Source organism: Rana temporaria, chromosome 7, assembly GCF_905171775.1.
Source record: "Rana temporaria chromosome 7, aRanTem1.1, whole genome shotgun sequence".
Lineage (NCBI taxonomy): Eukaryota > Metazoa > Chordata > Amphibia > Anura > Ranidae > Rana > Rana temporaria.
This window is the reverse complement of record NC_053495.1, coordinates 20,601,110-20,724,197: the sequence shown is the minus strand read 5'-3', so window position 1 is coordinate 20,724,197 and position 123,088 is coordinate 20,601,110. Positions and strand designations below refer to the sequence as shown.

Here is a 123,088-nt window from a genome sequence, read left to right as displayed (position 1 = left end):
CAAGAGATGGTCGGAGACTGCAGACATGATACAGGAGATGGGCAGAGACTGCAGACACGATACAAGAGATGGTCAGAGACTGAGGACATGATACAAGAGATGGTCAGAGACTGAGGACATGATACAAGAGATGGTCAGAGACGGCAGACATTCTACAAGAGATAATCAGAGACTGCAGACACGATACAGGAGATGGTCAGAGACTGAGGACATGATACAGGAGATGGTCAGAGACTGCAGACATGATACAAGAGATGGTCAGAGACTGAGGACATGATACAAGAGATGGTCAGAGACTGCAGACATGATACAAGAGATGGTCAGAGACTGAGGACATGATACAAGAGATAGTCAAAGACTGAGGACATGATACAAGAGATGGTCAGAGACTGAGGACATGATACAAGAGATGGTCACAGACGGCAGACATTCTACAAGAGATAATCAGAGACTGCAGACACGATACAAGAGGTGGTCAGAGACTGCAGACACGATACAAGAGGTGGTCAGAGACTGCAAACATGACTGAGGACATACTGCAGGAGTTATTGGAGACTGGGGATGTGCTTCAGGCGCAGGGTTGCCAATCATCAGTAAAATTTATGGAGAGTTTTTTTTTACAACTATCTGTAAATATCAGGGACTGTAACTTGTCATGCTGTGTTGACTATTTAAGTGCAACCCGGGCAAATGACTTGTTATGGGTATTATCACTGTTTCCATATTGTGTTTATACCGTTTAAATATCCATTGTTTTCATTTTTAATAGCCCTGTCATTTTCAGGTTGTGAATAAAAAAATGTGTTCCGTCAGTAAATCTCCCATGTTTTGTCAGTAAAAAATGGAAGGTTGGCAACACTTGTCCTGGGTTTAGTAACTTTAACCATGTCCCGATAAGCCACACCCAGTATTTACCCCAATATAGCTACGCACAACCCCCTCCCCCCATGTCGCCGCAGCCTGCTGCACGAGCCACAAGTTTTCCCAATCCCATAGCGTCCCTCGATCTTAAATTACAGGGCGATTGGGATGTAAAGATTTGTTCCGTGCTGCCATATTCGGCGTTCCATGTGTGTGATATGCGGGGAGAAAAAAAAGTCAGGAGTTTTGTGGCAGAAGAGACATACAAAGCAGTGGCGGTGCGTCCATAGGGACACAGGAGCGCCGCCCCCTCTCGCTCGCTCACAGCCAGTAAAATATACAGATTCATACACTGTACGAATCTGTATATTTTCGCCGCTGCCGCCCACTATTCAGCTGGCCGGATGTTGAGCGCCGGTCAGCTGAATAGCGGCAGCTGACTGGCTGTGTGGAAGTGCCTATCAGGGCAAGCGGTGTACCGGCCGTACGTCCGAGGATAAGACTGACAGGCGCCTCAGCCAATCAGGTAACCTGATTGGCTGAAGCGTCATCGAGGGCGGGACGAGGGACATCGAGGGCGGTAGAAGCCATAAAGGTAAGTGCCGGGGGGGGGGGGGTACTGGGCACGGTGGCTACAAGTGGGGACACAGTGGCTACAAGTGGGGGCACAGTGGCTACAAGTGGGGGCACAGTGGCAACAATTGGTGGCACAGTGGCAACAAATGGGGGCACAGTGGCTACAATTGGGGGCACAGTGGCAACAATTGGGGGCACAGTGGCAACAATTGGGGGCACAGTGGCGACAATTGGGGGCACAGTGGCTGTGTTTGATGGCATAGTGGTGACAATTGATGGCACAGTAGCTGCGTTTGATGGTATGGCACAGTGGCTGTGTTTTGATGGCATGGCACAGTGGCTGTGTTTTGATGGCATGGCACGGTGGCTGCGTTTTGATGGCATGGCACAGTGGCTGTGTTTTGATGGCATGGCACAGTGGCTGCGTTTTGATGGCACAGTGACTGCATTTGATGGGTACAGTGCTGCAATTGTTGTTGTTTTTTTTCGTTTGCGCCCCCCCAAAAATTTTGAGCACCAGCCACCACTGATACAAAGTATCTTCTACATAAAAAAAATATATATAACAGTATATATATATATACATATTTATATATATGCTGATCTGCATGGGCTGTGTACACTGTAAAGTGCTGTCTCAGCGTGATATAAATATAGGAAATATAAATTGCTTTTACAAATAGCCCAATTTGGATTAGAACATAGAAAACTAGCAGTCTTGCCAATATTTAGGGATAAAACGTGCTCTCCACCGAATATGGGACTACAGCTGTATAAACCATAGCTGACTGTGCTCTCTACTGCCACAAGCCGAGCAGGCCTAATGCGGGACTACATCACTGTCCCCGCTATGTAAACAATAGCTGACCGCGCTTTCCAGCGCCACGCAGCGGCCGGATGTGGAATGACAGCGCTGTATTATGATGTTCGGGAGAAGAACGTTTCCTATTATAACTCCTGCAGCCGCCTCCGATCCCGCACCCCCCTCTCCCTCCTCCTATCATATCCTAATTATTTATATCACACGGGGGCTCCTTCTCTTCCCCAACCAACATGGCCGCCAAGTCGCCCCCGTGACGTCATTGCCGCCCGCGGGTGACAGGTGTCAGAGGCGTCATCAGGAAGCGTCGGAGGGGTGCTACGGATGTGCTGTCGGGCGGGTCCCGGTGCTCCGGTTTTGGGGCAGGGCCGCAGCCAGTGACCGTTATGGAGGAGCCCGGCCGGCAGAATGCGCTGAGGGAGCTTCTGGAGGAGTTCTCCCGGGCCCAGTTCCGGGCTAAGGACGCCGGAGTGAAGGTGAGGGGCTCGGTACCGGGAGAGCAGAGCGGAGGTTGTCATGGAGACGCCGGAGAGACGGGCCGTGTGTGAGGAGGAGCTCCGCAACAGCGCCCCCCTCCGCCCGCCCAGTCACATGACTGCCTATCGGCTACTGCTGAGAACTGCACTGCCTAGGGGACTACAACTCCCAGCATGGCCTCCTAACAGGTCCTGTTATTACAAGGGGACTACAACTCCCAGCATGACCTCCTGACAGGTCCTGTTATTACAGGGGGACTACAACTCCCAGCATGGCCTCCTAACAGGTCCTGTTATTACAAGGGGACTACAACTCCCAGCATGGCCTCCTAACAGGTCCTGTTATTACAGGGGGACTACAACTCCCAGCATGACCTCCTAACAGGTCCTGTTATTACAGGGGGACTACAACTCCCAGCATGGCCTCCTGACAGGTCCTGTTATTACAGGGGGACTACAACTCCCAGCATGACCTTCTGACATGTCCTATTATTACAGGGGGACTACAACTCCCAGCATGACCTTCTGACAGGTCCTGTTATTACAGGGGGACTACAACTCCCAGCATGACCTTCTGACATGTCCTGTTATTACAGGGGGACTACAACTCCCAGCATGACCTCCTGACAGGTCCTGTTATTACAGGGGGACTACAACTCCCAGCATGGCCTCCTGACATGTCCTATTATTACAGGGGGACTACAACTCCCAGTATGACCTTCTGACATGTCCTATTATTACAGGGGGACTACAACTCCCAGCATGGCCTCCTAACAGGTCCTGTTATTACAAGGGGACTACAACTCCCAGCATGACCTCCTGACAGGTCCTGTTATTACAGGGGGACTACAACTCCCAGCATGGCCTCCTAACAGGTCCTGTTATTACAAGGGGACTACAACTCCCAGCATGGCCTCCTAACAGGTCCTGTTATTACAGGGGGACTACAACTCCCAGCATGACCTCCTAACAGGTCCTGTTATTACAGGGGGACTACAACTCCCAGCATGACCTCCTGACATGTCCTATTATTACAGGGGGACTACAACTCCCAGCATGGCCTCCTGACAGGTCCTGTTATCACAGGGGGACTACAACTCCCAGCATGACCTCCTGACAGGTCCTGTTATCACAGGGGGACTACAACTCCCAGCATGACCTCCTGACAGGTCCTGTTATTACAGGGGGACTACAACTCCCAGCATGGCCTCCTGACAGGTCCTGTTATTACAAGGGGACTACAACTCCCAGCATGGCCTCCTGACACGTCCTGTTATTACAGGGGGACTACAACTCCCAGCATGGCCTCCTGACAGGTCCTGTTATTACAGGGGGACTACAACTCCCAGCATGGCCTCCTGACAGGTCCTGTTATTACAGGTGGACTACAACTCCCAGCATGACCTCCTGACAGGTCCTATTATTACAGGTGGACTACAACTCCCAGCATGACCTTCTGACAGGTCCTATTATTACAGGGGGACTACAACTCCCAGTATAACCCGACTGGTCCTATTACAGGGGGACTACAACTGCCAGCATGACCTTCTGACAGGTCCTGTTATTACAAGGGGACTACAACTCCCAACATGACCTCCTGACAGGTCCTGTTATTACAGGGGAACTACAACTTCCAGTATAATCTGACTGGCCCTATTATTACAGGGGGACTACAACTCCCAGTATAACCCGACTGGTCCTATTACAGGGGGACTACAACTCCCAGCATGACCTTCTGACAGGTCCTGTTATTACAAGGGGACTACAACTCCCAACATGACCTCCTGACAGGTCCTGTTATTACAGGGGGACTACAACTCCCAGCATGGCCTCCTGACATGTCCTATTATTACAGGGGGACTACAACTCCCAGTATAACCTGACTGGTCCTATTACAGGAGGGACTACAACTCCCAGCATGACCTCCTGACAAGTTCTGTTATTACAGGGGGATTGCAACTCCCAGTATAATCTGACTGGCCCTATTTATTACAGGGGGACTACAACTCCGAGCATGACCCCCTGACAGGTCCTTTTTATTACAGGAGGACTACAACTCCAAGCATGACCTCCTGACCGCATAGACCATAAATATTTAGAAAGGTGTGTTGGACCAAAAGGCCAAGATAATTTTAATTGTGATGAAAGTCATATAAAAAGCGCAGAAGTGTTTTGCGAGCCGAAATGGCAGAACTCCGATTGGCGGCCCTGAGGGGATATAAGAAGGGAAGTGCTGTGATTGGACGGGGAGAATACAGGAAAACAAAATGGCCTCCCTACAGGTCCTGGTATTACAGGGTATATACTGTGGGGGGGGGACGACGACGACGACTACATATCCCAGAATGATATACTGGGGGGACTACATATCCCAACATGACCTGAGAGCTCCTGGTATTACAGGGGATATACTGGGAGGACTACATATCCCAGCATGGCCTCCTGATGGATCTGTTATTACAGGGGATATACTGGGGGGGACTACATATCCCAGCATGGCCTCCTGACAGGTCCTGGTATTACAGGGGATATACTGGGGGGGGGGGGACTACATATCCCAGCATGACCTCCTGACAGGTCCTGGTATTACAGGGGATATACTGGGGGGGGGACTACATATCCCAGCATGGCCTCCTGACAGGTCCTGGTATTACAGGGGATATACTGGGGGGGGGGACTACATATCCCAGCATGACCTCCTGACAGCTCCTGGTATTACAGGGGATATACTGGGGGGGGGGGGGGGGACTACATATCCCAGCATGACCTCCTGACAGGTCCTGGTATTGCAGGGGATATACTGGGGGGGGGACTACATATCCCAGCATGACCTCCTGACAGGTCCTAGTATTACAGGGGATATACTGGGGGGGGACTACATATCCCAGCATGACCTCCTGACAGGTCCTAGTATTACAGGGGATATACTGGGGGGGGGGGGACTACATATCCCAGCATGACCTCCTGACAGGTCCTGGTATTACAGGGGATATACTGGGGGGGGGGGACTACATATCCCAGCATGGCCTCCTGACAGCTCCTGGTATTACAGGGAATATACTGGGGGGACTACATATCCCAGCATGACCTCCTGACAGGTCCTGGTATTACAGGGGATATACTGGGGGGACTACATATCCCAGCATGACCTCCTGACAGGTCCTGGTATTACTGGGGGGGGGGGGGACTACATATCCCAGCATGACCTCATGACAGGTCCTGGTATTACAGGGGATATACTGGGGGGGGGGGACTACATATCCCAGCATGACCTCCTGACAGGTCCTGGTATTACAGGGGATATACTGGGGGGGGGACTACATATCCCAGCATGGCCTCCTGACAGCTCCTGGTATTACAGGGAATATACTGGGGGGGACTACATATGCCATCATGACCTCCTGACAGGTCCTGGTATTACTGGGGGGGGGGACTACATATCCCAGCATGACCTCCTGACAGGTCCTGGTATTACTGGGGGGGGGGGGACTACATATCCCAGCATGACCTCCTGACAGGTCCTGGTATTACAGGGAATATACTGGGGGGACTACATATCCCAGCATGACCTCCTGACAGGTCCTGGTATTACAGGGGATATACTGGGGGGACTACATATGCCATCATGACCTCCTGACAGGTCCTGGTATTACTGGGGGGGGGGGGACTACATATCCCAGCATGACCTCCTGACAGGTCCTGGTATTACAGGGAATATACTGGGGGGACTACATATCCCAGCATGGCCTCCTGACAGCTCCTGGTATTACAGGGAATATACTGGGGGGACTACATATCCCAGCATGACCTCCTGACAGGTCCTGGTATTACAGGGAATATACTGGGGGGACTACATGTCCCAGCATGACCTCCTGACAGGTCCTGGTATTACAGGGAATATACTGGGGGGGACTACATATCCCAGCATGCCTCCTGACAGGTCCTGGTATTACAGGGGATATACTGGGGGGGACTACATATCCCAGCATGCCTCCTGACAGGTCCTGGTATTACAGGGGATATACTGGGGGGGGGGGAGGACTACATATCCCAGCATGACCTCCTGACAGGTCCTGGTATTACAGGGGATATACTGGGGGGGGACTACATATCCCAGCATGACCTCCTGACAGGTCCTGGTATTACAGGGGATATACTGGGGGGGGACTACATATCCCAGCATGACCTCCTGACAGGTCCTGGTATTACAGGGGATATACTGGGGGGGGGGGGACTACATATCCCAGCATGGCCTCCTGACAGGTCCTGGTATTACAGGGGATATACTGGGGGGGGGGGGACTACATATCCCAGCATGCCTCCTGACAGGTCCTGGTATTACAGGGGATATACTGGGGGGGGGGAGGACTACATATCCCATCATGACCTCCTGACAGGTCCTGGTATTACAGGGGATATACTGGGGGGGACTACATATCCCAGCATGACCTCCTGACAGGTCCTGGTATTACAGGGGATATACTGGGGGGGGGGGACTACATATCCCAGCATGGCCTCCTGACAGGTCCTGGTATTACAGGGGATATACTGGGGGGGGGGGACTACATATCCCAGCATGCCTCCTGACAGGTCCTGGTATTACAGGGGATATACTGGGGGGGGGGAGGACTACATATCCCATCATGACCTCCTGACAGGTCCTGGTATTACATGGGATATACGGGGGGGGACTACATATCCCAGCATGACCTCCTGACAGGTCCTGGTATTACAGGGGATATACTGGGGGGGGGGGACTACATATCCCAGCATGGCCTCCTGACAGGTCCTGGTATTACAGGGGATATACGGGTAAAGGGAATGTAAACTATCGGCAGAATACACTTTGAGCTGTTTGATTGGAAAGAAGTGGACGAGCGTTTCCTGGAGCTCTTTGGGCGATCGGAGAAGTGAAAGTGATTTCTTCTCCTTTCTGGTGTGTAAATGTCGCTCTTCTGAGAATTTCTTTCCTAAAATCATTCATTGCAGACAGGCCAGTCATACACGCCGTTCATGTTTTCCGTTCTTTTGGCAGAGCCGCTCTGCAGGAATCGTGTTTTCAGGATTAAAGAGGAACTCTAACCACACCCACTTCTCTTTTACCTTTCAATGGGAGTGACTAGAAAACGGGCCACGGTCCGCTCTGACTGTTTGCGTCCCTATTGGGGAAAATTTACTGTTCTCTTACACTTTTTTTAATAAAAAAAAAAATATATATTTTTTCCAAAAAAAGTGCACTTGTAAGACGCAAATACGGTGTGACAGAAAGTATTACGACCGCCATTTTATTCTCTAGGGTGTTAGAAAATAAATATATAGGGCCAGATTCAGGTAGGAGATACGACGGCGTATCTCCAGGTACGCCGTCGTATCTCTGAGTGTGAGGCGTCGTATCTTGGCGCCTGATTCAAAGAATCAGATACGCCAGAATTTCTCTAAGATACGACCGGCGTAAGTCTCCTACGGCGTCGTATCTTAACTGCATATTTACGCTGGCCGCTAGGGGCGTGTACGCTGATTTACGCCTAGAATATGTAAATCAGCTAGATACGCCTATTCACGAACGTACGCCCGGCCAACGCAGTACAGATACGCCGTTTATGTTAGGCTTTTTCCGGCGTAAAGTTACCCCTGCTATATGAGGCGCAGCCAATGTTAAGTATGGACGTCGGGCCAGCGTCGAATTTTCCGTTGTTTGCGTAAGTCGTTCACGAATAGGGCTGTGCGTCATTTACGTTCACGTCAAAAGCATTGGCTTTTTGCGGGTTAATTTGGAGCATGCGCACTGGGATACTTTCACGGACGGCGCATGCGCTGTTCGTAAAAAGCGTCATTTACGTGGGGGTCACAATAAATGAACATAAATCACGCCCACATCTTCCACATTTGAATTAGGCGGGCTTACGCCGGCCTATTTACGCTACGCCGCCGCAACTTTGCTGTGTGAATACAGCACTTGCCTGTCAAAGTTGCAGAGGCGTAGCGTAAATAGGATACGTTACGCCGCAACACAAATACGCTCTCCCTACGTGAATCTACCCCATAATGTTTGGGGTTCCAAGTAAAGCTTTATTTATTCTTTTGCTAGAAAATGATTTAATTACTTAAAAAATAAATTAAAAGCTATTACAAAAAAAAAAAGGCTATATGAAGCTATTTAAACCAACCACCCCACACTCACCATTAGGCAAAAGGCTCCAGATGACGGCTGCAAACACTTCCTTCTCTTCTCTTCTCCGTTTTGGGAAGGAGATGGGCGAGCAGTAAAACGGGCAGGAAGCCCCATTAGCATTGCCGGTTTTCTTCCTGTCATACCAACGGCCACCACAAGATGGCGCCAGATCACAGAAGGAAGCAGAAGACTGCAGAAGGCCGCAAAGCTGCAACCTCTATTACCGGTGATCTGACGATATGGTTCCGGCTATCGAGATGGTTCCTGTAAGGAATGCGCAGGCGCAATCCTTGCCAACGGAAATCACCGAACCTCCAGGGCGATGTGGAATTTGAGGTAAGAGGCCAGTCGGCCTCACGTCCTCGCTTCGCTCGGCCTCCTGGCTCTTTTTTTAACATCCTCCAATCCACGGGGATGTTAAGGAATGAGCCTGGATGCCCGCCCGAGGTTCGGGGATTTCCGTCGGCAAGGATTGCGCCTGCGCAGTCCTTACAGGAACCATCTCGATAGCCGAAACCATAAGGACTGCGCAGGCGCAATCCTTGCCGACGAAAATCACCGAACCTCCAGGGCGATGTGGAATTTAAGGTAAGTGGCCAGTCGTCCTCACGTCCTCGCTTCGCTCGGCCTCCTGGCTCTTTTTTTAACATCCTCCAATCCACGGGGATGTTAAGGAATGAGCCTGGATGCCGGCCCGCTGTTCGCAGATTTCCATCGGCAAGGATTGCGCCTGGGCAGTCCTTATAGTTCCGGCTATCGAGATGGTTCCTGTAAGGACTGCGCAGGCGCAAACCTTGCCGACGGAAATCCCTGAGAAACCATACCGACAAGTCACCGGCTGGCTCGATTCGATCGTGTGGCGGGCGCGCATTGAGACTCAGGATGCCCCAGGCGCTAATTCTAGTCTAATTGCGACTCGGGGTTTGTCGAACCCTGCTCTAAAGTATGTTTAAACCTTGTAAAACAACCCATTCAGCTTAAAAATGTGTGAATATAAAAAAAAAATCCAACATTAGTACCCTCCCCCCCCTTTTTTTTATGACTGATCCCATTCCCTCTGTTCTCAGCTGCAGAAGGAGCTCAGGGTGCTGGGGGTGAAAAAATAGCAGCACTCTGCTCTTCCCAGTGACTGACTGGGCAGGGGGTACATGTCAGGAGAAGCCTGATCTTTGGAGGAGAGCAGGCGCAGCAAGAAAACGGACAGTGGTATGTTCTGCTTAGTGTGGTCAGTTTTTAATAGGAAAGCAGAGGGACTGGAAGGAACACCAGGGATTTCAGCAATACAAAGAACAGGCTATTTTATTATACAAGTACATGGTACAGCAAGCACCTATCAGGAATATGAAATGTTGGGTTTACATATTATCCTGAGCCGGCCATTTCTTGGTGATACAGCACTGCGTTACCTTAACTGACAATTGCCCGGTCATGCAACGCTGTACCTAAATACAGTTTCATTTTTTTCCCCTACAAATGGAGATTTCTTCTGGTGGTATTTGCTCACCTCTACCCTTTTTTTCTTTTTTTTTTTTTTTTGTGATATAAACAAAAAAATGTGTAATTTACTGCTATAAAAAAATATCCAATAATAAAAAATTTAGGCCAATTGTTATTCTGCTACATATTTTTGGTTGAAAAAATTCCCAATAAGCATACATTGGTTTGCGCAAAAGTTATAGCGTCTACAAACAACGGGATGTTTTTATTTATATACTGGTAATGGTGGCGATCAGCGACTTATAGCGGGGACTGCGATATTGCGGCGGACATTCTGACCCATTTTGGGAACCAGTGACAGTAATACAGCGGTTAATGCTAAAAATATGCACTGTCACTGTACTAATGACACTGGCTGGGAAGGGGTTAACATCAGGGGCAGTCAAGGGGGTTAAATGTGTGCCTAGCCTGTGTTTTGCTAAACTGTGTGAGGGGCTTTTTACTAGGGGAAGATATGGAATCTATGCCCTGCTTTGCACACACAGGATCCACATACCCCCCCCCCCCAATCAAAACGTCAATCTGTCTTGTTTACATAGACAGATTGCAGTTCTGTGGCTGATCGGTGGGCACCAGTGGACATGGAGTCCATGATGCCGGCTGATCAGCGCCCGCTGATGCATGCCAGCGGCATGCATTCGCACCCCGTACCCAGAAGTGAAGGAAGTTTATTCTGCTTATATTATGCCTTCCCTGGTTCCTCTGCCCCACCTCTACATGCCAATGAAAATACCACTTCCAATGCCAATTTAAACAAACCCTTCCTGGTTTAGATCAGGGGTTGCCAACCAGCGGCCCGGGGGCCATATGTGGCCCGCGGAGCCCTCTGATGTGGCCCGTGACTTCCTCCTCTGGAATAGCGGGTTGGCAAGCCCAGATCGCAGGTTACCAATTTGCCATACCACAGCATCAGTGTTGTGAATGAATCTGGTGGTAGAGGAAGAAAGCGGCTGCGGACCAGAGCCCCATAAGCTGATGTTTCCTCTACAGCGCCGGCTTTGCCACAGAAGGAGTCTATGGCAAAGTTCAGCCAACCCGCAGGATACACAGGTGCGCTACGCTACACCCGCAGTGTGGGCAAACCATCAGTTGAAAGCAGTCTTAGGCCCTTTTCACATCATCGGCTCGACCAAATGGGACCCTCATTTCACCTTTACAGAGCAACAGATGTCCATTTACACTCGCCTACCTCCAATCCAAAAAACAGATGGAAATTCGTCCCCTTCCATCTGGGCAGATCGGAGTGGCCATAGAGTAGCCATGACCTGTAATCCGCCCGCTCCGCTCATTGTGGCCCACGACTGGTTACCAAGTTGCTTAAATGGCCCTCGCTATTCAAAAGGTTGGGCACCCCTGGTTTAGATGATGATGGATGTCGCCCAGCCAGGAAACGAGGCGGGCTGTATCTGACTTGCTGTGTGCATGTGTTTATTAATTTTTTATTATGTATTTTTTTTTATTTATTTTTTATGTATTAGTATTATGTAGTTTTTGTTATTATGTATGTGTTTTTTAGTTTTTGTTTTTTAGTATGTAGTATTGGGTAGTAGTAGTAGTATTTATGTATTTTTTTTCTTATTAGTATTTTTATTATTTTAGGTGGAGAGGATTGAGAGGCGATGTCTGGAGCTTTTCGGCAAAGACTATTCCTACAGCATCATCCAGAACCCCAACGGCGAGCTAAGCAGCCACTACCCCCGTCAGATTGTCTTCCTGGAGTATGAAAGCACAGAGGAGGACAAAAACATGTATGTGAGACACCTTTACATTTTCAGGGCAGAAGATTTAGTAAATGGAATGTTGGAAAAAAATTACTAAAAGTCCGCTTTTTGCAGATTGGGGGGGGGGGGGGGGGGAGTATTTTATTTTTTATTTTTTTGTAAGCATTGTATCCCCAAACAGTACATCATGGGTGCAACGTGACAAAATGTGCGAGTCGCACGGTGCTTCGTGTATGGGACACGCACAGGTCCCAGAAGACAGCGGGCGAGAAGCAGGAAATGACACCCTGGGCCGCGGTGATGCTGGGGCAGAAGTACACAAGGTACTTCAATAATGGGTAGGAAGGAGCAATAAAAAGTAAATAAAAAAATCAATAGCCAAAAACTAGTGGTGGATGGGTAGACTTTCCTTTAGGATCTAGTTTAGAAAGTGTGTGGAACTCCACTTTACGAATGTGAATAATGGCACTGTGTTTTTTTTTTTTTTTTTTAAATGGAGGTGGTCACATTCCCTCTGTTCTGCATGACCTGGGGGAGGAGAAACGTCAGTACACCGATCTTCCCTGTGAATGTTTGGCGCGGCACGCGCGGGGGGGGGGGGGGGTGTCAGGACAAGTCTGATCATTGGCGGAGAGCAGGCTGTTACGAGCGCAACTATAAAAACTGACCATGCTGTACTCTCACGCCTAGTGTCTTCAGTTTTTGATAGGAAACACCAGGGATTTCACACAAAGAGAGCAATATAGAGAGAACAGGAGACTTTCTCATACAAGTGCATGGTACAGCAGGCACATATCAGGAATATGACATGTCGGGTTTACATATTCTTTAACTGATTGTATAGTTTTTTTGTTACACTTGCCTGCTATAGTATTGCACAGAGTGGTCCCTTACCATCTGATCTGCAACCCCCCACTGGCACTGCCTTTTTTACAAGTGCTCCCTCAGCAAGCCATGCACTCTCAAACTGGGCTGTGCGCATCCATAGAGGTTTTTTCGGAGTGCGGCTGTCCATCCCGTCTTTCCTTATACCAAAAAACCTTGATGGTTGTCTTTATTTAAAAAAGGAAAAATGCACTACAAGTCACAGCACACTACATGGGAGTAAAACAGCTGACGCGTTTCGGACTATAGTGCTTAAAGCGGGTATATGCAATTAGCGGACCTCCAGATGTTGCAGAACTACAATTCCCATGAGGCATTGCAAGACTCTGACAGCCACAAGCATAACACTCAGAGGCAGAAGCATGATGGGACTTGTAGTTTTGCAACAGCTGGAGGTCCGCTAATTGCATATCCCTGGAAGGGTCACTAAAGGAATTTTTTTTTTTTTAGCTAAATAGCTTCCTTTACCTTACTGCAGTCCTCATTGTTCGTTTTTGCTCTGATGTTGCTGTAATTCCTCTCTGTTCTGGACACTTCCTGGTTGTCTGTTTCCTGATCACCACAGTACTGGGAGATTTCTCACTGTGGTGATTAATCAAGGAGGTGTGTCTAAAACCCCTCAGCACCAATCCAGTTTCGTTTTGCAAAACCTTTACTGCCCTCTATTGGCTCTCTGGCTCTGTACATCAGAGAACCAGGAAACAACAGCAAAAACTAAACTGCAGGCACATTATATGATTGGTTTTTATATATTTTTAATCATTTTTAAAAGGAATCAGTTAACTATTATGTCTCTATACCCTGTAAACAGTCATTTCAGCTAAAAAAAAACACTCCCAGATTCCAATAAAAGGGGGAAAGGGGGGTACTGAGGTATTTGACTTGCACCAGTATTTAGGGCAGGGGTCCTCAAACTACGGCCCTCCAGTTGTTCAGGAACTACAATTCCCATCATGCCTAGTCATGTCTGTGAATGTCAGAGTTTTACAATGCCTCATGGGATGTGTAGTTCCGCAACAGCTGGAGGGCCGTAGTTTGAAGATCCCTGATTTAGGGTTTCGCATGGGTGGGGGGAATACAGCATTTGACCCGGGATGGCCTTTAAAAGTGCTTTTTTTTTTTTTTTTTATGGCAAATAAGATCTAAAAAGAGATGGGAATACTAATGTGAAAGGTTAGGTGAAGAAGCCAACTATTCTGACTCACTCACACTTCTCATTAATCACACGATGGACTTTGTCCCTCCCATGATCGGCTCCCATTGGCAGCTTCCAGCAACTGCTTTAGGGGAAACTTGCCAATAGGTCAACATTGGGATTGACTTGCTCAAGGGGGTAAAGGCTGTTCCCTTGGCAAAGTGAATATTGGAACATAAGGTAAACCTACGTGTACTTTGAATACCCAATCAAGTGTTTTTTGGAAAAAATAAATCTTTTCTCTTGCACATATGTGATTGGGCATCTAAATTGAACTCGGGTTCTCTTCTTCTTTTTATATAGTCTGTCTATCCAATGCAGAGCTCCGTCCTGTCAGCAAGGATGTGGTGGATTTTATTTCCCTAAAAACAATTACACACATCCCTTTAGTAAAACCACCTCGCAGTACACACACTGGTAGGGGCCTCATTTAACCCTTTGATCGCCCTAGCTGTTTAACCCTTTCCCAGCCAGTGTCCTTAAAGCGGTGGTTCACCCACACTAACAACATTTGAGCATTACATTAGAGCGGTGGTTCACCCTAATGAAACATTTTTTTTTTTATAGCATTACATTAGGCATAGTAGCGCGAGCTGCAGTATGCCTGTATTGATTTTTTTAGCCCGGTACTCACTGTGCAATCCTATATAGAAGATTCCGTCTCCCCGCGGGGAATGGGCGTTCCTATCAAGAGGGAGGATGATTGACGGCCGGCTATGGCACGTCACGCTCCCCGAAGATAGCCGGAACGGGTCTCGGCTCTTCACGGCGCTATACGGCGCCTGCGCACAGACTATGGGCAGGCGCCGTGAAGCGCCAAGTCCTATTTCGGCTATTTCCATAGAAGCGTGACATGCCATAGCCGGCCGTCAATCATCCTCCCTCTGGATAGGAACGCCCATTCCCCGCGGGGAGACGGAATCTTCTATAGAGGATTGCACAGTGAGTACCGGGCTAAAAAAATCAATACAGGCATACTGTAGCTCGCGCTACTATGCCTAATTTAATGCTATAAAAAAAAAAATGTTTTTCATTAGGGTGAACCATCGCTTTAACACTAATCACTGTATTAAGCCTCATACACACGATCGGATTTTCCGTGGACAAAGCGTAGGACTTTTGTCCGAAGGAACGTTGGCCAGGAACTTGTATTGCATACAAACGGCAAAGAATTGTCGGCAAACAAGCACAAAACTTGTTTTTTCAGCTCTTTAGTGCCACCCTGTGGGCAACTTCTGCTAATGTTGTGTTATAGTGAGCATTGCTTCTGAGCATGCGTGTTTGTACTTTTTTTTTCCGAAGGACTTGTGTACACACAATAGGATAATCCGACAACACACATTTGTTGTCAAATTTTAAATTTTAAAGCATGCTATCCCACATTTGTTGTTGGAAAATTCGACAATTGTCCAATGGAGCGCACAAACGGTCTGATTTTTTCGTCAAAAGCCTGTCATCACACAATTCCTGTCGGAAAATGCGATCGTGTACGAGGCTTAATGCCGCGTACACACGATCCTTTTTCGGGTTGTAAAAAACGATGTTTTTCAGCCTCTAGAAAAAACTAAATTTTTTTCAACTTCATCATTAAAACGACGTTGCCTACACACGATAGTAAAAAAAAAAATGCTGGAGCAAAGCGTGGTGACGTACGACGGCGCTATAAAGGGGAAGTTCCATGCGGATGACGCCACCCTTGGGTCTGATTTCGTGTTCGTAAAAGACGATTCGCGCTTTTCTGTCTGTTACAGCGTGATGAATGTGCTTACTCCATTACGAATGGTAGTTTTACCAGAACGATCCCTCCCGTCTCCTAACTTCTGAGCATTGCGCGTTTTTTTCACATCGTTAAAGCCCACACGCGATCATTTTTTACAACCCGAAAAACAACATCGTTTAAAACGTTGTGGAAAAAATAGAGCATGTTCGTTGACCGGCTCTTCCTCACTCGCGTCTGACAGACGCGAGTAGAGGAGGGCCGATCGGCGGCTCTCCTGACGGGGGGTTCGCGCTGATTGTTTATCAGCGCAGCCCCCCCTCGGATCCCCACACTGAACCACCAGGGAGTGCCCCCCAGTGCTCAATAGAGCACAAATGGATATATATAAAATAAAAACAATAAAAAAAAAAAATATGTTTTTAATGCAATCGATGCCAATCAGTGCCCACAAATGGGCACTGACTGTGCCCAGCAATGCCATCAGTACCACCCCTCAGTGCCACCCAGTGTCCATCAGTACCACCTCTTAGTGCCCATCTATGCTGAGTGCCCGCCTATGAGTGCCCATCAGTGCCGCCTATGAGTGCCCATCAGTGCCGCATACCAGCGCCACCTCATCGGTGCCCACCAGCGCCGCCATATCAGTGCCCGTAATTGAAGAAGAAAACGTACTTATTTACAAAAAAATTAACATAAAGAAAATAAAAACGTATTTTTTTTTCAAAAATTTCGGTCTTTTTTTTTAGTTGTTGCGCAAAAAAAAAAAATCGCAGAGGTGATCAAATACCACCAAAAGAAAGCTCTATTTGTGGGAACAAAATGATAAAAATTTCATTTGGGTACAGTGTAGTACGACCGCGCAATTGTCATTCAAATTGCGACAGTGCTGAAAGCTGAAAATTGGCTTGGGCGGGAAGGTGCGCAAGTCCCTGGTATGGAAGTGGTTAAAAAAGCACAAATGATAAAACGGGTGATCAAATATCGCCAAAAGAAAGCTAGATTTAAATGTAATTTTATTTACAACATTAAATTATCGTGCAATTGTCAGTTAAAGTAACGCAGTGCCCTATAGCAAAAAATGACCTCCAAAAGATTTACCCCCCTTTCATGACCAGGCCAAGTGGTTATAGAAGTATATGCTTTTATGTCGGAGGTTTACATCCACTTCAAGCTGGTCATACATACCAGGGCCAGTTTAGACTGGAGGTGACTAACCTAGCAAGTATGTCTTTGGAGGGTGGGAGGAAACCCTACAAGCAAAGAGAACTTGCATATAGTATATTAGCCGGGATTCTAACAAGGGATCCCAGTGCTGCAAGGCAATATGAAGTTCACGTTTTACTTCCTTCTCAAGCTCAAATGCCATTAGTTGTGTTTCTGCTGGAAAAACGCTCCCAAGAAACTCTCCAAAAAAATATATATTTTTTTGTTTGTGTGTGTTGTTTTTTTTTTTTTTCTTAGGGCGCTTAAGGGGTTGTAAAGGTAAATGTTTTTTTTCACCTTAATGCATCCTATGCATTAAGGTGAAAAAACATCCGACAGGACCGCCCCCCCCCCCAAACCCCCGTTTTTACTTACCTGACCCCTCTAAAGTCCCGCGCGCGTCCACGAGATCCTCTTCGGTTCCCAGCCTGGCCGTTGATTGGCTAGGCTGGACGGATTGATAGCAGCGCAGCCATTGGCTGGCGCTGTCAATCACAGCGGATGACACGGCGTGCCGGGGGGCGGGGCCGAGTGATAGTCGGCGGCTTTGCCCGCCGCTGTATCACGGGAGCACGCTTGCAAAAGCTTTCCACCATGCAAGCTCGCTCGCATGAAGGTGGAAAGCTTTTGCGAGGAGGAGCCAAGACAGCCGCCGAGGGACCCCAGAAGACTGGATTCGGGGACACCCTGTGCAAAACAAGCTGCACAGTGGAGGTAAGTATAACATGTTTGTTATTTAAAAAAAAAAAAAAAAAACGTTGCCTTTAGTGTTCCTTTAAGCAAGGTGATTCGGAGATCATGAAAGTTTGCTGTAAACCTTGAAGTAGCTGCTTCTTAGTTTAACAACAAACACACATGACTTTTACTCTGGGGACATACAATCTAATCCCAGCAGGCCCTCTAGCAAAATGATTCTCATCATCCATCAGAAGAGCAGTGTCTGTTTAGTTTGGATCTGATCGCTTTTATGGCATCTACAAGGGTACAGTAAGGGCTTGAGCGATCCCCGCTAAGCAAGTGAAGGTTCACGGGGCGGATCATCACGTATCCATCCCGTGTGAAAGAGGCCCAAGTGTAGCAATATGGTTACATTTAATGAAGGTACAACATTTAGCAACTCACATGGTTGATGATTAAGAGGCACATCTAATTATGCGGGGATCCGGGGTAAAGTGATTCACATAGACCGTCCTCCTCACCGCCGGTGCATTGCCACGAAATGCGATTTGCCATGGAATGAGATGGTCCGCCTCCATCACATCCTATTGGCTCACTCCTGTCACGTGACATATTTAAACGTCAAGTATCGACGCCAACATAAGTCTCAGCTAGGCTATCATAGGGAGAGGATCTCCTCTCCCTGTGATAGCTGAAGCTGCACGGAGCTCGCTGTCATGCCTCCCCGCGAGCGCGATAGATCCACAGCGCTATCGGGATCCCAATGCACCTAATAGCGTAGACTCGTGCATGCGTATAGCACTTTTCACAGATTAGAAGATACTTTAGAACACCCTACGCTATTTGCGTAGTGCTGCGCCTGCGCACTACTACTTTACCTGCACCCGATGCTGTACTTTCTGTTCCCCGTTCCCTGAGCCTTAACGGGGGACGGGGAGTAGAGCTGCGGGGTGTAGTTAGCGCTGGCGGGAGGCACGCTGACTGCGCTATCGGGCATTGGGATCCCGATAGCGCTGTGGATCTATCGCGCTCGCGGGGAGGCATGACGGCGAGCTCCGTGCACCAGCTCCGTGCAGCTTCAGCTATCACAGGGAGAGGAGATCCTCTCCCTATGATAGCCTAGCTGAGACTGATGTTTGCGTCGATACTTGACGTTTAAATATGTCACGTGACAGGAGTGAGCCAATAGGATGTGATGGAGGCGGACCATCTCATTCCATGGCAAATCTCATTTCGTGGCAATGCACCGGCTCTCACCGCTAACTAACCATATTGCTACACTTGGATTGTGACTCGGTTGTGACATGACGCTACTCTTGTATCCTAACATTGCTTGTATATCAAGTCAAAATTTATTAAAAAAATAAGGTTTTACTGTAATTGCTTTTAAAACATTTAAATGAAGTATAAATGAGTTTCGCAGGATGCGTTCTGTATGGCTAATTTGTAGAATCTCTATTTCAGCTCTCATGTGCATGCTGTTATGGGTTTTGCTACTTGGATTTGTATTGTGTTTTTGATGTCTAATTCAGACTTTCAGAATTATTTTTTTCCTTTGCTCTAACTGCAGTGAATTTAAATCTGATTGGACACTATGGCCCGGATTCTCAAACGAGTTACGCCGGTGGATCTCCAGATACGCCGCCGTAACTTTGAGTCCGAGCCGTCGTATCTATGCGCATGATTCTTAGAATCAGTTACGCATAGATTTGTATTAGATCCGACCGGCGTAAGTCTCTTACGCCGTCGTATCTTAACTGCATATTTACGCTGGCCGCTAGGGGCGTGTACGCTGATTTACGCCTAGAAATATGTAAATCAGCTAGATACGCGAGTTCACGAACGTACGCCCGGCCGACGCAGTACATATACACCGTTTACGTTAGGCTTTTCCCGGCGTAAAGTTACCCCTGCTATATGAGGCGTAGATGCGGCGTACCAATGTTAAGTATGGACGTCGTTCCCGCGTCGAATTTTGGAAATTTTACGTCGTTTGCGAATAGGGCTGGGCGTCATTTACGTTCACGTCAAAAGCATTGGCTTCTTGCGGGTTAATTTGGAGCATGCGCACTGGGATACTTTCACGGACGGCGCATGCGCCGTTCGTAAAAAGCGTCATTTACGTGGGGTCACATAAAATTTACATAACACACGCCCACATCTACCACATTTGAATTAGGCGGGCTTACGCCGGCCTATTTACGCTACGCCTCCGCAACTTTCGTTTGAGAATACGGCACTTGCCTGTAAAAGTTGCGGAGGCGTAACGTAAATAGGATACGTTACGCCCGCACAAAGATACGCCATTCTACGTGAATCCGGGCCTATGAATGCTGCATATTTTGCCTTTGTCACTTGTGAAATATTTTGACGTGCAGGAAGGGGGCAGCACCTCCCTATGAAGTGGATCCATTGAAATGCTTGTGTCAGATTCTCCAAAGCTCATGTTATCCCCTGTGTGTTACATCTGGATTACTGTCTACATAGTTAATCTGCCTTGTAAATATAAAAAGTATTTTCCTATAGTACATTAGCATAATCTAGTTGGTCTGCTGAATAAAACGTGAGTGTCATTGAATCATTGTTCGATATATTCGGACAGTAGGAACGTCTATTACCAATTTCAGGCTCTGTGATCTCTCATTCCATATTACTTTATTACTTTCCCCTTCCTTGCGCCCAGCAGTTTGTGTTATCTCCCCCCACCCCCATGTTATTTGGGGCTGGTCACATGCATTGGGGCCATTTCCATTTCATTCGTTTCCTGGTGCTGATCAGTCCTGGATGATGTAGAGCAGGGGTATCAAACTCCTATTTCATGGTGGGCCACATCAGCATTATGATTGTTCTCAAAAGGGCAAGCTGTATCTGTAAGATTAGATGTCGGTGCATCCCCTCTCCTTACATTAGATGTCAGGAGCCCCCCCACCATCAGAAGTTGAGTCCCTCGCTCTCCCTTGCATCACAGTGCACCCCCCTTTCCTTATGCTGCTGCTGGGAAGAAGATGGATGCATTGCTTGAAAGCAGGGGTCTGTAGGAGGACCAGAGGAGGGCTCAAGCTCTCCTGCAGCTGCAGGAGAGGTGCGAGGGCCACATGAAATGGCCTTGAGGGCTGGATTTGGCCCGCGGGTCTACTGGTTCCGCTCTGCATTGGTACACCAGTGGGTTACGTTACCAAAGACTTTGTTTTGTAAGGAAATGTTCCCTTAGTTTAGTGAATGTGGCGAGAATCTACTTTGCAAAGCCTACCCAATCACTTGCAAGGAAATGTGTGTTTTTTTTACTTTTTTTTCTTCCAAAAATAAAATAAAAAATACACTTTAAAGCGGAGGTTCACCCTCAAAATGAACTTTTTAGCTAACCTATCTCCACCCTTAATAAAGGCTTTTAGCGTTGTCATTTTTTTAAAAATGTGTACACTTGCCTGTCTTCAGCCTCCCTTCCGGGTCTTTTTCCTTGCGGGGATTGTGCGTGTCGCTCCTTTTCCCCGACGGGGAGCTCTGCGCAATGTCTCCTGGGAGTGAGTGTTGATCCTCCCAGGAGACGATTGACGTGCGGGTAAAGCGCGTCATCGCCTTCCGAAAATATCCGACGGGGAATCGGCTCTTTACGGCGCCTGCCGTGTAGAGCTGACTGCGCAGGCGCCGTAAAGTGCCGAGTCCCATCTCGGATATTTTCGGAAGGCGTGACGCGCTTTACCCGCACGTCAATCATCTATGCCTCATCTTAGGAACGCATACTCCCCGGGGGAGCGAGAACCCGGAAGCCAGGTGAAAAGAACGATAAACGTAAGTACAGCGAAAAAACCCCCCAAAAAAACAGCATACTGTTGATGTCAGCAGTATGCTGGAAGTAACGGTATATAGATATTTTATGGTGAACCCCCGCTTTAATTAAATTCATTGCAAAGAGACATACGGTAATATATAACCAATTATTTTTGGGCAAAATCTAAAAGATGTTTCTTGATCTACCTGACCTTGTCTTGGTATTAAGAGATCCCCCAAATTTTCCACTTCTTATCAAATGATTGAACAGTACTGACTGGCATATTCAAGGCTTTGTATATCCTTTGCATCTCTGTAAAGTTTCATTACCTTGTTACGCAGGTTTTCAATATTTGCTGCCAACATTTTGCGTGTGTTTATTGTCCCTATTACAAGCAATGTAAATGGGCAAGCCTGACAAAAATCTGTGGGGCCCGTTAAGGACCCCTTTTATCGCTTCCAAAAAGCGATTCAGCGACTAATTGGCTGCTCCGATTGCTTTTGCGAGAGCAAATCGCCAGCTGGGGAAAAAACTGGGGAGATGGCTGTGTGTGTGTGTGTGTGTGTGTGTTTGTAATAGAGAAAAAAAATAATATATATATATATATTTTATACAGTAGATAGAGTAACTTGGTTTGAGAGCGTTTTGCAAGACGAGCAACATTTTTTTTATAAACTTTGACTTAATATACAAGCGATGTCTTGATATAAGAGTAGCTACTAAGTATAAAAGAGAAGAGAGGTGCCTCTAAGTGTAGCAATATGGTTACATTTAATGAAGTTACAACATTTAGTAACATATTGCTACACTTAGAGGCGCCTCTCTTCTCTTTTATACTCTGGAGCTCCTGCTAGATTTTTCTTCTACACCCCTTGTGGAGGCTTCCATTTGTGGATGGACATTTTATGGTTACACAACTTATCACATTGCTATAATCTTTTTATATGGAGTATAAACTGAAGGACTTATGAATAAATGGTTTTGGAACGAATCATTTGAGTTTCCATTATTTCTTATGGGGAAATTTGCTTTGATATAAGAGTGCTTTGGATTACAAGCATGTTTCTGGAACGAATTATGCTCGCAATCCAAGGTTTTACTGTGTGTGTGTGTGTGTTGGTCTTGGTCTTGAAGTGATATGTAGTGGTGCCTGAGAAGACTCAAGCTGCAGACCTAATAGTAGAAATGAGTGTGTGTGTGGACATGCTACTTAAAGCGGATCTCCACTCTAAAGTGGAGTCCCGCTGATCGGCACCCTCCCCCCCTCCGGTGTCACATTTGACACCTTTCAGGGGGGAGGGGGGTGCAGATACCTGTCTACAGACAGGTATCTGCACCCACTTCCGGCTCTACGATGCGGGAAAAAGACGGGTTTTTCCCTTGCTTCCCGTCCGTCCCCCGTTGTATGCTGGGAACACTCGGCTCCCAGCACACAGCGGGAGCCAATCGGCGGGCGCAGCGCGACTCGCGCATGCGCCGTAGGGAACCGGGCAGTGAAGCCGGAGCGCTTCACTTCCTGGTTCCCTCACCGTGGATGGAGGGGGGAGCAGCAGGGTGACGAGCGATCGGCTCGTCATCTGCTGCGATCACCGCTGGACTCCAGGACAGGTAAGTGTCCTTATATTAAAAGTCAGCAGCTGCAGTATTTGTAGCTGCTGGCTTTTAATATATTGTTTTAGTGGCACATCCGCTTTAAAGGGGAGTTCCACCCACAATTTCACTTTTTAAATATAAATACCCCTGTAATACACAAGCTTAATGTATTCTAGTAAAGTTAGTCTGTAAACTAAGGTCAGTTTTGTTAGGTTGTTACAGCATTTAAATAGTTTATAATCTAGAAATAGACTGTGACCATCTTAAGTGTGGGCATCATGAAGCCAGACTGCTTTGCATATCTCGCACATGCTCAGTGCACAAGCAATGTAATAGGTTTCAGTCAGGTTTGCAAGGACTACTGGGAAACATGATGCCTATCCCAGAAACCCTTGCAAATAGCCTAGGCAAATAAGGAGGAGGAAGTAATGAAGGACTACAAAATAAAGGTATTTACAAGCAACAAATTAAATAAAAATTGTCCATTCTGAACACTATGAGATTAGAGCATGCAGCACAGACAAACATAAAAAAATGGGTGGAACTCCACTTTAATATTTGGCTGGGGATGCTGCAGAAGATAATATGAAGCTGGGAACGTGAGGCTAGTAGAGATCGGTGCTATGATTATAATCCATATTCTTACTACAGACTGCTGGGGTCCAAAGGCTGCATGTGGCCCTTGGACCTCAGGTTGGCGACTACATCTTGTTGTTGGGTACTGCCAGGGACAACTCAAGGTTTGAAGGAAAGTATTGCAGGGGACACAATTTATAAAATTCAACCAGTTTCGCTTGAAGTTGGGGTAATGGGCAGTGATTTTGTAATAAAGGGCAAAAGCTTAGCAGGCAGTCAGTTTTCCACTGTTTGACTGCGACTTTGCTTGCAGCAGGCAATCGCATTCCACGTTGAATTTTTGCACTTTGTTGCCCATTAGATGAACTTATTGAATTGCTTCTAGTTGTACATTTTTGGACGATTGTCAATTGTAGATTTTGGTAGATGATTTTTTCGTATTTCTGCTGCAGGTTTGAAAGCACCATGCAAGTTGGCAAGCTGCAGGAACTCGTCAACCGCAGTAAGATGGCGAGATGCAGAGGACGCTTCGTCTGCCCGGTTATTCTCTACAAGGGGAAGGTATGAGGTTTACAACTCCTCTTCTCATCCTAAGTTGGCCACCACTCTCGAAGAGCGGAACCTTCTGCCTGAGCATTGTACAGAATTGTCATTTTAGATGTCCTTGAAATCATGGTTTAAAGCAGTGGTCATCAACCCCGTCCTCAGGGCCCACTAACAGGCCAGGTTTGCAAGATAACTGAAATACATGACAGGTGATATAATTTGCTGCTCAGTGATTGCAGTATTCTAGTCTGCATCTCCCCAAGGTAATACATAAAAGCTGGCCTGTTAGTGGGCTCTGAGGACAGGGTTGATGACCACTGGTTTAAAGTTAACTTTGTAATTAATAAATGCACATCTTATTGCAGGTAAAAAAAATGCATTTTGAATCCCGCGGGAGTGGGCGTTCCTATTCAGAGACAAAGTGATTGACGTATGACAAAATCTTCACCCCCGGCGCAAAAGGTGCGTCACCAGTTTCCGAAAAAAGCCGAACGTCGGTACGCAGGCGCCGTATAGAGCTGACTCAACGTTCGGCTTCTTTCGGAAACTGGTGACGCGCATTATTCGCCGGGGGTGAAGATTTTGTCATACGTCAATCACTTAGTCTCTGAATAGGAATCTGAATCCCGCGGGATTCACTACCTGGAAGCTTGGGAAAAATGGCTATACGGCGGTATGTAAACCGGAAAAAAAAAACGGCATACTGTACATGTCGGCAGTATGCTGTATTGAATGGTATATACTTGTTTTTAGGGTGAACCTCCACTTAAAGGGGTTGTAAAGGTACAATTATTTTTTTTTTTTCTAAATAGCTTCCTTTACCTTAGTGCAGTCCTCCTTCACTTACCTCATCCTTCCATTTTGCTTTTAAATGTCCTTATTTCTTCTGAAAAATCCTCACTTCCTGTTCTTCTGTCTGTAGCTCCACACAGTAATGCGAGGCTTTCTCCCTGGTGTGGAGTGTCATGCTCGCCCCCTCCCTTGGACTACAGGAGAGTCAGGACGCCCACTAACACACAGCTCCTTTCTCTATCTGCAACGTAGAGAGCGTCCTGACTCTCCTGTAGTGTTAGGGAGGGGACGAGCACGACACTCCACACCAGGGAGAAAGCCTTGCATTACTGTGTGGAGTTACAGACAGAAGAACAGGAAGTGAGAATTTCTCAGAAGAAATGAGGACATTTATAAGCAAAATGGAAGGATGAGGTAAGTGAAGGAGGACTGCACTAAGGTAAAGGAAGCTATTTAGGAAAAAAATGTACCTTTACAACCCCTTTAGTGGTAGAAATGGGAGCTCTGGCAGTGTCTCCAGATTAGAAGAGTTTGACTTGACCACCTTTGCCATTCATAATTATATTGTGTGTAATCCAATTGATTATCAACCGTCTTAAAAGAATGTGATTTTTACTAGAGGTTTCACTTCTTGTTGCAGCACATCTGCAGGTCCGCAACACTGGCTGGCTGGGGAGAGTTGTATGGAAGGACCGGGTATAACTACATTTTCTCAGGTAGGTTCACAGAGCTGCATGATTCTGGGGAAAAATGAGAATAATTTTTTTTTTTTCTTGGAATAAAGTTTACGATTCTCTGTAACATCTTTCACATTATAAAAAATTTGGGTTAATTTTACGGTTTAATTCTTAAAAATCATTGAAGTGTATTTTTCACCCAAAATTGCTTTTGAAAGACTGATACGCAAATACCGTGTGACAAAGTATTGCAAGGACTGGCATTTTATTCGTTAGAACCTCCAAACATTATATATATTTTTTACTAAGTAAATTTCTATCAAAAAAATACTGTTTTTTTTTTTTTACTTGTAAGTAACAAATGTCAGAAAAAGTCCTGGTCTTTAAGTGGTTAAATTGACCTCATTTACGTCCGTGGACGTATCACAGTGCGCATGCTCCAAATTACGCCGCAAAGACTTGTTGGTTTCGACGTGAGCGTAAATTACGCCCGGCCCCATTCACAGACGACTTACGCAAACGACGTAAAAATTTAAAAAATTTTACGCGGTTCCGACGTCCATGCTTAACATTGGCTGCGCCATCTTTTTGGTGGAATATCTTTAGGCCTGAAAACGCCTTACGTAAATGGCGTATCTTTACTGCGACGGGCAAGCGTACGTTCGTGAATAGGCGTATCTCGCTGATTTACGCATTCTAGGCGTAAATTAGCGTACACACCCCTAGCGGCCGGCGTAAATAGACAGCTAAGATACGACGGCGGTCGTATCTTAGCTAGATTTAAGTGTATCTCAATTTGAGAATACACTTAAATATACGACCGCGCAGATTCAGAGTTACGACGGCGTATCTATTGATACGCCGGCGTAACTCTACCTGAATCTGGCTATTAAAGAGGAAGTAAAAAAAAAAGGGAGAGAAAAAAAAAAATACACCCTGCAAGACAAAGGCATAATGAGCTAGTATGCATAGCATACTAGCTCATTATGAATTGCTTGCCTGAGATCCACTCACGATCCAGTCACGGCACAATCGTCTTTAGAAACGGCACGCTCGCACAGTGCGCCTTTGCCATAGACATCAGTGCAGTCTTTTTTGCAAATATATCCTAAACCGTGTAGGTTTGGGAGATATTTCTTGCACCTACAGGTAAGCTTTAATCTAGGCTTACTTGTAGGTAAAAGTGGTCTTTAAGGGTTTACAACCACTTTAACCCCTTCCCGACCGCCGCATGTAGATATACGTCGGCAGAATGGCACGTACAGGCACATTGGCGTACCTGTACGTCCCTGCCTAGACGTGGGTCGGGGGTCCGATCGGGACCCCCCCGCGCGACTTGCGGCGGTCGGGTCCCCTCGGGGAGCGATCCGGGACGACGGCGCGGCTATTTGTTTATAGCCGCTCCGTCGCGATCGCTCCCCGGAGCTGAAGAACGGGGAGAGCCGTATGTAAACACGGCTTCCCCGCGCTTCACTATGGCGCTGCATCGATCAAGTGATCCCTTATATAGGGAGACTCGATCGATGACGTCAGTCCTACAGCCACACCCCCCTACACTAGTAAACACACACACAGTGATCCCTAAATGTTACAGCGCCACCTGTGGTTAACTCCCAAACTGCAACTGTCATTTTCACAATAAAGAATGCAATTTAAATGCATTTTTTGCTGTGAAAATGACAAAAATCACAAAAATGTGTCAAAATTGGCCGAAGTGTCCGCCATAATGTCGCAGTCACGAAAAAAATCGCTGATCGCCGCCATTAGTAGTAAAAAAAAAAAAAATTAATAAAAATGCAATAAAACTATCCCCTATTTTGTAAACGCTATAAATTTTGCGCAAACCAATCGATAAACGCTTATTGCGATTTTTTTTTTTATACCAAAAATAGGTACAAGAATACGTATCGCCCTAAACTGATGAAAAATTTTTTTTTTATATATGTTTTTGGGGGATATTTATTCTAGCAACAAGTAAAAAATATTGCATTTTTTTCAAAATTGTCGCTCTATTTTTGTTTATAGCGCAAAAAATAAAAACCGCCGAGGTGATCAAATACCACCAAAAGAAAGCTCTATTTGTGGGAAAAAAAGGACGCCAATTTTGTTTGGGAGCCACGTCGCACGACCGCGCAATTGTCTGTTAAAGCGACGCAGTCCCAAACTGTAAAAACCCCTTGGGTCTTTAGGCAGCAATATGGTCCGGGGCTTAAGTGGTTAAGGGCCTCCCCATAGCATATGTAGTGCTACAGGGTGGCCCCCCTGTGCAGAATTGGAGAGGGAGAAGGAGAGGGAGATGCACCACTGCCTAGGGGGTGGCCTGTTTTTGCTGCAATTTACACAGCAGAAGCCAATCTGTGGGTGCTAGGCACCTGCTGATCATCGGACAGACACGGCGGAGTGTACAGAATAAAATCCACCTCCTTCCCTTAGTAAAAGCACTTCACACAAGTACACCCAAGCACAGTTAGCCCTTTGCTTGCCCTTGATGTTTACCTTCTTTCCAGCCAGTGTCATTAGTACAGTGACAGTGCATATTTTAGCACTGATCACTATTTGTGTCACTGGTTCCCACAAAGTGTCAGCTAGTTTCTGATCGACTGTTGCTGATCGCTGCCGTTACTGGTGTAGAAAAAAATTTAAATGAAAATTCCAGTGTATAGTGTCATTTGTAGACACTAACTTTTGCGCAAACCAATCAATATACGCTTGTTGGAATATTTTTTTTTTTTTTTTTTTACCAAAAACATGCAGCAGAGTACATATTTGCCTAAATTTATGAAGACACTTTTCAATTTTTTTTATTTTCTTATTTTATAACAGAAAAGTGATTTATTTTTATTTTTGCGCTACCGGCAAGGGGGGAGGGGGATCGCAGAGGTGATCAAATACCACCAAAATGCTCTATATAACTCAAAATTTTGAGTACAGCGTCGCATGACTGCACAACTGTCAGTTAAAGGTAGACACAGTGCTGTATTGCCAAAAATGGCCTGGTCATGAAAAAGGGTAAATCTTCCGGAGGTCAGGTGCTTGAAGCACTTTCCATTGTGTATTTCTGTTTTGGTAAATGCAAAAAAAGCCCAACCGATACTACCAGAAATGAAGTGAGCTTCTAACTTCCTGTAATAGGCTGACAGCAGCGCCTTTGCTGCGCTGAAATCTACGGAGTTCCTCCCTAAATGTTTCCGGTCATGTGTTGCTCTGATTTCCTCTTTGTAATCTTCTCTTTAGGGGGCTCAGATGATGCCTGTGCCGATACAGAAGTAGCCGACGACGATGCTGCGGCCAGGTATGCTGGAAAGTACCAACTTATACAGTGGAATGCCCTTAAAGCGGAACTTCAGTCATTTTTTTTCATCTTTCCAGCTATTGAATCTTCTGCCTTTTTTTTACTTTGGATAGTAAAAACATTTATTTTTTTCTGCCAATATCTTATACAGCCCACTTCCTGTTTCTGGTCTATGTGCAGCTCTCTCACTCTGTTTGCCAGGAGTGGAGAGGGGTGAGTCATAAGAGGGCCAATGAGAGCTGGAGGTGTGCCTCTGTAAATCCAGGAAGTGAACAGGCAGCAGCTTCAGCTGCCCACAGTTAAAATAATTGCAACCAGACTCGGTGGAGGGAGATTGTGCATATTTGGCAAGTACAGAATCACAGTACCGTATTTATCGGCCTATTGCGCGCCCCGGTGTATAGCGCGAACCCCCGAACTTGAAGAAAAATTCCTGGGGAAAAAAAAAAAAAAAAATACTTAGTTTGGATGCCCCTCGTCGGTGTCTTGTCCATCGGCGGCCTTGTCCGGTCCGGCGTCCTTCTGCGGCCATCGTGGTGTCCTCCCCGCTCGATCCACGCTTCCCGCGCTGTGTTTGAACCACTGCGACGGCATATACCGAGCGCAGTACACTCGGGTATAGTCGGGCAGGCTCGGCTCCTCTCATGTACAGGACGCACAGGACGTGACCGCGAGAGGAGCCGAGCCTGCCTAACTATACCCAGAGTGTACTGCGCTCAGTATATGCCGGCGCAGTGGTTCAAACACAGCGCGGGTATCGGCGAATATCGCGCACCCACGATTTTGCCCTGATTTTGGAGGGAAGCTTCAGAATGGCAAAGATGTTTTTATTACAAATTTATGTGAGCAGAGTGCAGTTCCTTATACTATATTTGTAAGACTGCAGTTCCTCTATTACATTGGTTCAAGTGATACTAAAGTCTTGTGTTTATTTTTAAAGAAGAAAAAAAAATTGTTATACTTCTGTGCAGTTGGTTTTGCACAAAGCAGCCTAGAGCCTCCTCTTCTCAGGTCCCTCACTGTCACTCCTGGCCCTTCCCTCCTGTCGAGTTCCCCCACAGCAAGCAGCTTGCTATGGGGGTAGCCAAGCCGCAGCTCTGTATGTCCATTTAGACCAGGGGTCTCAAACTGGTGGCCCTCCAGCTGTTGTAAAACTACAAGTCCCATGGGACATTGCAAGGCGGACAGTTACAAGCATGACTCCCACAGGAAGAGGCATGATGGGACTTGTAGTTTAGCAACAGCTGGAGAGCCGCCAGTTTAAGACCCCTGATTTAGACACAGAGCTGTGGTTCAGCCCCGCCGCCCCTCTCCTCATTGGCTAATTGACTTTGACAGCAGCCAATCAGAAGGGGGAGTTCTGGATGGCCAAGGCACTCTTGCACATCGCTGGATCGAGATGGGGTTCAGGTAAGTGAGGGGAGGCTGCTGCACACAGAAGGGTGTTTTTTTATCTTCATGCATAGAATGCATGAAGATAAAAAAAACCTTCTGGCTTTTTAGAACCGCTTTCATTTTGTACCATTCATTGTTTCTGGACTAATTGATCTGAAAGTTTAGAGCACACTAGTCCTTTCTGTATGAAATTTATTATACAGGATTTATATAGTGCCAACAGTTTTCGCAGCACTTTATAATCTAGGGGGATAAAGTATAATTACAATACAGTTAAATACAGAAGGAATAAGAGGGCCCGGCTCATGGAGATTACAAAGAATAAATAGCCAAATATTTTATATTCTTGAAGTATAAAAGGAAGCATCGTGCTGAAATCTAATGCACATCTTTCAGATCAAACCTTTCTTCTCATTTGCACTTACAGAAACTGGGATTCACAATTTGACAAGGTCCGGGGTCATGACATCAAACTGTTAAAATACCTCTCTGTGCGATATATCTGCGACTTGATGGTGGAGAATAAGAAAGTGAAGTTTGGATTAAAGTAAGTTTTTTTTTTTTTGTTTTTTTTACATCGTAAATTGCTAAAAGTTTCAGCAAACAATCAACCTTTTTAAAGGGGGTTCTTCTAGAAAAAAAACAAAAGTTAAGAATCCTTTCAAACTTGGACGGCAAGCCATTAGCGTTAAAGCGGCGCTCGTTTTTAACTGAACTTTTTGGCTGCTAGCAGTTCACTTCTTAAATAATAATAATAAAAAAAAAATGGTAAAGTCCCATTTTGGGGCGCTTCTGAAGCACTGCCCATTTATTGCAATGGGCAGGGCATTTTGGAAAATCAAAATACAGCGCACCCAAAGCGCCCCGCCCCCCTGGTGGTCGTGCTGCTGTGTATAGCTCCATCTTTTGAAGGATGCCACCTCCATCTGTTGCAATGATCTTTTTTACTTTAAAGATTTCATCTTCATACAAAGAAAAATTTGCAACAGTTTCAAGCATAACCATGCACCTCATCTATGTATGTATGTACTGTATGCACACACACACACGCGGGAGGTCCTCTGTTTTAGACGCAGTATAAAGTTGGGCAATCTCTCTAAGGCCCCTTTAACATTGGGACGTTTTTCATGCGGTACAGCGCTAAAAACAGCGCTGCTATACCGCATGAAAAATCATGCCCTGTACTCTTCAATGTGAAAGCCCGAAGGCTTTCACACTGAAGCGGTGCGCTAGCAGGAACGCTGCAAAAGTCCTGCTAGCCGCATTTTTACCGCGGTATAGGAGCGGTGTGTTCACCGCTCCTATACCGCGCCTTCCCATTGAAATCGATGGGAAAGCGCGGTATTACCGCTGTAATACCGCGGTAATACCGCCGCAACACGGGCGGTATTAACCCTTTTTCGGCCGCTAGCGGGGGTCAAAACCTCACCGGTAGCGCCCGAATGTCATGGTATAGCCGCGCTACAAATAGCGCGGCTATACCGTCACCGCGGCTGACGCTTCAGTGTGAAGCCAGCCTAAATGTTGTTCGAAGAGTTGCTCCCATTGCAAGCTTTACGGGTTTTTCTTTATCGTTACATCACGGGACACAGAGCGGCATTCATTACTATATGGGTTATATGGAGTACCTTCAGGTGTAGACACTGGCAATCTTCAAACAGGAAATGCCCCTCCCTATATAACCCCCTCCCATAGGAGGAGTACCTCAGTTTTTTACGCCAGTGTCTTAGGTGTTAGTCATGGTTTAGCTTGCCTCCGCATCCTTGGGATTAGGTGAGCTACCGGTTCTGTCCAAAAAAGCCTGCGCGCTAAAGTGGTCAGTAACCGGACCCCAAACCCTTGGGGTATAGCCCATAATGCTTTCTTTTTAAGAGAGCTGGACCCTGGGCCCAGAACTTAGAAAACCTTTGGGGCGCCTAATGTTTTCTGTTTGCCAGGGTGCTGTATGGGCCCAGGACAGTGGATCCTTCATGGAAGAAGAAGGTTCCCAGGGCCTGAAGGTCTAGACATCCCCACGGAGATGGGGGAAGATTGGACCTCTTGCTTGGCAAAGTCCTGCGGCATGGAGCAGGTAAGTAAGGGGAAAAAACCTGCGGGGCTTGGCTCTTAGCAAGTTTTTTCTGGGAGGTCACAGGGGACATGCCTAAAGGTTATGCATTGCATCTGGCAAACCAGTCACATATCATGAAGATAGGATGGCTCTATATGTTATATTTCCCCATAAAAAGTGACCTCCCTGGTAGTGTTGCAAAAGCTGTGAGTGGGGCCTTTTATGTACAAGTGTATGTGTGTGTCAGAGAGCTATGCTTACCTGCAAGCCTCCAGGCGATGCTCTATCCAGTCCTCTCCCTCATGCCTGCAAGGCAGGCAAAACGCTGACCTCCTCGTGTGTTCCAGGCCTGCGGCTGCAGGAACAGAGAGGCCCTTCCTCCCAACCCCCCCCCCCCCCGTCGGCGGGCGCGCGCGCGGTGCGCGTGCACGTGTTATAGACGCATTTGGCGCCGTTTTAGCTGGGGGGGAAGGGCGGGTCAGTGGTTTAAAGGAAGGGGCGGCCCTTCCTTAGAGGCCACAGCTCATTCATTTCTCTGGCTTAAAGCGGATGTGCCACGGGAACAAAATATTAAAAGTCAGCAGCTACAAATACTGCAGCTGCTGACTTTTAATATTAGGACACTTACCTGTCCTGGAGTCCAGCGCCGATCGCAGCAGAGCACGAGCGATCGCTCGTCACTCTGCTGCTCCCCCCGCCATCCACGCTGAGGGAACCAGGAAGTGAAGCGCTGCGGCTTCACTGCCCGGTTCCCTACGGCGCATGCGCGAGTCGCGCTGCGCCCGCCGATTGGCTCACACGCTGTGTGCTGGGAGCCGAGTGTTCCCAGCACACAACGGGCGACAGACGGGATGTGACGGAATGCCCGTCTTTCGCCCGTATCGTGTGGCCGGAAGTGGGTGCAAATACCTGTCTTTAGACAGGTGTCTGCACCCCCCTCCCCCCTGAAAGGTGTCAAAAGTGACACCGGAGGGGGGGAGGGTTCCGATCAGCGGGACTCCACTTTAGGGTGGAGGACCGCTTTAAGGGAGGAAGGACTGGAGTGAAGCACGGGGCGCTGAGGACACACAGTGGCCAGAAAGAATACTACAGTCTTCAGAAGATTGTGGTTTAGCCTAGGAATAGGCTGGTTTTCTTTTCCATCTCATAGTCTTTTCTTTGGCAATACTACTCAGGGGGATAGAATGTTTTTTCTTGCCTAGATTGAAAAAAAAAAAAAAAAAAAAAAAAAAAAAAAATAAAAAAAAGAAGAAAAGTTTTTCTTTGAAAAAAAAAAAGAAGGTGTCATCTAGGGTAGAGGAAACATTTTTTATTCCCCAAACAGGTGTTTGGGCATTTAACTATTATAAGTCCCAGGTACCAATAAGTAGCAGGTGTACCTCGGTATTGTACCATGGCATCAAGAGCAGAGGGTACAAAAGGTGGGGATTCCCCCGCAGAATCTGAGGTCTCGGATAGAGCTATGCCGCTGCTTTCCCCACAGGGAGCCTTTGGGCCATCGGGGTCTGGGGCTAGAGCTGACGCGAGTCAACCCAACCCTAAGGTGGTCACGGAGGAGGTGTTACTCGCCTCTTTAAATGAGATGCGGAGAAGCATGGGAGAAATGATAGCCGCAGCCATGCGGGGTAGTAAGCGGAATAGATCTCCGTCACCCGTGCGCGGACCCTCGGAAGAGGAGGTCCTTTCCTCTGGGGAATTGGACCTCTTGGACAGAGACCAGGTAGGTTCAGGGATCGAAGATCCGGATACAGAGGAGTCTGGGGCAGTCTCCCTGAGGGAGAGCTGGTGGATTCAGGGCTTGACGGACTTGGTCCATAAGGCATTCAACCTACCTGTACCAGATCTCCAGGTATCCACGGTTTCAGCTTTGGGCTCACTGAGGGCGCCTCAAAGCAGTGCTGTGTTTCCGATCCATCCTCTATTGGAGGAAGTCTTGTTCCAAGAGTGGAACAAACCAGACAAGGTTTTCTTTCCACCTAAGAAATTTTCTGTCTTATATCCTATGGAAGAAAAGTTTTCCAAGAGATGGGCTTCTCCTGCAGTAGACGCAGCCATCTCATGTGTTAACAAATCGTTAACATGTCCTGTAGAAAACGTACAGGTTTTCAAAGATCCAGTTGATAGACGCTTGGAAGCCCTACTTAAGAACTCCTTCACTTCTGCAGGGGCAGTAGTACAGCCAGCCGTGGCTGCGATTGGAGTCGCTCAAGCTTTATCGGATCAATTTAAGCAAATGCTTGAACTTATTCCTGCCGAGCAGGCAGAAGAATTTTCGGATGTCCCTAAGGCCATATGTTTTACGGTAGACGCAATCAAGGATTCTATCCAACAAGCGTCACGTTTATCATTATCCCTTATCCATATGAGAAGACTCTTATGGTTAAAAAGCTGGGAGGCTGAGCCCCCATGCAAGAAGCTCCTGGCAGGGTTTCCCTTCCATGGAGGACGGCTCTTCGGAGAGGACTTAGATAAATACATTCAGACCATTTCAAGCGGCAAGAGTACTCTCTTGCCAACTAGGAAGAGGGTTCAGGGACCTGCGTTTAAACGACAGTCCTCCCCTGGGCAGGGGCCCTCTAATGCCAAGCAGTATCGACGGCCTCCTGCAAGAACAAACTTCGGCTTCAACAGCAGATCACGAGGACAGGCTGTTAGGGGCAAGAGGCAGTGGTTTCGCAAGCCAGCAAAACCAGCCCCCAAGTCTACCTCATGAAGGGGCGCCCCCACCCACGAAGGTGGGGGGAAGGCTGCGACTCTTTTCGGAGATTTGGGAAGCCAACATTCCCGACGAGTGGGTACGGTCTTCCGTGGCCACAGGCTACAAGCTAGAGTTCCTAAGGTTTCCTCCTCCTCATTTCCAGGAGTCGAGGATTCCAAACGATCTGGAGAAAAGAGCCGCATTAAGGTCGGCTCTAGATCATCTACTTTCCCAGGAAGTAATAGTAGAGGTACCAGTCCTGGAACAGGGGCTGGGTTTCTACTCCAACCTATTCATCATCCTAAAGCCCAATGGAGATGTCAGGCCAATTTTGGACCTAAAGATGGTAAATGCATACTTAAAGGTCCGCTCATTTCGGATGGAATCCGTGCGGTCAGCAGCTGCCACACTCCAAAAGGACGACTTCATGGCGTCCATAGACATAAAGGATGCCTACCTTCATGTTCCAATTTATCAGCCACATCAAAGATATCTACGCTTTATGGTGGCTTCGCGTCATTTCCAATTCGTGGCGCTTCCCTTCGGGTTGGCTACGGCCCCCCGGGTGTTCACGAAGGTTCTAGCTCCAATCCTAGCCAAGCTAAGGATCCAAGGGGTCACGATCCTAGCATACCTGGACGACCTCCTAGTCATAGACCACTCATCTCCCGGCTTGGAACGAGCAGTGGCCCTCACGGTCCAATACCTCGAGAGGTTCGGCTGGGTCCTAAATCAAGAAAAGTCAACATTCCAGCCCACAAGGCAGTTGGAATATCTCGGCATGAGATTAGACACGGAACAACAAGGGGTGTTCCTACCTCTGAGGAAGGTCAAAGCCATCAAGGAATTAATCCTACTGGTTCTAAGCAAGAAAAAACCGACTATTCGCCTATGTATGAGATTACTAGGCAAGATGGTGGCTACTTTCGAGGCGGTGCCATACGCCCAGAGCCACACTCGCATCCTGCAGGCAGCCATCCTGTCAGCATGGAGCAGAAGGCCACAGGCCTTGGATATCCCGTTGCCTCTCTCATCAAGAGTCCGGCAAAGTCTGTGTTGGTGGTTAGAACCTCAGAATCTACTGAAGGGAAAATCTTTCAGCCCAGTGGCTTGGAAGATAGTGACCACAGACGCCAGCCTGACGGGCTGGGGAGCGATTGTGGATGGTTCCACTCGCCAAGGTATTTGGGCAAAGCCAGAGAAGCTTTTACCCATCAACATCTTGGAGCTCAGAGCTGTTCGACTAGCCCTCAGGGCTTGGACGTCGAAATTGCAGGGGCTCCCGGTGAGAATTCAATCAGACAATGCCACGGCAGTGGCATACATAAATCACCAAGGGGGGACCAGGAGTCAGGCCGCTCAGAGAGAAGTGAGCTTGATTCTCTTATGGGCAGAGGCTCATGTGCCCTGCATATCGGCAGTATTCATTCCCGGAGTGGACAACTTTCAGGCGGACTTCTTAAGCCGCCAGACTCTATGGCCGGGGGAATGGTCTCTGCATCCACAAGTCTTTCAAGCACTCTGCCAAAGATGGGGAGTGCCGGACGTGGATATCATGGCATCGAGACTCAACAAGAAGCTAGACAGGTTCATGTCCCGCTCAAGGGATCCGATGGCCTGCGGAACCGATGCTCTGGTTTGCCCTTGGCATCAGTTCAAGCTTCTTTATGCGTTTCCCCCGCTCCAGTTACTACCCCGCCTGCTGCGCAGGATCCGGGTGGAGCACATACCAGTTATCCTGGTAGCTCCAGCATGGCCCAGAAGGGCTTGGTACTCACTAATCCTAAGGATGGTAGTGGGAAACCCTTGGACTCTGCCTCTAAGGCCAGACCTGCTATCGCAAGGTCCGATCCTCCACCCTGCCTTACGGCATCTAAATTTGACGGCCTGGAAGCTGAATCCTTGATTCTCAGGGGTAGAGGTCTGTCTCAGAAGGTAATCTCTACCCTAATCAGAGCCAGGAAACCGGTCTCTAGGGTGATTTATCACAGGGTCTGGAAGGCCTATATAGGCTGGTGCGAGTCCAAGCTATGGCTTCCTCGCAAGTTCACCATAGATAGAGTTTTAAGTTTTCTCCAGCTAGGAGTGGATAAAGGATTGGCACTAAGCACAATCAAAGGACAGATTTCTGCCCTGTCAGTGTGGTTTCAGCGGCCACTGGCCACCCACTCGCTGGTTAAGACCTTCCTTCAGGGGGTCTTACGTATTAAACCTCCAGTTAAATCCCCGCTTTGTCCGTGGGATTTAAATCTTGTTCTGTCGAGTTTACAGAAACAACCGTTTGAGCCGTTGGCTGAAGTTCCTTTGGTTCTACTGACAAGGAAGTTGGTGTTTTTGGTTGCCATAGTTTCCGCAAGAAGAGTTTCGGAACTGGCAGCCTTATCCTGTAAGGAACCATATCTTATATTTCATAAGGACAAGGTCGTTCTCCGCCCTCATCCTTCCTTCTTACCGAAGGTCATATCCAGTTTTCATTTGAACCAGGATTTGGTATTACCATCCTTCTTCCCTAAACCTACTTCCAGAAAGGAAGGGTTGCTGCATACCTTGGATATTGTCAGGGCCATGAAGGCCTATCTTAAAGCTACAGAGAAGATCCGGAAAACAGATGTCCTGTTTATTCTACCGGATGGGCCCAAGAAGGGGCAGGCAGCTGCAAAGTCCACCATTTCTAGGTGGATTAAGCAATTGATCACTCAGGCCTACGGCTTGAAAGGGTTGCCTCCTCCAGTATCATTAAGGGCTCATTCTACTAGAGCCATGGGCGCCTCCTGGGCAGCGCACCACCAGATCTCTATGGCTCAAGTTTGCAAGGCGGCAACCTGGTCTTCTGTCCACACATTTACAAAATTCTACAAGTTGGACGTAAGAAGGAATACTGATACTGCCTTCGGGCAGGCAGTGCTGCAGGCTGCAGTTTGAGACCCTCGGATTCCGGGGGCTCCTCTTTTTTTGAGTTAAATTTAAAATTTAAGATTATTTTTCTCAGATAAGTTGGATTTATTATGATTTGAGTATATCTCTAAATTAAATCCTTTTGTCTTGGAGATGTTCTCCCTCCCCTCATTGTAAGCATTGCTTTGGGACATCCCATATAGTAATGAATGCCGCTCTGTGTCCCGTGATGTAACGATAAAGAAAAAGAGATTTTTAATACAGCTTACCTGTAAAATCTTTTTCTTGGAGTACATCACGGGACACAGAGCTCCCACCCCTCTTTTGAGGACCATTTTGGGAGGCATACTGCTTGCTACAAAACTGAGGTACTCCTCCTATGGGAGGGGGTTATATAGGGAGGGGCATTTCCTGTTTGAAGATTGCCAGTGTCTACACCTGAAGGTACTCCATATAACCCATATAGTAATGAATGCCGCTCTGTGTCCCGTGATGTACTCCAAGAAAAAGATTTTACAGGTAAGCTGTATTAAAAATCTCTTTTTTTTTCAGTTTTTTTGTTTGTTTGTTTTTTTTTTGTTTCAGTGACCAATTACATTTTTGGATTTTCCCTTTTTTGTTTTTTTAATCGGAACAAATGTAAAGGGAGCGTCTCAAACAGGCAACAATCCTGACATGGGTTCTAACCTTTTTAGACACTCCGTTCAAAGACAAATTTGGAAAATAAAGTCAAATTTGGCTTTAGTTCATCTGCCTTCAAATCAAAATTGTAATGATAAAATGGCCCGGGGTTACTGCTAATATCTGCCTTTTAGGTGTTTCTTGGTAAATGATGTTGTCTTGATAAATTATAGTTTGGTTGTAGGTGGTTCACCACATCTGTGGCATTTAATGCGCACCTTTCACAACCCCCTGCATATATAAATCTATGTATACATTAATAATTCAGAATTGCAGCTGTAACAACCGACCCCATCATTTCTCAGGAATAATTGTCTTGTCTCTCTAAGAAAGTCAGTGGTTTTGCTATCTGTGCCTCCTTGGCTACTTCCTGTTTGTCTGTGCTCCTTACTTGGGCCCAGTGGCAGCTGGGGTGTGTGTGTGTGTTTGTTTTTTTTTGGAAGGGGCCCCTCTACATCACGGCGTATTCTGCCGTGCATCTCCTCCCACCCCCCACCCCCTCCTAGGCATCGAATAGAATCGCCTGTCCTTTCAGACAATCGTCTGACGGGTCTCAAGACCAGCTTCCTGACTGGCTGGGAGGAGGATCAGTGTGACAATGGCGAATATTCATTTACTATTGTCTCAACTGGGTGAGCTCAGGGAGCTAATTGAGGCCGCGGCTTTGCGGCCTATGGTTCGAGGGGGCTGGAGCGAGGCGAGCGCAGATGGGCTGCGGGCCCTCCGCCTCTTGCCCCGGGGGATTGGGGAATTCCTCTGAAGGGGGGTGCCACCTACGTCACTCCCAAGGGCAGACACAGGAAAGGAGCTGGCCGTAGGCTGCAGATAACACGGCGGTCACGTGATCACACAGCGCGCGAACAGCAGGATATGGTAAGAGAGGCCAAAAAGACGAATTTAAAATATCCACTCTTATATCCACTTTTATATATGTGCCCATTATATAGTTTTTCAAATGCACTTAGGGGGCAGTGGTGGCTGGTGCTCAAATTTTGGGGGGGCACAAAACGGAAAAAAAAATGCAGCCTGACTGTGCCCATCAAATGCAGCCACCGTGCCCATCAATTGTCACCACTGTGCCATGCCATCAAAAGCAATCACTGTGCCATCAATTGTCACCACTGTACCATGCCAAATGCAGCCACTGTGCCATGCCATCAAACGCAGCCACTGTGCCATCAATTGTCACCACTGTGCCATGCCATCAAATGCAGCCACTGTGCCATCAATTGTAGTTTTGTAAAATAACTCTTTTTGTGCTTTTCTACCTTAAATTAATCTGAACATTTAATGTTACAAATTTTAATTTAATTTATATTAATTCACACATACACACCGTCCATCTACTCTTGGTCTGGCCCCCGGGTCCAATATATGAACCCATTGCGGCCCTCGAGTCAAAAAGTTTGCCCACTCTTGGCCTAGAGGCTTGATACAGATGGTTGCAGGAAAGCATAGGGGCATCAAACATGCACTGGGGGTTTAAGTAATCAGCACAGCGACAAAAAAGCTCTGCTGCTTCCCGTATGACGATATCGGTCTGTGGACAGCGAATCTAGGACTTTCTGGTTAGAACTGGGACAGGTTTTGCTCATTCGTGAGCCTTGCTCATTAAAATGGGGAAAGTCCTTCTGGTGGTTGATGTTTAGATTCCCTTGCCAGGTGTGCTGTAAGTACTGTCACTGGCCTTTAGATTTGTGCCTGACATCCGTTTACAAGCTTCTGAAATATTTCAAAATGTACTGATTGGTACATTTGACCAGCAGTTTACCTCCTTCTGACCTGCTTTTTATAGCAGTTCCTTAAACCTGTTTTGCATTTCAAAACCTCGAACGAGGCCCATATAACAGAATTTTTTTTTTTTTATTATTTAGTAATACACTAAGGGCCATATTCTCCTAGATTTCCCGCGGGCGGCGCGTAAGCCATTTACACTACGCCGCCCCAACCTACAGGAGCAAGTGCTGTATTCCCCAAACACTTGCTCCGTAGTTTGGGGCGGTGGAGTGTAAATGGCCCGGCGTAGCCACGCGTATCTCCAAGGGGGCGGCTTCTAACGAACTGCGAATGCGCCGGGCTGAAAATAGCCCAGTGCGCATGCGCATTCTCGGCGTAAAACGTCAATGACGCCGACGTGTGCGTCATTGACGTAAAGTCGTATTCAAGAACGACTTGGGGAAACGACGTAGCCGACGGAAAACACGACGCGGACCCGACGCCATACTTCACATGGCCTACGTGGGTCTTGCGTAAACTTACCCCTCATATAGCAGGGGTAAGTTTACGCTTAAGCAAACGACGTTGGCGACGGTTACGCAACGCAAATTCGTTCGGTAATCGGCGTATCGGGCTCATTTGCATAAACAAATGAGACCTGAACGTAAACGCCATCTAGCGGCGGGCGGAGTAATTACATTTAAGATCCGACAGTGTAAGTGACTTACACATGGCGGATCTTAAGTGTATCTATGCGAAAATGATTCTAAGAATCACTCGCATAGATACACGGGCCAAAAAAGAGAGATACGATGGAGTATCCTGAGATACTCCATCGTATCCTTACTCAGAATATGGCCCTAAGAATTTAACTATGTACATTTACAGTTATACCACCAATAAACTTTGAATGTTTGTGCGTTTTTTTTGTGCCTAGTGTCACGTCCTCAGAAAAAGTGGATAAAGCCCAACGGTATGCAGACTTCACGCTTCTGTCTATCCCCTATCCAGGTAAAGAATTTTTAATTTCCTAAATCTAGTTTTGTAATTTTTATATGTAGTGTGTGTGTGTGTGTGTGTGTGTGTTTTTTTTTATTCCTTCAAGCCCACTGCAAGGGTTAATTGCTTGTTCACGTTTAGGGGAACGATCAAAGATTAATACCCGATCCTCTACTCCTCCCTGTTGGACTGTTCCCGGCAAGATCTTCTCCCCTACTCTTTAGCAGCCTAGGGTGCTGATGTCTTCAAGCTCAATGCAGTGTCCATCGCTCTGCCTTGTGACGTGTTGACGTCAAGAGAGCACTCCCCCGTGCTCAAGAGGTGGACTATCTGCCCGGGAGTGGAGGATCAGGTAAAGTTTTTCTCTTCTCCTCTATACCAGGGGTTCTCCACTTCAGTCCTCAAGTACCCCCAACAGGCCATGTTTTGGGAACTTCCCTTAGATAAGATGGCTCTTATCAATGCTGTGTCATTGATATTGATTTAAAACATCTGTGCAAAGTAAAGGAAAACCTGAAAACATGGCCCATTGGGGGTACTTGAGGCCTGAGGGTGAGAACCACTGCCCTAGACAAAACAAGCAATTCACCCATGCAGTGCAGACACTGCTCCATCGCAAGGGATAATTTTACATTTTCCTCAGGTTGGTCTTTTAAAGGAGAGGTATGGCCACCCAGATGCCTGTGCCAACACCTGGTGATTTGCTGAGAGCCTGAGCCGGCAGCTTACGCCCCCTCCACAGCCCAGCGCTCCAGTGAGTGATGGAGGGGAGAGCAGAGAGCTGATGACTGACATGCTCAGAGGGGAGAGTTGAGCAATCAGTGGAGTTTGCTTAATTCTCACTGCAGAGCCGGCGGGGGACAGATGCAGCATTGGATTGATGCTGCATCTGTCTGTGAGTGTAAAATGAGTATTCTTGTGCGTGCATGCACTTTTGCATAGCTTTTTTTTTATTTTATTTGTGTTTTTTTATTCTTTTCAGGCTGTGAATTTTTTAAAGATTACAAGGATCGGGACTATGCTGCAGAAGGCCTTGTTTTTAACTGGAAGCAGGTAGGTCTGGTTTCTGCTGAATATGCCAGCTTCACCAGATTTGAAAGTTATCTCCATGGGTCACCATAGGTTTGATAATCAAGGGTTTTGATTTAATACATGGTAATAGAATAAATCTTGCTAGTCCAGCCGACACCTAATTTAAAATGTGTAATAGAAACACAAAAGGTTTGTTTTAAGCTCTCTGTTGTTGATTTATTGCCGCCTGTTTGCAGCAATTTTCATTTACATGGGCTTACTATAGTTTACACCTATATAAGGGCCATGCTTGCACTCAAAGATATACATAAGTTTTCTAGCATCCCTGTGCAGGCCTTTCTATTCATGTCATTTGGGACACAGCCGCTGCTCCAAATTTAACAGCCGTGTGGGTGCATGGCCCTGGTGCGAACAGTGTGCCAGTGCTATCAAGTTGGGATCAATGTATGCGTCTGTGTAGCTGCTGTGTCCCTATTGACATGCTTGGGACTGCCTCCACAAGGATGCAAGAGCTATGCATCCCTTTATGGGCAAACATGACCCTCACATGGGTGTATGCTGTAGTACACCAGTATGAGGCCTGAGGCCCCTTTTACACAGGCGCCTCTGTCTAACGAAGTCTGCTTGTTCAGCTGGGGATCGCTCCAGTGATCACTGCTGAACAGGTGGGTGACAGTTCTGTGTCCCCTCTGCTATGCAGAGCAGATGCGGACACAGTCTCGCTCTCCTCTATGGTGAAATCGAATCGAAATGGACCACCTGCCCGTTGTCATCTGATTCGGTGGACAAATGGAAAATAGGATCACCATCCGTCTGTTTTTTTTTTTTTTTTTTGTTTTTTGCTGGTGGGATCCGATGGCAGCAGGTGTCTGTGACATCCGCTTGCTCCTTAGAGAAGACTAGAGTTTCTGATCAGGTCTGCCTGAAAAATGACAGGTGGACCTGATTGGACAGCCTGTGTGAAAGGGCCCTACAGCTACGTTTCCTCTCCCAGAGATGTAGCTGCTGTGTATAGTAGCCCTGTCTGGCTATATGATGGCACCTGCATAATTCTGTACGGGTGTATAACCCTGTACACAGACCGTCTGCTACCAGGGGCATACGGATTTATACATGTGCAGGTTTTCTTCTGTTACTGAGGTTATACCCCTGTACAGCTAGTCATTACTATGGACTGCTGTACAAAGCAGGGAAATATGCCACAATTTACATTAAATGCAAAAAAAAAAGGGGTAAGCTGCAAGCTGTTACATTTTTGTTCATGGGTAGCAATCTGATAAGTGACATTTGTAACCGGTCTTGTTTTCCAGGATCACGTTGATGCTCCCTTGAATATTCCTCCCTGCTTAATGAGGAACTTAAATATCGATTGGAGGGAATACCAGGTAAATCAATAGTTGTTGACATTCCCAAGCGTTTTGTATTAAGTGTTGTGCAATAAAAAAAAATCAGCAGAACACACACCGCGTTCGCGCTTTGACGGGTCCTTGCACTCCCCTCTCTCCTCCCAGACTCTGTGTCTGCACTGTCGGTTGCCCTTTTATTTTCCCCGGAGGCTTGGCTGTGCTGCGTCTTGGCAGACAAAGGGATGAAGGAAGGCACAGTCGGTGGTCGATCTCCTTAAATAAAGCTTTGTGTCCGGATTGGACAGGTTTCCTCCTCTCGTGCAGCCTCTGGGATATTCCAGAATGCGGGACTCTGCATGTGACGAGCTTGGGAAAATGGGTCAGCACACTGCAGGTAGCGCTGCAGGCAGGTTAAATTAATGGGTTTTGCTGTGACAGGCCTAATTGAGGCTCATTTCACAGGTGGCTCACTCGGCCTCCTGGGAGCGTCTGTTCTTGTATTTTCATTAACCCTCTCAATCCGCATGTTCGGTGTGCTTTGCCGTACCGCCTGCCTCTTTCATGTTCTGCTGTCAGATGGCACTTGGCAATCGTTAAGACTTTATGTTTCATGTGCAAAGCAAAAAATTCCAACTTTTTTTTTTTTCTTCTTCCTTGTAGTAGAGGTTCAAAATAGAAATCGTAGATCTGAAAATGCAATTAAACTTGTTACAAGGAGGAACCAGGCTAAAAAATGGTGGCACTGGTACCCTGCTCTTTCCTGCTGACAGATTTAAAGGAGATGTCCAGCCTGAGCTCATTTGGCTGGACTTCTACTATGAGTCCAGGAGTAAAATTCGTTTTGCACTCCTGTGACCCATTTTCAGCAGGGAGCAGTCTGAAGTCTGCTCTCCGCTGACGTCACTGGAATCGGTCCAGGCATGGCGTCATCCCGGCAAAGCCTTGATCCACCAGGCGCCTGGACTGATGCCTGTCTCAGCCTCTCAGCAAGACGCTGAGAGACTGAGATGGCTTTTCCTTGCCCCTCCACAGCTCAGCGCTCCTGTGAGCATGGGGGGGGGGGGGGGTGGCAGAGCAGAGAGCTACAGTCAGCAGCTCTCTGCTCAGGGAGGTGAGAGAACCGAGCGTTCAATCGCTTGGTTCTCAGTGCAGAGGCAGCGGGGGACAGATGCAGCATTGGACCGATGCTGCATCCACCTAGGCAAGTACAAAAAGTGGGGAGAGAAAATGCCATACTGCTTTTAGGGTTTTTTGAGTTAAACAGAGTGGGGGGAGTGTTGGAACCTCCAGCAGGTTTTATTGGTGTGTTATCATTGGAGGCATTTTTCCTTGCATCCCTTATCTGGGGCAGATGAGCGGAAATGTTTGCAATGGGGATATGGCAAAAGCCCTTCTACCTATTGTTCCTTGGACACTGCTCTGTAGGTTTTATACCATGGGTCTTACAGCCACCTGCAGAAGGATTTGGACACTGAAGCACCGCTGCTGGTCAATATTGTACTCGTGGGTACCAGCACGTCTTGAGGGCATTTGAGAAATATGAAATCTACATCATGTGTACCTGGAACAGATACAGTACAGACCAAAAGTTTGGACACACCTTCTCATTCAAAGAGTTTTCTTTATTTTCATGACTATGAAAATTGTAGATTCACACTGAAGGCATCACAACTATGAATTAACACATGTGGAATTATACATAACAAAAAAGTGTGAAACAACTGAAAATATATTTCATATTCTAGGTTCTTCAAAGTAGCCACCTTTTGCTTTGATTACTGCTTTGCACACTCTTGGCATTCTCAAGAGGTAGTCCCCTGGCGCAGCACCCCATCACTCTCCTTCTTGGTCAAATAGCCCTTACACAGCCTGGAGGTGTGTTTGGGGGTCATTGTCCTGTTGAAAAATAAATTATGGTCCAACTAAACGCAAACCGGATGGAATAGCATGCCGCTGCAAGATGCTGTGGTAGCCATGCTGGTTCAGTATGCCTTCAATTTTGAATAAATCCCCAACAGTGTCACCAGCAAAGCACCCCCACACCATCACACCACCTCCTCCATGCTTCACAGTGGGAACCAGGCATGTAGAGTCCATCCGTTCACCTTTTCTGCGTCGCACAAAGACACGGGGGTTGGAACCAAAGATCTCAAGTTTGGACTCATCAGACCAAAGCACAGATTTCCACTGGTCTAATGTCCATCCCTTGTGTTCTTTAGCCCAAACAAGTCTCTTCTGCTTGTTGCCTTTCTTTAGCAGTGGTTTCCTAGCAGATATTCTACCATGAAGGCCTGATTCACACAGTCTCCTCTTACCAGTTCTAGAGATGTGTCTGCTGCAAAAGGTGGCTACTTTGAAGAACCTAGAATATGAAATATATTTTCAGTTGTTTCACACTTTTTTGTTATGTATAATTCCACATGTGTTACTTCATAGTTTTGATGCCTTCAGTGTGAATCTACAATTTTCATAGTCATGAAAATAAAGAAAACTCTTTGAATGAGAAGGTGTGTCCAAACTTTTGGTCTGTACTGTAAGTAATGCACAAATTTGGTTATCTGCCATGACACTTGTAGCAGGGCTCCTTGTTGCCCAGGTGTGTCAATGCAGGACTATAGCAGAGCTCTTGTCTGCTGACTGGAGAGATTTCTATATTTCAGATATCAAACATGATTTATCCAGCACCTACTAGACTGAGGAAATCTCAGTGGTCCAAATCCTGCCTCCTTAAGACACTAAACTGAGCTGAACATGCATTGGAGGAGGTGGGTTATAGCCTATAGTGAACTGGCCCCTTGTAACCTTTTATGTCCAAATCCTGCTGCAGGTGGCAGTATAACCCATGGTATGGAATCTACCAACCTGTGTTGAGTTTTGTTAGAACAATTTAAAGCATTGACAATTTACGTAGTGCTTTACATATTATTCACTTGTATCTGTCCCTGTCTTTAAGGGGTTTACAACCTTGGGTTCCTACCGTGCATACATACACCTACTAGGGCCAATTTAGATGGGAGCCTGTTAATGTACCAGCATGTCATTGTGTGGGAGGAAGCTGAGTACAGGAAGAAAACCCATACAAGCCCAGGGAAAACATGCAGACTCCATCCAGATAGTTTCCTGGTTAGGATTTTTTCTTTCCTGAGATGACCACAACAAAGATCCTCACTCACACGGAGGATCCAGCATTGTTGTGCAGAGATTCTGTTCTCGGCAGCCACCGCCGTGCCCTGAACCGCCATATCCCTTTTGCGATGTGATCAGGAGGCTGCTCTGGCACAACCTACTGATGACGTGTTGCTGGACCCAGTGGGGCTTCTGGTGCCTCCTGGGATATGAATGTCGCATCCCAGGAGTCGCCGAGAGCACTGACGTCATTTGTCTAGGTGGCGCAGGCCAAAACGTAATAAACACCGTAAACAAAATATATAAATATCTGTGCAGCAGAGGTTGGGCGGAATGCAGAGAAGCAAAGTAATTGGGTAAAAATCCACTTCATCTCTCCAAAAAGGGCATAGTAATACAGGGGGGACTTTCTCTCTATTGGAGAGTTTCATCCTTCTGATCTGTTCCCCTGTCATTTTGGTGCAAAAAAGTGAGGCAAAATCTCCCCCCAGTGACACCAATGGTAATTGAACCTGACCGGTGTTCTAACCTTCCTCTATCCAGAAAAAAAAGGGCTGGAGTGACCCTTTAAGGCAGGACTCCATTAAACGGCTCCTAGTTGTCTGAGAAGGGTTATGCCTTTCCAGCTTGTCTGATAAAGGGTGGTTATTGTAGTATCCTTCATGCGTAGTCCTGTGACACCCAGAACTCGGGACTCCTTCTGTCATTTAGAATTAGGACAGAGCCCAGCAGGCGGGCTGCAGGGAAGCGCTGATTTATTTGGAGAGCTCAAGCAGCAGAGAATTATTGGGTTTTCATGTATTTCAGAGTATCATTCAGGGTTGCTGTGTATAATTCATTTAAACAGCCTGATTTTATTTTTTTTATAAAAAATCAGAACATTTTAGGTGAAGGACTCTAATCGGCACATATGAGTTCTTGTGAGGATTGTGAATAATAAGTGGTGACATTTTTAATTCACAGCTGAGCTTTACATTTCCCTCTATCTTTTTAGTTATTGTGCTTTTATTATTGAAAATTATACTGTAAAGGGAACCTGCAGTTCACATCTTTGTGTTGCTATTTTACAGTCATTTTTTTTGGTGCGTTTTTGCAGCATTTTTGTACAGGCATTTTTGGTTTCAATGGTGTTTATTAAAGATTTTTCAAGTACACAAGATCATACTTTACATTCACAAAATGTGTTTAACAATATGACCGTGATCCCGCAGGAGCAGCATACCGCGGCCCAAGTGGCAAATACAGGCATTATAAGGCACAACCTTAGGGCAGGCCCAGCAATAAACAAACTTGAGCAGTTCGAATTAGTGTCCCCTGGGGTCAGTTATCACCCGTGACACCCGCCGCCCCTGCAGGGGCCCTCCCGACACTAGGGGCATCCCTCCCCCCCCACCCAAATGAGTAGGGGAGAGGAGCAAATCCCCCAGGCCGAGCAAGCCCGGAGCCCGTCAGTCTAAGCTAACAGCAAACCATTCTAACATTACCTACTAGTTGAGTAGGTAGATAAAAGAGCAGATGGACAGACAAACAATGGAAAGTCAAGAAAAAGATAAAAGAGTACCTGAGAGAAAGGGAGGGGGGAACAAGGGGGGGGGGGTCTCAGTCCTGCACCTGTAAGGCCAACTAGGACTATATTAAGGTGTGAGCCTATTGGGGTCATTGGTAAGGTACGAAATCCATGGGTCCCACACTTTATTGAATAATTCCATCTTGTCTTGAGACAACGCTGACAACCTTTCATTTAGCATCAACCAGGTAAGTTTACGCTTAAATTGGTCAAATGGGAGGGCTACGGTCTTCCAATTCCTAGCTATTGTTATTTTTGCGGCAATAAATATGAAGGAGATTAGTTGTCTAGTATGTTTCGAAATATCAGCCACTCTGCTCCCCAGTAACGCTTGTTGTTCTGTACAGGCATTTTTGAAGTTCAAAGGGTCACCAATGTAAAAGAATTAAAACTCCTGTAATCTGCCAAAAAAGAAGCTCATGTACTTTTTTTGAGCAACAGGCGCTTTAGGTGACAGAATGCTCAGATGTGAACAGGGGCCATTGAAATTAATGGGATTTGTCTTGTTGGATGTTTTTAGAGCTCGGGCTTGGAGCAGAAAAATGCCTAGATGTGAACGGAGCCTAAAATATGGCAGCCATTGCTACTTTTTTGAAAAAGGTCAAGGTTGGGCATCGTGATTTGTGTCCATTGAGCAGACATGAGGGGGGTACTGGTTTGTCTGGGGCCTTCACCTTTTCTTTGGAGGAGCTCCAGGCCCCTGCAGCAAAAATTAAGTCAGCAGCTACACTTGCCTGTCCAGGGGTCCAGTGGTGCCTTCGCTCCAGCCGAATTTTGAAATCGGCTCTTGGGTGCTGCCTCCGTGTTAAATGTGGGTGAAGAGAGAGAAAGAGACATTTTTCTCTAACACGTGTGAAGCGATATGTCAAAACTCTCCTTCTCCAGGCACTTCGTTCCCAATATACAGACTCAGGTTTCCTTCATTAGTAATGGCGGCTAAAACAAAAAGTTGTCACCACAGCTGCAAAATCAATAGCTGAATTGGGTGACCTGGACAGAAGCGGGCGATAGAGAGCAGCTCAATACATCAGGTTTTTTGCAGAATACAGCAAACAAATCTAATATTGACTGAGTATATACAGCATGTAATGCACTATTTATTGATGGTATTTTTGGGGGTTGTTTTTATGATGTGGGTTTGGTGACACTTTAAGGTACAGTCTCCAGATTAAAGAGACTATATGTATACTTGTATTTGGATGACATTATTTTGGCTGATTTCTATTGCAGAGTTGGGACTTGGTGAAGCAGACACAGAACTATCTGAGGCTTCTTCTTCATATAATTAATGGAGATGGTAAGCACCTTTACAGATGTTTGTTATAGTTTTAGTACATTTGTGTCTTGACCAAAATTTCCCCTTCCAGCACAAATTTCCAACCCCCCCCCTCAATATCCTTGTGGCGCGCCCTCACCTCACTTACCACAGTGCCCAGGGCGGCTGTCCTTTCTGCCCACTCCTTGTCCCTACCCTGGTCTTATAACGCCTGTCAGTGTCTGGTTTAAAGCTTGTAGGAGGGGTTTTCAATCTTACTGTCCTATGAGGCTGCAGGACCCATGACCCTCTGTCTGAACAGTGATGATTGGCCCTGTGTTGATCACATCGCACCCCAAGAAAAAAAAAAAACTCCTAGTAATACACACCAAGCTGAGCATGTACAGAATACCCCCAAGGCTCTGTACTATCGGCAGATAAATTGGGGAGCAGTGGAAGAAGGATTAAACTGCCTTTTTTACACAATGTAGGTGATTAGCCCTTGGGTGAGCACAACAAGCATGTCTCCTGAGGAAGCGGACAATGTTCCACGAAACTCGTAGATTACAGCTTTAGAAATGCATTAATTTAAGTGCTCTTGTATCTTGTTTATGCACCTCTGCCAGGAAGATATGTATATTGTGATATGTTTTTATTATGACATACAATGTCAAATCTGTTTTTGATTTTAAATATAATGGGAAATAACATTTGTACAGTGGTTTATTTTATACATTTTTTACAAATTTACTTTGTGTGGCACTACTCCTCTAAAGTCCCAGGGGCATTTTTTTCTTGGGACTGCCCTGGTCTGAGCATATGTGGCCTTTTATTTCCTTTTGTTGTATGATTTTTTACTGTAGTGGGTTTAGTTACACTGAGACCCCATTCACACCTGAGCGTTTTGCAGCTTGAAGCCTGAAGCTACAAAACGCTGGAGGGGAAAAAAATCTATTATTCTCTATGGAGATGGTTCACATGTCCACTACAAAACGCCTGAAGCCAGAAGTTCAAAAAGTTCTGGGACTTTTTTTAGGCAGATTTGGGCGTTTTTCTGCTTTTAACATTGGTGACCCTAGACCTGTCCAAAATTGCGGTAAAAATATCGGCAAAACGCCGCAAAATATCGCGGTAAAAACGCGGAAAACGCTACGCTCAGGTGTGAATGCAGCCTTAAGGGAAACTGGATAAGAGGATAAAGGACTATCCCCTACCACTTCCTGTGGTTTCTCAGCAGCTAATAGATTCTTCTCAATTACTGGCTTAACATTTCTGTGGAGGCAGCCATCTTGGTAGAGGCAGGTCTTTCTTTCCTCGCGTCAGGGACTCCAGCAAGGAAAATGGTGAGCAGTAGTGGCATCATGAAGTCTAGCAGTCAGAGGCAGTAGTGCCTTAGATCTCATAGTGCATATATAAAACTGAGGCTGTACCTAAGCATGCCGGGCCCAGGACAAGCACTGGATTCAAGTGTTTTTTTTTTTTTGGGGGGGGGGGGGTTACTCAGGCACATATAGTGCCTGCTAAATGTTCTCTAGTCTATAACATATGAGTTCCGGAGCGGAGTTCCACCCACTTTTTAAATGTCCTTTTATAAATGATTTTGTCAGTAAAACCTCTGATGTATTTTTATTTATTTTGTCTTAAACAAACCTTTGCCTTTTTGAGTGCTTCCATCTTGCTTGTGGGCATTTTTTTTTGGATAAGGTGCTGCTGACTACCCAGCATGAATCTCCCGATCTCACACATTAAACACAGGGCACAGTGCAGGAAATGTCTCTTGTTGCTATCACATCGGGCGACATCAGAGGAAGTGCCCGGTTATGGCAACTAGGCTAATCAGTCAAGAGGTGGCAATGCCCACTGACTCCTGGGAAATCATGAACCACATCTCCCAGGAGCCTGTGCGCCGCAGGAAATTAAGTACGTCACCGCGGAGGGAGGAAGCGGGGAGAAATAATGAGCCCTAGAAACAAGGTATGGGGGGAACGAAAAACGCCCAATACTGTTTTTATTTTTTTGGGGGGGGGGGGGGGGTTTGGTCAGTTCTGAGGCGGCTGGTGGGCAGATGAAAAGGTGGGTGGAACTCCACTTTAAGTTCTGCTCTGCTTTTTAGAAATGCAAAGATATATTTAGATCACATTATTTTGACGTTTATTTGTCTGCACCCGTGTACATTCTAACAAAAAAAATTGTATTTTGACTTTTTTAGACAGCACAAGTAAACCATGAGATGCACAAGAATCATGATGATTTTCTAATTGGGCTGCATTTCTACTAAGTTTGTGGGTTTTTTCTTTGTCTGCTTTCGGTACCGTATATAAATCTTGATGCAATTAGTTTTGTGTCCTTCACTTTCTCCATAGATAGCAGCGGGTTGTTGGTGCACTGCATCTCTGGGTGGGATCGCACGCCGCTGTTTGTTTCCCTCTTGAGGCTGTCACTGTGGGCGGTAAGTACATTTCAATGCCAGGCAGGGGATAAGGATAATTTTGTTCTAAAAAAAAAAAAAAAAAAAAGCTTTGATAGAAATGGAAAGCAGGCAGCTTCCGGAGCCTGCACATTATTGCAATGCCTTCTTGAGCACTCCAGGATCTCTAAAACCTGAGGCTCCCTGATAGACTGATCGTTCATTCTATAAAGTTCAACCCTTGGCAGATTGAAAAGAAAAAAAGCACTTTATTGCAGCACTGCAATTATAATATATCTTTAGGGGCTTATTCACACTATGTCTGAGCTGCATCTTTTTGCACACACACAGAGTGAACAGGACATTAGAAGACAATTGTTTTTTGTGTGACCTGCTCACTCCATACAAGTGTGGTGCTGCGCAGGGCAATGTAGCTCTACAAGCCCTTAATGTATTTTTTAAGTGCAAGCCGTGTATGTACCTAAATAAGACCCCCATATTAGCCTCTTGCAGTTCTTGTACCACAGGGCTGGAGTCAGGGGTCAAGTCCTGGGGGGAAAAAAGTGTGGGAACCCAAGAAATATAAAAATGATACGCTCATATGCATAATTACTAAACCGCATGGTTTTTTTTCGATCCACTGTACATTAGTAATCCTTTATGTTACTGGCCGCTTCCTGTATATGGATTCATCGGGTAGTGTGCGGGTATTCCGTCACTTCCTCGATGCCGCAATGTCTCCCGGGAGCTTTTGTCATTGTTCCCAGGAGTAAGCAAGTTCTTTCTAAATCCTGCTATAACTCGCGGCAGACCTCTGCAATGTCTCCTGGGAACAATGACAAAAGCTCCCAGTAGACATTGCGGCATCGAGGAAGTGACGGAATACCCACACACTACCCGATGAATCCATATACAGGAAGCGGCCAGTAACATAAAGGATTACTAAGGTTCGCCTGCCCCTGACAGTGACTCGAGCGGAGTATCGTCGCTTAGTGAAGGATTGGCTCGGGCGGCTCGGCTGCTCTAGTCCTGCAAAGGGAACTGCGTTCCTGCTGTGAAAAAAGTGCAGGAACTCCGTTCCTGCAGGACTTGAGCCCTGGCTGGAGTGGAGGAGGCAGTACAAAGGGTTGGTGACTGGGGGGGGGGGAAGAAAGCAGGGTCACAAAGTAATGAGCTCATCACTGTGCTGCTTCTGCCTTAAAGGTCTATTCGGACTTGAATGCACGACCTGGGCTCGATTTTTATGCAAGCACAATAAGTACTTGAACTCGACTTGATATCAGCCTCTTGCAGTCCCTGTACAGCAAAGCTTTGACTGGGAGTGGGAGAAGCAGCATTCAGTTGTGGTGCGCTGCAAGGAGCAAAAAGTGATGGGAGAGATGAGCTAATCGGTCTGCTGCTTCTTCTATTGCTGTCTAGACTAGTCACAGGCTGGGGGAGGGGAGGAGACCTGAAATGGTTACTGACCTACAGAAGAGTCAGGTCTCCTTCCGTGCCAAACAGGGCTGTGTAAATCACAGAACCAGGTGATCAGAAATACAAATCCTGAGGCAGGTAAAACCGCTCTTATATGTGTTTTCTGTATTTAGTGGTTCACCTTGAGCCTTCGAATGCAGTGGCATTTAATAACCGCTGAAAGAAGATACTGGGCCAGATTCTCGTACAGCGGCGTATCTTTGTTCCGGCGTAGCGTATCCTATTTACGTTACGCCTCCGCAACTTAGACGGGCAAGTGCAGTACTCTCAAAGCACTTGCTCCGTAAGTTGCGGCGGCGTAGCGTAAATCGCCCGGCGTAAGCCCGCCTAATTCAAATGTGGAACAGGGGGGGGCGTGTTTTATGCAAATAACTTGTGACCCGACGTGATTGACGTTTTTCACGAACGGCGCATGCGCCGTCCGTGGACATATCCCAGTGTGCATTGCTCCAAATACGCCGCAAGGACATATTGGTTTCAACGTGAACATAAATAATGTCCAGCCCCATTCACGGACGACTTACGCAAACGACGTAAAATTTTCAAATTTCGGCGCGGGAACGACGGCCATATTTAACATTGGTACGCCTCATATAGCAGGGGTAACTTTACGCCGGGAAAAGCCTAACGTAAACGGCGTATCTGAGTCGGCCGGGCGTAGACGTGTAAATCAGCGTACACGCCCCTAGCGGCCAGCGTAAATATGCAGTTACGATCCGACGGCGTAAGAGACTTGCGCCTGTCGGATCTAATAGAAATCTATGCGTAACTGATTCTAAGAATCAGGTGCAGAGATACGCCGTCGTATCTCCTTTGTGAATCTGGGCCACTGACTTGACCAAACTACTGCTGAAAACCTTCAAACTTTTTGTTTGTTCTTTCTTTCTCCACTTTGCAGACCTATTTCCTCTTCTCCTCCTCCTCCATTTTTTTTCCATCCTCTGTCTTTGTTCAAGGAAAGTGCTTGTAAAACTCCTGTCTTAATAATTCATCAAACAATGGGATCCTTTTGAAAAGTTGAGTTCAAAGAACAAGGTCCGATTTCTTATTAATGGCGGGCATGTTTTTGAAAATTAAACAAACTTTATCTCACCGGTAACCTTTTGACATTCATTCATATATTCCTATTTAGGTAAAAGTATGTGAGCGTTCTAATTGAGAATTCTGACTGAGGATTCTTTAACAATAAATATTTGACCATAATATGAAAAGCAATCCTTTACACACTACTTAAAACGATCAAATTGTTTCATTCTGCTGTCCGAAGCCTGGCATTTCTATGGAAAAAATTCTCTTTTTATTTTTTTATGCCGGCAGGTTTTGCATAATTCATGCCTTTTACGAGGTGCTCTCTCAGCTAATGGGTTAAGCTTTGCTAACCTAATTAATAAAAGAAGCAAAGAAAGCCGCAATTTCACATTGATCTATATCAAAGGCTGTGTGTTAGGGAGTGGAATAATGTAATAGTAGCGATTTATTTGAACCTAATATGGCCTTTAAGCTATCTGCTGTAGGTTTATGTTTGGGGACGGGGTAATTAACCACTCCAGCCCCTGAAGATTTGGCCCCCCTTAATGACCAGGCCATTTTTTGCGATATGGCACTGCATAGTTTTAACTGACAATTGCGTGGTCGTGTGATATTGTACAAACATTACGTCCTTTTTTTTCCCACAAACAGAGCTTTCTTTTGGTGGTATTTTATCACCTCTGCGAAATATGTGGAGATAGAGATAGAGATAGATATATATAATAAATAAATAAATAAATAAAAAAAATATATATATATATATATATATATATATATATATATATATATATATATATATATAATTTTTTGCGCTATAAACAAAAAGAGTGACAATTTTTAAAACTATTTACTTTTTTACTATAATAAATATCCCCCAAATTAAAACAAAACAAATGTCTTCCTTAGTTTAGGCTGATCTGTATTCTTCTACATATGTTTGGTAAAAAAAATCTCAAGTGTATATTGATTGGTTTGCGCAAAAGTTATAGCGTCTACAAAATAGGGGATAGATTAATGCCATTTTATTATAATATTATTATTGTCCATAGCATAGCATACTAGCTCATTACGAATTACTTCCCCCGAGATCGAAGCCCCCTCAGCGGTCCCCGTTCCCCCTCCTCCGTCGCCGCCATCTCTCCTGGAGTGACTTTGGGGTATCGCGGCTCCGGCGCTGTGATTTGTTGAAGCCGCGATGACGTCACTCTCGCGCATGCACACGGGAGCCGCCAGTCACAGAACATCCTCCTTTAGAAACAGCACGATTCCCGTTTCTAAAGTGCGCCTGCGTCATTGACATCGGCGCAAGTTTCTAGTGTAAATATCTCCTAAACCGTGTAGGTTTAGGAGATATTTCTTGCACCTACAGGTAAGCCTCAATCTAGGCTTATCTGTAGGTAAAAGTGGGCTGGTAAGGGTTATCAACCACTTTAAAATTAAAGTGATCATAAAAACTGCTGTATCTGAGCCAGTGAGGAGGGAGAGAGCCGAGAGCCTCTGCTCTTGTGCATATCGCTGGAGCTAAATAAGGCTCAGGCATGTATTTAGGGGGTTGGGGGGGGGGGGGTTGCGCACCAACTTGCCAATTGTGTAGCACAGTTTATTATAAGTGGAAAACGGTACTGCCAATGTAGGCACCATGCTGACAGATGCAAATTGCATACAGTTGCATTTGTATGTACATCTGTAAGCCCTGTGCTGACCCTCTGAGTTGTACCCATAACCTCCACTCATACAAGCTAGCCTAAAGCTGGCACAACCTCACCAAGCGGAGCTTAAAGAAAGGAATTTTGTAATGTTTCTCTTGCAGGACGGCATGGTTCATAGCTCCCTGGAGCCTGCGGAGATCCTTTACCTGACTATAGCCTATGATTGGTTCCTCTTCGGGTAAGTCTTGGCCTTGAATTTTTCATAATTGCAGTTGTGAATTAAAAAGTACAACTTACACTGGATGGCTGTTAATGGACCAGTATATCAAAAACACATTTTGTTTTTTATGTGGAAGAAAAAATAAAATTAAAATATTCACACGAACAGTTCCCATATTTGACATTTTACTTAATTTCAAAGATCATGAAAGTTTAACACCCACCTTTTTATAGAATCTTGGCGCAGTTCAGCATATGAATATTGTAACCTAGAATGTGTTCTCTGACACTTCAGCAGAGTGACCGGTTATGTTCACTGAAGTGGCTGTGTCCTACGCTGTGCGAGCATTTATTATTAATGATGGGCAAGTACTGCAATGATAATGGCCATTACCAATTGCATAACCTCCCCTCCCTGTTTTTTTTTTTTTCACTCTAATAGGCATATGTTGGTTGATCGTCTTAGCAAAGGTGAAGAGGTAAAGAAAATCACTTGTGCTCTTACTTTCCCTGTTCTAGCTTGCGCTGTGTTCTTCCTACTCTCCTCCCCCCACATGCGTATGCTATCTTCTTCGTTCCTTGCATGCTCTTCACTCTCTTCTTCCCCCTTCTCACTTCTCATTTTTTTTACTCCCCCCAATTTTCCATCCTTGCATTTATGCTCTCATCTTTTTGCATGCTCTTCTTCCTGTACTTGCATGCTTGTGTGCACTTCCTTCTTCACTCACTCTTCATTCCCTTCTTCCGCAGCACTTACTTTTTTTCTCCTTCCTTGATTGTATGCACTTCTTCCTTCCATGCTCTTCTCCCTGTACTTGCATGCACAGCTGCTCTTTTCTCTTCATTTGCACCCTTGCATGCTCGCCCTTCCTTCTTTCTCTCTTCACTCGCCTGCCCTTCCTTCCTTCCTTCATTCCTTCGCTCGCTCTTCCTTCCTTCCTTCCTTCCTTTCTTCCTTCTCTTTGCTTGCTCTTCCTTCCTTCCTTCTCTCTCTTTGCTGCTTCCTTTCTTCCTTCTCTCTTTGCTTGCTCTTCCTTCCTTCTCTTTGCTTGCTCTTCCTTCCTTCTCTTTGCTTGCTCTTCCTTCCTTCTCTTTGCTTGCTCTTCCTTCCTTCCTTCCTTCCTTCCTTCCTTCTTTGCTTGCTCTTTCTTTCTTTCTTTCTTTCTTTCTTTCTTTCTTTCTTTCTTTCTTTCTTTCTTCCTTTTCTTCCTTCCTTTCTTCCTTCTCTTTGCTCGCCCTGCCTTCTCTTCGCTCGCTCTTCCTACCTTGCTTCCTCCCTTCTCTTTGCTTTCTCTTCCTTCCTTCCTTCCTTCCTTCCTTCCTTCCTTCCTTCCTTCTCTCTTCGCTCACTCTACCTTCCTTCCTTCTTTCCTTCCTTCCTTCCCTCTCTCTCTCTCTTCGCTAGCTCTTCCTTCCTTGCTTCCTTCTCTTTGCTTGCTCCTTTCTTTCTTTCTTTCTTTCTTTCTTTCTTTCTTTCTTTCTTTCTTTCTTCCTTCCTTCCTTCCTTCCTTCCTTCCTTCCTTCCTTCCTTCCTTCCTTCTCTCTCTTCGCTCCTTCCTTCTCTCTCTTCGCTCCTTCCTTCCTTCCTTCTCTCTCTTCGCTCCTTCCTTCCTTCCTTCTCTCTCTTCGCTCCTTCCTTCCTTCCTTCTCTCTCTTCGCTCCTTCCTTCCTTCCTTCTCTCTCTTCGCTCCTTCCTTCCTTCCTTCTCTCTCTTCGCTCCTTCCTTCCTTCCTTCTCTCTCTTCGCTCCTTCCTTCCTTCTCTCTCTTGGCTCCTTCCTTCCTTCTCTCTCTTCGCTCCTTCCTTCCTTCTCTCTCTTCGCTCGCTTCTTCCTTCTCTCTCTTCGCTCGCTTCTTCCTTCTCTCTCTTCGCTCGCTTCTTCCTTCTCTTTCTTCGCTCGCTTCTTCCTTCCTTCCTTCCTTCTCTTTGCTTGCTCTTCCTTCCTTCCTTCTCGCTCCTTCCTTCCTTCTCTCTTCGCTCGCTCTTCCTTCCTCCCTTCGCTCTTTCTTCCTTCCTTCTCTCTCTTCGCTCGCTCTGGTTTCCCTTCTTCCTCAACTCCCCCCCTTTTTTCCTTCCTCTCTTGCAAGCACTTCTTCACTTGCATGTTCTTCTCCCTGTACTTTCTCCCTCCTTCTTTTTTTTTTTTTTTTTTTTCTTTCCTCGATTGCATGCTCTTCTCCCTGCGCGCGCGCGCACACACACACTCTCTCTTCTCCCTGTACTTGCACGCTTGTGTGCTCTCTTCCTTCTCGCCTTCACTCACTCTTCTTCCCCTGCACACACTCTCACTTTTTTTCCTTGCTCTGTTCCTGCCTCGATTTGCATTGTGCGCTCTTTCATCTTATCAATCTTCTCCTTCCTCGCTTGCATGAACGTCCGCCCACTCTTCTCCCTGTACTTGCACGCGCTTCCTGTGAAACTCAGTCTTGTTTGCGCATTTCAAATTTTATCTACTGAATTTTGTATTTGATGTTTAATTTTGGGGATCGGCCATAAAACCCATGTTGTAATGCCTAGGATGACAAAGTACTTAATTTCTAATACTTGGCCCTGAATCTATATGCACAATGATCACCAAAACCTTTTCACATCTCTATGGTCTGTGAATATTTTCAGGTATATGCAGTCAAATTTTCTGTTCTGCTTAGCTCTTAGTAATTGCTCCCATTTCTCTCACCCAGATCTTCTTTTTCTGCTTCAATTTTCTGAAGCACATCACTTCGGACGAGTTCTCCTCGTCGGGGAGGAAATCGCGGTAAGCTTGCGCCCAGCAAAGTATAGAAAAAGCAGCATCTGACCTCGTTAGCGGATCCGGCTTGGGGATATCGATGGAGGCCATCAAACCCCCAGTGTCCTGACCCAGTTTGTTTAATTTATTCTCTGCTGGAATAGTTCCCAGCCTGGGACCAGCCTCATATGGAGGTGTGTGTGTGCAGAGGCACCGTAAGAAGCGGTCCAATTTCCAAACTAAATGTGCAAGCTGGGCACTTGTATAACAAACACGGGGCTGGCACAGCTTTCTTTAAATAGCCCGACAGTCTAAGAATGTCTTCCCTTTTCAGGGATATGTCATCTGTTTTGAGCCGTTACATTACCTACAGCTGAGGAAAAATGGATTAACTATTGTTAACTATTCTCCATTTCTACTGTGCTTCTTGTAGGCTTCTCTACTAGAATTGTTTAAAACGCGTATTGAATTTTTGAGCGATTTAAAGGGGCTGTAAAGGTATAATTTTTTTTTTTACATTTTTTTTTCCCCTAAATAGCTTCCTTTACCTTAGTGCAGTCCTCCTTCACTTACCTCATCCTTCCATTTTGCTTTTAAATGTCCTTATTTCTTCTGAGAAATCCTCACTTCCTGTTCTTCTGTCTGTAACTCCACATAGTAATGTGAGGCTTTCTCCCTGGTGTGGAGTGTCGTGCTCGCCCCCTCCCTTGGACTACAGGAGTGTCAGGACGCTCACTAACACACAGCTCCTTTCTTTATCTGCAACGTAGAGAGCGTCCTGACTCACCTGTAGTCCAAGGGAGGGGGCGAGCAAGACACTCCACACCAGGGAGAAAGCCTTGCATTACTGTGTGGAGTTAGACAGAAGAACAGGAAGTGAGGATTTCTCAGAAGAAATAAGGACATTTAAAAGCAAAATCAAAGGATGAGGTAAGTGAAGGAGGACTGCACTAAGGTAAAGGAAGCTATTTAGGAAATAAATATTGTACCGTTACAACCCCTTTAAGGCTGCTTTCACATTGGGCAGTGGAGCCGCGGTGACGGTATAGCTGCGCTATTTGTAGCACAGCTATACCGTCGTATTTACCATGATATTCGGGCGCTAGCGGTGCGGTATTAACCCCCGCTAGCGGCCGAAAAAGGGTTAATACCGCCCGCAATGCGCCTCTGCAGAGGCGCAATGCGGGCGGTATTACCGCGGTTTCCCATTGATTTCAATTGGAAGGCGCGGTATAGGAGCGGTAAACACCCCGCTCCTATACCGCTCCAAAGATGTGGCTAGCAGAACTTTTGGAGCGGTCCTGCTACCGCACCGCTTCAGTGTGAAAGCCTTTGGGCTTTCACATTGAAGCCTGCAGGGCATTATTTTTTTCATGCGCTATTTTTAGCGCTGTACCGCATGAAAAACGCCTCAATGTGAAAGGGACCTAACTGAATGACCTTTTTGTTTTCTAAAGTGATGTGTATAACGACAATTGCCTTTTTTTTTTTTTTTTAAACCTTTATTAAAAGTTTTTGTACTTTGTGTCAAAGTGTTGCTGATCTCATGCAGCCATTTTCTGTCTATATGCTCGCTGGCGATTTCTGTACATAATTACGTAGGCATAGTCCACTGTTGTTCAGCAGCAGGCTACATTATGAGAAATGCCATATGCAATTAATGGGGAATGTGGCAGTGTTTGGTTGGGCTTTAGGTGAGCTTGGGAACCTTTAGCTAGCAGATCCAAAGGCATAGAAATTGGGTGTACTCAGGCTGCCAAGTGATTGGTAATGCGTAGATTTAAAGGGGTTGTAAAGGGAAACATTTTTTTTTCATAATAAACATCCTTTACCTGCAGACATTCCTCTTTTCACTTCCTCATTGTTAGTTTTTGCTCAGAAGTTGCTCTATTTCTTCTCTGTTCTGTTCACTTCCTGCTTGTCTGATTTTACTCACCACCATGACGGGAGGCTTTACTGCGGTGGTGAGTAACGTGCTCGCCCCCTCCTGGGAACTACATCTGTGCGGCAGGACGCTCTCTACGTGTTAGAGACTTCAAGGAGGTGTGAATTACTGGGCGTGCCGCAATTCATACTGGGAAATGTAGTTCTTACATGAACGAGCGCCGCAAACCAGGAAGTGAATGAGAGAACAGAAACTAGAATGCCGGAGGTGATATAGATGAAGGAATTTAATAGGTATTTGCTTGTTTTTTAACAGAATCATTACACTATTCTGTCTGTCTACTTTGCAGACATTCATTTTAGGCTTTTTTTTTTTTTCCCCCTTTACAAGGGCTTGTAGCTGTTAAAGAATATGGGCTGTGTATCCTAGATGTATTCTCATGCTAAATGTTCACCCACCTTAAAGGGGTTTTCCACCCATTTTTTAAGTTTATTAAAAGTCAGCAGCTACAAAAAGTGTAGCTGCTGGCTTTTAATAAAAAAAAAGCTCAGACAAGCTTTATAAATTCCGGACTTTGAACAGCTATTGAGAAGAGAAGGCTGCAGATAAACGGGTACAACTTGCATAGGAAGGTTTTTTTGTTTTTTTTTTCATCTCGGTGTATCACCTGATGCCAGTCACTTCACTGAATATATGTAAGGGGTTTTCAACCGTTTTAACAAGCATTTAACCCTTGCAGTGTGAGGGGATCACTTCAAGGATATTTTGTACAAACGTCCTAAAGTTCAGCAATGTTAAAATATATAATAAAGTTTGCTCTGTGCAAAACCAAATTCTGGGCTTATTTTCTATTGGACTATAATTTCTGGACCATTTGTGTTCTTTGATGCAGGCGGAAAAGCTCACAGCCTCGGGATCCAGGTTTATTGTTGGAAGACTTCTGTGCGCTAAGTATGTGCTTTGAGAATCTGTATTGCTCCAATCTAGCTGTTTATTTTTATATTATGTTTTGTGCTGTCAATGCTTTCCTAATGAACAGTGTAGTAGCAACATCGCTACATATAAAACTGCACGTTATGTCCAGTTTATGCCCGCTTTGTTTGAATTAAAGGGGTTGTAAAGGTAAAAAAATAAAAAATTCCCTAAATAACTTCCTTTACGTTAAGGCAGTCCTCCGTTTTGCGACGTGGCTCCCAAACAAAATTGACATCCTTTTTTTCCCCACAAATAGAGCTTTCTTTTGGTGGTATTTGATCACCTCTGCGTTTTTAGTTTTTTGCGCTATAAACAAAAATAGAGCGACGATGTTGAAAAAAATTAATATTTTTTACTTTTTGCTATAATAAATATCCCCTAAAAATATATAAAAAAACATTTTTCCTCAGTTTAGGCCGATACCTATTCGTCTACATATTTTCCGTAAAAAAATATCGCAATAAGCGTTTGATCGGTTTGCGCAAAAGTTATAGCGTTTACAAAATAGGGGGTATTTTTATAGCATTTTTATTAATGTTTTTTTTTTTACTAGCAATGGCGGCGATCAGCGATTTTTTTATTTATTTTTTGTTTTGTTTCAGTACTGCGACATTATGGCGGACGCTTTTGACACATTTTTGGGACCATTGGCATTTTTATAGCGATCAGTGCTATAAAAATGCATTGGATTACTATAAAAATGCCACTGGCAGTGAAAGGGTTAGCACTAGGGGGCGGGGAAGGGGTTAAGTATGTTCCCTGGGTGTGTTCTAACTGTAGGGGGGGTGGCCTCACTAGGGGAAATGACTGATCGCTGTTCATACATTGTATGAACAGACGGTCAGGCATTTCTCCCCCTGACAGGACCGGGAGTTGCAAGCTCCCGGTCCCCGCTCTGTAACGAGCGATCGAGTGTGCCCGGCGGCGATCGCGTCCGCCGGGCACGGGAGTCGGGGGCGGGAGTGGCCTGTGCGAGAGCCGACGTATTACGTGCTCTCGCGCAGGGCAGCCAACCTCGACGGCTGGTCGGAAAGTGATAATTGATAATTGAAAATGATAATTGATTATGAAATTAATCGATTAGTTGTTTCGGCCCTAAACACAAGCACAGAATACTGGAAGCCATCAGCTTACTAGATTTGCAACGTTTTGTGGAAAGATCAGGCGGATTTTGAATTTGAAAAAGATGTAGCAAAGCCCTCCTACGATTTACCAAGCCACATAAGGGAATAGGTTCATTGTTGGGGGGTTTACATACATTTTTGGGATTAAAGATTGGTTTCCAGCATCCTGTTTAGGAGGGTCCCTGTTAATTCTCAAACATTGTGCCGGTGGTTTTTTAGGTTGTGTTCAGCTGACATGTGTTTGTACCTCCTTCTCCAGAACCCCGGGATCGTGGCAGTAACACCAGCCTGAGCAGTGACTTTTCTGTCATTACGGAGGACTCCCCCAGTGCCTTTGGAAATCATAACTATGAAGCTGTAGACCTCATGACCTTCGGAGCACAGAGCCATGCAGTCTGGTGAGATTACACTGTATACCTATATTCCTTTTTTTTTTTTTTTCCAACAAGCTGGTTGAACAAAAAAAAAAAAATAGATTCTCTCCATTACACTGTGGCCCCTTTCACACTGGGGTGTTTTTCAGGCATTTTTCAGGCGCTTTGGCGTTAAAAAATGCCTGTAAAGCGCCTGAAAGAAGTCTCATCTGCAATCCCAATGTGAAAGCCTGAGTGCTTTCAGAGCCCTTTCACACTGCCAGCGCCTGAAAAACGCTGGTAAAGCGCCGCTAAGACCCCTTTCACACTGGAGCGGTTTTTAGGCGCTTTGGCATTTTTTGGTTTAATTTTGCCTTTCCTCTTCTACGTGGCAGGAAGAAGACGCACACCTCCTCCCCACACGCAGCAATGTGGAACAGGACTGCAGAGGAGCATTTGCATTACCCACCAGGAGCTGAAGCCAAGTCATCCAGTTCTTCCTCTTCTAACCACTCAGATGTGTTGCTGAGAGCTGGGAGCAGCCCATTGGAGGTACCGCAGCGAAGGTGGGACACGTGCCGAGCCTTTTCTTCGTACGTTTGACCATTTTATCTTATAAGTATACAAAGATTATGTATCTTCTTCTTTTTTTTTTTTTTTTTTTTTTTTTTTTAAAGCTTTCTACCCTTCTATCCCCTACACTGTCAGGTCAGGCTGTGGTTCTTGTAGGGAGACTATAGTGTGTGTGTGTGTGTTTTTTTGTTTTTTTTTTAAGGTAGCAAAGACCCTAGGGAATAAAATAGTCGTTGAAATTTTTTATGTCACATGGTATTTGTGCAGCAATTTTTCAGACGTGATATTTTTTGGGGGGAAAACACTTTCACGAATAAAAAACAATATTTACTCATCTGTAAATGTAACTTTCTTTTTTTTTGATCAGGCTTTACAGCATAGGCAGATCTAGAGTCTTTGAGCCCAGATCTCTGTAAAGAGGACCTGTCATGCCCTATTCCTATTACAAGGGAGGTTTACATTCCTTAGAATTTTTTTTTTTAAATGACATCTCTTGAAATTTAAACCTCCCTTGTAATAGGAATAGGGCATGACAGGTCCTCTTTACAGAAAGATCTGGCGTTAAAGTCTCCAGATCTGCCTATGCTGCAAAGCCTGATTTAAAAAAAAAAAAAAAAAGATCTCAGGCTTTCCAGCTAAAAAAGGCAATGTTTACATCTCCTGAATGAATGAATGAATGAATGAATGACTTGTATAGCGCAACGCATGCGAACTGAATCGCCTCTGGGCGCTTTTTTCCAGCCAGTATCTACTTGGCTGGTGCGGTCATTTTTACCCCGTAGGATCATGACACGCTAGGGACACACAGTCATACACACATATATACATATATACTGGGCCAATTTGGACGAGATCCAATTTACCTACCAGCATGTTTTTGGAGTCTGGCTCTGAAAGTGACATGACGTCGCTTCTGGCCTCTGAGGGTCATAGAAATGGTCAGGGACCATCTGGTCCACAGCCAGCTCTATGGTAAACTGCCACCACCGGCAGATTAATTCCCCTGGTCGCACAGGAGAAGTGGGGGGGGGGGGGGGGGGAATGTCCCCCTCCCACTGGCTGTAAAAGCAGCTAAACTGCTGCTATGATTAATTTTACATGTGAGGGAATAGATGGCTGAGGTCAAGGGGTTCCTTACCCATTAATTGGATACAGCACCCAGAGGTGATTCAGTTCGCATGTGTTGCGCTTTACAAGTTTCTCACTCACTCACTCGCTGAAGAAAAAAAGAAATGATTGTGTCTTTTTTTTATTTTTTTCCTAACTTGAAAGGTAATGTCATAATGTGCTAGTATGCATTAAATACTAGCACATTAGGTGAAACTTACCTGAAAACTAAGCCATCCAGCGCTGCGGTGTCACTGCTGAAGGCTGCTTCCATCTTCACCCGATCTTTCTTTCTTCCAAGTCTGCTGTGGGACTGGCTGGATCCGCGATTATGTAGTTCGTGGGGGAGCCGCCATTTACGGCACAGGATTCGGGTGACTCCACACTCCCCATTGCGACCATGTTTTCTGGTGCTGCTTTTGTAACGGTTTTCTCTGTTCCATTGGGAGCCTACGGATGTAACACTAGTGCTGGTGTCCCCTAAATGTATTTTCTAGTAGGTTTAGGTTTTACATTGTCTCAATGCATACTGGCGTCGTCCCTCTTCCTCCCTTTTTTATATTTTTTTTAAATATCCCCCTGGCAGTGTACAGCCTACTTTGTGCTGTTCCATTGGCAGTTAGGGCTGCCTATTGGGCAGGGCATCTGACAGCCAACTGCAGTGCATGCGGTGGGCTGATGGTACTACCGTTGATGGGATGGCAGTGGCTTGGCGTTGTCAGCCTGAAACTGGCAGTGCTTTTACTAGCATGGACAACAAGTAAAAACTCCAACAGATATCCCAAAAAACAATTCAAACTTGTGTAAAAATACAATTTGGAATTGCATACCCTTTAAATACAGACCGGAAATTTGTTTTTCCCTCTCCAGAAGCACAGATGGTGACTGTTGGAGTTTGAATGTGAGTTAGGGACCTTTTTTAGAGATTTTTTCTTTTCTTTTGTTTTTTTCGATATTGGGACGCCTGACGCACATGAATATTAATGGCATTGCCGTTTTAGTCTGTAGGGTCCAATATTGACTTGGCCCACCCTTTGCAGCTATAATAGCTTCTAACTCTTCTAGGAAGACTGTCCACAAGGTTTAAGAGTGTCTATGGGAATGTTTAACCATTCTTCCAGGAGCGCGTTTGTGGGGTCAGAGAAAGCCTGGTTCGCAGTCTCTGCTCCAATTCATCCCAAAGGTGTTCTATGGGGTTGAGTTGGGTTTTAACTCTATTCATTTTTTTTATCGTTTTTCTTTATCGTTTTTTTTTTATCGTTTTTTTCAATGTATCAGATTTTTTTCTTCTACAGTATTAATAACGCATGGGTCTCAAACTGGTGGCCCTCCCAGCTGTTGCAAAACTACAAGTCCCATCATGCCTCTGCCTGTGGGAGTCATGCCTGTAACTGTCAGCCTTGCAATGCCTCATGGGACTTGTAGTTTCGCAACAGCTGGAGGGCCGACAGTTAGAGACCCCTGCATGGAGTATAATTTGTATTTACTTATTAGTATAGGATACGCTCTTAGGCTCCTTTCAGAAGGGCGTTCCGATCAGATACACTTGTCAGTGGTGACAATTGATGGGCACAGTGGTGACAATTGATGGGCACAGTGGCTGCATGCGATGGGCACAGTGGCTGCGTTTGGGCACAGTGAGGCCGCAAATGTTTTTTTTTTTTTTTTGTTTTTTCGTTTTGTTTGCGCCCACCCCAAAAATTTTGAGCACCAGCCGCCACTGGTAGTGGTCCTTAAGTGGTTGTAAACCCACTTTTTTGACTTTTACCTACAGGTAAGCCTATAATAAGGCTTACCTGTAGGTAAGGAGAATATCTCCTAAACCTGTACGGTTTAGGAGATATTCCCCTCGCAATGCCAGCGGCGCATGCGCACGGGGGATCTACGGCGAAAGGACCGGCAGCCAGCCACTGGACCTTGCCGAATTTAAATCTCCCGCACGCGGGAGTGACGTCATCGCCGCTCCAGCCAATCACAGCGCTGGAGCGGCGATACCCGGAAGACATGCCGAGGCAAGATGATATCTCGCTCGGCATAACCCAGGTAAGTTCTACACACCTCGTTCCGAGGTCAGTATTTCATAATGAGCTAATATGCTGTGCATATTAGCTCATTATGACTTTTGCCTTGCAGGAGAAAAAAAAAAAATGTTTGATGCGGGTTTACAACCGCTTTAACCCAGTATAACCTCTGACATGGAGCCCAGGGTTTAATCTCCTACTAAGCTCCAATATCCAGTAGGAAAAGAGTGCTAGAAGTTGCAGAGCCCTGTGAGGAGGTATATGACGGCTTCAGCCTGGGCTCCAACCAGGCTATGCCCTCAAGTTTTAATGAATCCTGGAGCTTAATCGTGGTGCTCAGCCATGATTTAACATTGGGGGTGGAGTGAAACACATCAGGGGTGTGGCCTAATTGCCATACGGTCTATGGCTATCATACACTACCTCGCAGGGTTTTGCTGTGCTGCGCAACATTTGCTACTTTGTCTCCCTTCTGAATGTTTTGAGCTGGGGTGAGCTCTTTCCTAGTCGGCACTCCAAGTGGTTTGTCATGCAAGGGGACCTGGTGGAGCCTTGAGCGGCAACCTGTCATTATTATTGTGGGCCTCTAGCAATTGAAAAGAAGACCAGATCAACGGTATGGGTGGAGATGTGGGTAGGCAAAGTAACCAGTTCCCTTTTTAAGATAAACCCGTACTATCCAAAGGAGATAGAAGATTCACGGTCCAGGGTCCCAGACTATGGAACGCTTTACCAACCAGCATTCGGTTGGAGGAGAACCACTTGGCATTCAGGAGAAAGATCAAAACTCATCTCTTTTGATATCAAAGGAGACGGGAACAACAAGCGCCCAGAGGCGATTTAGTTCGCATGTGCCGCGCTATATAAGTTTTCATTCATTCATTCATGTCTGCCACTGCAGATTTCTCCTCCTGAAAATGCTGGCTGTCAGACTTTCCTGCTAAATCGGTGGCTTCAGTATATTTTGAGTCACTGACCTGGAACAAGCATCCAGGTTCAGGAGTTCCAACTTCACTGCCCAGATATGCAGGCTTGTCTGTTCCACGTTGCATTGATGCTAGAGGATCAACAAAGCAGTCGGATAAATAGTATTTTTAGGAAGTCGGCAAAGGCAGACTTGTTTTCTCAGCACAGGATTCCTTTATAAATGGTCTGTCCTTAGTGTTTAAGCAGCTGAACTGATTCTTCCACTGGAGAGTGTTTAGAGCGGGTCAGTGCCTCCATATCCCAGCAGTGTTTAGAGCGGGTCACTGCCTCCGTAACCATGCGCTGAACTCCATTCTCCAGCTGCAGTACTGGAGCTCCTGCCTAGAGGAAGAAGGGAATTGGCTTGTGGCACGAGAACGGCAGGTGCAGTGTTTTCTGAAGCTGGATGTGTCTACGCAGTTCCCATACCAGCATGCTTGTACCACTCACTGGCCTTGCTTTGTCTGCTTTATCGAGAACACATCAGTGTTGGAAGCAGCAATATTCGGGAACACCGGTTTTAGTATCATACCTTTTCTGAACTTGACATTAAATTTGTATGTGGTTCATATCATTTTTTGCAGAACAAGTAATCTTTCGTTGCTGGGATGCTGGAGATTTTGTAGTTTTTATGGCTTGCGCTTTTATCCTTGAAAGCAAGTTGGAAAATGGCTTTTAAAGCAAGGCTAAGCAATCCTGATACGCCAGCTGTGGTGAAACCACAAATCCGATCGTGTCTCTGGCTCTGGGGGTCTTGTCTGTGACTCTTAAAGCGGTTCTCCACCCTAAAGTGGAGTCCCGCTGATCGGAACCCTCCCCCCCTCCGGTGTCACATTTGACACCTTTCAGGGGGGAGGGGGGTGCAGATACCTGTCTAAAGACAGGTATTTGCACCCACTTCCGGCCCGGCATTCACGGGCAAAAGACGGGCATTCCGTCACATCCAGTCACCCCCCCGTTGTGTGCTGGGAACACTCGGCTCCCAGCACACAGCGGGAGCCAATCGGCGGGCGCGACTCGCGCATGCGCCGTAGGAAACCGGGCAGTGAAGCCGCAGCGCTTCACTTCCTGGTTCCCTCAGCGTGGATGGCGGGGGGGGGCAGCAGAGAGACGAGCGATCGCTCATCGTCTGCTGCGATCGGCGCTGGACTCCAGGACAGGTAAGTGTCCTAATATTAAAAGTCAGCAGCTGCAGTATTTGTAGCTGCTGGCTTTTAATATTTTTTTCCCATGGCACATCCGCTTTAAGGCCCTTACACACGATCAGACTTTTTGACAACAAACCTCTGATGGACCTGTTTTTGCAGACAATCCGACCGTGTGTACGCTCCAAACTTTCCTCGGACAAATGTTCGCTGTGAGAACAGACAAACTTTCCAGCCACAAATCTCCTACGTCAGCTAATCCGATTATGTGTACACAAGTCCATCGGACTAAAGTCCAAAGTACAAACACGCATGCTCAGAACCTATGCTAAAGATCAGACAACAATAGCAGAAGTTGCCCAAATGGTGTCGGTAAAGAGCAGAAAAAACACGTAGTACGTCTATTACATCACTACGTTCGTGTTTGTTGGCTGAAAAATTCCTGCCGTGTGTATGCATACCAATTTCACGGACAATGCCCTTCGGAGCAAAATCCACAGAAAAGTCAGTTGGAAGTCCGATCGTGTGTATGAGGCTTTAGTCTTACAATGTTTGATAAGATTTGTAGTTTTACTACAGCTGAAATGTTGAGGTTGCTTACCTGTTTGTATCTGTTGAATCTACAATTGTAGATATACACTATTAGCCGGATTCAGGTAGAGCGGCGTATATTTATGCGGGCGTAGCGCAGCTCATATGCGCTACGCCGAAGTAACATAGAGAGGCAAGACCAGTATTCACAAAGCACTTGCTCCCTAAGTTACGGCGGCGTAGCGTAAATGGGCCGGCGTAAGCCTGCCTAATTCAAAGTAGGCAGGTAGTGGGCGTGATGTATTACAATGAAGCGTGACCCCGTGTAAATGAAGGGACGAACGGCGCATGCGCGCGAATGCTCAGAATCACGTCGCATATACTCCCTAAGATACAACGGCTCAATGCCTTCGACGTGAACGTAACCTACGCCCAGCCCCATTCACGTACAACTTACGCAAAGTACGTAAAATCCGACGGCTGTTCCAACGTCTATACCCTAACATGACTTACACCTGCTATTTAGTGGTTTATCTTTACGCCGGACGTAAACGGCGTAGCTTACTGTGACGGGCGCAAGTACGTTCGTGAATCGGCGTATCCAGGTCATTTACATATTTGACGCGTAAATCAATGGAAGCGCCCCTAGCGGCCAGCGTAAATATGCGCCCAAGATACGACGGCGTAGGAGACTTGCGTCGGTCGGATGGAGCCGAAATGCAGGCGTATCTCCTTTGCAGAATCAAGCGCAGAGATACGACGGCGCATCCGCGGACTTACGCGGCGTATCAGTAGATACGTCGGCGTAAGTCTTTGTGAATCCGGGCCGTAGTTGCCAAAAGTATTGGGCCGCATTTACACACCCATTGAATATGAAAAAAGTGTAGCGCTTATTTTTGTGCATAAGTTAGTTGACAAAACATATGTCAAATGTTGCAAACATACATGTACATGAAATCTTAATTTAAGTGACACTTAGGCTGCATTCACACCTAGGCGTTTTTACGCCTGTAGTGCTACGCCGCTGCCGCCAGAGGGCTGAAAACAGATGTCCCTCTATGGAGATGGTTCACATCTCCACGCCGAACGCCGGACGCCTGTCGCCTGCCGCGTGAAAAAAGGTCCCGGACCTTTTTTTCAGGCGTCTTCGAGCGTTCGGCTAGGAGATGGGAATCGTCTCCATAGAGGGGGTCATCTTGGGGCACATCTAGGCGGACAATACCGGCGTTTTGTCGCCGCAAATCGCGGTACAAAACGCCGCTATTTTTACCGCGATTTGCGGCGACAAAACGCCGCGATTTCGTCCGCCTAGATGTGAATGCAGCCTAAGTGTGATCCGTTTAAAAAAATAAATAAAAATTATAACAAATAAATCAGAACGAAGCAGTCCTCTATTGTGACCAAACACAAATAACAGTCCAAAAGTGTAGAAAAAACTGCAAGGTTGAAATGAAGAATTCCACATGGATGTGACCCACTTTCTGAAAGGATAGAGACACCACCACCAATATACGGAGGAGGCTTACCAGATGGTGTTGACTTGGTGAGGTGTATACCACCCAAGTCAAAACAGGCTTATATAATCAGTCAGCAAGATGTATCCAGCTGGTCCTGAATCCACATATCAGTTGGCACCACAAATTCCAATAAACACCAGGAAGTGTAAAATGCATATAGTCTTGTTGGAGCCAGAGATACGGTAACCACATAACATGCGTAACGGGGAAAAATACTCATAGTGTGATACCGTACAAGGTAGTATTTATTAAAAAGATTAAAAATGAACACTCACATTTGGATGAACGTCATAGGCATATCACAAAGTGCAAGAGCGATGTGTGTGAATGGGTCCCCGACGCGTTTCAACTAAACAGTCACCTGACCCTAGACGATGACTGTTTCGTTGAAACGTGTTAAATTGATGTCCATGCCGTGTTTCCTTGGTCATCGGTGGGGGGCCTTCTCTAAGGTGCTGTTCTAAAAGACTACTGAAAAAGGGGTATCCCGGTAAGTGTTTTTTTTTTTTTCTTGCCTTGTGAAGCAAGATAATACTCCATCCCTCGCCAACATGGTCTCTTAAGTGTAGGGGGCCGCTAATCCCGAGCTGCAGAATTGCTTGCACTGGTCAGTGGTGACCTCACCACTGAACAACCAAAATGATGCAGTCCCCTATAGCCAGAAAAAGGTTACTCGAGTGGAGCATTCCGTGACCATGGCTTTAGGTGAGTAAACAGGGTTTTTATATAAGTGATGGGGAGAACCTAAAGATGGCGCTTGAAAGCTTTCAAGATTGTGAACAAAATAGTTTCCTCAATCTTCTCTCTCAGCTGTTTATTATACACTCCTTTCTGTGCAGTGTGCAAAACAGCAATATCATTAATATGGAATTTCAGTAGATCAACTTCTGAATGGTGAAAAATACTGTTTATACCCAGCCTTCGTTATAACTTTATCTAAACTTCACTGACTCACCGAAAGGGACGATGTGTAGTGTGATTGATGGCCTCAATTATATTTCTCTATGCTGTGCAAAAAGCTGGATAGAGTGCCCAGAGGAGGAATAACTGGGTCTATGGGGACAGACTGGAGTATTTTCCGTCCACCATTTACGCTGCTGTCAATTGTCAAGCAAAATAGTTACATTTTGTGCCAGGTTTTGTAGCCATTGGGGGGAGGGGAAGGGTTGTTTTTCTTATTTTTTTTTAATGTAAAGAACAAATGTAGGGAAAAATACAGAACTATAAACCACAACAGCCAAATAGAGCTCAGCTTCTAGTAGTGCACCCACTGGTTTTTCAGTTGGGCCTTGTAGGGTAACAAGGTATTTTTGCATGTTAAGTAGTCTATTGCATATACCTTCTCTCCACCCCCTTTTTTTTCTTCTTTCTATTCTGTACCACTTCTGGTCCCTTTTTTAAAATCCATTCTTTCCTTCCCTTTTCCCAATTTGTTGCCCTAATTGCTCCACTGTGCCCCCCCCCTTTTTTTTTTTATCCAAACATATTTTCTTTTTCCTCCCCGTTGCTTTATTGCTGCCTTTCCTTCCACCTTCTGACCCTTTCCATGTGCTTTTTTTTCCCTCCCTTCCTTTTCCCCCCATTCATTTCTCCCTTCCCCATTCATTCCTTCGTTGCTCAATTTCCTTTTTCTTCTCCCTTTTTCCCCAATCGTTCCTTTCCTTTTCCATTCCCTCGTCTCTACTAATTTCCTTACTACTTTGTCCCTCCTTGCTTCTTTCTTTTTTCTTTCTTCTTCTTCCTGTCTTTCTTTCTTTTTTCTTTCTTCTTCTTCCTGTCTTTTTCCCCCCTCTTTCTTCTTCTTCCTGTCTTTCTTCCCCCCTCCTTCTTCTTCTTCCTGTCTTTCTTCCCCCCTCCTTCTTCTTCTTCCTGTCTTTCTTCCCCCCTCCTTCTTCTTCTTCCTGTCTTTCTTCCCCCCTCCTTCTTCTTCTTCCTGTCTTTCTTCCCCCCTCCTTCTTCTTCTTCCTGTCTTTCTTCCCCCCTCCTTCTTCTTCTTCCTGTCTTTCTTCCCCCCTCCTTCTTCTTCTTCCTGTCTTTCTTCCCCCCCCCCCTTATCCTTCCCGTCTTCCCCCCCCCCCCCCTTATCCTTCTTCCTGTCCCCCCCCCCTCTTTCTTCTTCTTCTTATTTCCCCCCCCTCTTTCTTCTTCTTCCTGTCTCCCCCCCTCTTTCTTCTTCCTCTCCTCTTCCTTCTTCCTGTCTTTCTTCTCCCCCCCCCTTCCTTCTTCCTGTTTTTTCTTCCCCCCCCCCCCCTTTTCCTTCTTCTTCCTGTTTTTTCTCCCCCCCCCCCCTTTTCCTTCTTCTTCCTGTCTTTCTTCCCCCCCCCCCCCTCTTCCTTCTTCTTCCTGTCTTTCTTCCCCCCCCCCCTCTTCCTGTCTTTCTTCCCCCCCCCCCCCTCTTCCTTCTTCTTCCTGTCTTTCTTCCCCCCCCCTCCCTTCTTCTTCCTGTCTTTCTTCCCCCCCCTCTTCCTTCTTCTTCCTGTGTTTCTCCCCCCCTCTTCCTTCTTCTTCCTGTCTTTCTCTCCCCCCCCCCCCTCTTCCTTCTTCTTCCTGTCTTTCTCTCCCCCCCCCCTCTTCCTTCTTCTTCCTGTCTTTCTCTCCCCCCCCCTCTTCCTTCTTCTTCCTGTCTTTCTCCCCCCCCCCTCTTCCTTCTTCTTCCTGTCTTTCTCCCCCCCCCTTTCTTCTTCTTCCTGTCTTTCCCTATACACATTCATTCCTTCTTTGCTACTTCCCCTGTTTTTTTTTTTTTTTTTTCAGGTTGTAAAACCATTTCTTCTAGTAGCAAACAGGTTAAAATCAGCTGAAGTCACGCCTGCCCTTTTTGAATTTGTTTAACTCTTGTTTAGAAAGAAAGCATGCAGCAATTCTTCCGCACACCTGCCAGTTTTTCCATGCCTTGTCTTTTTTTTTTTCTCAAGCACAAATTTCCTGCAGTATTTCTAGATTTCTGACTTGCTTGCAGCCTCTGCTCTGGTTCTGGTTAACAATAACAAAAATAATTTGGTTAGTTTTTTCACTTTGGGTGTTGGTGTTGCATGCTTCTAGGCTTGGCACTGATTGCTTAAATCTGGGAGAGGGCAGTGGCTGGCCGCTCCTCGTCCCTGGCTCTCTCCTGATGAGCAGCTATCAACATATGAGACCTCAAGACACATGGAGGGGGCATCTTTAATATTTTTGGCTGTAGAAGACACTCATTGCACGGTCTTCCCTCTTTCTCTTCGCCGCAGATCAGCGGACCTTTCGTTGCCCGGATCATCCGTCTCTACAGACTATGGCAGCTGGCAGATGGTATCGGAGGGTGGGAGTGTTAATGACCATGGTATCCTGAGTGCCGGACCCTTCCTACCCTTCAGCTTCACAGACGAGAAGTCTAACAATGGCCTGTAAGTGGATCTAGGTTGTCAGGCGTTCAGTTCGCCAGCAGCATGCGGGACTGATGTTACTGTCACTACAATTGAAATTTTAACACGCTAGGGTGTGGGTTTTAGGAAAATGTAATTGAGTTGGCCACTGTGGGTCTGGTACCCAAAAGATTTCTCATAATCCATTTTCAGCAGATCAATAAATGGTCTGTTTCAGTGGTCTCCAAACTGTGGCCCAGGGGCCAGATGCAGCCCTTTGCTTGCTTTTATCTAGCCTTTGGGGCACTATTTCATCCACTGGTACCAATATATCCCCCCCCCCCCTGACGGCAATGAAGGGGCACAATTCCTCCCACTGCCACCAATGATGGGATACAATTCCTCCCACTGCCACCAATGATGGGATACAATTCCTCCCACTGCCACCAATGATGGGATACAATTCCTCCCCCTGCCACCAATGATGGGATACAATTCCTCCCCCTGCCACCAATGATGGGATACAATTCCTCCCCCTGCCACCAATGATGGGATACAATTCCTCCCACTGCCACCAATGATGGGATACAATTCCTCCCACTGCCACCAATGATGGGATACAATTCCTCCCACTGCCACCAATGATGGGATACAATTCCTCCCACTGCCACCAATGATGGGATACAATTCCTCCCCCTGCCACCAATGATGGGATACAATTCCTCCCACTGCCACCAATGATGGGATACAATTCCTCCCACTGCCACCAATGATGGGATACAATTCCTCCCACTGCCACCAATGATGGGATACAATTCCTCCCCCTGCCACCAATGATGGGATACAATTCCTCCCCCTGCCACCAATGATGGGATACAATTCCTCCCACTGCCACCAATGATGGGATACAATTCCTCCCACTGCCACCAGTGATGGGATACAATTCCTCCCACTGCCACCAATGATGGGATACAATTCCTCCCACTGCCACCAATGATGGGATACAATTCCTCCCCCTGCCACCAATGATGGGATACAATTCCTCCCCCTGCCACCAATGATGGGATACAATTCCCCCCCCTGCCACCAATGATGGGATACAATTCCCCCCCCTGCCACCAATGATGGGATACAATTCCCCCCCCTGCCACCAATGATGGGATACAATTCCTCCCCCTGCCACCAATGATGGGATACAATTTCTCCCATCGATGCCAATAATGGGGCACAATTTCTCCCATCGATGCCAATAATGGGGCACAATTCCTCCCACTGACACCAAAGATGTTGCATTGTTTGTAACACTGATGTTAGAACCGTGTCTACTCCCATTGGCCACAGTCCGGCCCTCCTAAAGTCTGAAGGGCAGTAAACTGGCCCTTTTTGCTTGGAAAGTTTGGAGCCCCCTGTTCTAGTTAATAAAAATAACAATCATTCTAGATAGTGGGTTCTCCTGTCTTATGCAACTTATTGGAGACTCTGTAGCTTCTGTCATCAACCTAGTATAAAATAAATAAAAAAAATCCTAATTAGGACTGTGGGACCCTCCATTAAAATGGCTTTGGCAAGTGTAGACATTATGGAGTTGTCACCGCTAAGGTCTCTGAACATGTTGGACTGATTGTAAAAATATATTTAGAATGATCAAAAATTGTAATAATCGGTTTTGTCCAGGTAGGCCCTTTTACTACATGTTAAATCTAAAGCAGTTTTTACAGCCAGGTTGTCTTGAAGTTTTAAAGCTGAACTGTAGGCAGATCTAAAATATACAAATCAATGCGGCTCTGCAGTCCTGAATAGAGCAGCAAATGTATTTCTTATTTTTATTTTTTTCAATGCAAACCGTGTAAATACCCATGTTTGACCTGGTATCAGCCTATTTGAAGACCCTGTAAAGCAAAGCTGGGGTAAAATGATGCAATTCTGATAAGCAGCATGCTAACGGAAGTAGTACAGTGAGGAGTCCACCTCTGTTGCTTTGTTTTCTCTTCCTCTTTTACTGTCTAGTCACAAGCTGAAGTGAGGCCAGGATGACTTGGGTTCAGAGGAAATGGGTTAAATAATGCTGGCCTACAGCCTGAAGCCTTCTAAAAAAAATGACCGCGCATAAGTTCTAGAATGAAGGTGATTGTTGGAGATTTTCCCCCCTCTTCATACAAGAAATGGGGATACAGTGCAGCTGTCAAGTGGACCGGGAGGGAAAGAGTTCAATGAAAGCATTGTTGGAGAATCTAGTCCTTCACCCCATCTTAAAAAAAATAAAGTCCATAAGTTTGTGGTAGAATGGGAAAGAAATGGGTCACTTGTTTGGTTCCTTGGACTTCGTTGGGCGGATCAGTTCGCATGCGCTGTGCTTTATAAGTTTTTCATTCATTCATTCATTCAGTAATGATCCGCCCTGTGAACCTCCGCTTGCTCAGCTGGGATATATCTGTTGATCCCCGCTGAGCCGGCGGATGACAGGGCGGTCCCCGCACACTGTGCAGGGACCGCTCTGTCTTTTCTCTGCTCTCCCCTATGGGGGGATCGGATGAACACGGACTTTCTGTCCGTGTTCATCCGATCCGCCAGACGGATGAAAAAGTAGGTTTTTCCTCCATCACACTTTGGCGGGTCGGATGTCAGCGGGCATGTCACCACTGACATCCGCGGCTCCATAGAGGAGCACGGAGCGCCCGTTCAGGTCCGCAAAAAAAAAATGTCAGGCGGACCTGAACGGGCCGCCCGTGTGAAAGAGCCCTAAGGGATTGGTTTACTAAAACTGGAGAGTGCAAGATCTGGTGCAGCTGGGTATAGTAGCCAATCAGCTTTTAACTTCAGCTTGTTCAATTAAAGGAGTTGTAAAGGCAGGTTTTTTTTTTTATCTTAATGCATTTTATGCCGCTATCATTCTTACGGAGCACAGAATGGGTGGCAGAAAATAATATCCGAATGATGTCTGAAGCTACAGGCATCATTCACGAATCTCCACTGACAGTCAAGGATGTCATATGACGTACTGCGGGCGGGAAGTGGTTAATTGTTCAAGGAATCCCCATAACAGCCCAGCAGCTAGCTTTTTTTCTTACAATTTTGTTTTATAATAATTATTGACTAAGTTTGCATGTTCTCTTGTGCCTTCATGGGTATCCTCAAGTTTCCTACCAAAGACATGCTGGTAGGTTAATTGGCTCCTGTCTAAATTGGCCCTAGCAAGTGTATGCATAAATGTGAGTTGGGGACCTTTTTATATTGTAAGCTCCTTGAGGGCAGGGACTAAAAATCACTGCATCCACTGATTCAGTGGCTTTTATCCACCAAGGCTGTTGAACAGAAGATGTCAACTTGTGTAAAACAATTGCCACACATGGTTTAAAATTCCTCTGACCCTGCCGCATTGATCAAATTTCAATCCATGTATGGCCAGCTTAAAGGTAACCAAAGTAGGGGAACATGCAAGAATACATTATGTATGTGATTTTTTTTATTTGTTTTGCTTGGAGGCATTGAATGAGAAGCCTATCCGTTTTGCATTAGGTAGTGAGATGTTTTTGAAAGGTTTGTTATAAAAAGGCTAGCATTTTAGAAGCAGGTCGGTAATTGATCCCCATAATCCTCTGAAATGTTTCCTTAAAGTGGATGTAAACCCTCCATACACCCAGTGAAGTGAACAGCCTCAGATGAACCAAATCTCCCTACACAGGTTTTACATGTATATCTGCTGTCTTCACATTTTATATACTGTTTAGAAAGTTTGAGATTGTGTTTCTCTTTCTGTTTAACAGAGTGTGATGTCTGGGCATACAGCCAAGATAGCTAACATTGCTGATTGGAGGAAAGGCACACACCCCCTCTCATCATAGGCAGAGACTCTCAAAGGTGTTTTGTAATAGGGCCAGCTCCCTGCTAATCTATTTTAGCGAACTCCCCCGACAGAAATGTCAGGCTGCTTTTACCTGATGTGTCTGAGAATTTGTCAGGAGTTATCAGGCTGATTCTTTGAAAAGAGACAAAATACTGCAGATATGTGCCCAGCTCAAATGTTGGGTTTACATCCACTTTAAGTTGATGCAGTGGCAAAAGACAAAAGTGTCATGAATGGGTTAGGACATTGATGGCGAACCTTGGCACTCAAGATGTTTTGTAAGTTGGAACTACATTTCCCATGATGCTCATGCACTCTGCAGTGTAGTTGAGCATCATGGGAAATGTAGTTCCAAAACATCTGGGGGGCCAAGGTTCGCCATCACTGGGTTAGGAGAAGGGGCCAAAATGAACTTTATACTCTTTATACTTTTTAGCTACTGCAAACAATGAGTTAAAATGGACAAATATTGAAAAGCCTCCCTTTGCACAGCTTTGCAACACAGGAGCATTGTTTTTTTTTTTGTTATCCCTCTTGGCGTATAGCTGCTCAAACATGCATAGTGTGGACAGCTGGAGAGCACCGGGAACAGCTGCCACTAAAAATAGGCACCTGGCATTTGAGTGATTGTCAGCAATCTCGCAATTTAGGAAAGTGTGCTTGGCAAGCAGCTTCCCCACGGACCTGGCATTGTGTAACTGCGGCGATTGAGCGGTTAGTGCTCGTGTCTGTCCTCCTTTGCTCACTGTACAAGTGTCTGATACCTGACTGTACTTCTTCCAGCCAGCTGTCGTCCCACCGTCCTCCACCTGAGGATGTAGCCCCTTCATTAGTATGTGTCAAGGAAACATTCATGGGGTTCCATGTATTGATTGGATTCTAGAACCATAGGGCCAGATTCTCGTAGATCGGCGTATCTTTGTTCCGGCGTAGCGTATCCTATTTACGCTACGCCTCCGCAACTTAGACGGGCAAGTGCTGTATTCTCAAAGCACTTGCTCCGTAAGTTGCGGCGGCGTAACGTAAATAGGCCGGCGTAAGCCTGCCTAATTCAAATTTGGAACAGGGGGGTGTGTTTTATGTAAATAACTTGTGACTCGACGTGATTGACGTTTTTCACGAACGGCGCATGCGCCGTCTGTAGAATATCCCAGTGTGCATTGCTCCAAAGTATGCCGCAAGGACGTATTGGTTTCAACAGGAATGTAAATGACTTCCAGCCCCATTCACGGACGACTTGCGCAAACGACGTAAAATATTCAAAATTCGACAGGGGAACGACATCCATACTTAACATTGGTACGCCGCATGTACGCCTCATATAGCAGGGGTAACTTTACGCCAGGAAAAGCCTAACGTAAACGGCGTATCTGTACTGCGTCGGCCGGGCGTACGTTCGTGAATTCGCGTATCTAGCTGATTTACATATTTCTAGGCGTAAATCAGCGTACACCCCCCTAGTGGCCAGCGTAAATATGCAGTTAAGATCCGTCGACGTAACAGACTTACGCCGGTCGGATCTAATAGAAATCTATGCGTAACTGATTCTAAGAATCAGGCGCATAGATACGACCGCTCAGACTCAGAGATACGACGGCGTATCTGGAGATACGCCATTGTATCTCCTTTGAGAATCTGGGCCTAAAACTTTAGCTATTTACTTAAAGTGGTTGTAAACCCTTTGGGGGGGGGGGGGGGGGGCTGCAAGATAAAAGCATAATGAGTTAGTATGCATAGCATTACCTTGCAGCGGACCTCGTCCCCCCCTCCGGTGGCGGCATCTCTCCCAGGGGCTACTTCCGGGTATCGCGACTCCAGCGCTGTGATTGGCCGGAACAGCGATGATGTCACTCCCAAGCGCTCAGTAATGCACAGTCACTGAAGCAACGGCACATACGTGCCATTGCATCTGTGTGCCCCAGTGCGCATGTGCCGATGACATCGGCACATGCAGAGAACATGGGATATCTCCTAAACCATTCAGGTTTAAGAGATATTCTGGGTAGCTACAGGTACGCCTTATTATAGGCTTACCTGTAGCATAAAGTGGTCTGTAAGGGTTAACAACCACTTAAAAAAAATAAGCTTGTACCACATTTTATTTTTTATTTAATTGGCTGTATGTTCTTTGCATTTGACTTGCTGTTGGTACAGTCTGAGAATGAGGCGGTTTAAATGTGTGTAGACGCAGCTCTCCCATACAGATTAAGGCCCATGCCATATGAAACCAAGGCAGCGGTTGATAGGAATGTGTGGTGTTAAGGCCAAATTCATTTTTATTGTCCTCGAATCGGAACACCATCCTTTTCCATGTGGCTTGGAATCTTCAAGGTGCGTTTTGGTAAAGCTTAGTGGTGGCTGCATTTGGCCTTTCTTGAAGCGGCTTTTTTCTTGCAACCCCCCCCCCCCCCCCCATATAAGCCACGTTTGTAGAGAATTTGTGATTTTGTTGTCACATGCACACAATGACCAATTCTTTGCTATAAATTCCTGCAACTGCTTCAGAGTTGCTGTAGGGCTCTTGGTAGCCTCTGGCCAGTTTCCTCCTGGTTCTTTCATACAGTTTGGAGCGACGTTCTGATCCAGGGAGGGTCTGTGTTGTACCAAATACCTTCCACCTTCTTAATAGACTTTACTTTGCAATTTCTTTGTATCCATCTCCTGACTTGCCTGTCTACAACTTTATTCCAGAGATATTTTGACAGCGCCTTAGCACCCATAGTTGATTGCGTCAGTTGCACTACCAGGGACTGAAATGCTCCAGGAAACTAATGGCACTAGCTGGGAAGGAGTTAAAGTGGAGTTCCACCCATAAATATAACATTACATCAGTAGTTTTAAAAAAATGTCATTAGTCCTTTACGAAATTTTTTTTTTTTTTTAGATGCCTTCAAAGTGTTGTTGCTAGGCAAAATAGTTAATCTTCCCACTTCCTGCACCTAGGTGCTTAAGCTTCCTAACCTACACCGCACATACTCCTGGGAATGTAGTGGGTGTAACTTTCCAGGAGTCTGTGCACTCCCCAGTCTCAAAGAATCATGTGACTTGGACAGCACAGGTGCTGAAACCTGATCTGACACTGCTTGTACAGCACTGAGCAAGTGCGAGATTTGCAAGGCTGAAATCCAGGAAGTCATACAGTCTGGCTTCATGATGCCCACACTTAAGATGGCCCCAGTCAATTTCTATTTTATAAAGTGTCTAAATGCTGTAACAACCTAACAAAACGGACCTTAGTTTACAGACTAACTTTACTAGAATACATTAAGCTTGTGTATTACAGGGGTATTTATATTTAAAAAGTGAAATTGTGGCCGGAACTCCGCTTTAACCTCAGGGGCGATCAAAGGGTTAGCATTGTGCCTAACCAGTGTTTTAGTGTAGTGTAGGAGGTGTTTTTACTAGGAGAAAGGCATGGATCCATGTCCCTGCTTTGCAGGAACACAGGATCCAGGCCTTACTGACAGAACGGCAATCTGCCTTGTATACATGGGCTGTCTGCCATTCTGCCTGTGTACCGAATGATCAATAGTTGCCAGCGAGGCATAGGGTCCGTGGTGATTGACTTCCACTGTGTAGAATCGCAGCAGGAGCGATCCACTGGTGACACGCACTCGTGCCAGGTAACTGGATGTGCAGGATCACGTGTGTGTGTGTGTGTGTGTGTGTGTGTGTGTGTGTGTGTACATGATCCTGCACAGTACGGTGGCCCTGTAGCAGTAAAACTTCTATAGGGCAGTTGGCAAGTGGTTAAGGAAAAGCGTAGCCAAAGCTTTTTTTTTTTTTGTCATACTTCTCTTTTGGGTCACAGGAGTACGCTTAACTTGCACTCCTGTGACCCAGAATCGGCCGACAGCTGGAGCTCACGGTCGCCTGATGTCAGTCGCTCCAGGTTTCCGAACATATTGTAAGGCTCCTAGAGCTTGGTCGGCTTTTGGCTCTCAGCACGTTGGAGCCAGTCTTTCACCCCTTCCATAGGCCAGCAATCCAGGCAGTGGGACAGAGTGTGATGAGATGGTCTCTGCTCTCTGCTCAGAACTCGGCGGTCAGTGATCATGTGATCACTGTTAAGGCCCATACACATGATAGGATTTTCCGACGAGAATTGTGTAATGGCAGGCTGTTGTATGCTCCATCGAACAATTGTTGTCGGATTTTCCTCCAACAAATGTTGGATTGCATTCCAACAATTTTTGAATAAATATTTTTTACTTTCTGCTATAAAACATTCCCACTAAAAAATCGTATTTCTTCATCAATTTAGGCCATTTGTATTCTGCTACATATTTTTGGAAAAAAAAAAATCACAAATAGCGTATATTGATTGGTTTGCGCAAAAGTTATCGTTTCTACAATCTCTGGAATAGGTTTAAGGCTTTTTTTTTATTTTGCTAGTAATGGCCGCAATCAACTATTTTTAGTGTGACTGCAACATTGTGGTGGACAAATTGGACACAAAGTGACACTTTCTGGAGACCAGTGACACCAATACAGTGACCAGTGGCGGCCGGTGGTAATTTTCCTTGGGGGGGGGGGCGGCAAACAGTACTACCATGACACTGGCAGGGAAGGGGTTAACACTAGGTGCGTCCCTGGGAGGTGCTTTCTAACTGGGGGGGGGGGGGGTGGATGCATTGGACAAAAACAGATCCTGTTTTAGCTTGGCTGAAATGCAAGGTCTCTTTTGTTCGTTGAAAAATCATCGGTTTTCCTTGGGCACACCGCCTCTCTGCAGAACGGTCTGCAGGTTGCGGTGTCCATCGTGGCTGCAAGACCCGCTGATTGGCTTCCGTGTCCATCCACAGCGGGAGCAACTCGCCACGTGATTTTGCGCATTCAAACTGCCCTGCCACAGTATGAGGTGGGCAATCCGGAAGCGGTTTAAAGTTCATGTGTGTTCGTGTATAAAGTCAGGTGTCCCAATTCTTTTGATAATATTGTGTGTGTGTGTATGTGTGATATATATATATATATATATATATATATATATATATATATATATATATATATATATATATATATATATATATATATATATATATATATATATACACACCGTGTTTCCCCGAAAATAAGCCCGGGTCTTATATTAATTATGCCAACAAAAGACACAGTAGGGCTTATTTTCGGGGTAGGTCTTACTATGTAATGTGCTGTCTTCTCTCCCCCTCTCCCTCCCTGCCTGTCAGAAATCCCCAGTGTGAACTGAGTTAAAATGCTTGTATAATCCACTCTATTACAGCAGTATATAATGTACAATGTGTGTGTGTTTCTGTAATATAATTGTGCCAAATACCTTTGTTATAGAGCCGCTCTGTGCTTCTGTTAACCGCCGTAGCTCTCTTCCCCCGCAATTAAATTACAAAAACACACACATTGTACATTATATACTACTATAATAGAGTGTATTATAGGATTTTACAAGCATTTTTAACTAGGGCTTATTTTCAGGGTAGGGCTTATATTGCAGCCCTCCTGGAAAATAATGCTAGGTCTTATTTTCAGGGTAGGTCTTATTTTTGGGGAAACGGGGTATATATATATATATATATATATATATATATATATATATGTGTGTGTGTGTGTGTGTGTGTTATACCTTGGTTTGAGAGCCAAGATCTGTATAATCCCCTAACTATGTAAACGGAAAGCATTTCCCATTTTTCTGTAGAACCTTTTTAGTGTTGCAACATCCCTATTGTTGAACAATGTCTACTCCTATGCTATTGTGTGTGTGTGGTTTTTTTTGGGGGGGGGGGCAGAGTTTTATTTGCGATTGACTTTACTTACTGATCACGCTTTTTTTTTTTTTTTTTTTTTTCTGCAGGCTGTCGGCACAGTCCGAAAGGGCGTCGCGACTGGAGGCTGTGAAGTCCATCTTTCTCTCCGCCTACAACACCGCCATTGGCCTAAAGCCTGTGTCCCCGAGCCCCTCAGGCGCCATCAGCGGCCTTCTGGAACAATTTGCGCGAGGCGTGGGTCTCCGTGGCCCCAGTACTATAGTATGACAGAACTGCACAATCGGAAAAGCCACAGAACCGAAAATAAATTTTCTAAATGCGGTCACAAAAGCCATACAAGACAATCCAGAGTCTGGATGTGCCACATGCTGTTCCTTGCAATGTCTAATCGTACGGTTTTTATGGGGAATCTGACCATTCTTCCGGGAAGAAGCATCAACCATGACGGTCAAGAAATGGAAATGTTTTTAACAGATTACTTTTTTTTTTTTTTTCTTTTTTTTAATTGCAACCACTGCAATGCAAAAATCACCGTGTTGCAAAGCTATCTCTCTCTTGTTTTAAATGAAATTTGATTTATTTTTGATATGCCCAAAAAAAGCCTCTGCTCGTTGAATGCTGTGTGCCAGACTGATTTCCTTTTTTTCAGGCCTTATTTAAAGTGATCTGGGTAATTCTAACTGAGCAAATTCATAAGTAAAAGTCTACCTGTTGCAAAAATACTTGTCACTACAATCAGTTAGGTGCAGAAACATAGGCAGCTGAAGTTATGTGCGGATCTTGACTTCTGTAAAAGTCAAGCTTGGCCCCGTCCCTCCCATCCTATGCATTTTTTTTGTTTTTTAATTTGTATGCTCAGTTGAGTTACATAGGTGGGTAAAGATATAGGGCTAGATTCATAAAAAATTTACGTTGGCGTATCTATTAATACGCCGCGTAAATTCAAAGCTGCACCGGCGTATCTTCTTTCTGTATTCAGAAAGCAAGATACGCCGAAATTAGGCTAAGATCCGACTGGTGTAAGTCTCTTACGCCGTCGTATCTTAGTTGCATATTTACGCTGGCCGCTAGGTGGCGCTTCCGTCGATTTCAGCGTAGAATATGCAAATGAGCTGGATACGCCGATTCAGAAACGTACGTGCGGCCGGCGGATTTTTTTTTACGTCGTTTGCGTAAGGCTTTTTCCGGCGTAATGTTGCTCCTGCTATATGAGGCATAGCCAATGTTAAAGGAACACTAAAAGTTTGTTTTTTATTAGATCAATTGATTGCTGTAAGCTAGAGCATTTAAATATCACTTACCTCGTTTTTCCTTTTGACCTCCAAAATACAGTAATCCAGGTTTGAAAATGCAATTTCCTGTCACTCCTCTTCTTGCTTTCTACCAGCATCTGAGCTGTTTTGCATGGTGGAAAGCAGAATGTGCTCACCCCCTCCCTATGACTACAGCCCTGCGTGAAGATGCTCTCTTATCCCTCACAGGCATGGAGGCTAAGCCTAATGGGAACTGTAGTTCCCATTAGGCCGTGATGTAGCAAGAATGAATGCGCACCGCAAACCAGGAAGTCAGTGAGTAACGATTCGGGAGTGACGGAGGTGAATAAAACAGCTCGATTTCAACAGGTATCAAACTAGTTATAATGCAAAACATTACTTTTTACTTTATCAGCTACTGTCAGACTTTAATTTAAGAGGAAAATATTTTTGTCTTTACAACCCCTTTAAGTATGGACATTGTTCCTGCGTCGAATTTTAAAAATTTTACAACGTTTCTGTAAGTCGTTCGCAAATAGGGCTGTACGTAAGTTACGTTCACATCTAAAGCATTGACGATTTGCGGCGTAATTTCGAGCATGCGCATTGGGATTCTTTCACGAACGGCGCATGCGTGGGGTCACACTAAGGCTGCATTCACACCTCCGCGACAAGATACGCCGCGTACGCGGCGTATTTTGCCACGAGTGTGTAACTTTATTTTTTTTTTTTTGACAAAGCCTTCCCATTGCTTTGTATGGCCGAACGCCAATGCCGCCTGAAAAAAAGGGTCCGGGACTTTTTTTCAGGCGACAGGAGTACGGCGTCTATGAGATGTGAACCATCTCCATAGACAGCAATGGGAATTCTCCCCTCCAGCGGCACGAGCGTCCGGCGTCGGGCGTTTTGTCGCGGAGGTGTGAATGGGCTCTAAATTTGAATAAAACACGCCCACATCATCCACATTTGAATTAGGCGGGCTTACGCCGGACCTCATACGCTACGCCGCCATAACTTAGGGCGCAAGTTCTTTATGAATACGGAACTTGCGCCCTAAGTTACGGCGGCGTAACGTATCTGAGATGCGTTACGCCAGCATAAGAATACGCCGGGCTATCTGAATCTAGCCCACAGTGTTGGAAAGCAAAACTGTGATATGACTAGTCTCAGAGGGAAGAAGCGGACAACTTTTGCCTCATTTATTACCTACAATTTCTGGGAAATGTGAGGCTAAACCTACTAATTGGGTCACTGTGCCAGCACATGTGTGTGACATGTTGGGGGATGAATGTTTTTTTCATCAGAACCTTTTCTTACACGCGAGTTCCGGCTGAGTCAATGATATGTATAGAGCAGATGTAGGAGGATAGTAACCCATTGTAGCCAGATTTCAGTTTATGGATGAAGGATCAGTAAAAAATATTGGATTTACTACACTTTGCACATTTTCCTTTTCCTTTTTAATAAAGTGTGTCTCCAGCTAAAACTTTTTTTTTTTTTTGTCTGTTCCTTCACTTCCTGCCTAGGGGGTACAGGAAGTGGGAGTAAATCTCCCCAATTTAAGGGAAAATTCCCCCAATAACAGTTTTTATCAGATTTTCTATGATACTGTTCAAGTGACAATTGTAAAATTTGGGGATTTCAAACCACATTTTGGCCCCATGACCTTGGTCGTCGGGACACAACAAGGGCTAACCTTCCCCGTGGGGAAAGACCTAGCAGAGGATCTAACCCTACCCCACTCTACATATCCCATTCTAAAGATAAGTTTTGGTTAGAGATGCACTTTAAAAAAAAAAGGCCTTCTCTGCTGACTTAAAGCAATCTTTTTAGACCATATTCATTACTTTGCATTTAAAACTGAACTCCAGGCAGATAAAAAATAAAATAAAAAAAATAAACCTAATGGTTACAGGTTTTGTCAAAAGTGGTTTTAAATAGAACTAGTACAAGTAGCTGAAATCTATATTTATAATGACCTTTAAAGTGTTGCTAATCCCAGAACCTGCATTCACTATATCTGGTCCCCCACAGTAAATAAAATTAAATTGCTAAATACCTTTTCTCATCAGAAGTATATGGCAGTCTTGTGACTTCTGTCAGTGTTTGGTTAAAGCTTGTAGGAGGAGTTTTCATTCTACTCTGACTGTCCTATGATCCACCATCCGTCTGTTTTTAGCGCATAGGATCCTGATGTCTGCGGGTGTCAATGGGCACATGTCCGTTGACATCTCCGCTGCATAGAGCAATGGATGGTCCGATCACGTCTGCCTGTCAATATTTTATTTTTATTTTTTTAGGTGGACCCGATCACATCATCCATTGCTCTCTAAGTGGAGATGTCCGACCATGTGAAAGGGGTGCTGTGGTACTATTTTCCCTGCAGTCATCTTGGGGGGGGTGGAGTCCTTGTTCTACTGTAAGCTGAGCTATTCTGTTCTTCTGGTGCACAAGCTTCCATATGCTCAATATCTTGGTTTGGTTTCTTTCTAAAGCTGCATAGATATCTGCATGGATATCCCAAAAATATTGGATAGCATGCTTTAAAATTTTCCAACAACGAATGTGTGTTGTCGGATTATCCGATTTGTGTGTACACAAGTCCATCGGACAAAATTCCAAAGTACAAACACGCATGCTCAGAAGCAATTTTCACCATAACACAACATTAGCAGAAGTTGCCCACAGGGTGGAGCTAAAGAGCTGAACAAAAAACTTTGTTTTTATGTTTCTTGGCCGACAATTCTTTGCCGTTTTGTATGCAACACAAGTTCATGGCCAACGCCCTTAGGACAAAAGTCCTATGAAAATCTGATATTGTGTATGAGGCTTAAGAGCGGTTAGGATGTTGAATTCCCTTCCACAGGCGGTGGTCGCAGCGAGAAGCATCGATAATTTCAAAAAACTATTAGATAAGTATCTGAACGACCACAACATACAGGGGATATACAATGTAATACTGACATATAATCACACACATAGGTTGGACTTGTGGTTTTTTTTTTCATCCTCACCTACTATAACTATATTGATGAGGAAAGTGGAGGTAAAATAAGTTTTTCATGTTGGACAAAACATTTAATCGTGTCACTCGGTAACTGACCATTCTGCGACCGTTTGTTTTAAAGTTGCTCTGGAAGTGATGTTCATTAAGTGTTCTTGCATAGCAAGATCAATTATTGTTATCTCGCATATATAGTATTATTATAGCTAAATTTTAAACGCTAACTCCTCCCACAGTTTTTACACTACATAGACGAGTAATATACCAAAACGTGTGAATTGTTCCCGAATTGTGTGCTATTACTTTGTGGAACGTTTCGCCGAATTGTTCGCAAAATATCGTCGTTTTTGCAGCGAAATTTGTCCCATAGGAATGAATGGTGAATCTAGAGTGTGACATGACAAAAACTGAAAAATCAGGACATGATTTCTAAACTGGCACTACTCCCTCATTTTCAAGCCGACCTACACAAATCTTATATCAAAACGTTCAGCTATCCCTGCTGCCACTACAGGTGTCCACGGCTAAGCCACCGTCCTGATCGTTTTCACTATATGACCATTTGTTTGCAACTCACACCTTCCATTGAAATTACAGTCTAGACACCTAAAATTTGAAGGGCAATATTTAAACTGCGACTGTGCCTTCAATTGTGATTCTCACAATATAAAGATCTTCGCTGTACGATTTATAGTTTTTAAATACAACTGTTTGAAGAAGGACAAGTATTCAAAAGGGTAAGAATCTCTGGTCTGTGCTTGGAGCCTGCATATAAACATTGGTTTCCTAGGAAACGCTGAGGTGAATTATAACTCCTCACACACAGCTGTGAGGTGAATTCTAGCTCCTCCCACACAACGCTGAGGGGATTTGGCTCTGTTTTTTTTTTTGGCTCTGCGTAACTTCTGCATACTAGCATACTCTGCATATAGCAACCAGTCCATAGCAACCATCCAAAGCAGCCAGTCCATAGCAACGCGTCCATAGCAACCAGTTTTTGATGAGGCAAATAGGATGGTGCAGTTTTGATGGGGAAATGGATCGACACACTGTTGGATCACATTTACATCTCATGGGGCACTGTCTCCAGTCAGGAGTGTTGGTGGAGGCAAGAACACGTCACACAATTTCCCCAGAAATTGTATCTTTTCTAGTTTTTATTACTCTCCTAACTTCTCTGCCTGTAAAATCCTTCCACATGTCAGGAGAGATGTGACAGCCCTGTGTTGTGACGGCTTTAGATCCACCTTGCTGACTTGCATGAATCTGCTGCAAGTTCCATCACATGTTCACTAATGTGAGACATATTTCTATAGAGTATTTGAAACCCTCTTTATGAATTTCAGGGTACTTCTTTATGGGTCGGACTTTGTGAACAATCGCGATGGAACTTTCGTTTCAGAAATTTCCAAAAACTGCCACAAGATTGGAAGCATGCAGCTGTCCAAAACTGCGTGTATGCTATTGCATTAACAATACATTTGGACTGAAAACACCTGGATGCGATAATTTGGAGGGGTGCCCACCTACTGTATACCATATAGGGTGAAGTAATAAGCCCACTTTTCCACTCCATTTTGCTCCTGCTGTGATGTATGGCTGATGTAGAATATAGAGGACACTTGTCATTTCTATTAGAGTCTTCTTCCTAGGCGGTTCGTTCCCAAAATTCAAGACTTAGGCTATCTTCAAAAGTGTGAGTTTATTCTTCAAGAAAGACAATCAATGCTTACATAATGACAGTTGGTAACACATGGTAAGATAGTTGCTTCAGAAGAAGGAATAAGGTGTCAGATGATATGATGGTACATCTTCCTGCAGGGTGGGCCTCTGTCTGTGGCCAGGTGACAAGTGCACCCCGTTGGGGTCAGGGATGCCCCACAGGGTAGTGAACCCTATGGCCGACTGCTGCGATCAGAGCGGAAGCGTGTGCCCAAGATTCCCCAGGGCGCGGAGTCTAAGACCCAGCTTTGTGTTCACCAGAGCCTCTGGTAGTGAGGATGGCCTTCGCCGCAGCTGGATCCAGGTCACGACCCCTGGATCAGACAATTGACAGATTTTCCGACAACAAATGTTTTATAGCATGCTTTCAAATTTTCCGACAACAAATGTTCCATTGCGGATTATCCAATCGTGTGTACACAAGTCCGTTGGGAAAAAAATCCAAAGTACAAACACGCATGCTCCGAACCAATGCTAACCATAACACAACATTATCAGAAGTTGCCCAAAGGGTGGAGCTAAAGAGCTGAAAAACCCACATAGTTTTGTGTATGTTGGCTGAAAAAGTTCTGCCGTCTGTATGCAGAACAAGTTCACGGCCAACGCCCTTCGCACAAAGTTCCATGGATTTGTCTGCTGGAAGTCCGATCGTGTGTACAAGGCTTTAGTCTTTGCCGGTGTCTTGTCGAGCTAGTTCTCCTATCGATATGGTTCCCTGCTTGACTGCGCAGGCGCAGACGAAGCCAACGGAAATCTTCGGAAAACCTGATCAGCTGTTCTTCAGGTGTACACGGCGCATGCGCGGCATCCAGGCTCATTCCGTACCATCCCCGTGGACTTGGGGGATGTTAAAAAAAAAAACTAGGAGGCCGTGCGAGCGCAGCGAGCCGTCGGAGCAAAGCGGGGACGTGAGGCCGACTGGCCACCGAAAGTGAATTCCACGTCGCCCTTGACCTGTTCCTACAGCTGATCAGGTTTGGTGACTTCCGTCGGCTCGGATGGCGCCTGCGCAGTCAAGGGGGGAACCATATCGATGGGAGGAACCATATCGGCAGATCACCGGCACTGGTTGTCATAGGTGCCATGAATGTGGAATTTGCATAGTCTTAAAATACATGTAATTATCTGTAATGTCCCCAATTTTGCAGTTTTACAAACGCAGTTTATTAAGCTGCCGAAGAATACTAAGTGCCGTTTTCTAGATCCTTAGGCCCCTTTCACACTGGGGCGGGAGCCGTGGTGGCGGTATAGTGCTGCTAAAAATAGCGGCGCTATACCGTCGGATTTACCGCGGGATTCGGCCGATAGCGGGGCGGTATTAACCCCCGCTAGCGGCCGATAAAGGGTTAGTACCGCCCGCAATGTGCCTCTGTAGAGGCGCATTGCGGGCGGTATTGCTGCGGTTTTCCATTGTTTTAAATGGGAAGGAGCCGTGAAGGAGCGGTATACACGCCGCTCCTCTCGCCGCTCCAAAGATGCTGCTGACAGGAGATTTTTTTATCTCCTGCCAGCGCATCGCCTCAGTGTGAAAGCCCTCTGGCTTTCACATTGAGGTTGCTGGGCAGGAGTTTTTCAGGCGGTATAGCAGCGCTATTTTTAGCGCTGTACCGCCTGAAAAACTTAGTGTGAAAGGGGTCTAAAAATGTTGGGACTTGTTGTTTAACACCTGTACCTCTCTTGCTGCCCTTTTATTTGCTGCACACATTTGTATATGGATTTTATTGAATGCATTATCTCCCTGCAAACGACTGAGCGTTACTGTACTGATGCCAACCTGAATAAAATAGGGATTTATTTTTGTTACTTTTTTGTTTTTAAAATGATATTTGTGTATTTTTTCTTCTATTTTTTGTTAATCAGATAGTATAATTTTATTGACAACCATGTTTATCTGCCTTCCATAATAAACTTGACACATTTACTCTTGAGTCCTGTACTCCCCAGGCGTTTTAACTGCAGTGGGTAGAGACAAGCACAATAAAGTTTCACCGCTACAATTGGTGGCTGTTCATGTAATTATACGCATGCCTGAATCGCAGCAGGTCACACTACTCCTATTTACTGTTTATAGTACAGTGTATCTGTAATTGCTTGGTAACGCAGGTTGCTAATCAGCCAATTGCATGGCAGCAACTCGATGCATTTAGACATCTAAATGTGGTAAAAACAACTTGCTAAAGTTCAAACTGAGCATCAGAATGGGGAAGAAAGGGGATTTAGGTGACTTTAAACGTGGCATGGTTGTTGGTGCCAGACGGTTGGTCTGAGTATTTCAAAAACTGCTGACCTACTGGGATTTTCACAGGCAACCATCTCTCTGGTTTATGGAGAATGGTCCAAAAAAGAGAAAATATCCAGCGAGTGGCAGTTGTGTGAAGTAAAATGCCTTAGGCCTCGTACACACGATAGGTGAACCAGAGGACAACGGTCTAATGGACCATTTTCATCGGTCAAAACCGATCATGTGTGGGCCCCATAGGTTATTTAACCATTGGTTAAAAAAAAGCCAACTTGCTTTAACTTTAACTGATGGTTTCCTAACCGATAGGACAAAACCGATCATTAGTAGGCACGACCATCGGTTAAAAATCCACGCATGCTCAGAATCAAGTCGACTCATGCTTGGAAGCATTAAACTTCATTTTTTTCAGCACGTCGTTGTGGTTTACGTCACCGCGTTCTGACATGATCGGTTATTTAAACAATGGTGTGTGGGCGCGACGGACCATCAGTCAGCTTCATCGGTTAACCTATGACAACGGTCCTTCAGAACGTTCTCATCGGATGGACTGATCGTGTGTACGAGGCTTTATTGTCAGAGGAAAAAAGGAAGGCTGGTTTGAGATGATAGAAAGGTAACAGTAACTCAATAAAACACTAATTACAACCAGGGCCGGATTCCAGACAACCAGGCCTCGGGGCGGCAGTGGGTGCAGGGGCGGCACCGGCGCAGAGGCAGCAGGGGGCAGGGATGGACTGGCCATTGGGACTACCGGGAGTTTCCTAGTGGGCCGATGGGCTCAGTGGGCTGGTTACAGCGGCCGCCTAATCTGCATCGAAGGTCCGCGGTGATCTACCGGTCAATCGCCGACAGCTGGCGCCTGAAGGGTAGATCGAGATTTAGAAGCGCAGAAAGCGTGTCTAATAAGTTCTCTCTCATGTTATTCTGCTCCCCGGCTGCCCCTCCTCTCTTCTCGTCCATCCCCATTTGCTTGTGACATCATCTGGGATGGACGAGAAGAGAGGAGTGGCCGGGGAGCGGACAGAGTGACATGAGAGGGAACTTATTATGCACGCTTTCTGCGCTGCTCTGAATGCTGGCTGGTAAACAATATGTGCCCTGATGTGCCCCGTCCCCGATGTGAACTGTACCCTGATGTGCCGGTCTGGATGAAGGCCCTGTGTGTGTGTGTGAGAGATGTGTGACGCGGTCTTGGGGCAGCAAAGGGAGTAAATCCGGGTCTGGTTACAACCCAGGTATGCAGAATACCATCTCTATACGCACAACACATCAAACCCTGAAGCAGAAGACCACACCGGGTGTCACTCCTGTCAGCCAAGAACAGGAAACTGAAGCTACAATTTGCACAGGATCACCAAAATTGGACAATAAAAGATTTGGAAAATGTCTTGTCTGATGAGTCTTGATTTCAGTTGCAACATTCAGATGATAGGGTCAGAATTTGGTGTAACCAATATAAAAAGCATCCATCCTGCCTTGTATCTATGGTTCAGGATAATGATCAGTGTGTGAATACTTATGTGCTACAGGCGACCCATCTCTGCTTGGTAGTATGACTTACTTAAGACAACTAAACCACACCCTTTATCCGCAGGGCGTCTGATGATTATTTCCTTTCGCTTCTCTAGAGACTCGATACCATTCCTAATATACTGGGGATCTACCAATTTCCTCACTTTAAGACCATCCAGATCCTAACCACCATATTCTTAAACACCTCTAGGAATTGGTTGTCCGTGTTGAGAGAGTTAAACATGGGCGTAGCATAAGGGGTTGCAGGGGTCACAATCGCAACCCCACCCCTAGCTCCAGGGGGTCCCTGCAGCCTCCCTGTCATATTATAATATCCTCCACAAAGTCCAGCTCCGATCTGCCCAAGTGTCCCACAGCCACGCTTCAGTACTGGGCTTCCACTTTGCCTTCGACGGTCCACACCCCTCCATTCTCATTGGCTGAGGGACAAGCTGTGAGCTATTTCCTGAATGGAGGGAAGCACAGAGTGAGAACAGCCCAGGGGCCAGGTCAACTTTTGCATCAGGGCCCACAAGCTTCAAACTACGCCTCTGGGGTTAAATGTAGATTAATTACGAAGATAGCGGGGTGGGGGAGGAGAGGAGGGGCCAGAACTTTGTGCAGCGATCTTTCCCCGGAAGTGGGAGCAGATACCTGGATTTGACATCCGATCAGCGGAAGTTCCATTTTTGGGTTGAACTCCGCTTCAAATACACTGTTTTAAAAAAGCCTTTTTCTTTATCTTTTGGACTTTTCTTTCAAGATTGACGGCTTTTATATATTTTGCTGACCTGTTAACCTTGGTTATGGTCAGCCGCCCACCCAAACAAAGATCGACATTGTAGCTCTGCGATGAGAATATTACAGATTTTTTTTGTATTCTTTGTTTTTGAATAACCTTTGTCTGACCCCCTCCGTACATCACCCTTCGGAGTTTCCAATCTGCACCGCTGATGTTCCACGAGTAAAAGTAATTTAAATCACAAAAAAAAAAAAAAAAAATATGGCGTTGATTAGGACATAAAGGGACCGCCGAAGAGCAATTTGTGATCAAAGTGTGATTTTCCACAAACCACTGATGACAGCTCTCGGAATAATTGTCCATAAGAACTGAATTAATTCCATATGATTGTAGATGTTTATGTAGAAGTATTGCTTATTTCTAAATGTCATACAAATATGATCACAAACAAAGAAGATTCCGTTTTTTTTTTGTTTGTTTTTTGGTGCAAAGGACTCTGCATTTCTCTTTTGCAAGAAAATTAAAATAGCTAGGAAAGGTTTTTGTTTCTTTTTTTTTTCTTTACCGTTACGGTCTGCTGTGCATACTCTTTAGCAGCATACATTCTTAGCATCTGTAAGAAACTGAAAGATTGAGCCAAGTGTTGGGCTGGTGCAACACCCTTGTGCATGCATGGCTGTGCATCAATTCTGGCTGTCCTAAAAAAAGGGGAGCAGAGAACCTCTGGAGCAGAGAACCGGGGGGGGGGGGGCACCGCTAATTGAGAAGCGGGGGGCCACAAATGAAAAAAGGGGTTGCCCTGGGGACCTCTGGGCCCCTTACAAAAAAAAAAGGAAATAAAAATATATATAAAATAAAATTATTAAAAAAAAGGGGGTAGCCATCCGGAGCCCTGGGACCTCTGGGCCCTTTAATAAAAAAAAAACAAAAAATAAAAAAAAGGGGGGTTGCCATCCGTGCCCCTTACAAAAAAAGAGGGGTTGCCATCCTTGCCCCTTACAAAAAAAGGGGGGTTGCCATCTGGGCCCCTGGGGACCTCTGGGCCCCTTACAGGTGTACTGCCTGTACCCCCCTGATGGCGACCCTGATGGTAACTGCCTGGGTTTCACTGGCTTGAGTACTTATGAGCATCTTGTTAGGCTGGACTCACACTATTGTATTGCAGTGACACACATTATGAGAATTGCTGCACTGTGGTGCCATTCATTCCGAATGGAGCCCCAATGGCACCTTTCAAATGCACCTGCATTGTATTACAGGGTTGCAGCATTAAGAGTGGGACCTGCTTATCCTACTCCTGGAAGGTGGTCCTGCTTTCACACTTATTCAATGCCACCACGCCACCAGATAAAATTACCTCAAACAATATAAGGCACAAGTGATACATGCAGTCCAATTGTGCCAGTGTGACAAAGACAAACCACAACATCAGTATGTAAAGCTCTCTCGAACGTGTTTCGTCGGACGTTTTCAGGGCCCCCTGGTACAATTGGATCATACATGCATATCGCACTTGCTTTTCTCAACCTCTTATATTGTTTGAGGTTGTTTTATCTGGTAACGTTACGCCGAAAAAAGCCTTACGTAAACGTGGATCGCCGTATCTAGCTCATTTGCATACTCTACGCAGAAATCAACGGAAGCGCCACCTAGCGGCCAGCGTAAATATGCACCTAAGATCAGACGGCGTACTAAGACGTACGCCAGTCGGATCTAGCCCAGCTTCAGCCGTATCTTGTTTTGTGGATACAAAACAAAGATACGACGGGGCACCGTAGAAATTACGCGGCGTATCAATAGATACGCCGGCGTAATTTCTTTGTGGATCCGGGCCATTTATGTTTTTGGTTGTAACATGACAAAATGTGGAAAATTTCAACGGGGTATGAATACTTTTTTCAAGGCACTGTAAACAGGGTATTATCGAGCAGACTCATCATTTTCCACTGCTCTAATCCATATGTTGCCGTAGACAGAATAAGGATTTGTTTACTACTGTAATCTATACACACCAATATCCTACTATAGCCGTGTGTAAGGACCCCTCCCCCTTCCTCTACGCAGACCCGAGCGGCTTAACTCTGCTCATCTGGAAACCAAATTATGTGTGTCAATTACCCCCTTTGACCCATTAAAGATAGAACTGAAGCCAAAGCCGCTCATCTGACTACAGGAACACAGAGCTTTGCTTAATAAAGGGCAATGTGCCGAAGCAACCAATCAGGATCCTTCTTTTAGTGATCAAACTTTTGTTAATTGGAAGCTGGTATAGATTTAGCAGCAGCAGGGCTGTAGAGAGATTGGGCTTTTTGAAGCTAGCCATCTCTAATGATGTACAATGAATGGCTTGCAACACAAATATTCTCATCAAAATGTCTGTGGGATGGAAAAGGATGGAGGTTACAAGGTTTCCGAAACCACAATGACGAAATGCTGGTCTACTTAACTTGCTACAATTAAAGTCTATGTGAACCCAATTACTAAAATCTCAGATAAGACTTATGGCCAGATTCAGAGAGAGTTACGCCGGCATATCAGTAGATACGCCGACGTAACTCGGAATCTGCGCCGTCGTAAGTTTAAGTGTATTCTCAAACTGAGATACACTTAAACCTAGCTAAGATACGACAGCCTGCGCCGTCGTATCTTAGGGTGCAATATTTAGGCTGGCCGCTAGGTGGCGCTTCTGTTGAGTTCGACGTAGAATATGTAAATCCCTAGATACGCCGATTCACGAACGTATGTGCGCCCGTCGCAGTAAAGATATACGCCGTTTACGTAAGGCGTTTTCTGGCGTAAAGTTATTCCATCAAATAGCTGGCCTAGTCGATGTTAAGTATGGCTGTCGTTCCCGCGTCGAAATTTGAAAATTTTACGTCGTTTGCGTAAGTCGTCCGTGAATAGGGCTGGACGTAATTTACGTTCACGTCTAAACCAATACGTCCTTGGGGCGTACTTTGGAGCAATGCACACTGGGATATGTACACGGACGGCGCATGCGTCGTTCGTAAAAGACGTCAATCACGTCGGGTCACGAGTAATTTACATAAATCACGCCCCCCCATCCTCATTTGAATTAGGCGCGCTTACGCCAGCCACATTTACGCTACGCCGCCGTAAGTTAGGAGGCAAGTACTTTGTGAATACAGTACTTGCCTCTCTGACTTAAGGCGGCGTAGCGTAAATACGATACGCTACGCCGCCTTAAAGATGCGGCGCTCTACTTGAATCTGGCCATTAAAGCGGAACTTCACTCTAAAAGGGAAGTTCCATTGATGCCATTGATTGATGCATGGACCCGCTTCTACTTCCATCAATGGAAGCTGGTGCTTAAAATGTTTGGGGGGCGCAAACAAACGAAAAAAATTAAAACATCAATTGCAGCCACTGTGCCATCAAACGCAGCTACTGTGCCATCCTCCCATCATCCTTCCCCCCCCCCCTTTTTTTAAAAGGTTGGTTATAACCATATACTTGAACATGAACTAAAGAACTGTGACTGTGTTTTTTAGATCTATCCTCTGTCCACATTTATTTATATTTTTTACGCACTAGTCTTTTGCGATAACAGTTTACCTTATTGTTCCCATCAAACGCATCCACTGTGCCATCAAGCGCAGCCACTCTATCCATAAATTGCCACCACTATGCCCATCAAACGCAATCATTATGCCATCAAATGCAGCCACTGTACCCATAAATTGCCACCACTGTGCCCATCAAACGCAGCCACTGTGGCCATCAAACGCAGTCACGGTGCCCTTCAATTGCTGACACTGTGCCCATCAATTGCCACTACAATTAAAGTCTATGTGAACCCAATTACTAAAATCTCAGATAAGACTTAAAGAGGAACTTCACCCTAAAAGGGAAGTTCCATTGATGCCACCATCAAACCCCCCCCCCCCCCCCCCCAACACTTTTGAGATTTTTTTGCATGGACCCACTTCTACTTCTATCAATGGCAGCTGGTGCTTAAAATGTTTGGGGGGCGCAAACAAACAAAAAAAATAAAAACATAAAAACATCAATTGCAGCCACTGTGCCATCAAACGCAGCTACTGTGCCATCAAATGCAGCTACTGTGCCATCAAATGCAGCTACTGTGCCATGAAACACAGCTACTGTGCCATCAAACGCAGCTACTGTGCCATCAAACGCAACCACTGTGCCATGAAACGCAACCACTGTGCCATCAAATGCAGCCACTGTGCATCAAACGCAGCTACTGTGCCAAACGCAGCCATTCTGCCCATCAAACGCAGCCAATGTGCCCATCAAACGCAGCCAATGTGCCCTGCCCATCAAACGCAGCTACTGTACCCATAAATTGCCACCACTATGCCCATCAAATGAAGCCATTGTTCCATCAAACGCAGCCACTGTACCCATAAATTGCCACCACTATGCCCATCAAACGCAGCCACTGGCCATCAAACGCAGTCACTGTGCCCATCAATTTCTGCCAGTGTTTCCATTAATTGTCGCTACTGTGCCCATCATTTGCCACTACTGTGCCCCATAAGAGGCTGCCAGTGTGCCCATCAGATGCCGTCAGTGTGCCCCATCAGATGCTGCCAGTGTGCCCCATTAGATGCTGCCAGTGTGCCCCATCAGATGCCACCAGTGTGCCCCATTAGCGGTGGTCTCCTGCATGTCATCCATGTATAGATAGATAGATAGATAGATTCATGCATTGCATGAATCTATCTATGGTCGCTGCTGACACCCCCTATTCAGGTGTCCGGCCCATTTTTCGGGCGCAGGGCACCTGAATTACAGTGGCGGAGTCAGACAATTTTTTTTTTTATAATCCATGACTTTATTTTCTATTCTATTTTATTCTCTTTGGAAATTGGAAAACTATTTGAATTAGAAAAGTTTTCGAATTTGAAAATTATTCGAAATTCGAAAACTATTGTATGTCATATACATAGGGACATTGGTCCAACCAATGCAGAAAATATCCATACCTGGAATTTTTCTTTAACATATCAGTGTGATTTTCCCCCCTCATCCCACCCCCCTCTCATTCTTTCTGTCTATCTACCCCTCCCCCAACACAACACTCTGGGGCAGATTCAGATAGATCAGCGGATCTTTAGATCCGCGTAATCTATCTTATTTACAATCCGCCAGCGCAAGTTTTTGAGGCAAGTGCTGTATTCAGAAAGCACTTGCCTCGAAAGTTGCGCCGGCGGATCGTAAATCCCCCTGCGGAATTCAAATTCCGCGGCTAGGGGGAGTTTACTATTTAAATCAGGTGCGTCCCAGCGCTGATCGTACTGCGCATGCGCCGCCGGCTTTCCAGCGTGCATTGCTCCAAATGACGTCGCTAGGACGTCATTGGTTTCGACGGGAACGTAAATTACGTCCATCTGTATTCGCGACTGACTTACGCAAACAACGTAAAAAATTCAAAACTCGGTCGCGGGAACGACGCCCATACTTAACATAGGATACGCCGCATATAGCAGGGGTAACTATCCGCTGGAAAAAGCCGAATGCAAACGACGTAAAAAAAAAGCGACGGGCGGGCGTTCGTTTCTAAATCGGCGTAAATGCTCATTTGCATATTCGTCACGTGTAAAAAAACGAAACGCCACCTAGCGGCCAGCGGGAGAATGCAGCCTAAGATCCGACGGTGTAAGTCACTTACACCTGTTGGATCTTAGGGAGATCTATGCGTAACCTGATTCTATGAATCAGCCGCATAGATCCGACCGTCGGATCTCAGAGATACGACGGCGTATCAGGAGATAGGCCGTCGTATCTCTATCTGAATCTGCCCCTCTCTCTCCTTTCCCGTCTCTCTCTTCCTTTTCCCGTAAATTTTCTTTTTATTCTCCTCTTGCGATTTCTGACCAATTTCCTGACCACCATTGTTCTGTAAGAAGCAAGACGCTCTCTCTTTATAGCTTTTCGCCTTTATAGGAAAAGAAAACCAGTGCTAGTGTTTACAACTTTGTCTCCATCAACGTTTCTTGTAGTTTGGGCTGTCTTGTATTTTTGTTTTCTTCTCATTGCGCCCGTGGCTCCCGGCGTTCACGCTGCACACGACATAAAAATAGATGTCTCTTTTATCTGCGCAGATATAGATTTATACTGGTGCCTCTCTGAAATCCCCAGTGCTCCAGTGAACTTCCAGCTCCGCACATCTGTCGCTGCTTACAGCCACACAGCTCCAGAGGATCTGTCAGGGATTGTCATTTTAATCTACGTATTAGTGTTAATGCTGAATGTGGATGCCACGTGACACCGCAGGACGCCGGAGATGGCATCAGACGGGAGAAAACATTGTGTGCAAAGGGGGAAAAAAAATATAACATATTGCAAGGGTATCAATGCCCAACGTCTTTGTCTTTCGGTGTTCCGAACAATACGGGCTGTATCTGTACAAATCCCCATTGCTCACAGGCAGAGTCATGCTACATGCCTACTTGTATATTACTTTAAGGACAACGCCAGGGAAAGAGCTGAAAACATATGCACAGGAATTTTTGCAACTGCCAAAAGATTTGTCAGTGCTACTCTATCAGTGAACATTACCCTAGTGGCCACACCCACTTTGAGCTGTCCCCTTACTATAAGCTCGCCCCAACCCAACCTCTGTGATTGGACAGTAAAGGAGCAGCAGCACATTATGAGGCTCTGTGATTGGACAGTAAACGAGCAGCAGCACATTAGAAGACTCTGGGCTAGATCCACAAAGAGCCTGCCGTAACTTAAATATTCTAATTTAAGTTACACTGCCGCAAAATTTCTACCTACCGTATTTATCGCGGTATAACGCGCTCTGGCGTATACCGCGCACCCCCAAAGTGGCCCCCAATCCTGTGGGAAAAAAATATTTTTTGTTGTTTTGTACTTACAGTTTTGATGTCTTGCGCGGCGTCCATCTGCGGCCTCGTCGGGTCCGGCGTCCTTCTGCGGCCTCATCGGGTGTCCTCTTCGGCGGGTCGGGCGTCCATCTTCGGCGGGTCGGGCGTCCATCTTCGGCGGGTCGGGCGTCCATCTTCGGCGGGTCCGGTGTCCATCTTCGGCGGGTCCGGTGTCCATCTTCGGCGGGTCCGGCGTCCTTCAGCGGCGTCCTCCCGCTCGTTTCCCGCCACGACTTTGAATACTGCGCCCGCATATAGCGAGCGCAGTACACTCGTGAATCTTCGGGCAGGCTCGGGCGCCTCTCGCACTGACGTCCTGTACGCTCAGGACGTCAGGACGTCAGTACGAGAGGCGCCGAGACTGGCCGAAGATTCACGAGTGTACTGCGCTCGCTATATGCGGGCGCAGTATTCAAACTCATGGCGGGAAAGCGGGTATCGGCGTATACTGCGCACCCACGATTTTGCCCTGATTTTCAGGGCAAAATAGTGCGCGGTATACGCCGATAAATACGGTAAGTGCCCGATCCACAAAGCACTTACCTAGAAATTTTCGGCTGTGTAACTTAAATCCGTGGGGCGAGTCCCATTTAAATTAGGCGCGCTCCCGCGCCGAACGTACTGCGCATGCTCACGACGTCATTTTCCCGACGTGCATAGCGCGGTTTTACGTTACGCCGAGTTTTGTTCATCGCACCGGGTAAAAAAAGTTGCGTCGAAAAAAAAAAAAGATACGGCGAAAAAAAAAAAAAAATAACAGCGTCGCGGGTAAGAAGGGTCTACTTTTACAAGGTGTAAATAGTTTACACTTTGTAAAAGCAGCCCTAATTTTACACATGCAACTTAATACTTACGGAAAAAAAACGAAGCGTAAAAGCTTCGTGGATCTCCGTAAGTGCTAATTTGCATACCCGAAGCGGCATTTCGACGCGAAATGCCCCCAGCGGCGGATGCGGTACTGCATCCTAAGATCCGGCAGTGTAAGTCTTTTAAACATGTCCGATCTTCTGTCTATCTTTTGGAAACTGATTCTGTGGATCAGTTCCAAAGATAGAAACAGGGATACGACGGCGTATCCCTTTTGAGGATCTGGCCCACTGTGATTAGACAGTAAAGGAGCAGCAGCACATTAGGAGACTCTTTGATTAGACAGTAAAGGAGCAGCAGCACATTATGAGGCTCTGTGATTGGACAGTAAAGGAGCAGCAGCACATTATGAGGCTCTGTGATTGGACAGTAAAGGAGCAGCAGCACATTATGAGGCCCTGTGATTGGACAGTAAAGGAGCAGCAGCACATTATGAGGCTCTGTGATTGGACAGTAAAGGAGCAGCAGCACATTATGAGGCCCTGTGATTAGACAGTAAAGGAGCAGCAGCACATTATGAGGCCCTGTGATTGGATAGTAAAGGAGCAGCAGCACATTATGAGGCTCTGTGATTGGACAGTAAAGGAGCAGCAGCACATTATGAGGCCCTGTGATTGGACAGTAAAGGAGCAGCAGCACATTATGAGGCTCTGTGATTGGACAGTAAAGGAGCATCAGCACCTTATGAGGCTCTGTGATTGGACAGTAAAGGAGCAGCAGCACATTATGAGGCTCTGTGATTAGACAGTAAAGGAGCAGCAGCACATTAGGAGACTCTTTGATTAGACAGTAAAGGAGCAGCAGCACATTATGAGGCTCTGTGATTGGACAGTAAAGGAGCATCAGCACCTTATGAGGCTCTGTGATTGGACAGTAAAGGAGCAGCAGCACATTATGAGGCTCTGTGATTAGACAGTAAAGGAGCAGCAGCACATTAGGAGGCTCTGTGATTAGACAGTAAAGGAGCATCAGCACATTATGAGGCTCTGTGATTGGACAGTAAAGGAGCAGCAGCACATTATGAGGCTCTGTGATTGGACAGTAAAGGAGCAGCAGCACATTATGAGGCTCTGTGATTGGATAGTAAAGGAGCAGCAGCACATTATGAGGCCCTGTGATTGGATAGTAAAGGAGCAGCAGCACATTATGAGGCCCTGTGATTGGATAGTAAAGGAGCATCAGCACATTATGAGGCCCTGTGATTGGATAGTAAAGGAGCAGCAGCACATTATGAGGCTCTGTGATTGGACATTAAAGGAGCAGCAGCACATTAGGAGACTCTTTGATTAGACAGTAAAGGAGCATCAGCACATTATGAGGCCCTGTGATTGGATAGTAAAGGAGCAGCAGCACATTATGAGGCCCTGTGATTGGATAGTAAAGAAGCAGCAGCACATTATGAGGCTCTGTGATTGGACAGTAAAGAAGCAGCAGCACATTATGAGGCTCTGTGATTGGATAGTAAAGGAGCAGCAGCACATTATGAGGCCCTGTGATTGGATAGTAAAGGAGCAGCAGCACATTAGGAGTTAAAGCCTCAGCCCTCTCCTTCCGTATGCATGTACACAGTGTCCTATTGAGAGCCCTGTGCTGCACAGTACAGTCCTAACTGGCCATATTGCATGCTCGTCATAGGAAAATTAGACTGTAAGCTTCTGTGTATGCTATAGAGTGCTGATGTATTTGTGAATAAATAAAAAAAATATTCTGTGTATGAGCTGCATATTATAAGAGCTGTCACTATGGCTGCCTGATCCTTTCTCCTTCCTCTGCCTTGCACTTCCATGATATAGTCGCAGATCTGCCATTTCAGGGTGAATACATTGTTCGTTACCCCCTGCTAGGAAAGAAGGACATGTTCCACTGATCTCCCTGAACGTCCTCAAAATCCAGCCAGCCTGGTAGTTCTGCTGCTTATACAATGACATTTACAATGCAGTCTGATCTCTCCAGCTCTGGAGGAAGAAGCCCGACCTTTCATCTTTCCTCTTGTCTTTCTCCATGAGCCCAAGTGAGAATTGTTAAACTGATCTTATATCTTTGTTTAAAGGCTTCACACATTTTTCTGCCCCACCTACACGCAGCAAAATGGCAAACACCTGAAAAGATGACACATAGATAGGCGAGGTACACTGGTAGAAAGACTGACCTTTGAATCAGAGTAAAACGATGTACCGTATTTATCGGCATATACCGCGCACTTTTTTCCCCTTAAAATAAGGGGAAAATCATGGGTGCGTGATATACGCCGATACCTGCGTCCCGCGCTGTGTTTGAACGCCGCCGCCGACATATACCGAGCGCAGTACACTCGGGTACACTCGGCCAGGCTCGGCTCCGCTCACGGTCACGCCCTGTGCCGCCTCCTAGCCTTTGTGCGAGAGGAGCCGAGCGTGCCCGAGTGTACTGCGCTCTGTATATGTCGGCAGCGGCGTTCAAACACAGCGCGGGAAGGGGGGATCGGCTCAAAAACAGTGCGGGAGAAGCGGGGAGGACACCACAGAGGCCGCAGACGGACGCCGGACCGGACAAGGCTGTCGATGGACGCCGGGCAAGACCAGACTTCCAGGTTGGGGGTGCGCGCTATACGCCGGGGCACGCTATATGAAGATAAATACGGTATATTTTCTTTGGAACGATATACAGATACAGTAAAACCTTGGTTTGAGAGTACCTTGAGAGTGTTTTGAAAGACAAGCAAAATTTTTTATTAAGTTATTTTTTTGTCAAGTTTTTTGTAAAGATGAAACAACTCTTTAAGGGTTCCTTATGGATCCATCCCATAAGTCCCACTGCCAAAGATAGACGCCGAGTGTATGTCTCGTCCCCGAGACATACAGGGTCTGGAGGAGGACCAGAGGAGGGTTGGAGCTCTCCTGTAGCTGCCGGAGAGGTGCAAGGGCCACATGAAATGGCCTGGAGGGCTGGATTCGGCCTGCAGGCCTTGTGTTTGACACCTGTGCTCTTCTTCAACTAATTAAAAGTATTATTAAAATATTGGGCTGGAGTTAGGCTTGAACACTTTAAACAGAGATTCGCAGTATATGAAGCTCTGCTTAGTATATTTCAACCTCAAATGACCCCTTCATTAAACTCAAAACTCTGTATAAAAAAAATAAAAACCATGGCCAGTATTTATAAATGCAAATATATTTAATAGCATTTTATGAATCCATGCAATGGCGAATTCCTCAATGCTTCTGAGAGTTGCCTAGCGGCAGGGAGCCCGGTTGGCTCTCTATTGTCCTCTTGCAAATGACAAATAGACGGCAGAAATAAGATTTTCACCCTGCACCGCTTCTCGCGTCTTTCACCTTGATGAGAACAGAGGGAGCCAATCACAAAAAAAATCCTCATTGAAATTCATAAATAATTTGCTGACCACATTATCGGGCTGTACGAAGACGTGCTCAGAGTGCTTGGGAACATCTCATTCATTACCAGCAAAGTCGTTAATTCAGGCTTAGATTGACTTGTAATTTGGATTTCTCTTATCGCTAAATGAAGCAAATGTAAGGGCATTGTGGTTTTCTTTGTCTGCGCTTTAAACATGTAATTTGCAACATCTGGGAGTCTAAAGACTCTTTAAATGGCTTTTGTGAGGTTTTGCAGATCTGTGCTTATCTTAAATCGAGTAGCAGATTTAAGTCCCCTGCATCTGAAGTCTGCACAAAATAATGTTTGTTTAAGTGAGATTTCCAGATGCACCGTAGTGTGGAAAAAAATTCTCCTGAATTAAAAATAACAGCACAGTCTGATGAATACTAATTGTTCTTTTTTTTCTTCTAAAACATCGACAGGTGAGATGGCACCTTTCTAAAAAATGGCACCCCTTGGATAACTGGAGAAATCATATAATGGTATATCCGCGCTAGGACTGTATGATAAACGCTGCTGCCCCCCTGTTAAAACCCTCAAGTGAAGGTCAGTGATTGTAGATAAAATTTGTATTCAGGGGAATTGGCGCCGCTAAGTTGGTATAAGAATGTTGCTTCAGAGTGCTATGAACAGGTGATTAGTCCTATAATCAGTGTCGGGTTCCCTCCTACGGCTGGCTCATGTGTGGAGCCACCACTAGGGTAAGGGTTCCCCTTTTATTGGTATTCAGTATATACCCGCGTAGTTCCTTAATTGTTATGATCACCCTGTGTGTGCTCCAAAAAATAAAAATAAAAATGAAAAAATAGAGCAAGTAAACCGGAAAAGAAGGATAAGGGACTATTCCACACGTGGTTTCCCTTTTTCCTAAATATAGCAATACAAAAGTTGTGTCACTTTTAATTCATCCACTAGGTGTCACTCCTGTGCCCAGTGGTTGGAAGATTAATATATTAACAGGTGTATCAGATCAGTCCCCTGTTAGTGTCACCCTTGGATAACTGCCCCCAGAACCAAAAAACACTAAAATCAAGAGGCTTTAGTTTTTATTTTTACCAAAAGTATGTTGGCCTTCCACCCACACCGAGGACCCTCATGTCTCATGAGTCCTACGTTATTTTTTAAAAGTAAATCTGGGCTTGAGAACCCCTCTGCTTTTTCAACCCTACATCTGTATGTTTGGTGTATGTTGTCCTTTTGCAGAATACATTTGGGGCCAATCACATGCCTCCCTGAAAGTATGGCATAATGGAAAAGTATCTGCCTGTATTTCACAGCATTAAGGACCCCTCCTATAGCATTGGGCCCCTCCTATTCTCACTCCTCCTATAGCATTGGGCCCCTCCTATTCTCACTCCTCCTATAGCATTGGGCCCCTCCTATTCTCACTCCTCCTATAGCATTGGGCCCCTCCTATTCTCACTCTATACCTCTTCCCTGGGCCAGTTGATAACCCCCCATGGCTTCCAATACCACCTCTATGCCGACGACACCCAGATCTATCTCTCCACTCCTCACCTCACCCCCTTGATCTCCTCTCGGATCTCAAACTTACTGAATGACATATCGGTATGGATGTCACACCACTTCCTCAAACTCAATCTTTCTAAAACTGAGCTTGTTGTATTTCGTTCTTCACTGTCCCCCCTCATGACTTCACCATTAATATCAACAACACAACCATTGGTCCCTCCACACATGCCAGGGTGCTGGGTGTAATCCTTGACTCTGACCTCTACTTCAGCCCCCATATCCAATCCCTGAAAACTCATTTACTCAGGGAAGCCTATCCCAAACCCACCTAACAACTGTCCCAGAGCCACCGCCCATCAAATCATTCTCTGCAGCTATTACCTATGGAACCACCACCCCCTCCCTTTAGAATGTATGCTCTACGAGACGGGCCCTCCTGTACCTTCTGTATGGAACTGTACTGTAATTGTGTTGTCCCCCCTATACATTGTAAAGCGCTGCGTAAACTGTTGGCGCTATATAAATTGTGTATAATAATAATAATAAAGGACACCATTGATCCTGACTGTGAGGGAAATTCACCTTAGACCACACTCAGGATCAAGTTAAGAAGTTTATTTCTCGTACGAGGAGACAAGATACAACAAAAGAACAGATATTTGCCTATTGTTTCTAACTACTGTGACCCGTGCAATAGGGCAGCATACATAGCAGTTAGCCTGATAGACGCCTATCTGGGCTTGTCTAATTGGCAAAGGAAAAACTTTGGGCCAGATTCACAGAAAAAGTACGCCGGAGTATCTGCTGATACTCCGGCGTACTTTCAAATTTGCCGCATTGTATCTTTATTTTGAATTCACAAACAAAGATACGACGGCATTTGGCTAAGATCCGACAGGCGTACGGCTTCGTACGCCCTCGGATCTTAGGATGCAATACTTCGGCGCCCGCTGGGTGGAGTTTGCGTCGTTTTCCACGTTGGGTATGCAAATTAGCTGTTTACGGCGATCCACGAAGGTACGCGCGTTCGTCGCATTCTCTTACGTTGTCGCTAGTCGGCTTTTCCCGTCGCAAAGTTACGGCTGCTATTTAGGTGGTGTAAAAATAGACAGCCCATGTTAAAGTATGGCCGTCGTTCCCGCGTCGAATTTCAATTTTTTTTTTTTGCGTAAGTCGTCCGGGAATACGAAAGGACGTAACGCACGTCGCCGTTCAAAACATTACGTCGGGCAACGTCATTTCGCGCAAAGCACAGTGGGAAATTTCAAAACGGAGCATGCGCAGTACGTTCGGCGCGGGAACGCGCCTAATTTAAATGGTACACGCCCCATTTGAATTAGGCGGGCTTGCGCCGGACGGCTATACGCTACGCCGCCGCAAGTTTACAGGCAAGTGCTTTGTGAATCAAGCACTTACGCTGAAAACTTGCGGCGGTGTCACGTAAGCGGGATACGTTACGCCGCCGTAAAAGAACATGAATCTGGCCCTTTGATTTTATATACTTATTATACTTTATATACTTTATATACTTATATACTGTCGACTTAGCCACCTCAATGATTGGTTGACATGTGTGTCTGGGCTTAACCTTTATTTTCATTTCCTAGAAGTAGGTATAACTTAGCTTTACAAACTTAGTTAAGAAACAAAACTAGCTTGTGATTTTCAAGAAACAAAACTAGCTTGTGATTTACATCTATTTTAAGAAACAAAACTAGCTTCTTAAGCAATCTTTTGCAAGTAGGAATAAATGATTATAAAATAAGCATCTCATTTCCTCAACACTGACCACATTTCCAACTCCATTTACAGAAATGCAGCCCCAAACTTGCAAGGATACAGTACGCTAACCATCACCCCTCCACTGAAAACTGTCTTCCAGCTATACAGGCCAGAACCTTCAACACAAATTCTTGTATTGCTTTATATCAGTGCCTTTCAGATTGTCATCATTTTATATTGCTAAACTGAACATCACAATACAAAGTAATTCATGAAAAAAGACTGTGAAATATCTCCCTGATTGGTTATCCTGAGCCTATGGCTCATCTATACAGATGGCTTATACCAAAAGTGCCCATACCAAAAAATGCAACATAGCAAAACTGCCTGGTAAAAGCATTATTTTTTTAAGCTGGGTATGGTGCAAACGCAAGAAACAGACTATGGGTTTTAGAGATAAAAAGTAATAGGAATTGAAGGATTTTACTTACAACTACAGTTACCCTTTAAGCCTTTTGAAGCCTGATAAGACATAACAATAGACTACACAACGAACGCTATATGAATGTGAAATATCTATTTTTGTGCAGCTATGGAATCTTTTTTACGAATAAATAATGTGTGTGAATGTCTCTTAAGAGTTTCCATATAAAGTAACTTTTTTCTAAAGTGTTGCTGGTCCTTTAAAAAAGCTAGAGCCATCCAACAAAGACTAATGGGCCCAGATTTTGCTTTTTGCCCCGAAGCTCACAATTGTCTACCTCCCGTACCTGTGGTTAACGTGTGACCTCCGGTTGTAGAACGCGGTGTAGTGTCATTAAATGTTTACACATGTTGAGACATGGTGTAACAAATGATCATCTGCTTGCTACCTCAACTGTTGCTGTCCTGGCGGATCCGCTAATTAAGAAATGACAGAATTGGGGCACCTGAACTCTGCAGGGAGGCGTCGATGAGACAGATTTCAGCAAGAGGAAAACTCAAACTGTTTTTGTAATTGGGGCATCGAGGCTGCTCCGGTTTCGCAGAATATGGAGGCGCCTGAGAAACCTGACAGGTTGAATCCACCATTTCCTTACTGGCACTGGTTATAAAAAAAATAAGTACCCAAAAAGAAAGCCTGCTTTTGCATTTCTAGAAATAGAAGATCTGTTTATATCGAACATATGGCAGAAGCAGAGATGGTGTTATTTTGTCTTGTTTTGTTGTAGAAAGAATAGTGGAAAATAAGAACTTATAAAGAGAAACTCCAGGCAAAAAGTGAGAAAAATCTATCAATTGGTTGCTTATGCTATCGAGGAAACATCGCAACGATAATCATAAAGAGTCAGTGGGCCAGATTCACATACATTTGCGGCGACGTAACGTAATGTCATTTACGTTACACTGCCGCAAGTTTTCAGCGCAAGTGCCTGATTCACAAAGCACTTGCCTGTAAACTTACGACGGTGTAACGTAAAGGCGTCCGGCGCAAGCCCGCCTAATTCAAATGGGGCGTGTACCATTTAAATTAGGCGCGCTCCCGTGCCGGACGTACTGCGCATGCTCCGTTTTGAAATTCCCGCCGTGCTTTGCGCAAAGTCACGTCATTTTTTTGAACGGCGACGTGCGTAACGTACTTTCGTATTCCCGGAAGTCTTACGCAAAAAAAAAATTTGAAATTCGACGCGGGAACGACGGCCATACTTTAACATGGCTGTTCTAATTTTAAGCCATGTTAAAGCAGACTTAACTTTGCGACGGGAAAAAATGACTAGCGACGACGTAACGAACGCGAAAACCTTTGTGGATCGCCGTAAAAGCGAATTTGCATACCCGGCACTGGAAAACTACGCGAACTCCACCCAGCGGCGGCCGAAGTATTGCAGCCTAAGATCCGAAGGCGTACGAAGCCGTAAGCCTGTCGGATCTTATCACAAATTAAGATACGACGCGGCAAATTTGAAAATACGCCGGAGTATCAGTAGATACTCCGGCGTATTTCTTCTGTGAATCTGGCCCAGTATGCCTTTGAAGGGGAATTGTTATTGCCTACAAAAATCTTCAAGTGACACTAAACTCTGTTTAAAAAAAAAAATCCATTCAAAATAAATTGGCTGCGGTTTCCAAAGCGAGCAAAGTCCTTTCTTGTATTAAAGGGGTTGTATGGCTTCAGGGTTTAAAAAAATAAAAATAACAAACATGTCATACTTACCTCCACTGTGCAGTTTGTTTTGCACAGAGTGGCCCCGATCCTGGTCTTCTGGGGTCCCTCGGCGGCTGTCTCGGCACCCCCTTCATGGGAAGCTCTCTCCCAAGAGGGTTAGCTTGCGGGCTCGCTCCTGTAATACAGCTGGTGACTGTATCACTCGGCCTCGCCCCCGGCGCGCTGCGCCATTGGATGTGATTGACAGCAGCGCGAGCCAATGGCTGCGCTGCTATCAATCTCCAATGATGAGCTGTCTCAAGCAGGGGGAAACCATTGCAGGAACGAGCCCAGGAGTTTCGTGGCTTAGGTAAGTAAAAGAGGGGGGCGTGAGATTGCAAGGTGCTTTTTCACCTTAATGCATAGGATGCATTAAAGTAAAAAAAGCACAAAGCTTTACAACCCCTTTAAGAGAGGTATGGACTCCAGAGAGAGAGATATCATCTTGCCCCTATGTTCAAATCATTAGTAAGACCTCATCTGGAATATGCAGTTCAGTTTTGGGCTCCAGTTCTCAAGAAGGATATCGGGGAACTGGAGAAAGTGCAGAGAAGGGCAACCAAACTGATAAGAGGCATGGAGGAGCTCAGCCATGAGGAAAGATTAGAGGAACTGAATTTATTCACTGTTGAGAAGAGGAGATTGAGGGGGGATATGATCAATATATAAGGGGTCCATATAGTGAACTTGGTGTTGAGTTATTCACTTTACGGTCAACACTGAGGACACATGGGCACTCTTTACGTCTAGAGGAAAAGAGATTTCATCTCCAAATACGGAAAGGTTTCTTCACAGTAAGAGCTGTGAAAATGTGGAATAGACTCCCTCCAGAGGTGGTTCTGGCCAGCTCAGTAGATTGCTTTAAGAAAGGCCTGGATACTTTCCGAAATGTACAGAATAAAAAACCTGTACACACGATCAGTCCATCCGATGAGAACGGACCGATGGACCGTTTTCATCGGTTAACCGATGAAGCTGACTGATGGTCCGTCACGCCTACACACCATCGGTTAAAAAAAATGATCGTGTCAGAACGCGGTGATGTAAAACACGACGACGTGCTCACAAAAACTAAGTTCAATGCTTCCAAGCATGCGTCGACTTGATTCTGAGCATGCGTGGATTTTTAACCGATGGTCGTGTCTACTAACGATAATTTTTTTCCCATCGGTTAGGAATCCATCTGTAAAATTTGAAACAAGTTGGCTTTTTTTAAGCGATGGTTAAATAACCGATGGCGCCCACACACGATCCATCAGACCATTCTCATCGGTTTAACCAATCGTGTGTACGCGGCCTAAGTGTATTTTGGATCATTTTATGGCTCACTTTATTGAATGAAGATCTCAGGGCCAGATTCACAAATGAGATACGACGGCGTTTCTCCTGATACGCCGTCGTATCTCTGTTTCTATCTATGCGACTGATTCATAGAATCAGTTACGCATAGATGTCCCTAAGTTCCGACAGGTGTAATTGTTTTACACTGTCGGATCTTAGGATGCAGTACCGCGGCCGCCGCTGGGGGGAGTTCGCGTCATAAACCAGCATCGGGTATGCAAATTAGGAGTTACGGCGGATCCACAATGGTTTTTCGTGTTCGCTACGTCGCCGCTAGTATAGTTTCCCTTCGCAAAGTTACACTTTTTTTTTGGTGCCTTAACTTTAGTCAGCAAGTGTATTGCTGTCTAAAGTATAGCCGTCGTTCCCGCGTCGAAATTTAAAAATCAACGTCGTTTGCGTAAGCCGTCCGGGAATACGGAAGTACGTTACGCGCGGCGCCGTTCAAAAAAATTACGTCACAGCGCGCAAAGCAGGGCGGGAGTTAGGAAGCGGAGCATGCGCAGTAGGTCCGGCGCGGAGGCGCGCCTAATTTAAATGGCACACGCCCATTTGAATTGGCCCGCCTTGCGCCGGAGGCCGCGGGCGTAGTTTTCATCGCAAGTGCTTGGTGAATCAGGCACTTGCGATGAAAAATTGCGGCGGTGTAACTTATCTAGGATACGTTACGCCGCCGCGATTCTACGTGAATCTGGCCCTAAATCCCTCATTAGGTCACATGGCTGTCTTCAGCTCTATCTGCATCAAAGGCAACATCAATCGAGCCTTCATTCACTTTGACAAATATATCTGCGGATGTCAGCATCTAACTGCACAGCTGATAGAAGTTTAGCTAAGGGACTCCAAGGTATGCTACCAGATCTGCTTGAAATGGTGAATTTTTACTATGACAGTCTATATCAATCTTCCTTGACCTTTTTAACAAGTAGAAACCCTCTAAATAACTTTCAGGTCTCAGGGAATCCCTGCTATTAATTAATATATCTACAGCCCATGAGAGATTAGTGTGAACATTATGGCATACTTAGACCCCATACACACTATTAGATTTTCTGCAGATTTTTGTCTTTATATTTACCAAAACCATATAATATGAGGTCAAACATTAAAGCCCTGTACACGCGATCGGTTTGTCTGATGAAAACAGACCGATGGACTGTTTTAATTGGACAAATCGATCGTGTGTGGGCCCCATCGGTTTGTTTTCCATCGGCGAAAAAAAATAGAACATGTTTTAAAATTTTCCTATGGATAAAAAAACGATAGAAAGTCAAAAATCCATGCATGCTCAGAATCAAGTCGACGCATGCTCCGAAGCATTGAACTTAATTTTCTCAGGACGTCGTAGTGTTTTACGTCATCGCGTTGGACACGGTCGGATTTTTGACTGATGGTGTGTAGGCAAGACTGATGAAAGTCAGCTTCATCGGATATCCAACGAAAAAATCCATCGGGTAAAATTCCATCAGATATCCGTTCGTGTGTACAGGGCTTAAGAGTTTCAGTTTGTATTCAATCAGACAGGCCCTCGTACTACATGGTTTTGATAAATGTGAAGACAAAAATCTGCAGAAAATCTAATAGTGTGTATGGGGTCTTAGAGCCGGTTCACACTGTGGCGGCACGACTTCGGGGGTGGCTCGGCCAGGCGTCCTGAAGACGACTTCAGAGGCGACTTGCAAAATAACTTCTGTATAGAAGTCAATGCAAGTCGCCCCGAGTCGCCCCCGAAGTCGTACAAGATAAGTCAGAGCAACTTGCGTCGCTACTATTAGAACAGTTCTGGTGAATAGAATGGGACGCAACTTGTCAGGCGGCTGAGTCCCTGACGAGTCGCCCCAGTGTAAACCGGCTCTCAGAGTATTTGACACCTAAGGCTGCACTACTCAACAACAATATTTACAGTAAAAATAATGAAATAAAACTTTTTATAATAATGGCCAGAAAAGAAGCATAGTAAAACAGTAAGGCCCCGTACACACGACCGAGAAACTCGACGGGCAAAACACATCGTTTTGCTCGTCGAGTTCCTTGTTCGGCTGTCAGAAAACTCGTCGAGCCAAATTTTCCCATTGCCCAACGAGGAAATAGAGAACATGCTCTCTATTTGGCTCGACGAGTTTCCCGACGGGTTTCTCGGCGAAAAGTGTACACACGACCGGTTTTCTCGGCAGAATACGTCTCCCATCGAGTTTCTTGCCTGATTCTGCTGAGAAAACCGGTCGTGTGTAGGGGGCCTATAACATTCAGAGGAAAAGTGCCACCTTATATTGGTGGTCATTGGAAAAGTGTCCCCTTACATTGGTGGTCAGTGGAAAGTGCCCCCTTATATTGGTGGTCCATGAAGTGCCCATTTACATTGGTGGTGAGTGACTAGTAATGTCGATTGGTGGTCAGTTTAAATAGGTCCCATTAGATAAGTGGTCACTGGGAGAAGGACTCATTAGTAGTCAGTGGGAAGATTTTTCTTACGTGAAACTTGTAGTGCTTCCTCACAAAAGTGCTCCCTTATATTGGTGGTCAGTGAAAAGTGCCCCTTTACATGATTTTAAGTGAAAATGTGCTTCCTTACATTGGTGGTCATTAGAAAAGTGCCCTCTTACACCGGTGGTCAGTATGCCCTCTTCAATTAGTGGTCCATGAAGTGTATATTTACATGTGTGGTAATTGACATGTCATGTAGATTGTTCGTCAGTTGAAATAGGTCTAATTAGATAAGTGGTCACATTGGAAGTCAGTGGGAAGGTTTTACTTACGTGAAAAAATTGTAGCACTTCCTCACATTTTGTCAGTGAAAAAGCAGTACATTACATTGATGACCAGTGGAAAAGTGCCCCCTTACATTGGTGGTCAGGGGAAAAGTGCCTCCTAAATGATGGTCAGTGAAAATGCGCCTTCTTACATTGGTATTCATTGGAAAAGTGGCCCCTTAGATTAGTAGCCAGCGGAAAATGTCCCTGTACATTTGTCGTCAGTAGAAAGTGCCTACTTACATTGGTGGTCAGTAGAAAATGCCCCCTTACATTAGTGGTCCATGAAGTTCCCATTAACATTTGTGGTCAGTGGAAAAGTGCTTCCTTATATTGGAGGTCAGTGGAAAGTGCTTCTTAAATGATGGTCAGTGAAAATGTGCCTCCTTACATTGGTGATCATTGGAAAGTGGCCTCTTATATTAGTAGTCATTGGAAAGTGCCCCCTTACATTTGTGGTCACTAGAAAATGCCCCCTCTACATATGTGGTCCATGGAGTGACCATTTGCATTGGCGGTGATGTCATTTAGATTGGTGGACAGTTGAAAAGGGCCCTTTTAGATAAGTGGCCACTGGGAGAAGGACTACCCTTGGTAGTCAGTGGGAAGAATTTTCCTTATGTGAGTAGACAATGGGAACAATTAGCTAGATTCAGGTAGAGTTAGATCGGCGTATCAGTAGATACGCCGACCTAACTCGGAATCTGCGCCGACCTAAGTTTAAGTGTATTCTCAAACAGAGATACACTTAAACCTATCTAAGATACGTCGGCTTGCGCCGTCCTAGCTTAGGGTGCAATATTTAGGCTGGCCGCTAGGTGGCGCTTCCATTGCGGTCGGCGTAGAATATGTAAATCACTAGATACGCCTATTCACGAACGTACGCCCGGCCGACGCAGTACAGATACGCCGTTTACGCAACGCTTTATCAGGCCTAAAGTTATTCCATCAAATAGTTGGAATAGTAATGTATGGCCGCCGTTCCCGCTTCGAAATTTGAAAATTTTACGTCGTTTGCGTAAGTCGTCCGTGAATAGGGATTTACGTAATTTACGTCCACGTCGAAATCAATAGGGCTGTGCGGTGTACTTAGCCGCAATGCACACTGGGAAATGTAGGCGGACGGCGCATGCGCCGTTCCAAAAAAACATCAATCACGTCAGGTCAAAGCATATTATCATAAAACACGCCCCCTCAGCCTATTTCGAATTAGGCGCGCTTGCGCCCGCCGCATTTACGCTACGCCGCCGTAAGTTAGGAGGCAAGTACTTTGAGAATACAGTACTTGCCTCTCTGACTTAAAGTGGAGTTCCACCCATTTTTTTATGTTTGTCTGTGCTGCATGCCCTAATCTCATAGTGTTCAGAATGGCCAATTTTTATTTATTTTGTTGCTTGTAAATACCTTTATTTTGTAGTCCTTCATTACTTCCTCCTCCTTATTAGCCTAGGCTATTAAGTCACAAGGCTATTCGCAAGGGTTTCTGGGATAGGCATCATGTATCCCAGTAGTCCTTGCAAATAGCCTATTTGCATAGAGAAGGGGCGGCAACTTCCTCTGACACTCCCGTTGCTATGGAAACCTGACTGAAACCTATTACATCGCTTGTGCAGCACTGAGCATGTGCGAGATCTGCAAGGCTGAAATCCAGGAAGTCATACAGTCTGGCTTCATGATGCCCACACTTAAGATGGCCACGGTCTATTTCTAGATTATAAACTAACTAAATGCTCTAACAACCTAACAAAACGGACCTTAGTTTACAGACTAACTTTACTAGACTACATTAAGCTTGTGTATTACAGGGGTAATTATATTTAAAAAGTGAAATTGTGGGTGGAACTCCCCTTTAAGGCGGCGTAGCGTAAATATGCTACGCCGCCTAAAAGTTGCGGCAAACTACCTGAATCTAGCTAAATGTCTTCCTTACAGATCGCTGAGAAGATCATTGGTGTCAGTGGCAACTTAACTAAGAGGCAGAAATTGCTCATTGTTCGAGGAACCTCTAGCAACCTCTCGGGGAACCTTTTTCCCATCAATGTTATAGAAAAACTCTTTTACATAAAGTAGCTTTTAATAAAACACAACAGGGAGCTGGAAGACATTTTTAGAAAACATTTTCCTGGCAGTTATTAAAATAACATATCCATATGCTCATTGTTATACTTTTTCATCAATACCAGCTCTATGCTATATTTTTATACTTGATATAATACACTTCAGTCTCACAATACCATCTGTCTGTGACTCTCTGGCAGACGGAGTCTCGCTGGACCTGACCATCCAGCCTTTACAGACATCAAAGGAGTTAATAAATAATAAACTTTTCTTTTTCCAAAATTGACTTTTCTGATCTTTCCAATTCTACATTATTCAGTTTTAGTAGTCTTCCTAAAAAAGATATTTGGAGCCTTCAAATATTGGAAGAAAGAAGGCCGGTGAATGTGAGAGAGAGAAGTTGAGAATGTATGATGGAGAAGATGGGAGAGAGAGTGAAAGAGATGGAATTAAATATGATTCACTCTTGCATCTGCCATCCTGAACTTTCATCTGGGTAGGTTCCCTCCATCGTATGGTCGCCAGAAAGACGTCCCCCAGGGAGCCTTTTGAGGCATTCTGGGACATACTGTAGAAGCTGCTGAAGATTGCAAGCCAGCAGGTGGAATGATCATGATACATTTCCCTAGATAATTCAAGTGTGAAGTGAATTTGCTTCGATTTGCTCATATGGAAAGAAACAAAAGATAGAAAGAGAAAGCTGGACTGAGAAATAAAAATAGTATGGTAACGGGAGAGAGAGGGTATTTGGAATATGTAAACGAGGCAGGGATCATTGCTAGGGTCCAAAAACACCCAGAGCACCCTTGAGAACCCCAAGAGTTCATCTTCTGTTCTCACAATCTCTTCTCTCAGTTTGATCCCTTTTTTGTGCAAACAAACTGAAAAAAAAAAAAAAAAACATCAATTGCAGCCTAGGGGGCCCATCAAAGGCAGCCACTGTACCCATAAATTGCCTCCACTCTGCCATCAAATGCAGCTACTGTAACCATCAATTGTTGCCAGTGTGCCCATCAATTGCCGCCAGTGTGCCCCTTCAATTACTGCCGGTGTGCCCCATCAATTGCTGCCAGTGTGCCTCGTCAATTGCCACCAGTGTGCCTATCAAGTGCCGCTAGTGTGCCCATCAATTTCTGCCAGTGTGCCCATCAATTGCTGCCAGTGTGCCCCATCAATTACTGCCAGTGGGCCCCATCAATTGCTGCAAGTTTGCCCCATGAATTGCTGCCAGTGTGCCCTATCAATTACTATCAGTGTGCCCCATCAATTGGTGCCAGTGTGTGCCCATGAATTGCTGCCAGTGTGCCCCATCAATTGCTGCCAGTGTGCCCCATCAATTGCTGCCAGTGTGCCCCATTAATTGCCGCCAGTGTGCCCCATTAATTGCCGCCAGTGTGCCCCATTAATTGCCGCCAGTATGTCCCATGAATTGCCGCCAGTATGTCCCATGAATTGCCGCCAGTGTGCCCATCAATTGCCACCAGTGTGCCCCTGTAATTGCTGCCAGTTTGCCCCATCAACTGCCGCCTGTTTGCCCCATCAATTGCCGCCAATGTGCCCCATCAAATGCTGCCAGTGTGCCCCATCAAATGCTGTCAGTGTGCCCCATCAAATGCTGTCAGTGGGTCCCCCAGCCTGGCACTTACCTGTCTTGGGTCACGGCGCTGTCCTCCATGCTCCCTCTGAGTCCTAGATGTCTTCTCCTCTTCCCATCTTCTGCTATGATTGGACACCTGATAGGTGACAGGTAACTGGAGCCGGTACACCTGATTGGCTGAGAGGCGGGTCAGTGTTAGGGAAGCGATTTATTCGTAAATAGCGAACGCACAGCATTGTTCCCGCTGTTTGCCAAATCAGAACGCCTATTAGAGCCCACGGCTCTAATCAGGCGATTCCAAAAACACCCCAGATGCTGTAATTCAGATGCCCGGCACCCAACAAGGGGCCGGACACCTAAATATATGAATCTATATATTGGTGATAGAGCAGAGCAGGAAAGAGGGGGCGGCGCTCCTGCGCCCTCTATGGACGCACCGCCACTGGCTTCCACCGGTGTCCCTTTTGGTTCCCTGGGTCTGTGAAGGTTCTTGTTTTTCCAGGTCATGGTAAATTTCATAGTAGTTATTCACATTCAACTGGACTTGTTCTGTAATGTGGAAGATGTTTGTTCAAGCCACTGCTTTGGTTCAAATGTGTGTCATCCACATATGATTCCTTTTTAAAGGGATTGTAAAGGCAGAAGGTTTTTTATCTTAATTCATTCTATGCATTAAGTTAAAGACTTCTGTGTTCATCAGCCTCCCTTAGCCTCCAAAACACTTACCTGAGGTCCCTCTCTGTCCAGCGATGTCCACGAGTGTCTGAGCCGTCTGAGATTCTCCCTCCTGATTGGCTGAGACACAGCAGCGGCACCATTGGCTCCTGATGCTGTAAATCAAAGTGAGTTAGCCACTCAAGAGAGAGAAGGAGCCATGTCTGAATGAACACAGGGATCTGTGACTCGATTTGTGTGTCCCCTCAGCAAGCTGCTTGCTGTGGTGGCACCGAACATGAGGGAGGGGACCAGGATCACAGAAGGGGGACCCAAGAAAAGGAGGATCTGGGCTGCTCTGTGCAAATTCACTGCAACAGAACAGGTAAGTATAACATGTCTGTTATTTTTATAGGAACAAAAAAACAAGACTTTACAATCAACTTCTCTACCTCAGCGTTTTGACAAGAGCCAAATAAATATAACGCACCTTCAGCCTTATAAATCAAAGAATTAACATTTATGAAGCCTCCCCGAAACCCAGCATGGGATTATAAAGCTAGAACATGGTACTGTAATTCCATATTTTTAACAACTCCCATTCTGTCCTTAGACAATTGCATCTGCCTTTCTATGGAAATTGGTTCATGGTGTTGGTGCTACCTGTTTGGATAAAAATGCTGAAGTATTCTCCTGTCACTCATTAGAACAGAATAAGTGGCTTGGGCAAGCTACCCAATGTTTTGAACATTACATTACAAGTCCATTTTAATGTGACTACTACTAGATATTCCATGACCTTGATCATTTAGAAACTTTTCAGAGATAGGGAACTAAACTTTGATTCCTTGGTAGATTGAATATTTATTTTCCAGTCTATCTGTTTGCTGCTTTGCCTGTAGTATCGGACTTGAAGCTTCTAATACACGTCTGATCAACATTAGAGGTTGCAGGTTGAACACAAGGTTATACAGTATGTCTGTCTATTACAAAGAACACGACTTGATAGGAGCAGTTGGAACTCTAACCCTTTCTATGAATTTTAAGCCTGAGACCTAGAACACTTGGTTGAACACTAGCGGCCAAGAGCACTTGGTTTGACATTAGTGGCCAAGAGCACTTGGTTTGACATTAGTGGCCAAGAGCACTTGGTTAGACATTAGTGGCCTAGAGCACTTGGATGGACATTAGTGGCCTAGAGCACTTGGTTGAATATAAGTGGCCTAGAACACTTGGTTGGGCATTAGCGGCCAACAGCCCTTGGTTGAACACTAGTGGCCAAGAGCACTTGGTTGGACATTAGTGGCCAAGAGCACTTGGTTGGACATTGGTGGCCTGTAGCACTTGGTTGGACATTAGTGGCCTAGAGCACTTGGCTGAACACTAGTGGCTGGCCAAGAGCACTTGGTTGAACATTAGTGGCTTAGAACACTTGGATGGACATTAGTGGCCTAGAGCACTTGGTTGAACACTAGTGGCCTAGAGCACTTGGTTGGACATTAGTGGCCAAGAGCACTTGTTTGGACATTAGTGGCCTAGAGCACTTGTTTGGACATTAGTGGTCTAGGGCACTTGGTTTTACATTAGTGGCCTAGAGCACTTGGTTGGACATTAGTGGCCTAGAGCACTTGGTTGGCCACCATGGGCCATTCCCTAGCAGGAGAGAAGACGGAGAAAGAGATGGAAAAGGAGGGATAGGGGTTCTGGGCATAATAAACACAGAGAAAGGAGAATAGTGTGCAAGTGTGGGAGAAATAAAGCACAACAGAAAGTGAGACAGAGGGTGACAGACTAATGACAAGGAGACAAGGTTCCACTGTAATTAATTAAGAATAGAATATCTTACATATGATGTCACTGTTGAAATGAAATACTCTAATGCCTCGTACACACGATTGGACTTTTGACCGTGCAAATGTCTGCCGTGACCCCGTCGGAAGTCCGACGGACAAAATGAGAACAGGTTCTCTATCTAAGGTCCATCGGACTTCCGAGAAAAAAAGGCCGATGGAGGCTACACACGGCCAGACTTTCCGAGAGGACGTGTGTACGAGCCAAAAGAGGACGTTTTTTTTTATCCAAGTTATTTTTTGGTAGCGCTCTGCAATATCTGGGCTCTGCTCAGACCTTGCGGATGCTTGTAATTGCCTCTTGCATCATGCTGAGATTTGGATTACATTCTTCTAAAGCATGATATAAGTTTAGAAACTCACAAATGCCATAAAATGTATCCTGCTATATTTAAAAAAAGGTGAGAGCAATTATTCCAAATTGGCAATGAACCTGTGAATGGAATATAGTTTCAGGAACTTATTTCTGCAGATTGCAGTGTATGCTGTAAGCGTAGAATATATTTATAGCATAAAGTAAATGGCAGCATGTTAAAAAAAAAATAAGACCACAAATACAACAAAAATTCAATCTTAAAGAACACAGAATTGTTCTTGTAGTGAAGCAGTGAGGGCCGTGCTCTCTGGCTGCTGTAGGACAGATCTAGACCGTTAACCGCTTGCAGACCGTGCCATGTACATTTATGTCGGCAGAATGGCACGGTCACTCCCACCCTCCAGCTCTGGAAGTTTCAGTCATCCAGCCCCTGAGTCACTGAACCCTGACCCAGATTCACAACCCAGACCTGGCCCTCAGCCAAACTAAATTTTCCTACACTAACAACTACTTCTAGCACACACTAGAGAGTACTGAGGACATCTTGTGCAAAAAAGAAGTCCTGCAGAAGACAATTCTTGATTTAAGGCAAGTATTAAAACTGACGTCTGCTATGACAAAACGCGTTGAGCAGAGCCAGCAGAAGTGATGTCACCACACACACCGATATCCGAAGTGGGATTACACAGAGTTTGCCAATTGGATGCTTATAATGCAATGTTGCTTTGTTGGCTTGGATTCTATATAAGTGCACACTTTTTATTGTTTTAATAAGTTATTCTATTTTAACTCTATTACACTATACAAGTTTTTCCTCTTTGTATGCCAATATTACCGATGAGTGATAACGTGATGACCATGCTTTGTATGGGGGGACCTGTAACGACTTTTGCAATTTCAACTATTTGAGCACTGTTTGACCATTCCCTGGGGTGGTCAGATATTGTACATCTGGTAAGAAATACTAGAGCACATTTGAGGTGGACACTGTTTGGTGAGCTTCTCATTTATAGCCATTGGATGAAGATTGCTGGTTGTCTCCCTTCTGTTGCTGCTGTCACAATCAGGGGTCATGCTCGGAGACCAATAGCGGTAGGGGGTTCTC

General features: G+C 45.6%; 1 protein-coding gene across 4 annotated transcripts; it reads left to right on the top strand.

The window, feature by feature from the left end:
• The first annotated feature begins 2,516 nt into the window (after positions 1 to 2,516).
• Positions 2,517 to 85,057, top strand: MTMR14 (myotubularin related protein 14). Of its 4 annotated transcripts, none has more exons than XM_040359037.1 (19): positions 2,517 to 2,733; positions 12,002 to 12,150; positions 24,195 to 24,303; positions 25,721 to 25,796; positions 28,992 to 29,049; positions 30,872 to 30,991; positions 41,422 to 41,495; positions 42,466 to 42,536; positions 43,826 to 43,900; positions 49,785 to 49,851; positions 52,173 to 52,258; positions 56,532 to 56,608; positions 57,032 to 57,068; positions 59,270 to 59,343; positions 62,094 to 62,152; positions 63,560 to 63,698; positions 64,049 to 64,219; positions 74,738 to 74,893; positions 84,523 to 85,057. In XM_040359037.1, the coding sequence occupies exons 1-19, from the start codon at positions 2,644 to 2,646 to the stop codon at positions 84,701 to 84,703; spliced, it is 1,869 nt and encodes a 622-aa protein (XP_040214971.1). In that variant the 5' UTR covers positions 2,517 to 2,643; the 3' UTR covers positions 84,704 to 85,057. The 4 variants fall into 4 exon arrangements, with proteins under 4 accessions (XP_040214971.1, XP_040214970.1, XP_040214973.1 ...); XM_040359036.1 differs by having other exon boundaries at positions 64,049 to 64,246; XM_040359039.1 differs by lacking the exon at positions 74,738 to 74,893.
• The last annotated feature ends 38,031 nt before the right edge of the window (positions 85,058 to 123,088 follow it).

Coding starts and splice junctions, on each gene's coding strand:
- MTMR14 (XM_040359036.1), top strand. CDS start 2,644: ATGGAGGAGCCCGGCCGGCAGAATGCGCTGAGGGAGCTTCTGGAGGAG. Junction 42,537..43,825: donor TTGTTTTTAACTGGAAGCAG/GTAGGTCTGGTT, acceptor CTTGTTTTCCAG/GATCACGTTGATGCTCCCTT. Junction 63,699..64,048: donor GCACAGAGCCATGCAGTCTG/GTGAGATTACAC, acceptor TCTACGTGGCAG/GAAGAAGACGCACACCTCCT.